The sequence below is a fragment of the Armigeres subalbatus genome, unplaced genomic scaffold (genome assembly GCF_024139115.2).
Source record: "Armigeres subalbatus isolate Guangzhou_Male unplaced genomic scaffold, GZ_Asu_2 Contig1685, whole genome shotgun sequence".
Classification (NCBI taxonomy): Eukaryota; Metazoa; Arthropoda; class Insecta; order Diptera; family Culicidae; genus Armigeres; species Armigeres subalbatus.
This window is the reverse complement of record NW_026942489.1, coordinates 1-124,904: the sequence shown is the minus strand read 5'-3', so window position 1 is coordinate 124,904 and position 124,904 is coordinate 1. Positions and strand designations below refer to the sequence as shown.

The 124,904-nt window shown below is 41.0% G+C and overlaps 4 protein-coding genes, 2 long non-coding RNA genes and 1 pseudogene across 7 annotated transcripts; 3 read left to right on the top strand and 4 right to left on the bottom strand.

The window, feature by feature from the left end:
- Window positions 1-10,530: 10,530 nt before the first annotated feature.
- On the bottom strand, window positions 10,531-60,315 carry LOC134203211 (dynein axonemal assembly factor 5-like). The gene is made up of 6 exons (XM_062678094.1): window positions 59,321-60,315; window positions 43,885-44,914; window positions 43,685-43,760; window positions 43,397-43,506; window positions 12,787-13,132; window positions 10,531-11,733 (listed from the first exon to the last, which is right to left on the bottom strand). The coding sequence occupies exons 1-6, from the start codon at window positions 60,133-60,135 to the stop codon at window positions 11,618-11,620; spliced, it is 2,493 nt and encodes an 830-aa protein (XP_062534078.1). The 5' UTR covers window positions 60,136-60,315; the 3' UTR covers window positions 10,531-11,617.
- Window positions 60,316-62,935: 2,620 nt separating this feature from the next.
- LOC134203210 (uncharacterized) lies at window positions 62,936-63,856 on the top strand. 2 transcript variants are annotated; one of them, XR_009977532.1, is made up of 3 exons: window positions 62,936-63,070; window positions 63,128-63,641; window positions 63,730-63,856. It is a non-coding gene; the product is annotated as an uncharacterized LOC134203210 (long non-coding RNA). The 2 variants fall into 2 exon arrangements; XR_009977533.1 differs by having other exon boundaries at window positions 63,128-63,656.
- Window positions 63,857-65,160: 1,304 nt separating this feature from the next.
- LOC134203213 (transmembrane protein 104 homolog) lies at window positions 65,161-68,166 on the top strand. Its single transcript, XM_062678097.1, has 4 exons — window positions 65,161-65,372; window positions 65,512-66,017; window positions 66,162-67,126; window positions 67,592-68,166. The coding sequence occupies exons 1-3, from the start codon at window positions 65,334-65,336 to the stop codon at window positions 67,117-67,119; spliced, it is 1,503 nt and encodes a 500-aa protein (XP_062534081.1). The 5' UTR covers window positions 65,161-65,333; the 3' UTR covers window positions 67,120-67,126; window positions 67,592-68,166.
- Window positions 67,583-71,180, bottom strand: LOC134203212 (general transcription and DNA repair factor IIH helicase subunit XPD-like). Its single transcript, XM_062678096.1, has 8 exons — window positions 70,971-71,180; window positions 70,302-70,890; window positions 70,117-70,240; window positions 69,959-70,055; window positions 69,229-69,892; window positions 68,647-69,173; window positions 68,380-68,518; window positions 67,583-68,315 (listed from the first exon to the last, which is right to left on the bottom strand). The coding sequence occupies exons 1-8, from the start codon at window positions 70,973-70,975 to the stop codon at window positions 68,178-68,180; spliced, it is 2,283 nt and encodes a 760-aa protein (XP_062534080.1). The 5' UTR covers window positions 70,976-71,180; the 3' UTR covers window positions 67,583-68,177.
- A 17,630-nt stretch (window positions 71,181-88,810) lies between these two features.
- LOC134203215 (uncharacterized) lies at window positions 88,811-89,510 on the top strand (annotated as a pseudogene).
- Window positions 89,511-90,458: 948 nt separating this feature from the next.
- LOC134203214 (beta-1,3-galactosyltransferase brn-like) lies at window positions 90,459-93,185 on the bottom strand. The gene is made up of 2 exons (XM_062678098.1): window positions 91,885-93,185; window positions 90,459-90,953 (listed from the first exon to the last, which is right to left on the bottom strand). Exons 1-2 carry the CDS (start codon window positions 92,883-92,885, stop codon window positions 90,758-90,760), a joined length of 1,197 nt encoding a protein of 398 aa, XP_062534082.1. The 5' UTR covers window positions 92,886-93,185; the 3' UTR covers window positions 90,459-90,757.
- An 893-nt stretch (window positions 93,186-94,078) lies between these two features.
- On the bottom strand, window positions 94,079-95,434 carry LOC134203209 (uncharacterized). Its single transcript, XR_009977531.1, has 3 exons — window positions 95,284-95,434; window positions 95,116-95,206; window positions 94,079-95,050 (listed from the first exon to the last, which is right to left on the bottom strand). It is a non-coding gene; the product is annotated as an uncharacterized LOC134203209 (long non-coding RNA).
- Window positions 95,435-124,904: the final 29,470 nt, after the last annotated feature.

Below are 124,904 nucleotides of genomic sequence, written 5' to 3'. Positions count from 1 at the left end.
TCGACGCTACACTAATGCTAATCCGCTGGATTATGTTTCAGGAACGAGAAGTTTATTGCGTTAACTTAAAAGGACATTACCTTATATAGGAGTACTGTAATTCGAAACAAGCTGGGAAGAATTTGGGGAACTAATTATGATGGAGCTTGTCAAATAAAATTCAACAACTTCTAATCTGGCTAGCTGACCAAAGCAAACGAATATATTTCACTGTTGAAAATACTCTTGAAATTATAACTACAGACTAATTTTATTTCGCATAAAATTCAGCAAAATATTGCTAGATTTTTCCTGTGCTGTAAAATCAACAAGTCTTCCAGCAAAATTATTCGCACTGATCATACAGCAATTCACCATTGGGATGAGACGTCATTAAAAATCAGCAAATATTCCCCGTATAGGCCCAAGTGAAGAAAATCAAATTAAAAATGTCACTGCTCATCGAATATTTGATGGATTTACTTAATTTTTTCAGCATTAGACTCGTACAGGTTTCTAGTTTCCGGGAACATGTTGTTAGAATCGAAATGTCTCTGTGGCCGGAGTTATCCCGGGGGGACACTGGGTCAAATGCGGTCAAATTGGCCATTTTTTGGGACCGCAATGAGATTTGTCGAATGAAACGAGATAATTTTCCTCAATTTCACACAAAATGATTGTCACTATCCAGGCATCATGTACTAGAGCATAAGAGTGCTTCGGAAGGTTGGATTGTGGCCAACCGATTGATTACGGATGAAGCCGCCGAGGGAAGTGGCCAAAAATAGAACCATTCTGATTCAGACAATATTGTTAGAGATTGTTTTTCTGGGGACTTTCGTCTGCCCTTATCGTGACCTAATTTAATTTCACTTTGAAATAATGGGCTTAATAATGATATGGTTTAGATTTACATTTTGTATTCAGGTCATGGATTCAATTATTTCATTCTCATAAAGAGGAAGGGTAAAGGAAGGATTACATCACATACCGTTACTGCATCGACGATGTGTATGGTGGCCAGGCTCCGGCAGGATGGAGAGTTGCCGATGATTGGTGATACGACCGTCCATCGCTTCGTCGATCCGGCGTTCCAGGAAATTGGTGCCTGCCTCGGTCCGGCAGCGTTGCACCCTGGTGGTTTCCTGTAGTGGAGTTCGGTAGGCCCAGACCTAATCTCCGAATTTCTCCTAGCGACGGTAACTGGGCCAGATGGTAGGGGTTACTGCGACGGTGGGCTATTCTTGCTCCGTTCACTCAACCCAATCACACGCTTGTTGGTACTCCGGCAAACAGGATTCACACACGGGGCGTTCTGGCGGCTTGCGATCGATAGCAAAGTATTCTACGGCTGTCAAAGTGGCTTTTTATCCGATGTTTCACGTGTTGCCAAGATGGCCTCATCCGAATCACTAACCGGGCCAAGCGAATAAAAGTGGCTCACAGGTTTTGTCTTCTTTCGATGCCCAGCTCACTTGCCCTAACCACAACTAGCACAATTTGTGCTTCGAGCACGGGAAAACTTTTTACAACGGTCCCTGTAGGGCCAAAAGAAAAAAAAACCTTTAAATTACGCGGACTACGAGGTGGTTTCTTCAGCGGTTCACCTGGAAGAGAACCTGTTCGTCCGATGACAAACAGTTTTACCTGTTTTTTCCTGTTCCTTCGTTTCGGCGCCTTCGGTGGCTGGGCCGATGTAGATGTGTGTGTGTGTGTGTGTGTGTGTGTGTGTGTGTGTGTGTGTGTGTATGTGTGTGTATGTGCGTATGTGTGTATGTATGTGGGCCGATGTAGATGTGTGTGTGTGTGTATGTGTGTGTATGTGCGCAAAAGTTTGCCCACTTTTCAGGCACTTACCCTTGACGTTGCTTGCAACAAGTTGCATTCGACGCAGAATCCTGTCCCATTGTTTCCTATTGAAAATTGGCTGGATCGGACTATGGACTCAGAAGTTATGGTCAAAACACTTTTTTTCATACCAAAAGTGCGTAGAAATTACTAACTCGAAATAAACGAGAAAGGCACCATCACCGCTAGGTGGATTAATCTGGGTTTTTTTTTAGTTTAATTCGATTCTAAATCCACCTACTTTCAAGTTCATTTCGTTTTCATAATTTAGAGCAATAGTAGGTAATAATTTATGTAAATAGTAAGTAGAATTTTATGAATAATTAATTATGTATAATTTATTTAGATAAATGTCTAATGCAAGCAATTAGGCAGGTTAAAATATGGTATCAAACTTCATGAATTTCAAATGGCATTGCGAATAAGATATTTTTGGTCTTCATTTCAACTCAATTGGCCACTTTGTAGCCGGTTCCGGAGAACCCTGGGTTACCAGGGATAGCGGCCATAAATGAGGTCAGTGCGGACCAGACAATATGGGTATCAAACTTCATTTTTGGTCTACCTTTCAAGACAACTGGCATTTTTGTAGCCGGATCTGGAAGACCCTGGGGGCCAAAAATCGAATCAGTCCGAACCAGGCAATATGGTTATCAAGCTTCATAACTTTCAAAGGACTGCGAATATGACATTTCTGTTGAGTCAACTGGCCACTTTGTAGCCGGTTATAGGAGTCCATGGAGATCCGAAATAGTGGCCAAAGAAGGAATGTATTGGGACAAGACAAAGTGAGTATCAAACTGCTTGAATTTCAAGGGACCCCACGAATTCTCATCCGGTTCTGGGGGTCCCTGAGGAACCCGGGATAGTGGCCAAAAAAAAGGAATTGATTCCGAACAGCCAACGTGGCTAACATATTTCATGAATTTCAAAGAACTTCGCGGATTTGAAATTTTTGTTTCTTGTTTCAACTCATCCGGTCACTTTGTAGCCGGTTTCAGAAGTTTCTGGAGGACGCGATATAGCGGCCAAAAATGGAATCAGTCCGGACCAGGCAATATGATTATCAAACTAATTAATTTCAAATGACATTGCGAATATGGCATTTTTGTTTTTGTTTTCAATTCAACTGCCGTTTTTGTAGCTGGTTCCAGAAGTCCCTGGGGATCTGGGATAGATGGGACAAATGAAATTAGTTTGGACCAGGTAATATTGTTATCCCCAGGGACTGAGGAAGTAATTTTGCTTGTTTCATAATGGACGCAGATCCGGATGTTTAGCCTTCTTTTGTGCATTCGGAAAATATAAATCAATTAGTTTTCGAATGAATGTGTTTCGTATCGGTCCGGATTGATTTCATCTTGGGTTACTATTCTGTGTCCCCCGCAGACTTCCGGAGCCACCAATAATAACACCAAAACGTTATATTCGCAATTGAAATTCATGAAGTTTGAAACCCACATTTGGTCCGGACTGATTCCATTATTCGTCGCTATCGTGGGTCTTCCAGGGAATCCTATAGAACAGGCTACAAAGTGGTCAGTTGACTTGAAAGGAAAAACAAAAATGTCATATTCCCCCCCAGGGACTTCCGGAACCGGCTAAAAAGTGGTCAGATGAGTAGAAATAAGAAACAAAATAGCATATTCGTAAAGTCTTTTGAAATTAATTGAAATTAAAGTTTGTTACCCACATTGCCTGGTCCGACCTGATTCCATTTTCGGCCGTTATCGCGGGTTACGAGGCTTGAAAGGATGAACATAAATGTCATTTCAAATGTCACGAAGTTTGATACGCATATTTCCTGGTCTTAAAAGATTCCCCCCTATGGCCCCTATTGCCGATCCCCCAGGGTCTTCTAGAACCGGCTACAAAATGGCCAGTTGACTTGAACTGCCGTGAATCGCATATCTGTCCCATCTTTGCCATTTAAAATTCATGAAGTTTGATACCCATATTGCCTGAATCAGAATGGCTCTATTTTTGGCCATTTCTCTCGGCGGCTTCATCCTTAATCAATCCCTTCATCAACCTTCCGAAGCACTCTTCTGCTCTAGTACATGATGCCTGGAAATAGTGTCAATCATTTATCTCGTTTCATCCGACAAATCTCATTGCGGTCCCAAAAAATGGCCAATTTGACCGCATTTTACCAAGAGGCCCCCCAGGATAACTCCGGCCACAGGGACATTTTTGATTTTAACAACATGTTCCCGGAAACTAGAAACCTGTACGAGTCTAATGCTGAAAATCCAAATATTTGATGAGCATTGGCATTTTTAATTTGATTCCCGCGTGTGCCATATATTATTTTTTGCATAATAAAGGAACCACCCCTACACTCTGTATAACCCATTAATTATTTCCAATGTGCCTATTATACTAAACAAACAAATTCTTTTATATATCCATTCAATATATCGATTCTTTTTATAGCGTTATTAATACGCTATGCCCAGAAAGTTTGTCCTGAAAACATCCTGGTCCAGGTAGAGAACCCGAATATTGATAATTCGCCAAATGTTGAACGACTAATTTCTTCGCTTATTGTTGAAAGCACGTGCATTTCTTATGAGAGTTCAACAATAGGTGACATTTGGTGGTTCCCCTACTTCCTTGAGCTTATTAACGATGAGCTCTGTGAATTTAAAACTCGAATGGTAGTTGACTACACTTTTGCCTGCTAGTAACGATTTTTGTTAAGCTGAATAGTCCATACCCCATGGCTATATTTCAATAAAAGAAAACAAACAGCTTATTTTTCTTATATTCATTTTCTTTTGATTATCATTCATTGTTTTATTTTATTATACATTTGATGCTTGTTATTATGTTTCAATAAATTGTGTTTTGACGGAAAAATAAAAAAAAAACGCTTCCAAGCACGGAAAATATGGAGATGTTGTAAGTAAAAATTTGGTATAATTTTATCGTATTGAGTTTTCGCTTTGTTTTCATCGCTTTTGGTCCTTTTTCTTTGTCTCGTTCCAGAGAGCGAGTAATGGCGCTTAAACCTAGGCCTATATGTACACTGATATACATAAGTATTCGTCATGCTTTCATAGTAATCAATCTGAATTTAGGCGAATACCTTTGCCCATCAGTGTATAAGCCAGGGCACTAGACTAAAAACTGTGTCCCATCCCAAGACGTCGAGGACCCATGGAGTGTACATTAATCTTCTTAGCAAAGTCACTCCCAACGATTCGTCAATCATCTTTCCCCCTGAATGTGAAACGGTTGGTACGGCTGTCCCCGTTTCTTCCTTTCGTAGATTCAAAACTCTTCGTTGATCATGTTATTTATTAGTAAATAATCTGCTTGCCGGGGAGTTCTGGATTTTCTCCCAAACTCAAGCCTGCACGGTGGGCCTGGCCGTTTTAATACTTGTGTTATATTTATGATATGCTGCAAATATTAATACAGACAAGAAAATGCTCGGAACACAACCGACATTTCCAGGATGCTTTTCAATACTGGCTGTGCATGTGCTAAGACAAGACAAGACAAGACAAGCATTGGCATTTTTAATTTGATTTTCTTCGCTTGGGCCTATATGGGTTAAGAACCTTCCCCGGCCCCAAAAACCTCTGCATACAAATTTACACACCGATCGGTTCAGTAGATTTCGAGTCCATAAGGGTCAAACATACAGAAATTCATTTTTATGTATATAGAAGAAGAAGATTTTCAGAAGACTATTCACTTTCGAAGCCGCTTCATCGGAATTTGATCTTCTTGGTGAGATTGTGTAATGTCAATCGACAGCAAAAACTGGGAATCGTTGTCATAGTGTTGGGCAAGATGCGCCAACGCATGATTGGGTGGCAGCCAATCAATGCAAGGATGTGCAAGCTGAGGATAAAAGTCCATCGAAGAGAACGAAGGGAAGGAGACCTGACGACGAGAAAAAAACGTTGCCTACACAGCTGGAACAGACATATGATGGGTGCCCGCACTGCGGGACGTCAAATTTGTCATCGGAGACATGAACGCGCAAGTAGGAAGGGAGGAAATTTATGGAGATTGGACCGGTTAGTCTGCATACCGTATCGAATGGCAATGGTCAGCAACGCATAAACTTTGCAGTCTCCCGCGGAATTGTAGTCCGAAGCACTTTCTTCCCCCGCAAGAATAACGACAAGGCCACATGTAAATCACCAAACCAAATAGGCAAGGTTCTTATCGACGGTAAATTCATCTCCGACATCACAAACATCCGCACTTACCGCAGTGCGAATATTGAATCCGATCACTACCCTTTTTGCAGTATGCCTGCGCTTTAAACTATGGACGGTGTACAACACGCGTCGAAGTCGAACGTCGTGATTAAATATTGGACGGCTACAAGACGGTAGACTATTACTACGCGAGCAGCTGGAAGCGGGATTCCCAACGGAAGAGCAGCTAGGCGGATCTACTCTTGAAGATGGCTGGAGAAATATATGATCAAAGGTTTGAGAGGTTGAGGTTCTGCCGCAGGAGTGGATGGAAGGTGTCGTGTTTCCCATCTACAAAAAGGGCGATAAGAGCTGGATTGTAGAAACTACCGCGCAATCACATTGCTGAGCGCCGCCTACAATGTACTCTCCCAAATTTTAGGCCGTCGACTAGCACCAATTGCAAGACAGTTCGTGGGGCAGTACCAAGCGGGTTTCATGGACGAACGCTCCACCACGGACCAGGAGTTCGCCATTCACCAAGTATTGCAGAAATGCCGAGAATTCAACGTGCCCATACATCATATATTCATCGACTTCAAAGCCGCATATGATACTATCTATGGATACCAGCTTTGGCAACTAATGCACGAACACGGATTTTCGGATAAACTGACACGGTTGATAAAGACGACGATGGATGATGTGCGTAGTTCGAGTTTCAGGGGCATTCTTGAATCCTTTCAAAACGCATAAAGCCGTACGGCAAGATGGTGGTCTTTGCTATTCAACATTGATTTAGAGTTACTCCCTCTAAACGAAGGACAGGGATTGACACCAATGGCACGCAATTTTCACGAAGTCTGTTCAGCTACTTGTGTGTGGTTGAATTATTGATATATGCGTCTGAAGAGTAGGTGTTCCAATCTGCCAAATTCACGATTCAGCCTTCTTGCATTTTAGTATGGGAGAGCCAGCCAGTATGTTTATGTTTTTCCAGAGGCGTCGCGTCCGCATGTGCGACGTGTCCACTGCACATGTGGCAATTTTACCCCCAATATTCAAACTCTCGATAGATTTCTTGTCTTTCTAATCAAAACATATATTTGAATTATGTGCATTTGATAGATGTTTCATGCAAATTTGAAGATACATAAACGGAAAATACGCATGATTTTTTTAGAGGCAGCATGCGATGTGAGGCAACCAAATGCTGCGATGGGGACGCGTTATATTTTTCTCTACGATACCGAACCGACCCACCGACACCACATGTTGTACCAACACGGAACTTTCAGCCGAGAACGCTTTGTCATGCATTATTTTGTATGTGTGGATCATCTGCTGAGGTGATCAATCGGCGATGTATAGGTAGTCAAAGCGTTCTACGCTGGCAGTGCACGGTTTGGTGCCTATCGAGAATCGCTTCAAACAGCGCATGCGCGATTCGATGAAGAGAGCGCGATCGGAACAAAATCGACAGAGAACAGTAAAGCGCGCCCATTTGTGCTCCCTCAAAGCGTTCCACGACGAAATATATTTAGATAGGGAGCTATCTTTATAGCATGTAGAGAACTTGGGTGGTACAGGGTACGTCAAATGGCAATGATCCAAACAAATTTATGAAAAATTTTATGAGCAAATGTCCATGCTGATGGACGGAAAACTGTTCGACATCTGTCCAGCTCAGAATATTGATCGAAGAAATAAATTGTAAATAGAATAATTATTAAGTGAGAAGAATTAAGAAGGCTATGAACTTCACTGCTCTCTTTATTGTACAGACTTTATTTTTCTGATATGACATGCTTACAAATTATTATTAGTAGCTTTGCATAATTATTATATTCCAATTTCCTTTTCTCTATTTAAAACTTCGTCTCATTTTACGAAATAACTCAAATTAGAATTGAAAGTGCCAGCTTAATAATTCCCGAATAGACATATGTTTTATTTGTCACATTGGAAACGATTCTTATTATAGTAATTTTTAATTTTACGAACTGTCACTTTCAAGCTTAAGGACTGTTCATTAAAGAAAGTGGACACCTGTTTTTTAAAGGAACATGTTTATTTTGAAACAAATTCATAAGGTTGCTTTATATAAATGACAATCAACATACATATGAACGAATTCACGTGATTTTGAATATTTACTTCTTTTTTCTGAAGAATGCTCGGACTTTTCTCTTGACAGTTCCCATTAGATTCTGCACAACTTCTTCCGTAACTTTTCATTGTGCCGCAGACCAAATTTTCTTAAAGCAGTCAACAGGGCTTGTTCCTCTCCCATCTACCTTATGATGCCGCTTAATTATTGCCCAGTATTTTTCGATAGGACGCAGTTCAGGGCAGTTTGGTGGATTTAGGCATTTTTCGACAAAATCGACCGGCCAAAACAATAGAGGATCCGCATGCTTTCGGTAGATGATTAGAAGTCGTTTTATGATACATTATTCTCTTCAATTTTTACCGTTGTTTGTGAAATACGGAGTCACAGGAGCAAATTGCTTGCCATACCAAAACATTTTCCCCATTTTTTTCGGTTCGGATATATCGCACGTCATCAGGTACATCTGTCCTCTGTTCAGCGTTGAAAAAAATGTGACCCTAGAAGTGTACTGGTGTCCAATTTGACGTATATCTCTTCGTCCATCAAAATGCACTATACCATTTGTGCAGAATTAATCTGCGAGTTGATAAACTGATCCGATCTATCATGCGGAATTTCTAGGGTTTTTCCAAATTTTTCAGGTGTGCTGCAAAAGTATGTATTTATCTTGGTCGAGACAATGTAGTAGTAATTCAACCCCATATTGAGTAACGGTGATTAAGCCAATAAAATAAATTTTCAGCTATTTGGTTTAGCCGACGACATCAATATTATGGCACGTAACTTTGAGAAGATGGAGGCCGCCTACATCAGACTGAAAAAAAAGAAGCTAAACGGATTGGACTACTCATTAACACGTCGAAGACGAAGTACATGATAGGTAGAAACACAAGAGAGGGCTATGCAAGCCAGCCACCACGCGATTGTATCGGTCTAGACAAAATCGAGGTGGTTGAAGAATTCTTGTACTTTGGCTCACTGGTAACCTCCAATAACGATACCAGCAAAGAAATTCGGAGCTACATCGTGACAGCAAATCGTACATACTTTGGACTCCCCAAGACGCGTGAAGTTTTCGAAAGGAAAGTGTTGATTACCATCTATGGTGGGGTACAGATGGCGGACAGTAGGAGGAGGAGGCAAATGAACCACGATTTGCATCAGCTGTTGGGAGAACCACCCTTCGTTCACTTACTAATTAATTGATAAAGATGCGGTTTTCGTTGAGTGGAAGCTCTTGAGTATTCCTTTTAGCTATGTAGGTTTTTTTTTAACTTGCGTGTAGATCCGGTCTATGAAATATCGAGAAAAAATGATTCACTTCACTCACTGCATTGTTAAATTAGCAATCAAATAATATTCAATCAGAATATACTCTTTTGTAGTGTATTTCTTTCAAACGTGTAGCAAGCTACCTTGGATTCAGGATGATCGTGTCAAAGCGCGAAACGAGAATCAGTTTGCTGAGTATTGTTGCGACGAACGGTCGAGACTAGAAAACTCGTCCGGGTCACGACACTGCGCTTAATGAGGAAACGCCATAACCAGTAAAATGAAAATACAAATTTCCCCATACTAATTTGCATGCAAACTTGAAACGGCTTGTGCTAAATGAGTTTTTGTCCAAATGATCAAGTGGTGGAATTAAATGAAATTGTACAAACTCGTCTTATGACAAGTAAGCTATAATTTACTAATCAGTTAATTTTGTTCGTTGTGAGCGAGAATAGGGGGTGCTGCCCATTAGCTACCCTACTTAGCGTATCTTGAATCAGAAGCATATATGTGGAAACTGGATAGACGAATCCAAGTAAAAATAAGAAGAAGACACACGACGGTGTTAACTTTGACAGATCCTACAGCACAGCATAGGAAGATCATTTTAAAATGCTTATAATAAATTCTAGAGAAATTGTAATTAAAATCTGATTAATGTAGGGTACGGAAAAAGTTCTGAATTACATATTCGGAAGCTTATCTCAATTTTTTGAATATTTCCCAAAAATGTATCTATCATACAGTTCGGAACTTTTTCCGTATCATACTTCAATCAGATTTTAATTACATTTTGTCTAGAATTTATTATAAGCATTTTAAAATGATCTTCCTATGCTGTGCTGTAGGATCTGTCAAAGTTAACACCGTCGTGTGTCTTCTTCTTATTTTTACTTGGATTCGTCTATAGGAGAATGTATCATCAATATAACTGCACGAAAACACTGATTCAACCATACTAGATTATATGGTGCCTTCATAAAACTGTAGGGAAACTTAAAATTGCCTTAATGAAACTTCGCGACATGCCGGTTTTTGGCCAGCTTGCCAACGCGCCTAGATATTGGTTCACTGACCAAAGGGCAGTAATATGTTGTTTATAGAAAGTAATTGATTAAAACATTGAAAATATGAACTATTTATTACTGATTTTTTCACTCATTACGGCAATGCACGAATTCTGCCATCCTTGATAACGGCAGAGCTTAAGATGACTTTTTCTTTCATTTCTAAGTGAGCGCATAGCCAACAACGCTTTTGAATCGTACAACGTTATGAAAATCCTATTGATTTCAACTCAAATTTGTCTTTAAATTTATCAGAATTTTTCTTCTAATTTTAGGAGAACACTAGGTTAAAAAGAAGGCTATTGCAGAAAAAGTTATGAGGTTGCTCGAATATTTTTAATCCAAATCTAAAAAGTTTATGTAACTGTCACACTATACGCAGAGAGGGAAAAAATGTAACGCATCACCTTTGTTGAGTAAAAGTTCTACCATTCATAACGTCAAGCGGTTAAACTGTTAAAATTACGTTTTCACCCAAATTAAAAGCCGTCACATCAAAATGGATAAATTTATAATGAATGATGAATCAATCTTTAATCAATAATTTGCTTTATCATTGCACTTGGAGAAAACATTTGCGAGATAAGTTAGAATATGACGCTGAATGAAATAAAATTTCATAATTGCAATTACGAGCGAACGGAACCAACCGGCGACAATAGCCTCACAGTAGAAACCGAACGGAACTATACAACTATAGATCTATGCTCGACTAGCTACCATTCACTGATGAGCCAGTGAATGAGCAAAAAAAAATGAATCGGAAATCTCAGAACAGAGCGGACCAATTTTCCATCTAGCAGTCGTTCAATTGATCTGCTATTTTTTTCGGTTGCTTCCAAACGATTGATGATTGTGAAGCATCTGCCTTTGGCTAGGAATATAGAAACACGATAGTTGAAAGCAGGCAAAAAGAGAAAGGCAGAACAAACCGAATGCCGTTACACAATTTCCCTCCACCGCCACCCCTCGTATGTACTTGTCGGTTGATGGTGATAGCGATGATAAAGGTTCATTCGGTGAAATACGATTTGAATCAATTATCCTGATGGTGCCGTCGCGGCCGTTGGATCTGTTAGGTTGGCGCTCTTTGTAGTTGATTTTTTCCTCGTTCAGTTCGTGGATAGTGATGGCTTGGTGGAAAGACCGATCCGAAGCGCCTGCACCAGAGGTATTTATTGATGAGAGAGGATATTATCCAGATCCTTCTTGTACGGACATCCCGCTTCAACTTCATTAGCGAGGCTTTTGATTAGCGTATTATGATGAACGACCAATCGGCCGAGCGATTCTGTTGGGAAATGAAAAAAAGTGTATTCACTTAGCAATTGTAGGATTTCTTCTACAGACATTCTGTTCATGTCATAAGACGAGTTTATACAATCCCATTGAATTCACTTAATTGATCTTGACAGATACGTATTTCGACCTCAAAAGTGTCTTCAGTGTCTCGTACTTGACTCGACTTACGAGTCGTTAAAGTCGAGTCAAGTACGAGACACTGAAGACGGCCTTACTTTTGAGGTCGAAATACGTATCTGTCAAGATACAATTAAGTGGTGGAATTCAAAGGATTATATAAACTCGTCTTATATGACAGGTGAAAACATTCCACTAAAAACCTAAAAATAATTTTCTTATCATTCTAAGTTGTTGAAAGAGTAACTCATTCTCATCCCCATTTGAGCTATTATTATCACCCTTGATGACGGTAGCAGTTCAAAGTTCAAACTAACGCATTCCATGTAAAACTTTAACGAAACCTAATAAACTTAAAAACCGTTTGCGATCTTTCGAAATGCTGTTTCTTATGATCTAGGTTGAATGATACAATATTTATTTTAGGGCTTCCAAGAACACTGGGGTTGCATTTTACGCGAGTCGTTTCTTACGTGCCTATTTTTACGCGATTTTTGAAATTTACGCGGATATCCCCCGAGAATTTTTCGCGATTATTCAAACACTTTGGAGGGTACGTAATGACCGTGAAGACGCAATTTTTGTTGAAGTGATTTTTTATGGGGTTTTATACGCTGATTTTGGGATTATCGTGGATTTCGAGGAATTTTTATTTACGCCGTATGTCTAGAACCTACTTCTGTTTATAAGTCCCAAAAAAGTTATGATGAACGAAAAAATAATAAAAAAGCTCAAAAACCAATTATTTGAGTATGGCTTTCTGGATACGCTACTGGATTTTCACATTTGTGATCAACCTGAGATAATTTCAATCCATGATTAATAACAAAACAAAGAACATTTCCCAAAAACTGAAGTATAAATGAATTTAGAAAATGTTTTTAATTCTCTCCCGATTCATAAGCTCAACCAATCAGAAACTTACCTAGAATCGCAACTCGTAGTTTTAACTCCGGATTTTCCAGATGTAGGAACATGGTGGAAATAATCGGTTTAAGTGTAGCTTCCCAGCGGGCTCGTGCTGATGAATCGTCATCATCCGCCGATACCAACAACTGCAACCGGCCCAAGCAGATGGCTGCCATTTCACGCACCTCACTGCTCGGATCATCCAGACGGGCGACGGTTGCAAATGCAATTAGCTTCAGATTTTCGAAATCTAGCGCACCCATGGCTAGGAGCGTTCGCAAAGCGTATGCACGTGTCGCAATGCTGTTATCCTCTATCAGTCCTGTAAGCGTTTTCAGTTCTTTCGGCAGCAGCGCTGTAAACTGGATAAACATGAAATAAAATGAACTTTTTTATGATGATTAGACCCATTTCTGGGACACATGGCACTGAATTGGTTTGAACTGTTGCACCGTAATACTAGCAAGTGGTAAAACTCCTACAGATACGATAGCGAAACTAAACAAATTCCCTCAGCGAAATTATATATTGGTACGAGGTAATAACATGTGAAACGCTTGCATACTGAAATGACTCCCTGTTGTCACAAACAGCTGATGTTTAGCAAGGAGTAAAATTGTTTCTGTATCCGTGGGAGCATACTTTGGTATATGAAAGGACTACACACGTCCTAAAATAAAAGGCACACACGGTACTAACGCAAAACCCCACCTTCGATTATTAGTCATCATTTAATTTTGATGCGGAACTAACTATTTTAGACCTTCAGGCACGAAACATTGTGAGGCAGCATAAAATATGTACAAGGCTATTATTTATGCTTAGATCTTGGTTCTTGGCTGTTGGATTGGTGATTCTTGATTCAAAATTAATTTTCTATTCTTTATCTTTTTCTCGTTTTAAATTTGTTTGTTTTTGATAAAAGATATTTTAGTTACTAGATAAAGATTGTCGCTGTCGTCGCTGTCCGGAACATCTTTTGCTGGCGAGGATAGGGGAGCTAAATGTCAAAGAAGGAAACTCCATACGATTTGACAGGTATGTACCACACATGTTTCGGACAGCAGAACAAAGGGAACCGAAGCGACAATCTTTATCTAGTATCTAAAATATCTTTTTTTTATATGTTTTCCACATTTTTTTCTTTATTCATTCTTTTTTTCTTCTTTGATATGCCATATTCTTTGTTTTGTTTTATTTCCGACGAAAGTGAAATCTGATTCATCTAAACTTACTGTTAAGAGGTTGAAAACAGAATGTCCATTGACCCTAGTAGAATTTGCAATTTCTGATTGTTCCAAAGTGTTTTACAAGTTCCTACTAGCTCCTCCGCTGTGAATGCTGACTGATTTTGGGCAGGCATTGACAGAACTGAAGGTTCGATGCTTGGTAGAAATAACTTTCACACCATTCCATCGTCTCATCCTTATCGTTTATGTAGTTCCAGTGGAAAATTCTTCTTCTTCTTTGTAAGTTTAAAGAGTTAAAGCCTCTTTAAACTAATAAAAAAGAAGAAGAAAAAGTTTCCCCTGGAGCTACAGAAACGATAAAGATGAGACTGACATGTGGATTGCACATGTCATAGCATAGTTATAAGTCTCAGGTTATAAGTTGGTTAGTTATAAAGTTATGTTATAATATAGCTTCGTGAGCGCGAGTTAAGTTCACTACGAGTTAAGTCATTCGAGACATTTGGATATTTTCGGTGAAAACTTTGGTGGATAAAAAATCGGTTAGTACGGTCAGGACCTGTTACGAATCGCGAACCGATCCGATCACGGGATCCGGAGATACGGCTTTTTCGGCCATTTAGGTCAGTTCTTCCCCTCGCAGAGAAGGGGAATTGAACCGTGGTCAGACCCTCTCCATGCAGTGGGGAGGTTCCAAGACACTCCAGTTGTGCGATAGGCATTCTGAAGAAAATCTTGACAGTGCGTTTCGTCCAGATAGTGACTTTCCCAGGTGGAGACGCTTGGTGGTTGTTTCGTGAGTGAAGACGAAGGGTAAAAAACACTCCTTCGGCGTGGTGGAGACGCATGGTCGCCAGTGCGACCAATCAGTGACTTGCGTGGAGGAAGTGAAACGAACCATTTCATAGGGGCGGTAAGGGTCGTCATTGTGAGCCGAACAGTGACTTGCGCGGTAGGAGTGACGAACTGTAAACGCACAATCGTCAATGAAATTGTTTTACCTTATCCTGAGAGTTTCGGGACCAAACCCGGAAGCATCGTTTCGCAAAGCAAACGTCAATTTCCACCCGTGCCGTTTGGTGGTGCGCGCGGGTAAACATGGAGGTGGCCTCGGGCAGTATAACAAGCAGAATCGATGGACAATTCACCGGATTCATACTCTGGCGTTTCATGGATCCAGACAATACGCTCGGAACTCTACAGGTCCTACTAATGCAGGGAATAAATGGACCTCTCCCAACCAATTCGTTTTTGTTGCGCCGTTGAAGCCTTTCTTGGGGGATCAATTGATAGCGCCAGCAACGGTAGACCCGTGTCCATCGTCGAGCATCCATTCCTCAACTCGGTTAAATGTGTGGTATCAAACGTCGACTCTGTCGCCCTTCCCAACGATTACCTCCTTAGCCTGTTACAGGACCAAGATTTTCGCGACATCTACCGGATTAAGAAAAGGCTTCCCGATGGCAACATGGTCAACACCCCGACCATTATATTGACGATTTCCGGCACTGTCATCCCGGAGTACGTTAATTTTGGATGGTCAAGATGTCCCACAAGGCACTATCATCCGAATCCGATGAGGTGTTACAAGTGCTGGAACTTCGGGCACACCAGTAAGTGATGCCCAAGCAACGAACAAATTTGCGGAAACTGCGCCAAGTGCCACTCCGTTGACGTCACCATGGCAACCCAAGCAACATTTTTAGTTTTATAACGCTCTTGAAGACCATTATTTACTCTACAAGAATGCCTTAGAACCACTTTAAAACGAAAATGTCACTGGGGAATGGACGAAGCCAGCAACACGCCGACCAACCACTCCGAGCCACATTTTTGCAACTTCTGCAAGACTTACGAGCAACCACAATCGAGCAGAAAATGTTCGGAATACCTCAAAGAGGTAGAAATCCAGAGGATCCATGTTGACCAGGGAATTCCCTACATGCAAGCACGCAAGGATTTTGAGGCCTGCTCCGGTCCAGGACAAGCGAGTACTTTCGCCAAGATCACCAGCGCTGGTAAAGATCAAGAAATCCACAAGCTGAAAAATCATCGCCAAACTGCATGAAGAAAAGCAATAAGCTAATCATTCACGACACTCCGGAGTAAGTAGCCGGCTCGACTCCACAAAAAACAATCGAAGATCTCGTCTACAAAGTCTTCGAGCTTACCGGGAAGGAAGAAAAGTGGTAACGTTCAGGAAGAAGCCCAGGAGACCGAGATTCATTCATTTATTTAGTCTACATCTATACAGATAACACTGAATCAACAATTTGACGCCACAATACACGGTTCGAGGCCGCATCTCTCCATCCTCGAATACGCCCCACGCTCGCCAAGTCGTTCTGCACCTGGTCTGCCCATCTCGCTCGCTGCGCTCCACGTCGTCTCGCACCTGCCGGATCGGAAGCGAACACCATCTTTGCAGGGTTGTTGTCTGGCATTCTTGCAACATGCCCTGCCCATCGTACCCTTCCGGCTTTAGCTACCTTCTGGATACTGGGTTCGCCGTAGAGGTGGGCGAGCTCATGGTTCATTCTTCGTCGCCACACACCGTCTTCTTGTACACCGCCAAAGATGGTCCTAAGCACCCGTCTCTCGAATACTCCGAGTGCCTGCAAGTCCTCCTCGAGCATTGTCCATGTTTCATGTCCGTAGAGGACTACCGGTCTTATTAACGTCTTGTACATGACACATTTGGTGCGGTGGCGAATCTTTTTCGACCGCAGTTTCTTCTGGAGCCCGTAGTAGGCCCGACTTCCACAGATGATGCGCCTTCGTATTTCACGACTAACGTTGTTGTCAGCCGTTAGCAAGGATCCGAGGTAGACGAATTCCTCGACCACCTCGAAGGTATCCCCGTCTATCGTAACACTGCTTCTCAGGCGGACCCTGTCGCGCTCGGTTCCACCCACAAGCATGTACTTTGTCTTTGACGCATTCACCACCAGTCCAACTTTTGTTGCTTCACGTTTCAGGCGGGTGTACAGTTCTGCCACCTTTGAAAATGTTCGGCCGACAATGTCCATGTCATCCGCGAAGCAAATAAATTGACTGGATCTGTTGAAAATCGTACCCCGGCTGTTACACCCGGCTCTCCGCATGACACCTTCTAGCGCAATGTTGAACAACAGGCACGAAAGTCCATCACCTTGTCTTAGTCCCCGGCGCGATTCGAACGAACTGGAGTGTTCGCCCGAGATCTTCACACAGTTTTGCACACCATCCACCGTTGCTCTGATCAGTCTGGTAAGCTTTCCAGGGAAGCTGTTCTCGTCCATAATTTTCCATAGCTCTACGCGGTCTATACTGTCGTATGCCGCCTTGAAATCAACGAACAGATGGTGCGTTGGGACCTGGTATTCACGGCATTTTTGAAGGATTTGCCGTACAGTAAAGATCTGGTCCGTTGTCGAGCGGCCGTCAACGAAGCCGGCTTGATAACTTCCCACGAACTCGTTCACTAATGGTGACAGACGACGGAAGATGATCTGGGATATCACTTTGTAGGCGGCATTAAGGATGGTGATCGCTCGAAAGTTCTCACACTCCAGTTTGTCGCCTTTCTTGTAGATGGGGCATATAACCCCTTTCTTCCACTCCTCCGGTAGCTGTTCGTTTTCCCAGATTCTGACTATCAGTTTGTACAGGCAAGTGGCCAGCTTTTCCGGGCCCATCTTGATGAGCTCAGCTCCGATACCATCCTTACCAGCTGCTTTATTGGTCTTTAGCTGTTGAATGGCATCCTTAACTTCCCTCAAGGTGGGGGCTGGTTGGCTTCCATCGTCCGCTGAACTGACGTAGTCATCTCCTCCGCTGCCTTGACTTTCATTGCCTGTACTCTCAGCGCCATTCAGATGTTCCTCGTAGTGCTGCTTCCACCTTTCGATCACCACACGTTCGTCCGTCAAGATGCTCCCATCCTTATCCCGGCACATTTCGGCTCGCGGCACGAAGCCTTTGCGGGATGCGTTGAGCTTCTGATAGAACTTGTGTGTATCTTGAGAACGGCACAGCTGTTCCATCTCCTCGCACTCCGCTTCTTCCAGGCGGCGTTTCTTCTCCTGAAAAAGCGGGTCTGTTGTCTCCGCTTCCGTCTATAACGTTCCACGTTCTGCCGGGTACCTTGCTGCAGCGCGACCGCCCGCGCTGCGTCCTTCTCCTCCAGAATCTGTCTGCACTCTTCGTCGAACCAATCGTTCCGTCGACTTCGACCCATATACCCGACGTTGTTCTCCGCTGCGTCGTTAATGGCTGCTTTGACTGTATTCCAGCAGTCCTCAAGAGGGGCCCCATCGAGCTCACCCTCTTCCGGCAACGCTGCCTCGAGATGCTGCGCGTATGCAGTGGCGACATCAGGTTGCTTCAGTCGCTCTAGGTCGTACCGCGGCGGTCGTCGGTACCGAACATTGTTGATGACGGATAGTTTTGGGCGCAGTTTAACCATCACCAGATAGTGGTCAGAGTCGATGTTAGCGCCACGATATGTCCTGACGTCGATAATGTCGGAGAAGTGCCGTCCATCAATCAGAACGTGGTCGATTTGTGATTCTGTCTGCAGTGGCGATCTCCAGGTGTACCGATACGGGAGGCTGTGTTGGAAATAGGTGCTGCGAATGGCCATATTCTTGGAGGCGGCGAAATCAATTAGTCGTAGGCCGTTTTCGTTCGTCAGCCGGTGAGCGCTGAACTTTCCAATAGTCGGTCTAAACTCCTCCTCTTGGCCAACCTGAGCGTTCAAATCTCCTATGATGATTTTGACGTCGTGGCTTGGGCAGCTGTCGTACTCACGTTCCAGCTGCGCGTAGAATGCGTCCTTATCATCATCAGTGCTTCCCGGAGTGTGGGCTATATGGACGTTGATTATGCTGAAGTTGAAGAACCGGCCTTTGATCCTCAACCTGCACATTCTCTCGTTGATCGGCCACCACCCGATCACGCGCCTGTGCATATCGCCCATCACTATGAAAGCTGTTCCCAGCTCGTGTGTGTTGCCGCAGCTCTGTTTATGGTTGGCCTTGCCAACGTGAGGGGATGTCTTCCGAAATATTGAACCACCACAGGGAGTTAGCGGATAGTTAAAATTTCCTTTAATATGAATCATGGTTAGTATAGCATAAAGAATTAAATCACACTCGCTTACGTTTAGTGCCTCCTATTTCTTCTACCACAACTCGGTTGTATCAAGCCTCCTGCTAACTTAGATTCAGCTGCATGTTTCAATTTAGGATAACAAATTTTAGGATAGGTTTTTAATCAATTCATTGCATAATGGTAAATTTTGGGGCTTACCCTTTTAAACATTAAGAATCACTTCGTAGGATAGAAAATTGTGGAACAATCAATTCATGCACCAGGTATTAGGTTGGAAACCAGCGGTCTAAATGGCAATAGAAAATAGTTAACAATTATCTGGGCAAATTCAATATTTATCAGCTCACTATTAACTTGTTCGGTGGCACAATTGATTAACGTATTATCTAAGAGTGGTAATAATATTCTAATATTAAGTTGATTTAGCGCAATTTCGCAGCTAACAGTTCACGTGTTGATGAATTTGCACTTTTTTCTGGCTTTCATCGCTGCTCTCTCTCCAGTAGATGCAAACATCATTCGTTAAAGCAATAGATCTGTACGTCAGTTGTATCGACGTTAGTCGCAGCAAGGTGTTGAGGTGGTAGGTGCGCACTGTCCGAGACGTCACACTCCTCCCGGTACGCGAACCGGGTTCTCCGGTTCCGCTTACTCTGCGTCGCGCCGTACGTCCAACACCGCCAGGTTAACGGTAGATCGCTCGTAGATTCCGCTCACTGTTTGAACGGTAGCCCTGCGAGTTTGCCCTCCTCTAGTTACCACTCCGATGACCCGTCCCTTGGGCCAACAGTTTCTGGGATGCTCATGATCCACGATGACTACAATGTCACCTTCCTCAAGAGGTTTTGCCTTCTCGTGCCACTTCGTACGTCGTGTTATGTCGGGAAGGTAGTCCCGAACCCAGCGTTTCCAGAAGAGATTCGCCAACCATTGGGAAGTCGGATGTCCTCGTCGCAATGCCGCAGTGTTCGCGTCTACGAATGTCAACGGCTTCGAACCATCCGAAGAGCCCAGAAGAAAATGGTTGGGCGTAAGGGCTGGTGCTGGTTCGTCATCGATTGGCACGTGAGTAAGAGGACGCGTGTTGAGCACACCCTCTACCTCTGTCAGTGCATTCCTCAGTTCCTCGTCATTTGGTCGCCGTGCGCGCAGGATTTCGGCCAGATTCCGTTTGACCGACTGTACGAGCCGCTCCCAACTTCCTCCCATGTGGGGCGACGCTGGTGGGTTGAACTGCCACGATGTAGACGAAGTGACGAACTCCCGCATCAGCTGATTCCGATCAACTGCCTGGTAGAGCTCCTGCAGCGTTCGGTTGGCACCTACAAAATTTGTGCCCCTATCGCTGTAGAAGCTAACTGGCGTACCTCTTCGTGCGATGAAGTTCCTCAACGCCATTATGCAGGAACTTGTCGTTAAGGAATGAGCTACCTCGATGTGGATGGCCCTTATCGTCAAACAAGTCAGTAGAACCCCCCACCTTTTTTCGACCCTTCGACCCACAATTACCTCTAGAGTAGAGTGGGGCAAGAGTACGCACTTAGTTTTCAATCGAGCATGTGGCCCTTATGAAGCAAGCTTCTGCTTATCAAATCAGTGTCGATGATTCATATACTCTTCCTTTATGTTACCCAGGGGAAAAATATTGAAATTATTGAGATTCGTTTTAGTAGAACCCTTATTGCAAGACAAGTGAAAAACGCACTCTTACCCCACCGGTGGGGTAAAAGTGCGCATCGGGTGGGGTAAGAGTACGCATTTATCCAATCATGTGCTTTAAGTATATATTATCACAAATAAGAGTTAATAACATTTAATTGATGTTTAATGAGAATATATTAAGGAATGTTTAAAGATTACGTAACTCTTAAAGGGGGAGGGGGTCCTAAAAATGTGTATTTTCGTACGAAAAACCATTGTTTTTTATGGGTTGATACAAAAAACTACAGAGGTAAAAATATATATCAGGTTTCGAGTGGCGTATACAAAGGCATTTTCCTTTAAGAAAGTCCACCAATCACGTAAAATTTGGCTATTTCATCACACCTCCCCCCCCCTATCTTACACTATTTGTATGAATCCTCTAAAAATTATATGGATCGTCACACATCTCGCAACCCCTCCCAGCTAAACGTTGTGTAATTTATGAATGTTTCTTTTGATTAAATTAAATTATCATTTAAATGAAATTGTGTTTTCGTACTATGTTTAGGTGTACAACAAGTCCTAAAACAATTTCATTATTTCGCTTCAGTGCTTTGTTCGCTAAGTCCTTTTTAACACCGAATTACTTCAACTTATCCTAAAAACTTGTGATAATTTCGAATTCTGTCCCTTTTTTCTTAGTTGTGGATCTTTACGCTTTGGAAGAAGTCTTTTTTCGGCCGGAGATACGGGTTTGACATCATAACTTAAAGATTCATATGCGTACTCTTGCCCCACCGGTTCCTGCGTACTTTTACCCCACAGTCCCAAAAATTATTCAAGTAATGGTTTTGACTTCTTGGAAAACCAACCGGATTGGTGTTCTGTACCATAAAGTACTCTATACAATAGGTTATCGAAATGGTATAATATTCACTTGATTGAACGTGTATATGGTAATGAAATACTAGTTGCGGAAATCCAATTATTTTTAGCAAAATGACCAAAAAGTTATCTAACTCCATATCTCCCTTGTTGTTTATTCAAATCGTTTACAATTACACATGATAATAGTTGGCCAGAATACCTGTCAAACTGATGCAGTGCTGCTAGTTTATCTTTTTTTATTACTTCAAAAAATCGAAAACGTACTCTTACCCCACGCGCACTCTTGCCCCACTCTACTCTATTGGACCAAAATAATCGACCCCCACATGCGCGAACGGTCTCGTGTGTGCGGATAGCCTAGCAACTGGAAGATCTGCCATTTCCGGCGGTTGAGGAACAGCGTCGCGATTTTTGCACCATTGGCAGTTTCTACGAATGGTGGCAAGTGTTTGTCTCAAGCGAAAAATGCTGTACTTTTGGCGAACTTCGTTGACTGCGATCTCGTAATTGCGGTGGAAGTACTTTTCGTGATAGTATGCTAAGAGTAGCGATGTAACTGGATGCTTGGGTGGTAGAATAACAGGATTCTTCGCGTCGCTGTGGAGATACGCACACACGCCAGTTCTACCTTTCATCCGCAATACGCCTGAGTCGTCCGCGAATGGGCTCAGCTTATAGAGAGGACTCGCCTTTGGAATATTTTTTTTCGTTGCTTCTTTAGCCACCAGCACTGCAACTTCATCCTGGTATATGTCACGTTGCGCTTGCCGATAATGGTGTGCTTCCGCATTGCGAAGCTCTTCCCGCGATAACGGTCCAAATATCAGAGGATCTTTCTTGCTGCTCCGTCGAATGTTCGAGCAGAAGCGATGAACGTATCCGGTCACTACCAACAGTCGTCGCCAACTCGAAAACCTGCTGACATCGATTACTGGTTCAGAAACACTGGTGTGGAACAATACACTGGGTCTCATCTCTTCCTCGGTGGAGATCTTTAATGGCTGCTTAGGCCACTGCTCCGCTGCTTGCATCAGGAACTCTGGACCCTTGAACCACCTGCTCTCCGAAGATAGGTCTGGTCGATCTCGCCATCTGGTCCCGTCATCAGCGACATTAGATCGAGTTGGAACCCATCTCCAATCGTGGATGTCCGTAGATTCCAACATTTCACTGATTCTTGATCCGACGAAAGCACTGTATCGCTTGTGGTCGGCACGAAGCCAACAAAGTACATTTCGGGAGTCTGTCCAATATGTACGCTTAGAGATATTCATACTCAGGTTTCGTGTTACGTTGGCAGCCAATCGACACCCCAGAACTGCGGCCTGCAGCTCTAACCGTGGGATTGAGGTGTATTTCATCGGTGCTACTCGAGTCTTGGCTGCAACCAAAGAACATTCCAGCTGGCCACCTTTCGAAAATCGCAGAAACACAACGGCCGACATAGCACTTTCGCTGGCATCAACGAACACGTGCATATCAATCACAGCCTCTTCCATCGCCAGTATAACTTGCCGGTAACACCTTGGTATCCGTAGTTTCTCCAATTCTGGGAGAAGACGAAGCCACGTACGCCACCTCTCGAACAGAATTTCAGGGATAGGCTCATCCCATTCAACCCCAGTACGCCACACCTCCTGAAGCAGGATTTTCAGTAGAACCAAATAGTGGTCTATCAGCCCTACAGGATCGTAGATGGTCATCAGTGTCCGAAGGATCTCTCGTTTGGTAGGACAACGACTTCCATCGAGAAGCGCTGAATCAAATCTCGCCCAGCTGATCTTGTACTTGAATACATCGTCCTGTGTATCCCACCACATGCCGAGGATTTTCTGACTCTGTAGCTCGGATGTTATACTCAAGTCCTTTTCCGTTGACTGCTCCGCATTCATTTTTGATAGCACCAGCGCTGAGTTGGAAACCCAGTTGCGGATTTCAAATCCACCCTGCATGTGGATATAGCGTACCGATTCAGACAACTCGACGACTTCTTCCTCCGTTTCGACGCTCAAAACCATGTCGTCCACATAGTGTCGTTTCTTGATCACCGCTACTGCTTCCGGATATTCGTCTACGTATCTGTCTGCGTTGCTGTTCTTCACAAACTGGGCTGTAGCAGGAGAACAGCTAGCCCCGAAGGTCATTACCTGCATGACATATGTTCTAGGCTCACCATGTTCTTCACTACTGCGCCAACTGATCGGGACCAGTAAGAAGTACCGAGTTCAGTGATGTTCCGTACGCTGTGGCGGCGGCATCCCACACGATGCGTACCTTTCCAGGTTTATTCGGATTGTATACCGGGAAAATCGGTAGATACCACACTCGTTCATGCTTTTCCGAAAGCTCCTCTGGTGTCAATTCGCGGATGTAGTTTTTAGAGATGTATTCCGCGATTTTGTCGTTCAAAACTTTCGATAACTCCGTATCCTTCGCCATGCGTTTCTCCAGGCATCTCCACCGACGTATTGCGACTGCCTTATTATCCGGTAGCCGGATTCTGTCAGAGCGCCATAACAGGCCTGTTTCGTACCGCTCTCCATTGAAATGCGTGCGAGATTCCAACAGAGACATTGTCTGCTCATCATCCTTAGAAAGTCGCTCGGGCTGGTTGGATTTGACTACTAGGTTATCGATCGAGAAGTAGTCTTTGACCATCTGGTTAAGGTGAATTATGTTTTCTTCGCTACAAGTACAAATGTGGTAGGTGTGACTAGTGCTCGACGAATTTTCCGTAGCCCAGCCACCGTATACCGACCAACCGAGATTGGTTTTGACGGCAATCGGATCACCCATCTTGCCTTCACGACTTTTCCGCACCAACATAACGTTAGCGTGTTTCAACCCAATCAGTATCCGTGGACGTACGTTTGTGTATGATTCCACAGGGAGTCCCTGCAGGTATCGATGCTTCTCAGTGAGTTGGGTCATATCCAAAGACTGGAAGGGTAATTGCAGCTCTTCGACAGTTCTCACATCCTGCAGCAACAACCGCTTCCCTTCTTTTCCGGCTATCTCAAGTTCGACACTCTGTGAATCGGATTCGTAACGATGAGTACCACCCGTCCATTTCAGGCAGAGCGGACGAATGGTTCCAGACAGTCTCAATTCTTCGGCCAGTTGCTGATCGATGAGAGTCAGCTCAGATCCGTCGTCCAGGAAGGCGTGACATTTCAGATTTACTCCGTTTCCAAACAGAGTCACTGGCAAGTAACGAAGCGAACCTGGACTTGTACCTGTTTGGTGCGTATTAACGTTGCGTTCCTCATTCTGCCTCGAAAAGCCACTCCTATTGATTGTTGCACCGTTCGGTGGTGTTGATGCTAATAAGTCCTTGTGGAGCAACACGTGGTGCTTGAAGGTGCAGCCGTTCTTCCCACACTCTCCGGAAATGCAGCCACCTTTATGCTGCCGAAGACACTTGCGACAATAGTTGAACCCACGTACTGTCGGCCACCTAGCTTCGTACGACAGCTCCAGAAATCGCTTGCACTTCCCAAGATATTTGCAATCTTCTTTGCACGCTGGACATGGTTTGCTTCCTCCGCTTCCTCCGGCTACTGTTGATCTTCCTTGAGCCGGGTATACAGGCTGAGTCCTATCCTTGGGAAGAGCTTCTGCGTGAGTGTTTACATACTTCTCCTTACGGGTTCCTCTAAACTCCTGGTTCTTGCTTCCGCGACACTGGGGCTCGAAAACGACGTTAACATCTTCCGCCAAACTGTATATCCACTGGCTGAACGTGGACAACTTTACCTTTGGCAAGTTCCTCTTGTACCGCGCCCAATCCAGCTTTATTTGTGGTGGCAGCTTCTGGACTAATTCCTTTAGGAGTGTCGTATCACACATATACTCCTTTTCACCGCAAGCTTTTACCGTTGCACAGAGATTCTGAACCTCCAGAGCATAGTCTACCAGCTTGTCCATCGCGTCTGGCTTGATAGTTGGCATCGAGATAATCTTCTCCTTTAGGTATTCAATTATCGAGAGCGGGCTTGGTAGTCATATGGCTACTGCTTCTGCCTCATACGCAGGAGGTCGTGGGTTAAATCCCAGGTCCGTTCCATTCTCCTACTTTGTATCTTTCTCTTTATTCCTCATGTTCTAGCAATCGCTAGAACTGGAAATGGACTTCCATACCGTTTCCATTACTATTCCTATACCTCCAACTTGAGTATTCTATCAGTAATCTGCTAGAATTGGAAATGAACTATAGAGCTCGTTTCCTACATCCAATTAGAAATTCCATCAGTTACATTCTCCTATCTATCACATTGGCAGCTCGTTAACCAAGACGAACCTCTGCCTCCAACCTAACCCAGAAATTCCAACAAATTCCGCATGAACTCGTGGCAAGTGCAGAGGTATATTCGGCTTGCAGTGGGCGAGTGATTGCATCATCATTTCCTCCCCTTCCCTACATTGACTTGCATTCTGACGTGGCAGGCGCCAGTATGACCTAACAAATGAGATCACCAGTACTTGTACATTGAAGATGTGTGCTAGTCCCAAGCAAATATCTGTTGGTTCCCTGTGCAAGAACAGCTGATCTGGTCATAATGGAGTAGCAACTACGAGCAGTCAATCAAGCTCAAGCTCAAGCTCCTTTAGGTATTCAATTATCGTCTCCGGTCTACCGAAGCGCAGTTTCAGTGCACTGATCGCTCTGCCTACCGTCTCAGGCCGCATTAAGAAACTTCGAACAGCGTTGAATGCATCTCCCTTCAGACAGCTTCTCAAACGAATCATGTTCTCCGCTTCGGTGTATCCGCACATAGCCGTTGTATCTTCATACGTGGATAAAAACATAGGCCATTCCTCCGGATTACCGCTGAACTTGGGCAGCTCACGAGGTACAACCTGACGTGCTGCGAGCTCGTGCTTCGATAGCCTTTTGCTGCTTATCAAAGATTGTTGCCGGTCTGCAACGGATCGTCTACTTCCACAAATTTCGACCCTTTTGGCTGTCTCACTCTTCGATCTGCGGTGTCTTCGCCCTGCGCGTTCATCATAGGATTTTGCTTCTTCTTCACTTCCGTCACAATTGGTTTCACCGATGGATGAGAGTTCTTCTTCACGTTTTGTCCCGGTACCAAATGTTCCTTCTTCGCTTGAATCTTCAGTTTCCACTTCACTTCCGGCATCTTCCACGCTGGTATCCTTGTATGACGAACGCTTTGGTTTCACTCTCGTCTCACCACGATGTTTCAACCACTGTTCCACCTTGTGATGATCATTCTGCTGATCAACGACTGATTCGCCACTGCCTTCCAAATCGGCCATCTCCTTCAGAACAGCAAACTTCTTTTCCGCTAGTTCCCGCTTACGCCGCATCTCTTCTTGCATCAGTGTCTCTTCAGCTTCGATCTGTTGCAGCTCCACATCCAAACGCGCCTTGAATGATTTACGCGATGCTGCTGATACCACTGAACCGGCCTTTCTCACGCTTGCTTTTGTCGGTGCCTGTGCATAATTTCCGCTCCGTCCAACAGCTGCAACTGGATCATCTTCGCAGTTCGCTGCCGCATCATAAACAGCATGTTTCCGCCCAGGAATAACTTTCTTCGTATCAATTACATCTGTTGCTCCAGTTGTCCTCTTCAGTAACGTCATCTCCAATGAAACTGGATCACCTTCACAATTCGCCGCCGCTTCACAAACAGCATGCTTCCGCCCCGTTGTAGGAATCACTTTTTTCGTACCCTTTGTAGCTGTTGCTCGAGTTGTCCTCTTCCGTAACGTCACCGCCAATTTCTGTGTGGATGTTTTCCTTCTGGATTTCGTTGCCTTGGTTGCTTTCGCGGTAGCGCATTCCAAGCAGATCCAACGCGAAATGGTGCCACACATCACATGTATCACACTGCACCATTTGGTCGTCGTCCAGTTTATCGCACAACTTACAATTACCTCGAGCCACCGGTGTGGAATTACAAGTCGCGTTGGGGATTTAACGAATTGGGGTCGAACTCGCGACAACAGCGTCTTTGGGCCATTATTTGGAGGTTGTCTAGACGGGTCTTTTGGGGTTCTTTATTGCCTGACTTTGAATTGGGAGATGTTTGCCGCTTACCTGAGGTACATTTAGCTCTGTTGTCAGCATCCATACCTGGTTCCGACATCGTCCGCCGTGGTAAACGAAATTTTAATATGGTTGGCCTTGCCAACGTGAGGGGATGTCTTCCGAAATATTGAACCACCACAGGGAGTTAGCGGATAGTTAAAATTTCCTTTAATATGAATCATGGTTAGTATAGCATAAAGAATTAAATCACACTCGCTTACGTTTAGTGCCTCCTATTTCTTCTACCACAACTCGGTTGTATCAAGCCTCCTGCTAACTTAGATTCAGCTGCATGTTTCAATTTAGGATAACAAATTTTAGGATAGGTTTCTAATCAATTCATTGCATAATGGTAAATTTTTGGGGCTTACCCTTTTAAACATTAAGAATCACTTCGTAGGATAGAAAATTGTGGAACAATCAATTCATGCACCAGGTATTAGGTTGGAAACCAGCGGTCTAAATGGCAATAGAAATAGTTAACAATTATCTGGGCAAATTCAATATTTATCAGCTCACTATTAACTTGTTCGGTGGCACAATTGATTAACGTATTATCTAAGAGTGGTAATAATATTCTAATATTAAGTTGATTTAGCGCAATTTCGCAGCTAACAGTTCACGTGTTGATGAATTTGCACTTTTTTCTGGCTTTCATCGCTGCTCTCTCTCCAGTAGATGCAAACATCATTCGTTAAAGCAATAGATCTGTACGTCAGTTGTATCGACGTTAGTCGCAGCAAGGTGTTGAGGTGGTAGGTGCGCACTGTCCGAGACGTCACACTGTTAGATGGTATGATTACCTCTAAACGTTCGCACCATTGATCCCTTCCAACAAACCTCCTGCAGCGCTACGATGCCGAATCCACGGTCCTTGAGCACATCGGCGAGTATGCGTGTGCTCCCGATGAAGTTGAGAGATTTGCAGTTCCACGAACCGAGTTTCCAATCGCTAGTCCCTTTTCGTCGCAGTGGTCTTCGCCGATGGTTCCGGTCCATACTCTCTTGTTGATTGTTCGTTGCTTATGATTTTTTAAAGGCTGGCTTGCAGGGCCTGACACCAAACCCCCTAAATTTCCGGAGGACCATTCCTCCTTATTTCCGGTGGACCATGGTGCACAGTTTCACTTAGAGTCCCTCGCTGGCACTCGGACGATGATCAGCCGCCCTAACATGGAGAACAGACGCTGTTGTGAGCCGATCCTGACATGGAGAACAGACGCTCAATAAGATTTGAACCTCCGGAGAGGAGCAAACCCCCCCTTCCCTGTCAGCATACGACCATAGTTCCCACCGGGGTTGGTTACCCGATCTTCCCTAAGGTTGCTCGTATCCCGGCCAGCACCGCGGGGAGGTAGGGATAGGAGTTGCTGGGAAAGAGGCTAAGGACCGCGAGATGGGGTCTATTTTATTTCTTCAGGTACGCGAAGTACCAATGGTACGCTTTACCCAGCATTTGCCGTGCCGGAGACCGAGATAGAAGTGAGAAATAGGTACGACATCTCTAGCGATACTTCTGACAGTTCGGACGTACAAATACAGGCACCCAAAGGAGGAGTGTCTCAAGGAACCAAGGAATCAAAGAAAATGGCGAATTCACATCCGGCGGTATTGCGATACCGAAAGGTGCCAAGTAAGGGATTTACAGGCTCAGTTTCTCCTTCTGATTTCTACAGTTAAGCTACAAGACCCTCCCTATAATTCCCTTCAATCACTACCCTACCAACAATCCCAACAGCAGAAATGTTCAAAATGAGTCTTACATAAGAGTACCAGCTACTCAGATCACAGATGCAAACCATCCACCCACACACCAATCCAACATTCTCCGGCCCCATGTACAAGACGGTGGACGTCAAGCCACAGATGGGTATTCGGTACATCCCAACTGGAACATAGCCCCCCGAATAAAAAATACAGTAGTATAACAATACAATTTATTGTAACACTACTATTAATAACATTAAATTAGCAATAGATTATATTGTAAATGAACCCATAGAAATACATTAGAATGCATTGTTATGAACCATTCACTCAAATGTAAATGAAGTTTTCGCAATAGAATGTACGGGTTGTTAAGTATCGTAACAATACAAAATCTGATATTTTTCTACACATTTTTTTCGTCACACAATAGAGTGTATGGTTAATATATTGTTGAAATATCCGATCAAAACTGTTCAAAATACATTGGATTGTATTGTATTTGTATAGTAAAACAATACGATTTTTGATTTCTCAGTTGTGACAGCTTTACTGTTCAACAATGCAATTTAAAGGGAAAACATATTGTCTATGCGAGTCATCGCTAGAACGTCGCTGGACCGTCGCGTCGCTCAACCAGCGAGCGCTTTTCAGTTTGGTGCTGCAGCGACGCATTGAATTTGCCTGCGTCGCTGGAGCACTTACTGGAAAGGGTCGCCAGCGACCAGCGACGTTTCAGTCGAGCGACGTAGTTGAGACAAGTTCATACATGTTCTTGATTTTATCTGCATCGACAATACCCAATACCCATGTGCGGTGAACAACATCGATCCGTATCCTGCCGTGTCGGTGCTCGCGACTGTCCGTCCGATGATTAGGCCCACTCAGGCGTTAGGAAAAGCCTTCCTATCTCCATCGGTAATGACCAAACGTTCAGAAAGTGTATGCCGTACAAGTTCCGGAGGTAGACTCGACCAATTCTGCAGTCTATCGCCATTTTTGGGCCAACAACAAACCATGTGGGATTGAACGACCATCGACAGCACACTACAGCGTGTGCTTCTCAGCAAGAAAGCCGCATAGAGTGCACTTAATACCATCATGGATAGGGCCAACTCAACAATTCACCAGTTTTCGTCCACCCCGTATTCTGAATAAAGGTACCTAAATAAAATTATGTATTCTCTCTCACTAAAAGAACCTCTTGCCGAAAACTTTCGGGACCCTGGAGCAAAAGAGGCCCTTGGTGTCCACCCCATGAGCTGTCGTTGACTCTAGACCAATAGTTCGGGGTCTAGGCTAGCCCCCTTCTGAAGCAGCAGTATCTCCCGGGGTCAAAAATTAGTTACAAGTGGAACGTCAACAACTATTACAACAACCTGTGCGACATGAAGCTGCTAGTTTCGACCTCGGAGCCAGTAGCCATTGCACTTTAGAAAATACACCAAGCATCGCCGGTAACTATGGATCGCATAGTTGCCGCGGTTGGAATACTAAGCGATGTCCCAGCAACCGTAATCACCGTCGAAGCCGAATTCCCGGTAGTAGCAATAAGACTGGAATGGCCGTTCCCGATAACCATCGTCTCGATTTACATACCCAGCCTAAAACATGAGGACCTAGAAAGTAAGCTGGTAAGTATTTTCGAGAAACAACCATCTCCAGTGAATGTACTCGGCGACACGACCACTCCTAGGGTAGCCGTTCTAACAACGTCCGCGGTAACATCGTCTTCAACGCGGCAACGAAAGCAGGCTTAATCGTACTTATAGGGTTGTTACGAAGATTCTGAAATATTTTCCGCGCCAAATCCGTGCCGTCTAAAATCAAATCCGCGCCATTTCCGCGCGACATGAAATCTATTCCACGCCACATCCGCGCGACTTTGAACTAAATTCTAAGCAAATACACGTGAAATATCTTTTTTTTATCGCAATTACTGAACGTCTTCTCATCAAGTTTGTTTTTAAAATATTCTTATTCTTCTTATTATTCCAACTGCTTTTCAACTTAGTATCCTATAAGCATTTTCTCTACATACTAAGTAACCCGCAGATAGTATTACAACCACTCTAGATAACCCTGTTCACCACTAGAAGTACCGAACCTGAACTGAAAGTGAACAAGAACTAAACAGCCAAAACTTTTTCAATAAGCACCGCTTTTTAAATGAGATGATGATTTTGTTACGTTATTGTCAGTTGACTTTTTGTTGATCGAATTTTATTAAGTTCGGTACAAGATACATTTAAATACAAAGAATGTTCAGGTCAGATTTAATCATAATTAATTATAGATAAACTTGGCAAATAATAAAAAATCTGCCAAAATCGTGATTTCTTCTGAAATAATCTATTATGCAACTTTGTTGTAATTATTGTTCACAAACCAAACTTGTGTAGAGATTAGGGATTAGACAATGCAGCTCCAGTTTTAAACAAAACTTCCATAAAGCACTTCTTTGAATTCGTTTCAAGAAACAAATAATATAAAATCTAATATGTTTGCTTAAGCTTCGTTGATTTGCCAGCCAGAATCCTGATTTTCAAGCCTAAATTCCTTTGGAAATTTCAGATGAATAATACCAGAAATTTAAGTAGTTTTTTTGGGAATTATACAAAATAACTCAAAATTTAGAAAAACCTTAAATTTAGCAAAAATCAGGTCGTTATTTGTGTGTTATTTCTCCTTCAATTCTTGTAACAAGTTTCTGTAAGAGTTCATGCACAAATTTCGAGAACATTTTTAGTGGAAATTAATTGTCAATTTTTTTACCTTTTTTTATTTTGACCGTATTTGAATTACAGCCAAAATCTCTGAGACTATGTCCCAAAACTTCTTCGAGAATTCCTGTAGAAATACATTATTATTGCGGGCAGATTCATCCTAGAAATTGCTGTGGTTAATCCTCCTGGAATTTTCCTTGAAATTTTCTTGGCAATGTTTACAGAAATCCAACTACTCTCGGATCGTGCTGTTGAAGTCGCTCTTTAATAATTGTACAAAAGCTCCGCTGGGAATGTATTCGGAAATTCGTTTGGGAATTTTGATGTAAATTCAAGAAAATTCTTCAAACACAACCTGTAGAAAATCTTCAGACCCTACTTGCGGAAATGTCTTCATGAGTTCCTGCGGAAATCGCTTTAAAAATTCTTGCAGAAATTGAATAAATTCCGCAAATATTACTCCAAAAATTTCTTTACAACTTTTCGGATTTTAAATGCTGCAAAAATCCTTTTTAGGGTGTGGAAATTTATTTACAAGGAATTTATACAAGGATTGTGAGAAATTTCTTTAGGAGGTTTCTTCGTTTTCTGATGATAATCCTGTAAAAATACCATCGGAGTTATTCAAAAATATCGCAAAAAACCTTAAAAAATAACTTTTGAGAATCATTTTCTTATTTTTCAACGACTTTCTGCGGAAGCACTTATCAAAATGAAGCATCTGCATAAAATCCAAATGAAAGAACATTTTTATGTTTTTAATTGTTGAATAAACCCATATTCGTTCTAGGTGAACGTTATGAAAGCAATACAAAATGTTTCAACACTAACACTACACTACGAAAAGACTTTTCGAAAAATGCTAAGTGCTTCATCGTAAAAGAAATAACAAATCAGAAACTGACAAATATCTCGGAATTACAAAGAAATTTACAAGGTGAAAATGGGTGTTCATGTCCTTCAATACACATGATTTGTGATGTTTTAGAATGGATTAAAAATGGCAACAACCCTCCCTCCCCCCATGTAAGATTTTTACCACACAAATATTTTTTATTTATATGGAGTGTATGAAAATGACAAACCCTCATCCCTCGATAAGTGCCTACGTTATTAGTGTACGACCCCTTAGGGTTTGGATATATCCAACAACATTTTCCAATGACAATAAAGCCCATCAAAAAAGACTAAAAACTAATTTTCAAATAAACGTCCTTAGATCTAGCATTTTATTTATTAAATTTTCACCTAAATCTAAATCCACGCCAAATCCGCAAATACCGCGAAATCCGCGAAAATCGCGAAATCCGCGTAGTCGTAACAACCCTGTACTTAACGACGGCACTCCCACTTTCCGCCTAGGGTCTGTGGAGTCTGCCATCGATATCTCGTTAGTCGGCTCCTCTGGACCACAGATGGTGATCCCAGGGTGAGCGACAATGCACCCATCCTCGTGGCGCTTGACAACTCACCCACTGAGATTTCCCGACGGCCTCGTTGGCTTCAGGAGATGAAACGAGAACTACAGAAACAAACACCCACAGCCCTCGAACTCTCTGAAGCCATTTTCCGAGCCGCCACAAAAAAATCAGAAGGTTTGTGTACAAGACACGACCGCTCGACGTAAACTACGTAAAACCTCTTAGTGCAATTCTTCTTCTTCTTATTGGCCTTACATCCCCACACTGGGACAGAGCCGCCTCGCAGCTTAGTGTTCATTAAGCACTTCCACAGTTATTAACTGCGAGGTTTCTAAGCCAAGTTACCATTTTTGCATTCGTATATCATGAGGCTAACACGATGATACTTTTATGCCCAGGGAAGTCGAGACAATTTCCAATCCGAAAATTGTCTAGACCGGCACCGGGAATCGAACCCAGCCACCCTCAGCATGGTCTTGCTTTGTAGCCGCGCGTCTTACCGCACGGCTAAGGAGGGCCCACAGTGCAATGAGAATCGTAATATCATATGAACATTAGGTTGAATACATGACACAATAGCGAATTTCAACCAAAAATTATTTTAAACTGTTTTCAGAACAAACATTTTTCTCAATCACCACCGACGACCATACAGATGTTAGTTGGACCGCTACCGGCGCAGCCATCGTCTCAAGTCAATTCAAAAAGCTGCTCCCACGCGCGCGTTTGCGGTTTTGCTTAAAATCATCGTGCGGTTGTCATCAGCATCGGCTGCGTTCAATAGAATTTGTTTAAATTTTTCTAGTAGAACAGGTTTGTCGACAGCGAGTTAAAATGAGGAGAAAATTGCATTTACACACTTCTGCTGTCACCGACGACAGCCACTTAATGATTTTCCGCTTATTTGCTACATACGTCATCTTTGTGAATAATTTTCTGCAACAACCACCCGTCGACGGGTAGACAAGACACGTCGACGACAAGACACGACTATGCACAAGAAAAATGAAGCGGTGGGCCAAAAGGTGCGTGCGTTACAGCAATCTGATGTCCGTGTTGGGGATGCATGAACGGAGTTGGTTAGTTCTGAATCTTTTACCAGACGTGAAAGAACTAAAATTTTCAATAGTTTTTCGTTGATAATCAATAGTTTTAAAACAATTAACGAATTGGTGGAAAGTTTCGAAACTATTGATAATAAACTCTCGAAAATTTATCGAAAGATATAGTCGCTATTAATTTTGAAATCTTACATGATTTCGTAACGGTCCCCAATTTGGAAATTTTCATTTGGCACCCTGTATCCGAGGCTTCCCCTTAGACGTAGTTTACGTCAAAATGCTGGCAAATTAATTATTTTGTGTAAAATGGTAATTCTGAAAATCATAATCTTGAGAGAAAATTTCACTTGGCAACAACTGACGCCATCCATACGAATACATATTTGCAGCACCTACGATGCGCGCCCGTAATTGTACTGCTGGAATAACAAAACCGAATAAGAATTTCACTGCCACTGAAGCCATCTCCCTCCTACGCGCGCTCGTGATTCTAGCACGGACGGCAGGCAACTTTATGGCGGTTAATTTTCACTTTGAATAAAATTCGCCTCGCCTCAATCTTCCTTTGTGTAGAATGGTGGCCCCGAGAAGAACCGATTAATTCCAAATATGTCGACGACGACCACATGATCCACGACACGAGCTGGAATTCGCTCGGCAACTCTGCCGATGGTGGAACCGCTCTCCACGACATTTCAAATGAAATGCCTCGCGCGCGGGAGAGCAGTTTTCTTATAATCAATAAAGATGGCTCATTAGTCCCGCCTCTTTGTTGTCCGGTATGAATGCAAATATTGTTTAACCGTCACACACCCCCCAAAGGGGCGTGGCTACAGGTTCAACTTTATTGATTACAAGAAAGCAGCTCTTCCGCGCGCGCGAACCATTTCGTTTGAGATGTCGCGAAGAGCAGACCGTGGTACCACCTTTGGCATCGGCGGAGCACCTACCGGAAATTTTATTCCCGGCGATGGTGTGGGTCGCGTGGTCGTCATTAACATTAGCAGCGCTCAGTTTAAATTTTCTTGTATGAAGTAGGGGGAATGACGGCTTTGGCAGGTTTTGTTCTATTGTCAGGGGGTTTTTGTTGGCCAAATTTTATGAAATTTGGCCACAATATTTTTTGATATGCAAAGAATGTTTGGCCAAATTTGAGCATAATTAATTACAGAAAACCCCCTGACAATAATAAAACAAAGCCTGCCAAAGCCGTAATTTCCCCTACTAACGATTGGCTACCATCAATGAAAGTAGCTCTTATGTCACAACTTGAGGCGAGATGAATTTTGATCAAAGTAAAACTTAATTGCTTGTGATGGCAGATTGTTTTCCGTCGGTAGTAGAATCACGAGAGCACGATTCAGAGAAAGACTTATAATTTTGGTAGATAGTCATCCATGCGAAAACATTTTTGCAGCTTCTCCGTTTGACGTGCGCTCGTGATTCTACATACATACAGAAAACATACGATGATTCAACTCATCCATGAGTTTTTGGTGCTGAAATGCCACGAGCGCGCGGTAGAGCAGTTTTCTTATAATCAATAAAGATGACTCATTAGTCCCGCCTCTTTGTTGCCGGTATGGCTGCAAATATTGTGTAACCGTCACACACCCCCGAAAGGGGCGTGGCTACAGGTTCAACTTTATTGATTACAAGAAAGCAGCTCTTCCGCGCGCGCGAGCCATTTCGTTCGAGATGTCGCGGAGAGCAGACCGTGGTAGTGATACCACTACCAGTGGTTCGGCATCGGCGGAGCTCCTACCGGAAATTTTATTCCCGGCGATGGTGTGGGTCGCGCGGTCGTCGTCATCAACATTAGCAGCGCTCAGATTAAATTTTCTTGTCTGAAATAGGGGAATGACGGCTCTGGCAGGTTTTGTTCCATTATTGTCAGGGGGGTTTTTGTTGACCAAATTTTATGAAATTTGGCCACAATATTCTTTGATATGCTATGATATGATATGATATTTGAAATGAAGTACTAACGATCGGCTACCATCAATGAAAGTGGCTCTTGGGAGCGTCCACAAATTACGTAGCGCTTAGAGGGAGGAGGGGGGGTTGAGCGAAGTGTGACGACCCATACATAATTTTTAGATGCTTCATACAAAAAGTGTGACATAGGGGGAGGGGGGTTGAAAATGCCCAATTGTTGCGTTACGTAATTAAAGGATCTTCCCTTAAGGTGACTCGGGGAGGCACTACACACCGTGTTAATTTTCCTATCTTTTGACTCTTTCTAACATTGTCACCTCGTAATTTTGGAGTGGCGTATTTCGGTTTTCAGTTGTTTGATGTAACTGTAAATGTATCAGCATGTAGATTGCGAGTAAGCACGCGCCGGTGATACTTTTTCAAAATCATATTTGTTGTAGAAAAAATTAAGCATTAATGATAATCAATAGTATCAATAGAATTGGCAAACTGCTGAAGGGTTTCCGAATCGATTGATAAGCAAATGTCGAAAATAAGATAAAGACGCTATTAGCGTTTGAAATCTATCCTAATTTTTGTGACAGTCTCGAATTTGGAAATTTTAGTTTTAAACCATGTATCTGAGTCTTCCCCATAGACGTAGTTTACGTAAAAAATCTGTAGCAAACATCAATACTGACGCCATACAATTTTCTTCAGTCATAATGCGAATCAATTGTTTGCATGGTCTCCTTCCGATACTTGCTTTGAATAAAGTTCATCTCGGAACCGATTTCTTTTTCAATCATCAACAGGAAAAATACAAAATTAGAGTCTCGCGGGAAAATTTCATGCTGTGCCGACAACATCCAAATCGTTGCAAACGCCACATTAGTGAATAAATTGCTGTAGCAATCTTCCGATGACAGTCTATGCTCGGACCGGCACTAATGCTATGATTCCGCTACCGATGCCAAACAATTATGCGTTGTTCTATGAAGTAAGTTCGTCTAATATCAACATTCTCAATCACTAAAATCATACAACTCCGAATTACGCTAGAAAATTTCACCGAAGAATTTTCCAGTTCCTAACGGTTGCACTTTAGGAAAATTATTTCAACTAAACCTTCCTCCCAAATATAATGATGGTCCTGAAAAGAACCGATTAATTGCCACTTATGTGCCTTATCAGCAGCCACTGGGCTGCGCGACCGCCATCCGATGATTCGGCTCAACGAACGCCGTCGATTGCCAGATCCGCCGAAGATGGGACACGGATGAAAATGATGTGCTGCTGCTTCCACGACCGCCACCACCACCGACCGAAAAAATTTCATCCGCACCACCACACCGCTGAGACAGCCGTTGTTACTGGGACCGCTTCTGGATGCCCTGGTCCGCTCGCCGTGACATCCAGAGTGAAAATGACGCGCGCACGCGAAACACGGGGCTTTTTATACACAGGGAAAACGAAGCAGTGGATCAAAAGGCCCGTACCTTACTGCAATCTGATGTCCGTGTTGGGGATTTATGAACGGAATTGAATTTTTCACCCGGTTTAGGAAGAAACAACATTTTCAATAGTTTAACGTTGATAATCAATAGTATCAATAGAATTGGCAAATTGCTGGAGAGTTTCTGAATCGATTGATAAGCAAATGTCGAAAATCCATCGAAAGATAAAGACGCTATTAGCATTTGAAATCTATCCTAATTTCGTGACGGTCTCGAATTTGAAAATTTCGGTTTTACACCCTGTATCTGAGTCTTCCCCTTAGACGTAGTTTACGTCAAAAACAAAAACTAGCCCGAACCCCTGCCGCAAATCAGTTCACTGGTGGAGCGAAGATGCCAAAAAGGCGGTTAAACGTAGAAGCAAATCGCTCCGCGCGTTCAAGAAGACCAGAAAGCGAATGCTCCAGGACGACCCCGCCCTAGCCCAAATTCGGATGACATACCAGACAGCAAGGAACGAGTGCCGACAAACCATCCGTGAGGCAAAGGAAAAGTCCTGGTATGAATTCCTCGATAGTATTTCCAGCCAACAGTCAACCACCAAGCTATGGCGACGCGTGATCAGCCTTTCACGTAAGCGACCCTATCGGTCGACGGCAACATGAAACGACCACTTCGGCCGATTATTTTCCTACCAAGAATACCCAGCAGACTGCCGAAGGAAAACACCAACCCTTCTCACTTTCCGAGTTCCTCCGGGTGACGTAGCAAGCCTCAACCAGCCTTTCTCGCTTGATATCTGGTGCTGAAGAACCTCTCCCTAGCGGAAAAGTTGCCCTACTTGAGTCGCTTAGCAAGAAGGCAAAGTGGCACGCTTCCAGCTGAGTGGAGGTTCAGCTTATTCGTGCCGACACCAAAGAATCAGGAACCATCAACAGACGCAAGTAATTACCGACCGATTGCACTGACGATTGATTGATGATTGCATCGCCAACATCCCTTCCGTCCCGGGAAAGACTCCAGTACCTACCTGGGTTCGCTTGATCAAATACTCCAAGAAGCAAAGAATGCTAGGCACCACGCTGATGTTGCGGCTTCTGGACAATCCAACCACACCTCCAACAAACGATAATGTGGAAGAATTCAAAGTTCGATTGTTGTTGCTGTTGCTGTTGTTGCAACAACAGAAGAAACGAAACTACCTACATTTCGCAAAACAAAATAAAATCTAAAATCCAAAATTTTGAACAACAACTTCAAACGTCAGCGTCTGTACGTTGAGCTCAGACAAGCGTACGATAACTACAATAACGATCCCACAGCACTCTCTTCTATAAACCGCATAAAGGGAAAAATGCCTTCCTCCGAAACGTACGTTGCTGGCAAAGTAGTTTCGCCCCAGTCAACAAAAAATCGTATATGATGCAACATAAAATGCTAAAGGACGTACACAGTGGCGTAGCCACGGGGGACATTACCCCACCCCCCCCCCCGAGAAAACATTTTTAGACATTTTTTTTCCCAAAAAAAAGGTTCAGAAATATCGTCCCCCCCCCCAGACTAATTTTCTGGCTACGACACTGTACGTACATTTTGTATGGGGAAGTACCTATTCGCCTCCACATTGACACCTTATACGGCATAATATACGACCTTGTGTTGACTGGGGCCTATCCAACTTGGAAAAAGAAGAAAAAGGAAAACTACCATCGCACTCATATGAGGAGAGTGAGACGAAACAATAGAGGTAATAAACTATAGAGGACGCTTGTCGCTGTCGTCACTGGCGAAACATCTTTTGCTGGCGAGGATAGGGCACTAAATGTCAACAAAGGAAAAATCAGAACGTTTTGACAGATAGGTACCCAACAAGTTTGGGGACGATAACAAAGGGAACCGCAGCGACAATCGACCTCTATAGTTTATTACCTCTATTGACGAAACCTATGGCACATCCGAAGCGATTGGCAATTAAAAGTGAGGTTAGCTTTCGAAAAAATTCAAAACATGAATCAAAATTTACGCTCTTTTATCACTTTAATTGTAAGAATCACAGCAGGGTTTTCATTATCAAACATTTTCTTCCATTTCAACTTTTATCTGCCATAACATCTCTACGAATAGTTTCAACAACTCTACACAGAAGAAGAGCAGCAGCCTCCGGAGGAAAACACCTTCGAGATGGATCGTGTAATTCCAGACGACGAAACTAACAACGTATGCCTGGAAGAAAAATCAACAAAAGAAATTTTCTCATCCCTCCGTAATGCAGCCAGCCGAAAATTTCCGAATTCTATAGTCGCACGTTTGATATCATCCACCGAGAACTCAACAAAGCGCTTTCTCAACACTTTCTAACAGAGCTCGCCGATGGCGTAATTGTCATTGTCAAGAAGAAGAACGGCAATGATACTGCCCACGCGTACAGATCGATTTCACTGTTGAACAGTGACTATAAAAATTGTAGTTGCTATTTGCTGGTACTTAAACTAAATGATTGGAATTTTGTTATCGTTTAGTCTAAATCACTGAAACTAGCGCTTCAACCACCGACGAACCGACGTGTCACCCCCAGCGCCGTAGCGTGTAGTTGGCCTGGTTGGCCCCCGCCAAGGGCGCCAGCTCTCAGGGGGGCGCTGAAATCAAGAATTGACCTTTGACGTTCTTGAAGAACCCATATTTTTGGCGCCTCTAAGTACTTTTAAAATTTAAAATAAAAATTCGAAGTGCTGTTTTCCAAGATTGGCCTATCATTTGCCCGACTTTAAAAGAATATCGGATGAGTTTTCAGACCGGATCACACGTGCAGGTTTTTGTTTTTGATTTTTAAAATAGTTAGAGGCTTTAAAAAATATGAGTTCTTCGGGAAAGTTGACATTAAAAGTCAAAGAATCAACTGAGACAAAAAAATCGCTCTCAAAACAAACATCAAGTGCTGCACGTGTGAACCAGTCTGATCACCCAGTGTTCGTTGAAAGTCAGGCAAATGTAAGGCCAAACTTGAAAAACAGTACCTTTCCGATTTTGTTTTAAATATCAAAAATACATGAAAGCGTAAAAAATATGGGTTCTTTGGGAAAATTCTCCTTAAATAAAATAAAGAATCAATTGAGCGAATATTTTTTTTGACCGGAAAGGTCAATTACGGCTTGTCATATTTTTTTTATCTATTGCGTTTATTTGACAGGCTAAGGCGTGTATAACACTTAACGGAGCCGAGACTTTATGATGTTTACAATCGATATCATCTTATTACAGTTACAACAGTTAGTAGGGGAAAAGTACAAAAAATAGTACAAACTCGTCTTATGACAAGTAATGACATTCCACTAGAAGCTCAAAGTATTTTTTTCGTCAAGAATTACGGCATGAAACAAAGAACGATTTCATTAGTTAGGCCAATTAATAACAAACTGGCTACAAAATCTAATGATTAATGATAAAAAGACTTCCAAAACCAGTAATAAGGGACCAAAAAAATTTAAAAATTTCATATTCAAAAAGTTATTTGAAAATTGTGGATTGGATTATTTCCATTTTTGAATACTTTTACTGTCACCAGTAATGGGAAAAAAGGCGAAACTGTTGAATAAGCGACAGGCAGTGATAATATACTTCGCCAAAATAACTTCTTCGGTTATTATTTCTCAAAGCTTTTATAGATTGTAGATTGGCAATACCTATAAGCAGCACGTGCTATCAAAGCATTCATCACCTCACTTTACCAAGTAGCTTTCCTTACTTCCTATGGTGAATCCGACAACTTCAAATTTGGATTTTATTTACCTAACGAAGTACAACAGTACCTCCAAGCTACTGACATACCCATTCTAAAGTTGGATTTTTCTTGATCCGAATAAATCCGATAGCGATTTGCACCTTCCGGACCAGAGTTCAGAGAGTGGGAGCTCAATCGATTATATAATTTATTTAAGCACAACTCCCTCAGAGAATTCATAAGAATAAATTATAACTATTTTAAAAATTTAGAATTTTTTTTTGAAGATCTGTTTTTCAAGTTTAGCTTAACATTCGTTCGATTTTGAACCAACATCAAGCCAATCCTTTAGGCCGATTCACACATGCAGCACTTTTTAAGATTTTGTTTTCAATTTTCTAAATAGTTAGAATCTTCAAAAATATGTCTTCTTTGGGAAAGTTGACCTTGAACGAATGAAAGAATTTACTGAGGCAATAAAATGAGATACAATTTTTGACGAGGAAGGTCAATTGAATACAAGAAATAGTCGTTGTGGATAGTATGAGCTGAAAGGAATAATAAGTAAAGAACTTTCAGCTATTTAAATGATCTTCCAGTCCGTTTTGGACATTTGTAAGATTCCGTACTTACATATTTTGCAAAAACTAAAAAAATGTCACAAAATTTCAAAACTTGTTTAGGGTAGGTACAGCCGAGCACTGCTTGCTATTGGAAGCACCTTCAATCCACCAATTTTTCAATCTCTCTTTTAATTCATTTCAAATGTTGATTGAATGTAAAACATTGCTTTTTTCCTTTGTAAGAGAGGGGCGCCCAAGAAATATTTCGCCAAGGGCGCCGGGCATCCACGCTACGGCTCTGGTCACCCCATAGAAAATAATTCAAATTTGCTGCCCACGACGCCATGATGAAAAATCATCGAACACTACCGCCACCCCCATAATGGCTCGCGAAGTTTTCATAGCTCAGCCACCAACCTACGTGTATTAACATTGCAGCGGAGTTGTGTCTTAGCTCATTTGACAGGAGCGATCGCCCGCAAAAGCGAATGACCGTTAAAAAGTGTGAGACAATCAGAGAGCGCCAGTGACACATCGGTTCGTCGGTGCTTCAACTCCGTTATTAGTTGAATTTTAACAACAAACCATTAGGCAGTTGTAGAAATACCTTCGCACTAGAAGTCCACCATACAACACATTTTGAAATTCAGCTTCTAGAATGAGTTATTGACAAGCTACTAAAATGATCAATAACATCCTTGCGACGTACCCTTACCAACGGTGGGCTAAAGTCTGGAGCAATATCAACGCATCACTTCTATCTCCGTCACACAAAGGCAGTCTGTACATGATAACAAATTTGAAGATCTAACACAGAAAGCTATACCACACCATTGGCCGTGCCGCTAGCGATACATGCTTATATTGCAATGGGCTAGTGGAGATAATTCGAAACAAATTCAACGATGTACATCTGACATGTGAAGTTTGAATAATTCATTGTAATTTTATATTAGTCATTGGTAATATTGGTCATTAATTATTATTTTATTTGTATTCTATTGTATGCCATCTCACCAGCCTTTCGATATCATTTTAGACATTTTATTAACACTTTTACATGACTTGTTATCCTTAATAATGCAACGTTACTAGAGAGCTGTTTTTTAGTATGGTGTTGTTACCTAGATGTTTTGATAAGAAATAGAAAGTAACATCAAATGTCTTAATGATACTTACAACTCCATTGTCCACTCCTTGCGACATGGAACACAGACAAGCTGTTGCCATTGAGCGTACCGATTCAGCACTACGGCCGGCGGTCCATAGCAGATAAGGGGATATGATAGCTGCGCAGTGAAAAAAGAGCAACATGGTAACATAAGAGCTTTATAGGAACTAAGGGCATTATGGATACCCTAAGGTAATGACACCTTTTATAGTAATTATTCGTGAATTTTTTAAACATTATGAAAACTACTGGTATGAGATCTACCGTAGATTAATTCACCCTTCATGATATCTTACCTTTAATAAAATCATCCAGTATTGTCGATTGGTCTTCCACCGAGATGGTCATTGTTTCAGTCCACCGCAACATCGCCTAAACGGAAAAGAAAAACAAAACCGAAAACGATTCAAGTGTTGGACAGCTTGATTTATACATAGTCGAAAAGATTGAAATACCAATCTGTGCAATCAATTTGCTCGCATGCAACGATACTCACGATAGATATCGAACTGAAAAGTTTGATTTTCCCTTGTGGTATCGCGTGCTTGAGGGCCGTTTCCAGTGCTGTACAGAGCGCATCATGGTACGGCCGTCGGAATCCACATACGAACACCGCCCCTGCCAGCAGTAGAATGCTTTCCGCTGCATCGGAGTTGGATGATTCAAGATTCTCTAGCGAATTGATGACGTCTGCCAGATGATGTTCGTGTAGCTGCCCAGTTTGCGGATTGAGCTTGGCCAGTACTTGCAATGCACGGTCGCGAACGATTTGGCTGTCTTCGTAAGAAAGTGCTGCCGTTTTCAGGATAACGGTATAGAGCATTTTTTCCGTGCTTCGGCGGTCGGTCTCGGTGGCGAGTCCTTCGATTTCATTAGCGGTGAACACGCGATGGAAGTCAATGATGAGAGATTCGCAAAAGCTCAGCAATTCATGCTGGTAGTTTTCATGCATTTGATGACACACTTCGGTATCCGTTAGAAGACAGGCAATTTTTGTTAGATCCTTTAATCTGTCAAGTCCGGCGGAGTGATACATTGCATGGAAGCACTTGAGGTGACCAATAGTGTGGAATTTGGAGAACTCTGTCTGTGCATGTCTGCTCCATGTATCGTATTCTAGCATCACTCCACAAAGTTGAGCTACTTTTAGCGCTTCGGCTGCTACATCTTTGTCGGAATCCATGCATGTTTTGCATAGCACGGGATTTACTTCTAGAAATAGAGTGGAAAACGTTTTCTCGGCATGCAAAATCACTATTTTCAGCAATTTTGTAGCATGCAGCCTTATATCGTCTTTCCATTCTTCCATTTCATGCAGTACAAGATTTATTATTCTTAGACTTCTTTGGACAATCGCTCGACATGGCAAAGTAGGACGTTCGTATTCTGATGGATAACTAGCAGAGGTGTTATCGACTAGTTTCAACTTAGATAATTCAGTTTCATTCTCTTTATAATATAATTCACCAGCCTCTTTCCAACGGACAAAAATATCATCGCGAACTTCGACTGTGTCATCGGTCAAACTGCAATGGAAGAAATCGTGATCGCTTGGATTAGATTACCACTAGAGTGAGGCGCAGTTGTATGGAAAACGTAAACTTCATCCAATCAGCTGAGATCAAAGTTTTTCTTAATCGTTTTGGGACCCCAATCAACTGTGCAAAATATGGGCTCGATTGGTTGCGTCGTCGCATTCCGCATCGTTTTATAGATTTGTATGGAAATTAGTATGGGAAAATGTACTTTTTTTGCATTTTTGCTCTTAGCGGCATATTCCATGAAAATTAGGATATTTGGGTTTTAGGACGCTGCAGGGACGATGTCCAACGGATTGACAACCCGTACCCTGGCCACTGCGTGTTGTGGGGATGCGCACCCGCCGCACCCGTCTGTGCGCACCCGCCCAAAAAAAAATGTCACTCATTTTTCAAGTACTTATTCTCAACCGATTTACTCGCAACAAGTTGCATTCGACGCAGAATACTCTCCCATTGTTTTCTATTGAAAACTGGCCAGATTGGACTATGGGCTCAAGAGAAATGGCCAAAATACTATTTTTATAATGCACGAGAAAGGCACCATCACCGCTAGGTGGATTAATCAGGTTTTTTTTTTATTATTTTCCAGCCTTCTGTGGAAGTCATTGGAGTAAATAAGGAGGGGCCGGAAGGGCCTGGCCCTCCCCAGACCCACCTGTGCCAACCACCAACCCCCCCCCCCCCCCATTCGAATCTACCATTGTTTCCTATTGAAAATTGGTCAGATCTGCCTATGGGCTTGGAAGTTATGGCCAAAATACCACTTTTTTAATAGAAAAATTGAGTAAAAAAAATGTCACTAATTTTTCAGGCACTTATCCTCAATCGATTTGCTCGCAACAAGTTGCATTCGACGCAGAATACTCTCCCATTGTTTTCTATTGAAAACTGGCCAGATCGGACTATGGGCTTAACAAAACACAGAATTTCGGCAAATCGCGCGATCGTTCTGCCGTCGGAAACAAGAGCCAACACGCACTGAACTCTTACAAAATAATAAACTTTCATATACCACAAAAATATTTCCTCGTTCCTCATTGCATCGCATGTCTTCTTTGATATTTTTTTTTCAGAAAAGTAGCGAACTTGTCCTTGCAAAATGTCAAGTCCATACATTTGTCAGATTTTAATTGCCAAGCACTTCCTTAGTTTATTAATTAAACTAAGTTGAAAAACAAGATTATTTGCAAAAATATACATTCCTGTTCTGACATCTAACTACGGTTAGATTGAAACGAATCTGGAACTTTTTCGACTACAATTTAAAGAATAATAGTCGTGACTGTTTACACATTATATTATTGGCCCCTATAATTGTATGCTCCTAAATCCAGCAAAAGATAGTTCAAACGATAATTCTTGTGTAAAACCTTTCCAAAATAGAAATAAGAGATTAGAATCAATTGGATATTATTCAAGTATGCCGCAAAATAGTTTAGCAAATTCTTATAAAGGTGTTAACACAGATAACAGATGTTGAGGCTGGCATCCCATACGTGTGTAAACATCCGCAACCGTTAATTCAAATGTATTTTAAATTGGAACCGCGTTTGGCAATCGATTGGAGATGGCGCAAAGATCATTGTTATTGAAAACGTTGAAAACGCAGCCCGATTGCGGCTGTCAAATGCATTGGCTGCGTTCGACGGTTGTAATTCAGCTGCATCCTTAGGTACTGCCGCAATCAGTTGAGTAGATGGCAGTAGTGGGCCAACGTATATCAATTCAAAAGTTTACACAGGATTTTCAATAAAATTTGTTCTAGCATCAATGTCTGTTATCTGTGGTGTTAAGTAGAATATCCTATACTTGCCAGATGTTTTGATTTCACTGCTCAACAAAACTCGGTCTCTTCTAACTTAACAGATATGCATTTTCCAGTCTTACTGTACACATATACAGAATGTATAGATATGAACAGATATGAAATTGTGGAATAAGGAAGAATAGTTGTTTTTATTAACTAGTGGAGTGAATGGTAACAAACTTATAAAATAATTTAAAAAAACTAAAATTTAAAAAAAAATGTTTTATTTCTAGTTTTGTTCATTTTAGGGTCCATTCGAATTCCCACTAACTATGCGTAATTACAGAAATTTAAAACTCTGACGAAAACTTACAAGAATTTCTCACAGAATATTGTAGTTCCTGTTGAAACCCGAAGTGAGCTCCTGCGTCGTTTATTCAATATTTCAATAATACCTTCTAAATCTCAATGAATTTTCCAAAAATCATTTAAATATTTCCAGAATTATAAAACAAATTGACAAAAAATTCACAAAATCTCAAAAATTAGTGCAGATATTAGGATTTTTAATTAGTTTTTTACTTGGTAGGTTCAATCATGTATGATGCTTTGCGGAGCGGCAATTCTTATTAAACTCTTACAATGATTGAGATTGCATTAAATTGTTTATGGACCCCACAATGTCAACAAATTATCTTTGTTTCTAGGTTTATTAAGTGAGGGATTTTCCTAGACTTTTCAGCTCACCGTCTCACCATGTTAAATTTTTTTCTTTCGAAATGTGTTTTTTGCAGGATGCAAAGTGCTTTAAAAAATCGGAATATCATACAATTATCATTAATTTAGGAAGAAAGTACTTTATAAAAACGTTTTCAAAGCTTTCCGCATATCATTGAAACGTAAATGAAGAGATCCAAAAACTGCAAAGCTGATTTAGAAAATAGAAAATTGGAAATGAAAAATTGACACGTATAGACTATATCACGCCATTAATAGAAATCAGTTTATTTATTCGCATATAGAGTGATGTTAACAACAAGACAAATGAGCAGAAATGGCATAAAAAATCCTTGGCATCTCATGCGTGAACTGCTCTATATCGCCTTAGAATATTATCCCTCACAAGCTAGGGCCATGCCCCCCCCTAGACTGGGACTCTAGTTACGCCTACAAATAATGTATGCTCTATTATGCTTTCGTAATAAATGAAAATTCAGTTAAGTGCAACCTTTGCACTGTACAGGTAGCATTTTTATCCCAATTTAAACTCTCGATAGATTTCTTGTCATTCTTATCCAAACATATATTTGAATTATGTGCTTCTATCATATGTTTTGTACAAATTTGACGAATAATTAATACATAATCGTAAAATATGCACAGATTTTTTTATAGCGCACTGCACGGACTGCTTTGTCTCTTTCTCGCTGCGAAGAAATTAGAAAGCAACAAGGCCAGTAAACGTCAAAATGTATGAAAGAAAGAGAAACAGATTTTTCCGTGCAGAGAATAGAGGTAATAAACTATAAGCCATTTTATAGAAAGCTCAAATGACAGGAGACCAAATACTAATATTTACATTTTACAAGGAACATTTGCGAAAATGAAATGAAATGATGATGATGATGACGAAATGATGATGATTTACATGCAAATTTACCAAAACAAAGACCGAGCCGTCCACTCAAAATTTCGATCAGCTGTTCGAATCTGTCTCATAAAATGGCTTATTGAGATTCTCACGTCCGAATGTGTGAGTGGCGATAAAAGGAAAACAAACACTCCTAGATGGCGCTACTCAGCAAAGTTTGGGTAAAAATGAGTATATTTCCATATATTTTTTGACTCCTTCGCAACCATCGTGATGACTCGATCAATTTTGAGGTTATGAGCAGAAGGAAAACAAACATGTATTTACACATGCCGAATTGCACATCAGTGTGCGAGCGTTAAACGTCACTCATCTCTATAGAGGAAGGTTGTCGCTGTCGTCACTGGCGAAACATCTTTTGCTGGCGAAGATAGGGCACTAAATGTCAACGAAGCAAAAATCAGTACGGTTTGACAGATAGGTACCCAACATTTTTGGGAACGATAACAAAGGGAACCGCAGCGACAATCGTCTTCTATAGTTTATAACCTCTATTGTGCAGAGCCCTATAGGCGGCATATGACACACTCTAACTTTCACCTACTCAGTGACTGAGTAAAATTGTATTGCCATCTCTTTTCTTCCCACGGAAATTTTACTCAATTTCCGTCAAAAGCAGGATTACTCATAGTTTTGGGTTGTGCTCCTTTTGACGGAAACAGTAGAATTTCCGTGTGATAGAAAGATAGAGCAATAAGCCATTTTACGAGACAGATCCGAACAGCTGATCGAAATTTTGAGTGAACGGCTCGGTCTTTGTTTTGGTAAATTTGCATGCAAACCATCATCAATTCGTCATCATCATCATCATTTCATTCCATTTTCGCAAATGTTCCTTGTAAAATGTAAATATTAGTGTTAGGTCTTCTGTCATTTCAGCTTTTTATAAAATGGATTATACTGCCGCTAACCGCAAGTCGAGCACATCTGTATATGGAGCCCCATATCCAGTTTTCCGCTAGCGGTAATGGCCGCCAGCTTGCCTGCGGGGTAGTCTCTGATTTGACGTTTCTGGAGGTCAACTGCACCCACCATTCGAGCATTTTGATCAATGTGGTATACGAAAAGGCTTGGATTCACTGAATCAGCACCTTCTGAAATGTAACATTGGTCAGAATGCTCGGAGCGGTGGGTGCAGTTGACCTCCAAAAACGTCAAATCAGAGACTGACCCGCAGGCAAGCTGGCGGCCATTACCGCTCGCGGAAAACTGGATACCATGGGCGTAGCCAAGGGGGGCAGGGGGTTTCCGTCGCCCCTAAATTGTGGAAAGATTGGCACTGAAATGAATTCCCTTAAACATGTGCACTTTACGATCCAATCATATACAGAAATAGGTGGTTGAAATTCAAAAGATTCCCAAAACTTATTAGGGCATCCAGGATCCATAATATATGAAAGTTCAAAACAACTCGAAACATTTCGGACTCAAAAATTCTCCTTGAAATCCTTCTAGAAGCTCCTCTGGGAACTTCTGAATTCCTCCGGAAAGTTATCTACAAATTCCTCTGAAAATCGTTCAAAAATCCTTCTCATGTAATTGTAATTCCACCTTATCTAGAAACCCCCCACTAATTTTTTTTAGGAAATTCACGAGGAAATTCCTTGAAGATTTCTTTTCTTCTCTCCAAGATTTACTTCTAGATATTTCTTCGGTTATTCGCTCTTCAGGAAAAATCCGGCATTTCCTTCAGGCATGCATTCGAGAGTTCCGTCAAGAATACATACGGAATTTCTTCCCAAAATTCTACCAGAAGTTTCTTCAAAAATTTATGATGGAAATCCTCCGATTTAGCTCCATAATTTCACTTGTAAATCTATAAGAAATTCCTTCGGAAATTCTTCTAGGAACTTCTCCGGGCATTCCTCTCGGAACTCTTCCTTTAATTCCTCCGGGATTACTTCCAGGAAATTTTCCGGGAATACCTCCAAACATTCAATAGCGAAATCATCTAGCATTCCAATCTGGAATTCTTTCCGCAATTACTTCAGAATATTCTCCAAGAAATCCTCTAGAAATATCTTCATGAATTTCTCCTGGAATTCGTCCAAGTATTTCCCCAGAAATTCTTACAGGTATTTTTTCGGGAGTTTCTTCAGGTACTTCTCCAGGAATTCCTTCAGGAATTTTCCCGGGAGATTTTCCGCGGAAGTGTACTAGAATTCCTTCCGGACTTCATTCGGAATTTACTCGGATATCTGCCAAGAGTTCTTCCAGAAATTTCTTCGGAACAATCCGCAGGGATTTTCTTCAGCAATTCATCTGGGAATACTTTCAGGATTTCATCTGGGAATTTCTGCATTAATTCCTCCTGGTATTTTTTTGGGAATTCCTTCAGATATTTTTTCGGAAATTCCTTTAGGAACTTCTCTAAGAATTATTTCAGGACTTCCATGTGGGAATTCCTCCGGAAGTGCTTGTGGGAGTTCCTCCGGGAGTTCTTCCTGGATTTATTCCAAGAAATTCTCCGGTAATACCTCCAGGAATTTTACAGGGAATTCCTGGACGATATTTGGCAGGAATTTCACGGGAAATGGGATTTCGGAAGTTCCTTCAGAAATATTTTTTCTCTTCCTCTAGGGTATTCCACCGGATATTCCTCTGAAGTTCCATCAGTAGTTCCTTCGGGAATTCAATCAGGCTTTCTTCCAGGAATTCATTAGGATTTCTTTATGCATTTATCTACAAATTCCTCCAGAAGTTCCTCGGAGAATTTCTCCGGGAGGTTCTTTTAAGAATTCTTCCAGGAGTTTCTCCTGGAATTCTTACGGAAGTTCCTTTGGGAATTCATCCTAGAATTCTTACGAGAGTTACTCCAGAATTTCCTCCGGAAATTTTTCCTGTAGTTCTTCAATAAATTCCTCCAGAAGTTCCACCGGCAGTTCCTCCGAGAATTCCTCTGATAATTTCTCCGGAAATTCCTATAGAAAATCCCCCGGGAGTTCCTCCGGAAATTACTCTTGGAGTTCCTCCGGGAGTTCCTTTTCAGAGAGAAACTGCCGGTGAAACTCCCGGAGGGATTCTCGTAGAAACTGCTGGTGGATCTCCCGGAGGAGTTGCCGAAGGAACTGCCGGAGGAGCTCCCGTAAGAACTCCCGGAGGAATTTCAGCAGGAACTCCTAGAAGAATTCCTAGAGGACCTCCCGGATGAGCTCCCAGAGAAACTATCGGAAGAACTTCTGGAGGAATTTCCAGCTTAATTTCGGAAGAAAACCTAAATGATTTCCTGAAAAAAAGCCTGAATAATTTCCTGGAATAGCTTCTGGTGGAACTTCCGGAGAAACTCCCGGATGAATTGCTGGTGGAATTCCCGGAGGAACTCTCGAAGGAATTTTCTGGAAGAATTTCTGAAGAAACTCCCGGGAGAATTTTCAAAGGAACCCCGGGGAAACTACCAGAAGAATTCTCGGAAAAAAAACTTAGATAATTCATCTTATAGACAAATCTCGTCTACCTGAAACCTTTCTAGGGGTATGTAGCTGGACCATCATCATCATTAGAGGACCTCCCGGAGAATTCCCTGAGGAGCTCGCAGAGAAATTCTCAGAGGAGCTTCTGGTGGAAAATCTATATAAATTCCTGAAGAAGCCTAAATAAATTCCAATTCTGCAGAAATTCCCGGAAGAATTTTCAGAGGAACTGCCGATAGAACTACCGGAATTATTTCTCGAAGGAAATCCTAGAGAAATTGGAAATGCCGGTGGAACTCCTGGAGGATCTCCCAATGGAAATCTTGAAGTTTCCACCGGAATTCTTTCAGGATTTCATTGCGAATTAATCTAGGAATTCCTCCGAGAATTCCATTGTTGATTTCGGTATAATTTCTGTATAAATTTCCGGTGGAATTCCTGGAGAAATTCTTTGAAATTTTCACAAGAAATTATTCGAAACAATTCACGGAAAATTTTAAGGAATTTACACAAGAAATTCGAAGATTTTTCGTGAAGTTCTCAGGAATGTTAACTGGCAATTCTGCGGAATTTCCACGGAATATTCTTATTAGAAAAATTATGGGAAACAGCACGAAATTATTTGAATTATTGCAGAGAATTCTGCAGAACTTGTAAAGAAGTTCGTGAAGATTTTCTTGGAGTAAATAATGGTGGAATTTTCGGATCAATTCCCGGCAAAATTCCTTGAAGACACTGCCGAATAAGTTGCTTGAGGCATTCCTGAAGAATCCCTGACAGAATTTCGGATAGAATGCCAGGAGCAATTGTCGAAGGAATTCCTGGAGAAAGCTTATTGATTTTTCTGCCTATTTTATAATAAATATTATTTCAGAGAGGATTTGTTTAGAAATTCAGATGTATGGTTCTAGTTTTCTTAAACTTATGGAAGAATGCATAAGACAAGACTTATGGAAGAATGCAGGATTTTTATAATAATTGTTATAGCCGATTTTATATTCTTTCTGAATACTAAGTTCGTTAATATTTTTCTCACTTTAATCAAAAATATCTGATGAGCAATAAATCACGCATTTTTAAATCCATTATTGTTTTAATCATTATTGTTTCGATTTGGTTTGGAGTTGGTTTCATGTGTTAATATTCATGTGTTTTTATAAAACTACTATAAAACTACGATTTAGAAAAAAGTTGCCCCCCCCCCTTCTCGAAATCCTGGCTACGCCCATGCCATATACAGATGTGCTCGACTGGAGCAGGAAGTAAGCCTTGCGCGCGTTCGGTTGTGTTTGATTTTCTGACAGCGAATTTTTGTCTTTGATATCGTAAAGGTTTTTTTTCGGCTGGTGCTACCGATAGGATTTTTCCGGTTTTAGGTTTCGTAAACTACCGGATAGGTGTATCGCAACTTGCGCGAGTGTTCTGTTAAGAAAGTGCGGTTTTATGATATATTCTAAGGGTCTGTCTCATTTGGAGAATTAAACTTAAAAGTGACAGTTCGAAAATTAAAAAATCACCCCGTTATAAGAATGACTGGTGCTACCCAGCAATTCCAATAGGACATCGATGGAAAATGATTCGATATCTGTCAAAAGTAATCTTGCTCTGCGTGCAGGGTTATTCGATAATTATAGAAATGTCACTTTTAAGTTTAATTTCAGTTTAATTATCCAATTGAGACAGACCCTAATAGCCTATTCAGATTGGGCTATAAGCCATTTTATGAGACAGATTCGAACAGCTGATCGAAATTTTGACTGGACGGCTCGGTCTTTGTTTTGGTAAATTTGTATGTAAACCATCATCATTTCGTCATCATCATCATCATTTCATTTCATTTTCGCAAATGTTCCTTGTAAAATGTAAATATTAGTGTTTGGTCTCCTGTCATTTGAGCTTTCATAAAATGGCTTATTTATGACTTTGTTAAGTGTGAGGGTATCCAATTATTACGAGGTGTTCAGACTGCAGCAAGATAATATATCTTGACGTTTCCATGTTTCCTCATTTGCACGCTAATACAGGGTTGAATTCAAGGAGAGTTTTAAAATTTAATTTGCGAAATCAAGCATTTGTGTGGCGACAATCGAACATTTTTTTCTAAACAAGTGTCTACGAAAAAAAAATATTAAAAAAAAAATGTGAAAAGGGATTTTCGAAGAATATTTGAAGCTCTCATTAAGGATAATGAGCGAAGCTACATTCATTAGTTGGGTGCGCCGTTCTTCGGGGAATCAGACTATTCCTCAATTTATTTTTAAGTTTAAAAAGTATTTTGATTCTGTACTATGATCGAACGGAGATTTGATAGACAAATTTAGATACTTTTGGGAATTCTCACAAATAAATAAAAAAGGACGATTGGACCAATTTTCAAGAAATATTATCGAACTAAAATGTATTTCCACCAGTATCTCCATGTATGAAGGGCAACTCAGCAATTTAATTTTTTTTCAAAATGGAAACGGAGCCATTGCGTTCTGCTCGACAATCAATGATACAGCTTCTAACAAAATCGAATCATGTGAATGTGATATAATTTAAACTGGATTTTGGATGAATTAATGTATTACCAATCCATGTTTTATTTAAGGTTTTTCTACTTTATATATACAGGGGTTAGACAAAAAGGTTGAGATAGGAAATTTTTTGTCGAAGTTCAAATCAGCATAACTTTGCGTAGAATGATCCGATTTTGATGAAACCGGGACCATCGGACGCATAAACTCTTCTAGTATACTGTCCTCATGCAAAACCTCAGATTGGACCTTGGCCACCGGAGATGTTCCGGGTTTTCCGAGGGTATGTTAAAAATGCATTTTTTCTTCTGCTTGTCATTTTATATGACGTTTACTGCCATCAGGTTTTATGCTTTCCCCAGAAACTAGCACTAATATGCTAGCGAATGCTGGCTGTAGATCCAAAATCCGTTAGGTATACGCAGAGATATGGCCATTTTCGTGAAAACGGTACGGGATTGGCCATACAGCCTGAACAAATGTCACTTTCGCAGAACACCCGGAACCTGTTACAAATTGGCCAGAGATTCAGTCCTCAAAATGTATCTTTAATAAAGATCGTATATTCATCGTCTTGGGAAAACATAAATTTTACCACCCATATATGCATGGTTCCAGATAGTGCCAAAACCTGGCCTCCTGGAAGGCCCTTGGAACCTGCTATAAGGGTGGCAGTGGACACTATCATTCTGGAAATGTTTCTGTAATCATCGTCTTGCAAAGCCATGAAGTTAGATACTCATATTTGAATTATCCCGATCTGTTATCATTTCATCATGTTCCCGGAACCGTTTTTACGGCAATGCTCATATCTCTGCATAGTTTTGATGGATTCTCGATCTACAGCCACCATTGGTCGGCATATTAGTTCTAGTTTTCGGATAAAGCATAAAACATGATGAAAGGAAACGTCATATAAAATGACAAGCAGTTGAAAAAAGGCATCTTGAACATACCCTCGGAAAACCCGGAACATCTCCGGTGGCCAAGGACCAATCTCAGGTTTTGCAGGAGGATAGTATACTAGAAGAGTGTCCGCTTCTGATGGTCCCAGTTTTATCAAAAACGGATTATGCTACGCAAAGTTATACTGATTTGAATTTCGACATAATTTTACCTATCTCAACCTTTTTGTCTAACCCCTGTACATCCCATTCAAATCGTACAGTTGTCCCACGTGAAAAATGTTGAAATCCAAAGTATATTAAGCCATTCAAGGAGCAGAATTGAAACAATTTATGAAATCATGTTTATTCATCAAATATATTCGTTTTACAACCATTCTTACGTTTTAAATTGTCTTCCGCATTGGCCCTTGAACTTTGAAAATTTATTCGATTTGTTCTATTAAATCTAGGTTTAAGTTAAATACTTCATGTTAATTCTAGAGAGCATCTGTTTTTTAAACAATTCATGTTGAATAAGTGGAGAATAAATAATTATCATCATTATTTTTCATCATATAAAATGCTTTCCACAAAACCATCACAATCCGAGTTATTCTTCAGCGCTCAGAAGATTTCCATCTAACATGCATTCGACCCTGCTGCGACAGAAAGAGCATGACTGTCAACTACGAAACAAAATGAAAACAGAGAGAATTTTCTCTCTTAAAATGTGAAAGAAAACACGAAATTCACTCACAATTCAAATGAAAATCAACACAATTGTTCTTAGATATCATACATCAAACAAGCGACTGTGACAAGTCGAGCAACCGAATTCGATTTGCTTTACACGTTAATGCCGTGTGGTTTGTTTATAAAAAGATGCTCAGTTTTGAATGAGCCATGTCATGTATTTTACACGTGATATTGATTTGTATTGACAACATGCGCAAATTCATGTGTAGAACACACGGTCCTCGCGTGTATTTTTTTTATAGTGAACAGTATAAATCATTAGTTTTCTGTGCAGTGAGCCGGAAACCGGGTCCATAGGCCCAAGTAGTGATTTACCCTATAGGTAGTCAAAGCGTTCACCGTTGGCAGTGCATTGTTTGGTGCTGGTGTAGAAAAGCACATCGGTTTGGTGCTTACCGAGTAGGTACATACCGCTTCAAACAGCGCATGCGCGATTGGGTGAAGAGCGCGCGATCAGAACAAAATAGAAAGAGAAAAGAGGCTCTCTCAAAGCGCCCCATGGCGAAAGTCCGGCTTTGAATAATAGGATCAAAAGCGCATTTCATATTGATTGGGAAATTGGCTTATGATGGATTTTTCGTGAAATTCAATATCCAAAATATTTAGGAGCTACTCGTATTCAATGTCGACAACTAGGCGGTAGAGGGGTATGAAGAATGTTCATCATTGTCGTGACCGGTCCTTGTCACTAACCGTTGCATCAACAACATAAATGTTGTTGATGTTCATCGCGCTCGATTAGCCGAGTAGGGCGCCACCCACTACTCGGCATCGGAGCGGATGCTCGCTGCTACCTCCGATGAGACATTCCGATATTGGCAGAGGGCGGTGCCACCCGCTTACTCACCATCGGAATGTCATCGGGAACTCCTTCGGATCCACTCCTGTGGATCCTGGGATGGGCCGCCTTGGCCCGTCGATGGTCCCGCTGCTGGATGTGCTTAGAGATGTCGCAAATTAATCGATTACTTCGATTAATCGATTCATCGTTGTGATAATCGATTAATTTTGAATCGATTATTACCAAACGATTAATCGATTCAATAATCGAGAGGAATCGAGAGTAATCGATTAGTTACTAATCGATTAATCAGGATTTTACGACATCATAAGGATGTCGCAATTGGATTGATTTCCTCGATTAATCGATTCATCGTTGTGATAATCGAATAATTTTGTATCGATTACTATCCAATGATTAATCGATTCAGTAATCGACGAGGATTGAGAGTAATCGATTAGTTACTAATCGATTAATCGGAATTTTACGACATCTCTAGATGTGCTTCAACACATCGGCCAAAAATTCGAATCATTTGAACCATTTTACTCATATCTATGGACATATGAGACATGGTTCGCTAGTGATGAGTTAACACTCCATTCGTGGCATTCATACCCTGTTGCCATATTTTACCACTAATGCCTTCAAGTTCATTAGGTGCAATATAATTGCCTACTTTATGGCGAATTATCAGTATTACGCATTGCAAGAAAAATTTGGATTAGTGGAAAATCCAAACCGCATTGAGCGGATATTTCCCTGGTAAATGATCATAGACAGCTTTGCCCAACGTAACAATGTTTACTTTCAATGTGTCATTCAGTGTTACAACTACACGAAGTTGATCCACTTTGGAAATGCGAATAATTTAGGAAATGCTAAGCATTAATTCAATTCCTTCTGCTTTTAAGGCTCTGTCTCAATTGGATAATTAAACTGAAATTAAACTTAAAAGTGACATCTCAATAATTACCAAATAACCCTGCTCGCAGAGCAAGATTACTTTTGACAGATATCGAATCATTTTCCATCGATGTCCTATTGGGATTGCTGGGTAGCACCAGCCATTCTTATAACGGGGTGATTTTTTAATTTTCGAACTGTCACTTTTAAGTTTAATTCTCCAAATGAGACAGACCCTAAATATAGTTTTCTCTCATATAATAGCTCAATATTCTACGTCAGTCCGGTAGGCATGTCCTATCGCCATGAGAATAAGAACTACGAGCTATGTGGATCGACAGGAGGGAAAGAAAGATGAACTAGTGACACTGTCGCTTAACTGTGTTTTTGGGGCTTTTTTTAATTTGAAGGTTATTTGGTAGAATAATGTTAGAATAATTATGTTGTAAAAATTGCATACGGATTAGACTTATTTCAATGCAGCCAGTTCCAACCCATGCCGTATTAGTTGGTCATTTTGATATTTGCTATACATCGGCAACCCTCATGCTGAATTACAAGCTCCAATTTTTCTATTGTTCGTTTAGTTAGATTGGGTAAACGCAAAGCTTTCCGAACTTCACGCCAAACCTCCTAGGAACAACAATATGCTCAAATGCAGAAAAATCAAACCAAACTTGTCAATCATGTATTTTTAAAACAAGAATTGAAATCAAGGCATTCTTTGTTACATTTCCTCCTTGCGGGGATTGCTCATTGCGCGTTATTTCCGCGGAGCTATCCAAATTTTTTTTCTCCGTAATAATACGCATTGAGCTTTCATAACTTGGTTACATCGCATGTTCAAGAATTTGTGATATGGGCAGATTTATAATAAGTGCCTTGTATGTACTTTTTTTTTTGTCAGTACATTTAAATAATAATATTTTTTTTGTTTAACTTAATTTTCTTAATTTTTTTAATAACCCTATTGCTATCACTACAATTATGTACGCTGATGGAAAGGTAGTACACATCTAAAACTATTTGACTTCTGTCCACGTGGTATGAGAACAGCCCTTCCGAAAGAAAATTATTCATCAAATGAATGAGCTAAAAATAGAATATTTAATAATTAAAGATTTTTTTTTAATTATCTTTATTAATGAGGTTTTCGGCCCTTGACCGGTTCACCTCATACAGGGGCATAATTAAAGAACGTTTAAATTATTAACTTCATTGTACAGACCCCATGTTTGTGATAAGTGCTAATTACAAATGTGTATTAACCATCTAATCATTCTTAATAAATTTCATTTTTCTGGATACCATATATTAATTAAGACTTGTCTCATTCTACGAAATACCTTTAAAATTCTTTTAAATTTAGTAGATACCGTTCCATTGAATAGATAGATAGGTTCCTTATATCTATCATATTGTAAAGCTTTTATTGTAAAGTTTTTTTTTTAATTTAACGAACTGTCACTTTAATTCTAGTTTAATTCGATTTGTTTTACTTCATTTTTGTGAATTTTGATACAGTGATCAGTTCTTCACTTAAATAAAAAAAATGGGTTGTAGCTTAGAAGCAGATAGACGAAACATATGGGAAACACGCTTGAAGATGAATCATTTATATTGGATATGTCATTTCAGGTCCCTTTTATACGCGTTTTTCTCGAAATATTTAACATCAATCAAACGGTGCACAGTTTGAAGAATTATTGATCACGCGACGCCCCTGCTACTTACCAATTTAATACCAGTGGCAAAATGCGATAGAAAAAAGAATATCGATCGCGCAGTTTCAGAAGCATCAAACATCCCACACGACCACAGGCTCGCCTAACGAAGGGAACACTATCCATCAACAACGGCGAAATATCCACAATAATTTGCACCACCTTTTCCGCGTTCGAGTGTATGTTCAGCGCCAATATACCCAACGCTTCGATGGCCGCAATCCTATTGGCCGAGTGACGATGCCTTAGCACCCCTGTGGCGGGCGTCACAAGCGCTTCCGCTCGGTAGTGCATACTGGGTGTTGATTCTGCCAGCAGTTTCACCAAGTCACAGCTCTGTTTCTGCGCAGCCGGATAGGGATCCTTCAAAGTTTTCACCAGTATGTCAATTATATTGTCATACGATTTCAACAACGGGTCGCCTGCGCTTCCATCCGGGTCAGCATACTTGCGAATGATTACTTCCAGTTGCTCCAAAAGATGTAGCCTGATTTCCTCACTCTCCTCTATGGTTTCCGCCTTGCCAATTCGACGCACTATCACGGGGATGATGTACTCAAGATAGAAATCATTCGTCGGCAATTTTTCCAGCAATTCTCCTATCAACGTTATTGCTAAGTTGCGGATAATCTCAAATCGATCGGAATAGCAGCGAAAAATATGCAGATAGCTTCCCGTAAAAACGGCAGGGGCGTCGTCCGGTTTCAGCTCGCGGTGAACAAACTCGAGAAAATCCTTCAGCGCTCGTTGTCGCACCATACGTTCTTCACTCTGAATGTTGGCGCAAAATACTTCCGTAAAAGTTTTCATGTCGGTTTGGATCATTTTCTCAAATTTGCACAAACGATACACTAATTATTTAACCACTGTTTAGATAGCCTTAAAAATCCTCTGAGAACGCAACTTATTATATTATTATCATATCACAAAATCAACTTCACTACCAGTAACCATAGCAACTGTTGCGTTCGATTGAAGTGATTTAAATGGAGTGGGCCGGCTTTTCACTTGGCTTTGTTTTTGTTTTGGTGGGAGGAAAGCTTTAAAAGTTTAGGAGTGATGTGAAAATCGATTTTTCTCATTTTTCTTCAACGTCTCATTAAGCTTTTGTCGGAGTTAATTTTTATGCACAGCTAGAAAAAAGTTTTTAAGTTTAGGTACTTTTCACTCAAATCGGTGATTTAGTGTATGGGAACTTCGATTATTTATGATTTTCTTAAAATAGAGTTCATATTGTCTAACCGGAATAAATCTAGAACGCTTTTTATACAGACCTTGGGGTTTTCTCCAGATACAGGCAAATAACCAAACTTCGGAAGTAGTGCGCTGGATTCGCCTAAAGATGCATGAAGATAAGTTGAATCACAGATAACAGACATTGATGCTAGAACAAATTTTATTGAAAATCCTGTGTAAACTTTTGAATTGATATACGTTGGCCCACTACTGCCATCTACTCAACTGATTGCGGCAGTACCTAAGGATGCAGCTGAATTACAACCGTCGAACGCAGCCAATGCATTTGACAGCCGCAATCGGGCTGCGTTTTCAACGTTTTCAATAACAATGATCTTTGCGCCATCTCCAATCGATTGCCAAACGCGGTTCCAATTTAAAATACATTTGAATTAACGGTTGCGGATGTTTACACACGTATGGGATGCCAGCCTCAACATCTGTTATCTGTGGTTGAATGAAGTGAGAATCAGTACCAGGAATAAGTTAAGCTGCGATCATTTATAAAAAAAGCATCGTTCAAATACTATTATAACTTCTCATGTGAGATATTCAAGTCTGGTCTACTTCTATGGCTCGAGAATTGTCGATTTCAACTCATCTCACGTGAGGCGACCGTGTAATTCAAATGGGAGGCAAAGATAATTTCCGCTTCATTCAAGACGCCTCACCTCACCTCGTGCGAGATTTAGAATAAGCACAAAAATGTAAAGCTTTTGAAATGGAAAAAATCTATTTCACTACTATTTGGGTTTCAGGCTTGTTTGTTGAAATCAATTCTTTATATTCATTATCCCATCTACGTGATAAAAAAGCAAAATAGACTTATTAAGCTTATTAAGTTTAAAATGAATAGCTCCATTGAAAACTTCTGTTCTATGTTTTGAAAACTTGTCACGAAACGTTTTCCATACACATTTCCTTATGGTATTAACAAATTTTGAAATATTGCACCTCGACGTACTTCGATTCAACTTTGTCAGATCATTAAATTTTATTAAAGTCTGTTGGTTAAGAGTCTAGGTATACCTACTTCGGAAACAGATTAGATGTTTGGAAATTCACTCTGAAGTATAGAATTAATTGTAGTATAAAAAAATAAGTTTTTTTTTCGTTTGATGTAATCACGACTGTGATAAAGCCACAACATAGGTACAAATTGGCCGCGATATTAAGCGACAGAGAACCATTGGTTTCTGGAGCAATCACCATCGGTTCAAAGACGTCACTTTTACCGACTGTTTGACCAGAGATGAACGCGAGAGCCAAGTGTCCATGTCCGATGAACATCAACGATAATAAAAATCACTAATTGGCCTAGTACCTATTATGGCGCAAACGTCCGTAATCCATGACCATTGGCCTGATAAGGATTCAATATTCATCGTTGATTTTGCTTTTTAAACATTAAAATGCCCTGAAAACGGAAAAAATGGTTATGCTTAAACTCTGGTGAACTTTTTCATAGATGTTTTTTCTGCTATATGCAAGTAAATAAACAACAAAATGGTTGCTAAGAAACTACTTCAGCGTCCATAAGGCGCCAATAACAGATCAGCGTCGGAAGCAGTTACTGTCAGAATTGTTTATAGCAGCCGCCATTATGGCTAGCGTGGAAAGCTGGATACAATGCATCATTTAGTTTGACAGATAAAACTTCGGAAACAAGTTCGGTTCGGAAGCCACCTCGCAGCTTAGTGTTCATTAAGCACTTCCACAGTTATTAACTGCGAGGTTTCTAAGCCAGGTTACCATTTTTGCATTCGTATATCATGAGGCTAGCACGATGATACTTTTATGCCCAGGGAAGTCGAGAAAATAAGCTATTTTATAGAAAGCTCAAATGACAGGAGACCTAACACTATAATATTTACTTTTTACAAGGAACATTTGCGAAAATGGAATGAATTAATGATGATGATGGTTTGCATGCAAATTTACCAAAACAAAGACCGAGCCGTTCACTCAAAATTTCGATCAGCTGATCGAATCTGTCTCATAAAATGACTTATTTCCAATCCGAAAATTGCCTAGACCGACACCGGGAATCGAACCCAGCCACCCTCAGCATGGTCTTGCTTTGTAGCCGCGCGTCTTACCTCACGGTTAAGGAGGGCAGGGCCCCATGATTTAATTTAATTATATGAAATCTAGATGAATATTTCATATGGTCCTATCTAACAAATGTAAACAAATCGAGTAATTAGTGTATTCACATTGATTACCTTTCAAACTTTACGTTCATTTCGAATTCAGGTAATTTTAATTTTTTTTGGCTAAAAAATGTTGATAGTGCAAAACGACCAATCTGCATTATCGACAATATCGCACAAATCTGCAGTCTGGCCATTTTGCAATGTGACAGTCCAATCTGATATTTTTGTAAACATTGCCAAAAATCAGATTGGACCTTCATTTATTTTCATTAATTTAAGTGATTTATGCATGCGAATCTAATAATTTGTATTCAAAATAGTTTATTTGATTTTGTGCAAGACATGATGTGGTAGAATAGAATTCTAAGGTGAGTATGGAATGTGAATACAATTTTACTTTTTCTCTAAGCTCTTGCATTTTCCAGGAGATGCACAATCAAATCCGGCTCAGAATCGTTCGCGATGTCCAGGCTCCCCAGCTTCTACGTGAAATGCTCAGGATATACGGAGGTTTGGTATATCCTGGTAAGGATAAGGATAAGAACGCCGACGACAAAGTAAATAGGTAACTAGTAAACGCAAAATGACGACAGGAACCTAACGCAAATTGACCATTGGATGGAAATCAACCCGGGCCTTTGTGGTGGAAGCCGAAACTAGACCGGAAAAGAGCGAGTAAAGAAATTACTAAATAAGCTAAGGGAAAAATGCCTGTACAGCACATAAAAATTGTCTCCATTCCGGTACTTGATCCATGCCTTCACGTCGCCAACCACACAATCTACGGAGGGGCATCTAATCATCTTCCACAAGATCAATCCACGTTGTTGCCGCTTACTTTCTTGAACCAGTAGGTTCACTATTGGGAACCATGTTAACCGGGTTCTGCCCGAGATTCTGGCTACCTGTACAGCCTACCGCAGTCGTTCAATTTGCACGGTATAAACAATATAGGTATGAAATCCTCAACATTTGGCGCAATAATTATTTGTTTTGCCTTCTGTACCCAAACACTATCACATACTAGGCAGGTCCATGATGTCCGAAGAACAACAGTCATCGGTCAAACTACACTACCATTCACTGGCGGCATAGCGGTCATGAGGAAGTGTGATATACAAACTTGAGAAGAAATAAAACGTATAACGTTGCAGTAGCTCATTCAGATTTTATTTCTTAAACCAATATTCGTTCCCTCATTCGTGAGGCATGGCTTCCAAAATATCACAAATTCAAGGATGAGAAAGAAATTGAAAGCGAATGTATAGCTATAGGTAACTACTAGCCAGTCTAAGCCTTGTGAGCAACGGAGTAAAATGTCTTGGGGCGTAAAATACATACCTCATGCAATGGCAGGCATGTAAAAACTTTTAAATCATACACTCCCCCACAGTTATGGAACGCTTAACGACTTTTGTCACATCCAATTACGCACTTCCCGCAATGCTATGTTTGTCCAAGGTACAATAAAGTGGTGGAATTAAATGGGATTGTACAAACTCGTCTTATGACAAGCTTTGATATTGTTGTGCTTTGCATATTAATAGTAATTTATTATTGTTATATTCATTTCTTTTCATTCCTACAGGTTTTACATAATATTATCTAATAACATCCGCAAATACTAAAGACACATTTGTGGTGCAAGAACTGTGGAATACCCTAATACATATTGTGCCATAGTACTCAACGTTGTACCAGTATGGTACAAGATGATGACACACATATTACCAATATATCATAAGTGTAATTGAAGTTTACGTATATTTTATAGTTAATAGCGGATGGTTTCTGCAATACCATCACTACTGGCTTTGTTCTAAAAATCGAATCAATTTCCCTAACGAACAAATGGTAGAAGAGATTTTATTAATACATTTTGGCTAAAACCCCCATGCGCCAACCTATGCAACAATCTATTGTGTCGAATTTTTTAATGAATAACGCTTAAAATACATTTATTACATGCAAAAACCATTAATATCATGATTTTAAACTATAGTCCAAAGTAACAGTCGTCTTGACACAATGTCCTATCTGACTAGTCCTAACTAAAAAAATCAAAAGCAATAGGTCCTATGTAACAAAACTGCATGTAAACCATGTGCAATTGACGAAAAATGCAGAACAAACATCTTTTTCGAATTGTAAGACTGTTTTTACGTTTAAAAACCATTTGATAACTGGTATATTGCATTTCTGTTGAAATAGGGATTTAATTTTTGAATTCGAATTTTCATCTCTAGATTACTCAGTTCAAGGTAAAATCAGATTGGCCCAAATGAAATGTTCGTCTAGAAATATTTTATTAATTAAATACCTAAGGAATATTTTTTTTTTACGTGTACGTCAGTACTTCTCCGCTGGTACGTAACTTTGGATTGACCCTCCCTTTCAGTCCGACAAATCTGACAGCTGCCTTTGTTTTTCGATTCATATCAATCATTAATCATCATCAGCATTCAGTGATGATCGCTTTCGTTTTTATTTGTAAGAAGCAATTGGAAAAAGAATAATAAATAATTTTGTTTTTAATTACTTTTTATCGAACAAAATAACAGCACAAAATTTTTACTAGTTGATTCATCAGAAGCACACTGTTTCCGGTGAGTGAAGCCATTATTCAATGATATGCCTATTCGCTTTGCACAAGAAGAATATCCGACTTGGGTAAGTGGACCATCATTTTACAAGTCTTTCTGCTGTCGTTGCGCATAAACAAGGCACAATCAGCAAATGAAGCATCTTGTGGTGTGATTCATCGTTATGCTTTGAGCGAGAATATAATAAAATTTATGTATGCCCGCAGATCGGTTTCATATTCATCTTCAACTTAATCGTCGGAACTGGAGCGCTGACCCTTCCGTCCGCCTTCGGACACGCAGGATGGCTGCTCGGATCGATCCTGATCGTTGTGTTGGCCTTCGCCAGCTACATGACGGTGACCTTCGTTATCGAAACGATGGCCTGCGCCAATGCCATCCAAAACTGGAGACATCTGCAGTTCATCAAGCGGGATCGCGTGGAGGAGCACAGGGGGGAGGACGTTAATGAAGTTGAACCGCTGGTGGCGGCATCCGGAGGAGATGATGGCGATATAACTGACGCCAGTATCGAGCAGACCCCGTTGAATATAATGTATTGCCGGAATCAGTACTATAGTCTGTCGAAAAAGATTGAGTTGGGCGAGATGGCCAACTTGTTCTTCGGGCGGGTAGGGCGGTTCTTGTTCTACTTTTGCTTGGCAGTTTACTTATACGGGGACTTAAGCATTTATTCTGCTGCGGTGGCAAAAAGCTTGAGAGATGTTTTGTGGTAAGTACCTACATAGCAAGTTCGCGATATTTTAATGTGAGTAGCGGTTTGCATCAGCAATGCTTCTCTGGTGTTCATGTTGACTACCAAAAAAATTTCTTGTTACAAAACCCTAAAATCTTTTTCTTAAAATTTGAATTCTAGTGCCTACAATCATTCATCCAATGCGACGGACAGCGACGACTTTAATCTGCCCTGCTGGGAAGACAGCCTTTTTTCCCGCTTTGATATCTACAGATTGTGCCTGATGGTGTTCATTGGCATCCTCGGGCCGTTTGTCTTCTTCAATGTCCAGAAAACCAAGTACTTGCAGCTAGTGACAGTCATGTTCCGTTGGTTGGCGTTCTCCGTTATGATCAGCATTGCCATCCATCGAATATTCGCACAACAAACCGATGAACCGATTGTCCCGAAACGAGTTGACGTAAACGGCATACCGTATCTCATTGGAACCTGTATTTATTCGTTTATGTGCCACCACTCACTGCCCAGTCTGCTGACTCCGATCTCGAACAAGCGTCGCATCAAGTCGCTCATATCAATGGATTACGTACTGATCTGTACATTCTATCTGTCGTTGGCACTGACGGGAATTTTCGCATTCAGCGACATCAAGGATCTGTACACGCTAAACTTTGTGCCCAACTCCGATCAGGATAGCATCTTCCTGAAGGGCATCGAGTACTTCCTAGCACTGTTCCCGGTGTTCACCCTGTCTACCAGCTTTCCCATCATTGCCATCACGCTACGGAGCAACCTGCAGACGCTCTTCCTCGATACGACCCAAGTCGAGTCGTATAACTTTTTCCTGCGGCAGGTGTTCTTCCCACTGTTGGCCATCGTGCCGCCGATCGTGGTGTGCTTCTTCACCGAGAGTGTTATCTCGTTGGTGGGCTTCACCGGGTGCTACGCCGGAACCGGCATACAGTATTTGATTCCGGTTTTTCTGGTGTTCTCGGCGCGACGTGCTTGCGAGAACATAATCGGGCGCGGAATTGCCAACGATTTCCGCAGTCCCTTCAAGGGCAACTTTTGGCTGTTGCTGATCCTCAGTTGGACGCTGGGCTGTCTGGTGCTGGTGACGATCGATCTCATGAAGTAGGACAAAGGTGGGTAATGCAATTTTCATATATGTTTATGAATTCCGCTTTCGCATCAGGCTTTATAGTTTCGACAAATTGATGATGGGAAGATTACTCGGATGAGGTGTTCTCATTCGAATGACATGCTCAACTCGCAAGAGGGAAGAGGATAATCAAAATTGACTCATCTCACGTCCCTCTACTCAAATAATTGTAAAGCAATCCACGCAACTTGAACCAACAACCTCTCATTTTAAAGCTCTCTACGGTAAATTGTATTTTTGTCAGTTGCATCCAAGTGCATCCAGCATCCACGATGCAAGTAAAAAATGATATTGCTGAGGTGAGAAAATGTCGGGTTCCAATAAAACTGAGAAACGTTGGTTCCTTTGACCATCTGGAAAAACAATTATGAAGATAATTGAAAGATAACTAATGTCAAACGTGGAAAACAGATTGGAACGACTTTTTACCTCTTCTTTATTTTTATAGGAACACGAAGATACGTCTTCCCGAATGGAGAAAACCAAACGGATGCTACAATTCTTAAACAAGTACGAGACTGAAAAACGCAAATGTTGGGCAAATATGGTGCCACTTATGTTTGTTAGGTTCGCCCTTACATGTGAATTTTTTTACATATATTAAATACTTAGCAAAACCTGAAATTTCTGTGTAGTAGCTTCATCTATAGATCACCATCACTCAGTTCAGTTTACAGTTGTTTGATTATCAGTTTTCCTTTATTGTATCAAAATCAATAGTATTACACATTTCTACCGTTCCGAATTGGCTTCGAGTGATGTGTGAATTAAATCCAATGTAGAAGCAGATACAGATTTGAACCCAGGCTTAAAGAAAGAATTTATTTTACTTGTATTCACCTAAGGAGTAAGGAAATCGATAGCCGAGACATCGAGCAAATGTAGCAACAAAACCATTTACAAATAATAGGCTGAACTAAAATTTATTTTGAAAGGAAACTTCAATCTCGGTGTTTAACTATCTGAGGCGAAAAAGATAATCAAAGATGTCGATGAAAAAAAATAAAAGATAGAAGAACAAAAGTAAGAGATGTTTATTTTTTGCCTTGGGCTTGCTTCTCCAACTTTTCCTTCTCTATACTTTGCAGCTGTTCAAGCGTTAGCAGCGAAACACCCAGTTGGTCCTCGCGAGTAAACGGCTGTGCCATCTGACGGAGCCATCGTTTGGCGAGCTGTGTGCGAGAAAATGTCAGAATTGTGAACAATGAAGAGTCTGTGACTCGAGTTTGGTAGTACCTGCATCGCCTCTTCTGTGCTAAGATTGGTCAGATTATCGGTTAGATGTTCCTGAATCCATTTGGGCAGTTTGCCTCGCTTATCCTGTCGACCGAAGCGCTTATCGGCAAAGATCATTATGCCGTAATCGGTTTTACCTCTGCAAGATAGAAATATAAATTATTCTTGTAGAGATTACTGATTTAAACATTTAAGATCACTGATAATAGACGCAAAATATTTGTTTTTTTAAAGGCGTGTCAACATTAACCATGAATCTCCAATTACCGAATTGCGCGACCCACGCACTGCGCTGCATGTCGCAAAGCATCAAACGTGAGAAAGTCGTTCTCCCGGATCTGGAACTGATCCCGCAGGTAGTCCAAGCGCGCCTTCAGGATCCTGGACTGCGTGTACACATAGGGAATGCCGAACATCAGCACCGCCCGTCCCAGGTGGTGATCGAAATCGACACCCTCCGAAACGCGCCCTCGGGCGACGGCCAGCAACACTGCACCCCGTCCGCACTCGCACGCCTTGACGTAATTCATCAATGCGTACGAAGTTTCGGCGTTGTCCTGAGTTTCAATGAACAGCAGCTTGTATCGGAGCAGCGTATCGATGATGCCCTGATCGTACCAGGAGGCCACCACCGATTCCAGATACAAGTAGGACGTGAAGAAGCACACGATTCCATCGGGGACAGTTTTGGCCGTTTCCACCAGCAACTGACCGTAATTCCGCGTTACGGCAGTATCTTCACGGGTCTCAAACTTGGAAGAGATGGCCACTTGATCGTTTCCTCTGGAGACAATCTGCAAAATGAATACAAATAAAACGAAACTGTTTTCCTCCTTCAATAAACCTCACCATTGGTAACAGACAAGGCCTGGCCAGGTTTATCGTAAGGGAACTCATCACCACTGGTTCGAAATCTAATATTTTCGGATACATATCCATTGGCGACAATGTTCCCGACGTAATCACCACACTTTGGAAGCGCTGGAAAATCGGCTTCATCGCTATCGAGGAATCCATACAGCTCAGGTGCATAATCGGATTGGAAACCGTTGGGGTTTTATCATCGAACGGTTCAATGATGATCGTGAAACCTTTCGTATAAGTTGAAACTAGCGTCGCAAACGAAGTGATCACCGTCAAGGGACCAAATTCGGTAAGATCTGTAATTTCCAGCGTCCGAAGCAGTGAGGATAGCCGTTCAGCACAGAAACGAAGTGGTTTGCGTTCGATACAGACTTTCTGCTGTACGTCTTTAAGAAATCCTGCCGGGCTTTCCTGTACCACATGCTGCACTCGCAGCCGAGATTTAATATATTCGATGAAACGCTTTAGAAAACTTAAAAAGTGATCCGCGTTACGTATATTACCGGGAACAACTTCCTTGAGAATCTCGGATGGGAGCACCGGATTAGCAAGAACCATATCCGTTTCCCGTGCAAATGATGCATCTTTCAATCCTTGTACCAGACGAAGGTACTCATCGTTCAATCGTCTACGATCATCTTCTTTCATTCTAAAATCGTAAGCAAAAGTTCAAATAGAGAATAATAATCTAATTATTAAAGTGGATAAATCTTACTCTGATACGTATTTCTCCAGCGTATGCACTCCGGTTGTGCTCTTTTCAATTAACCGACGATTTATTTTAACACTCATTGAATCTACACATACGTTGTCTAGAAAATAAAATTACAATAGTTTTAATATGATCCATTTAGGTTTTCTATCTAACGCTACCAATATTGTGAGCCTCGTCACAAACAACGACAGATTCCTTGGCCAGCTCCTTCGACACAACTTCGGCAATTTTTGGATCCAACAAATAATGATAACTGTATACGACCACGTGTGCTTGATTGATCTGAAACGGGGCACTTCCTCCCATCAAAACCTTCATTTTTTCCCAACATTTCGTCACTCACCGCAAATCTGGACAAAAAGTACGGACACCAATTGCGCTCGCGACCGAAGTCCTTCAGATCATCAATCGAATAAACCCCCGGCGGCAGTGCGCTCTCTTTGCCCTCCGCCTGAAATCCCTCGTAGTACTGACAAACCGCAACCGATTCATCAGCGGCCGCCCGCTCCCGCACGTAGCTTGCCGTCATTCCGTAGCACTTGGCATCGACAATTTTTCCGTCCCGTTCCTTGCTGACCTCCCCGTGGATGCACATATTCTTCCGCGAGCTCAACACCAGCCCGGTGATGTTCGGCATCACGCCGGTCTGCTTCTCGTAATAGTTCATCAGATGTTTCAACTCGGCAATGACCTTCTCGATCTCCGGCACCGTACGGGAACAGTAGATCAGCTTCCGGACGATATGTGGATTTTCCATGATGTACGCCACGATCAGGGATAGTAATGTGGTGGTTTTGCCCGTTCCCGAGGGCATCTCCAGCAGGCAGTGACCCTTCGCGTCGAAGGTTCGCTTTAGTTCCAACATGTAGGCGTACTGTTCCGGATAGATGTACTCGTACGGGAAGTACACTAGCAAACCGTCAACGCTTATCCTAAAAATGCGAGCAATATTAACGAAACGTATCTCAATTTAATAAAGTGATTCAATAGTGCTTGTGCAGGCGGCATGTACCTCATTTTGATAAATTCAAATCAATTCATAGGAAGAAAAAATAGATAATTTGATTTCGAACCAATAACTCGTCCAGGCGGCGTATGGAACCTGATGAAACCAATAGGCTCTCGTAAAATATGATTAAATAGCAAATAAATTTATTTTTTAATATAAAACGCGATTACTACCGGTGGAAAAATGTTTACAATCTTTTGAATTGCCAAACGGTTTGACATTTTGACCCTTGCATGCATATGTACTAAAATTTGGAGGGTTGTTTAAAAATTGCGCTCGCTTATATTGTCGGCGTACACTCAGAAATAGAACAAATCTGAAATAGATTTGAAATTGGGTCCTAAAATGAAGAATCGATATTCGATTTTCTTTCAGGGAACGATGAAGGTAATTATCCTGAACGTGTCAGTTTTTCTTTCGACCCAAAAATCGAAAAGAACATTGTTTAATTTGAAATTGAAAAATTGATGAAAAATGCTTCCTCGACATTTTCGGTCTTGTTTGACGTACGCATTCAAACGCACTAGCAAAACACCGCAGGGCACTTGACTCAACCTTTGACAGTTAATATATGGGACTGACGTTTTGGGCTGATGGTTCATTCGTTCTGAAATGTTGCACAGCCCAAAATTTGCCTTAAAATGTCTTAAACACAAAAGTATTATTTTTACTGATTTAGAATTTTACCAGAATTTTTATAACAACGGTTCAAGTATTCTTAATCGATGCACTATCGTTTGCAACCATAACCGAGGTAGGGCTTTAGGACCCAATTAAGCATTTTCGACATTCTTTAATGTTATACGAATCATAGATTAAAAAGTATACTATCAATGATACACTGATAAAAAAATACACGTTCGATTCATGTTTTTCGGAATATGGATATTTTCAATCAGCTTACACCATCAATTCTAGTGCAATCCACATCACTACGATGTTATTGACATCCTCAGTTCAAATGTCATTGTATACATCCAAATTCATTATTGATACACTACCATATGATATGCACATCCATGAATAACCATAACAAATACACGTTCGACTCGTGTGTTTCAGAATGTTGATATTTCATTCCAAATTACACCATCAAGTCTGATGTATTTCACATCACTGAGATGTTCTTCACAAACTCAGTTCAAATGACTATGTTTATAGCAAATTGTATAATTGATACACCACGATGTCATATGTTTATCTAAAACATGTTATGAATTACTTCAAACGAATTTGAGTATGCATTCAGACGATTCAGACGATCCTCCATATGTCATTATTTCAATAAAAACGGACATGTTCATGCATGTTTCGAAAGGCCGCAACATTTTTCAATTTCAATTATCGGTAAATAGTGAACTGATTTTATATTAATTTGCACTTATTAATTTATGAATAAAAAAGAAGGGATATTTTATTGTTGAGTGACCGGGAGGGCAGAAGATGTGTGGAACATGCAACCCTGCCAAATAAATGAAAAAAGTGAAGTTCACCTGCTATCTAAGGTAAAAACAAGTATAGTACAATGTTTGATTAATAAATCTACGAAGGAACTCTAAAAAAAAATTAATCCATATTTTTCGGAACTGTAATTAAACGACAGGAAATGTAGATTTTTTACTTCTTTTTAATAATTTGTTTTCGTTTAATTTAATCTATCCGGAGTACGACTTTCGTTATACGGTTGAATCCCATTAATTTAATACATATATATATATATATTAATATTTTAAAATAAATTTTCTTGCTCTGGAAAATCTGGCTAAAGGCCACCTTACACCTCGGGAATTTGGTCCGCGGATTTTTTCCCCATGTATTTTTGCATATGCGATGTTTTCGGGATTTGGACACGGAAAATCAAAATCCCGGCCCCCTCAAGGGGTAAACCACTCGGCACAATGTGCCGCCGGCACTTTTCGGCACACTTTCGGCACGTCTGGGCACCCTTCTTCACGATTTCCTATTTTGACAGCTGAGCCTTCATACATGAAATGTCAAGCGTGTAAAAGTAAAAACAATCGAAATCGACCATCATCAATGAAATTTCGGAACTGAAGCACACCCAGCTAGTGGTCGTTGGCCACATTTCCGGATGACGGTACGAGAACATTGAAAATCCTCCCAGTGAATACATTGCAGATGATGTAAGTATCATGAGTTAGGAAAACAGAGTAGATTCAGAACTTTGCAAATCTATATTGCAGAATCTCAAGCTCAATCTTGCGTTGATTGCAAGGAGTCGGACTGGGCTCTGTCACTTCCAGAAACTTCGTCAGTCTTGGATACCAGCGGATAGACGGAAAAGGAGTTGGTCATTGATGAGGATCAGTTACCGGATTCGAATTGCAGCACTGCTACTAAACAAATCTCCGACACCGCCTAGCCAGTGCTGAAAATCAAGGTTCTATTAGAAGCAAGATTGAAGACATTGAATGAACAATCACTATAGGAAGGCAGCTTCATATATTCGACCGCATGTCCTGAAAATATTAACGGTATAACGAAGAGTTTCAACAAGACAGACTGGAGGACAACTGTACCGGAGATCCCAAGCGTGCAACTGACTTCTGGGAGAACAACGTCTCGACGGAAGTAAGTCGTACGTGTCCAATCATGCCTGGAGAATTTCCAATCACAACCTTGTGCATTCTGTACGGGAGTTCAGGTTTGAACGAGATACTATTCTCCATTTGCTGCTGCAAACCATGCCGTCAGTATTGTGTGCGTACATACAGCATTTGGAGGATAAACCAACAGGACCAACTTGGGCCCAATGAAATTGACCTGCTTCGCGATGAACTACACCGCGTTCTCCTCAAACAAAGGCGTTCAATCGATTCAATTGAATGTGTTCGTGGTGAACCGTGTGCTAAATACGTGCAACATGGCTACAGGTAAAAAAGGAAAGTGGCCACAATTCTGCTGTATATATGCTGTGTAGTATGGAGTAAGCCGGAGGAAAACGCCAAATTAGGGAAGAAAACTACCGGATTCAGATGTACACGTAAGAAAAATTAATGTTATTTATTATTAATATTTCTAATACCTTTTTGCCAAAGTAGGCTCTTAATGATATGTATAAGAAAAAACTTATACATCGCATTAGTCACATACATTCCGAAACTTATACTTTTCATTAACTTATGAATGTTATTAGCTTTTTGGTATGGGATAATTTATTAGGTGGCATAATAAAGAGTATAAGTATTTTCGAATGGTTTTTTGCCAAAACATATAAGGTTATTTTTTTACGTGTAATTGTGGGCAATATTCAGTATACAATAATCCTTCCCCTCGGATATGTTACCTTGCCGCGGTGGGTCGGCTTACGCCATTAGCACTGAGATGGCAACCAAAGACATATCCTGTCGTGGTGGTATCACATGTTGACTCTTTTTGTTTGGTGCCGCGTTACATATCTGGCATTGACGCACTAATTTACTAAAAAAAATATAATGGAACAAACTAAGTTCTTTAGCAGTTTCCACTTTTACATGATACATCTTACATTGAGTTTGTAGTGTCGACACAGCTTAAAAACATTAACAAAACAATGACTTAGGTAAACAAAGTGATTTGACGAACGCATAATCTACACTCAGAGCAAACAAAGTCAATTAATTTTCATTCTGCATAAATAAAAGTTAAAAAATAGAATACTAATTCGCAATATTTTTTTTATATTTTCAATGTGGTCACAAAAAGCTAACACATTAAATAACTTATAATTGTACTATATGACTAAGTGGCCTTCAAACCACATCAGATGCTTCTAAGGCAAAAAAGAAGACATTGCATTTTAAACATAGCTTTTAATAACTAGAAAAACGTTGTACTAGAAATCTTGAAATTATCATTTTAGCCTTTGATCATTGACTAGTTTGCATTCAATTACATTTTGCATTAGTGTCGAGTCGATTCCAAATCCGAACCTCACTTCACCCCATCCTTATCCTACCCCATGGCGTTCAAGTGGTCTGCACGGACTCTTCTGCCATTACCCTCTCTATTATCGGCTTTGGATTGACTTGCGCTCTCATTGCCCCACCAAACGCTGCAAAATGCCATGGAACACAACTTTATGGGCACACCGCTATTATATTTTGAATAATTTCACAATCTGCACCACTCTCCTGGTTGTTGTTCACATGCTTGCTCTAAGGATAGAAAATTCCATTTCACTTGTGAGCAGCTTTACTGGTACATTGTGACGGCATGGGCCTTCTTGATTTCGTTAGGCTAAAACAGTGATGTAATACTTGGGCTACATCACTCTGTGCTGGTTCAAATTTGACGATCCCAATTCATGTAGGTATGCATAGTGCTCATCTCTTTGTTGGTCATGTTGGTGACGTTTGCCCTAAACTCGTTCGAAGTAACCGTTTCCAGCATTCAGGAATTATAGATTCAAAAAAAAAAAAAAACAAGTCAAATGCAATCCTACGTTCATGGCTTAACGAGACTCCGTATCAGTCAATGCAAATCGCTTGATCCGTATTTCTATCATCACCATCACGGGCCACCGTATCAGATCATCAAGGTCCTTAAGTCCATCATTTCAAATCGGAAGCAATGCACACGTGGACGTGTGATCATGATTTCTTTTCCATACCGAAAAATTATTAAGCTGATCTTTACACTTTTTTCAGAATATAACGAAAGTCTGTAATATTGATATTATGTTTACTCCAGACACGATGTTCTGTCATAAAAGGCCCGGGAGGCCGATATTTATATATTAATCAACTTAGCCCAACGAATTGAAGTGGTGTCCTATGTGCGCAATTATCAATGAATAATTGTTTTGGCACTCCAATGGGAATCCAGCCCCAATGTTTCCTATTAAAAATGGGACAGATCGAAATATAGGATTAAAAGTATTGCCAAAAAACTATGTTTTATAATACATCAGAAAGGCAGTATTACCGCTAGGTGGATTAATCATGAACTGAACCCTGCAGGGTTCTTATTTTATATTGAAGTAATCTCATTTATATCAATGAATCAATAAATGTGATAATGCTCATATTTGAAGTAGGTATATTATAAAAAGGCAACTCCTAATAAAATAACGCATTAGTCATTATCGTTTTTTTAAGCTAACATGCTATTATTTTATTTTCTTGTCATGATATTTATTTGTTTAAAAGATTTATTCTTGCTGTTGCTGTTGTGTTGAGCCATGCTTCTGCTTGGATCTTTGTCGGTATACTTAGAATGCTGCTTTTCTCTCTGAATCCTTTTGCTGCTAGTCAACTCAACGGCGCTTCTGATCGTTTCTTATGCTGTTCTGATTATCGATTTTTCGCTTTCATATCCGGTTCCTCCTTTAGCGATTATGGGATCCCATGTGTGTTGCTGCTGGTGATGCTTATCGGATCAAAACATCGAAAGCAATGAACATGGAATCAAAACATACGTTGATGAGCCGAGGGTAATAGGTATATGGTCACCACGCCAGTATAGAATTTCGCTTGTACAGGATGAACGTCGATGGTGAATAATCCGGAGACGTCTAATGCATATGAGGTGGCGCTTTGATATGCCGCCTGTCTGATGTCCCTTATTATTCAGACTCTAAAGCAGACGGTGTGAACCCTCCATCCATGAAACTTGCATTTGAATAAACATTATTTCGTTCCGATGGCCGTCCCATCAGCTGTTCTGGAGACAATAGTGGCGGTGGTAGGGATATCATAGGTGGCAAACCACTAAAAACATCTTATTCAATACATCTACTTTCTGCAGGCATCTGCGGAATTGGCACTAGCGGAAGTTTCCATTCGTAGGAATTTAAAAATTGCTATTTCGAACGAGTTTGTGTATACGCTACCCGGATGACTGAAAATTAAATTAGCTGCACAATTGTCATTTATGTATATAAAAAATACTTACTGAAGATAGTGGTTGCACTCTTGTTATTTCGATAACGATATAATTTGGAAAAATCCTACGTAAAAATTTTGGCGAAATCAATTTTACATTGATTTTGTGTTTTTAAATAAACATAAACAAAAACATTATTTTTCCGTGATGCCATCTATACATAATAGCCAGTGCTCCCAAAAATAATATTATTTTTGCTTCGGCACATTTCGGCACAATTTAGGCACAGTGGGGCACAATTAGTCATTCTGGAACTGTGCCGAGTGGCTTACCCCTTGGGCCCCCTTTAAAATACACGGGGACCAAATTCCGGCGGAAAATTTTCCCGAGGTGTAAGGCAGCCTTAACCTGCTGTGGCTCCTCGTTTATGTTGAATCGCATCAGAGCATACTAATTTGGTACTTTTTCTAATTGATTGCATGTTCCCTTCCTGCTTTAGCAGCAGCAGGATCAAATAAGATGGAATTATACTCAAAACGGCGAAGACGCATCGTCAATACTGGCCTCTTCCGACTATCCTTTGCGACGTATGTACTTCGTGGCGGCTTCTTGCTAGCAGGAATAAGCACCGAACCGATCATGTTCTCCGACAGCAGCTCTTTTAGATGTAGGTAACTTGAATTTTTTGTGATCTGTGTGGATAATAAAACCTTATTTACCGGTTGCAGATTTCGGAAAATAAAAGCACTTACCTGTTCGAAGACAAAATCGCCGGCCTCAGCTCATAAAATAGTATTAGTTGGTGTGGTTCAACTTCTTTTGAAATAATAAATGCAACCACCCACTATGTATATTACATTTTACCAACTTGATTTTTTCTATCTGTCCGGATATCAATTTCCGTCAGAGGTTCGAAAACCAACGAGACGTTTTCTATACTTCCAATGTTGATTCGTCGAAGTTATAGGAAAACTATGTTTCTTGAAATGGATTTCGATCCGATGACGGAAATCGGAATCCGGACGGATATCTAATCATTATCATTATTAAAATGTGAAAGAAAACACGAAATTCACTCACAATTCAAATGAAAATCAACACAATTATTCTTAGATATCATATATCAAACAAGCGACTATGACAAGTCGAGCAACCGAATTCGATTTGCTTTACACGTTAATACCGTGTGGTTTGTTTATAAAAAAATGCTCAGTTTTGAATGAGCCATGTCATCTGTTTTACACGTGATATTGATTTGTATTGACAACATGCGCAAATTCATGTGTAGAACACACGGTCCTCTCGTGTATTTTTTTATAGTGTAACAATGTATACTGTGATATGATAGCGTGAATTTATCATCTACTTGTATTCATTTTGGTGGCAAAGATGGCACCGATTTTCCGCATGATTATGGTGATCAAACAGATGTGAAAACTGAAAACCTTCAGGCTGCAGACAGATGTACACTCAGAAATATATTTATACTAAATAGTTTGAAAGTCATGCTAAATGACTATTCGCCTGGTTGACCCCAAACTCGTATTCGATCCAACAATACCGGGATAGTATAACTTTAAAAAAATCGTTCTATAGTATAAGTAAACAATATGATGGATTAGTTTATTTTGGATTTGGCTATGGTTTTAATGTTATGTTTGTTTGTTTTTATTTGTTTATTTTCATAATAATTAAAGTGGAAAGCAAAATAAAATAAAAATATGTTTTATTGATTTATTAAATAGTATTTAAATTTACACCAGCATGAGTCACAACGTAGGTGCTAAACTTGATCAGTTCATAATCCATGAGAATTTCTAGCCTCCTTGATTCTTCGTAGTGGTTACGATATTCCGCTGGCAATTATCCGATCTGGTAACCACCTGGTGGTAGGGAGCCGGCCCCTAGATGACTCGTTGAACTGTTAGTGGATGCGTGTTGTTGATCTTAATCCGGCGATTGGCTGTCCTTCACCGTTCCCCACGATTTTACTATGTCTATATGTATGTATGCTTTGAGTTCGACGACCTGAAAAAAAAATATGAATTTAATACAAACAACCTCCAAACATTGATGCTGTCTTACCGAAATAAGGGGCCTTTTTTTCGGTCGGATGATCAGCAGGGAATAAAAAGGGTAACGGTTCCCGCATCGTAACTGTCATGTTTTGAAGCTGCATTGTGCCCATGCGCGTGTCAACGGTGATGTGAATTTGTTCTGCACACGGATTGAAGACGAAAACAATCAGCATGGCCGGAATTGTTTAGATGTTGTGAGCCTCGTCCTTGAGAAATAGCTACAGTTGACCTGATCCAAATTAAGGGGCCAGCAAACGGATGTAAGTCGTGTGCACTACTCGCTTCACTTATAACAGTTTGCGTCGAAAGCGCGCCGCTCGTCGATATCCTTTTTCTTAGCGCCAAATCCAGATACAAGGCAAATTGACAATTGCTCAGTCGTATCCCTTCGATTTTTTTGAATCGTCACGGTACCGAATTCCAATTTTGTTCTTCGTTAGTTAGCTCGCGCCATCTTTGCTTTGATATTCGAGATGTACAACAGAACTTCGCGGAATACTCGCGATGGAACGGTCTCGTATTTCCGAATGGCAAACACATCTGAACTGGAACTTCCACCGGAAACCTTTCAAACGGAGATTGTTACATACTTTACGAACAGAATAATTTAGATTCATCCAGAATTTAAGACGAAAATCAATGAAAATGAGATGCACATTTTTTGCACAACGAGACTTGTTGAAATTTTACGAAAGACAGTATGCAAACAAAAATAAGTTTGCGTTATTCCAGAGCAGTATAAATCATAATGCTCGATAGTATATTTTTTATACTATGTAATGTATAAGAGTAAAAAATAAGTAAAAAGGTTAACTTCAAACCCTTTACAGATTTATTTGATTTCTGAGTGTAAGTGTATTTATATAAATATTTATATTGTTGAAATATCCGAACAAAACTGTTCAAAATACAATGGATTGTATTGTATTTGTATAGTAAAACAATACGATTTTAATTTCTCAGTTGTGACAGCTTTACTGTTCAACAATGCAATTTAAAGGGAAAAAATGCATATTTGGCGCTATGAGGCAAATATCATTGACGAATACATAGACCGAAATGTCCGGTACAAAGCCATCAGAAAATCGGGCACCATGTCTTCTTCTTCATTTTGAAGAAAATACCCCTCGTGGGTGACGAATTACATAAATATTTTACGAGCGCTGACTTACCCCTCTCGACGTTTTGACAGTTTGTCTGTTTGTTTTTCTCCCTCACCTTGCGTCGTCGTTTCGGTTTTGAATCGACGCATAAATAAATATTAATCCGTATCAAAACTAATATGTGCTAATATGTTTCTTTGTGCGGGGTGTAGTAAATGAGAGCCGCTTCCTTTAAAAATAAACCGGAGAGGATTTAGTTGACCGGAACCTGGTTCGCTGTTCGCTCTTGTCATCGTCAACGAAAAATTGGCAAAAAATGTGTGGTGCACGGCTGCGGAAGCCGAACCGGAGATACGGTTTCACTTTACGGATTTCCGAACGATCCTGGCACGTAAGTACTCTGTAATTGAATATGTATCTGAGAGCACCAAATATTAAGCAGTTAAGAAAATTTGAGGACAACGTCATGGAAAGATACGACATTGTTGTTTCATAAGGGTGAAAGTTTCAAACGTAAACATTGACTTTTTCCGCTGATTCCATTTTTCTCGTTATTTATACTGAGGACACCTGTGCTGCCCTTCTACGCATAGTTGTCCCATGTTAGTTTTTGTGGATTTTGACTTTTCACCACAGAGCAGTCTATTTTGATGTATACTTTTAGAAAACTCTAACAGATTTCGAACTTTGTTCGGAAAATCATTGAAAACAACATCAAGTCTATTTGTCCCATTGCTTAATTTCTACGCAAAATTGTCTCGCGGTGATTAAATTCATCGTTATGGCGGATTCTGTTATTTTATGAAGCAACACGCATTGAAATAGCATTTTCTGTTTAGATCTTGCAATCTTAGCCAGTTGCACTGGTTTAATGGGGGCAATTTGTACAATACTCATTCTAAGCGACATAATCATTTCAACCACGTGGCAGGTTCACTTTCATACATAAAGCATGTGGTCAATCGCAGTCAATCGCAGTAGTCATTCACGAAATCATGCATTGAACGGGGCTGATATGCGTAGAAACCATAAAACAAGTGCTCTATTTCTCGGCATAACTGTCCCGCCAAACTATTTTCATGATCGTTGTCGCAAATTCTATTTGTGAGTGAAAAATCAGAAGGGTTGTGTACAAGACACGACCGCTCGACGTAAACTACGTAAAACCTCTTAGTGCAATGAGAATTGTAATATCATATGAACATTAGGTTAAATACATGACACAATAGCGAATTTTGGCGAAATTTGGCACGGCAAATGCTGGGTAAAGCGTACCATTGGTACTTCGCGTACCTGAAGGAATAAAATAGACCCCATCTCGCGGTCCTTAGCCTCTTACCCAGCAACTCCTATCCCTACCTCCCCGCGGTGCTGGCCGGGATACGAGCAACCTTAGGGAAGATCGGGTAACCAACCCCGGTAGGAACTATGGTCGTATGCTGACAGGGAAGGGGGGGGTTTGCTCCTCTCCAGAGGTGCAAATCTTATTGAGCGTCTGTTCTCCATGTCAGGATCGGCTCACAACAGAGTCTGTTCTCCATGTTAGGTGCGGCTGATCATCGTCCGAGTGTCAGCGAGGGACTCTAAGTCAAACTGTGCACCATGGTCCACCAGGAATAAGGAGGAATGGTCCTCCGGAAATTTAGGGGGTGTCAGGCCCTGCAAGCCAGCCTTTAAAAAAACATAAGCAACGAACAATCAACAAGAGAGTACGGACCGGAACCATCGGCGAAGACCACTGCGACGAAAAGGGACTAACGATTGGAAACTCGGTTCGTGGAACTGCAAATCTCTCAACTTCATCGGGAGCACACGCATACTCGCCGATGTGCTCAAGGACCGTGGGTTCGGCATCGTAGCGCTGCAGGAGGTTTGTTGGAAGGGATCAATGGTGCGAACGTTTAGAGGTAATCATACCATCTACCAGAGCTGCGGCAGCACACACGAGCTGGGAACAGCTTTCATAGTGATGGGCGACATGCAAAGGCGCGTGATCGGGTGGTGGCCGATCAACGAGAGAATATGCAGGTTGAGGATCAAAGGCCGGTTCTTCAACTTCAGCATAATCAACGTCCATAGCCCACACTCCGGAAGCACTGATGATGATAAGGACGCATTCTACGCGCAGCTGGAACGTGAGTACGACAGCTGCCCAAGCCACGACGTCAAAATCATCATAGGAGATTTGAACGCTCAGGTTGGCCAAGAGGAGGAGTTTAGACCGACTATTGAAAAGCTCAGTGCTCACCGGCTGACGAACGAAGAAGACTTACAATTAATTGATTTCGCCGCCTCCAAGAGTATTGCCATTCACTCACAGCACCTACTTCCAACACAGCCTCCCGTATCGGTACACCTGGAGATCGCCACTGCAGACAGAATCACAAATCGACCACGTTCTGATTGATGGACGGCACTTCTCCGACATTATCGACGTCAGGACATATCGTGGCGCTAACATCGACTCTGACCACTATCTGGTGATGGTTAAACTGCGCCCAAAACTATCCGTCATCAACAATGTTCGGTACCGACGACCGCCGCGGTACGACCTAGAGCGACTGAAGCAACCTGATGTCGCCACTGCATACGCGCAGCATCTCGAGGCAGCGTTGCCGGAAGAGGGTGAGCTCGATGGGGCCCCTCTTGAGGACTGCTGGAATACAGTCAAAGCAGCCATTAACGACGCAGCGGAGAACAACGTCGGGTATATGGGTCGAAGTCGACGGAACGATTGGTTCGACGAAGAGTGCAGACAGATTCTGGAGGAGAAGGACGCAGCGCGGGCGGTCGCGCTGCAGCAAGGTACCCGGCAGAACGTGGAACGTTATAGACGGAAGCGGAGACAGCAGACCCGCCTTTTGCAGGAGAAGAAACGCCGCCTGGAAGAAGCGGAGTGCGAGGAGATGGAACAGCTGTGCCGTTCTCAAGATACACGCAAGTTCTATCAGAAGCTCAACGCATCCCGCAAAGGCTTCGTGCCGCGAGCCGAAATGTGCCGTGATAAGGATGGGAGCATCTTGACGGACGAACGTGTGGTGATCGAAAGGTGGAAGCAGCACTACGAGGAACATCTGAATGGCGCTGAGAGTACAGGCAATGAAAGTCAAGGCAGCGGAGGAGATGACTACGTCAGTTCAGCGGACGATGGAAGCCAACCAGCCCCCACCTTGAGGGAAGTTAAGGATGCCATTCAACAGCTAAAGACCAATAAAGCAGCTGGTAAGGATGGTATCGGAGCTGAGCTCATTAAGATGGGCCCGGAAAAGCTGGCCACTTGCCTGCACAAACTGATAGTCAGAATCTGGGAAAACGAACAGCTACCGGAGGAGTGGAAGGAAGGGGTTATATGCCCCATCTACAAGAAAGGCGACAAACTGGAGTGTGAGAACTTTCGAGCGATCACCATCCTTAATGCCGCCTACAAAGTGATATCCCAGATCATATTCCGTCGTCTGTCACCATTAGTGAACGAGTTCGTGGGAAGTTATCAAGCTGGCTTCGTTGACGGCCGCTCGACAACGGACCAGATCTTTACTGTACGGCAAATCCTTCAAAAATGCCGTGAATACCAGGTCCCAACGCACCATCTGTTCGTTGATTTCAAGGCGGCATACGACAGTATAGACCGCGTAGAGCTATGGAAAATTATGGACGAGAACAAGCTGACCAGACTGATCAAAGCAACGGTGGATGGTGTGCAAAACTGTGTGAAGATCTCGGGCGAACACTCCAGTTCGTTCGAATCGCGCCGGGGACTAAGACAAGGTGATGGACTTTCTTGCCTGTTGTTCAACATTGCGCTAGAAGGTGTCATGCGGAGAGCCGGGTGTAACAGCCGGGGTACGATTTTCAACAGATCCAGTCAATTTATTTGCTTCGCGGATGACATGGACATTGTCGGCCGAACATTTGCAAAGGTGGCAGAACTGTACACCCGCCTGAAACGTGAAGCAACAAAGTTGGACTGGTGGTGAATGCGTCAAAGACAAAGTACATGCTTGTGGGTGGAACCGAGCGCGACAGGGTCCGCCTGGGAAGCAGTGTTACGATAGACGGGGATACCTTCGAGGTGGTCGAGGAATTCGTCTACCTCGGATCCTTGCTAACGGCTGACAACAACGTTAGTCGTGAAATACGAAGGCGCATCATCTGTGGAAGTCGGGCCTACTACGGGCTCCAGAAGAAACTGCGGTCGAAAAAGATTCGCCACCGCACCAAATGTGTCATGTACAAGACGTTAATAAGACCGGTAGTCCTCTACGGACATGAAACATGGACAATGCTCGAGGAGGACTTGCAAGCACTCGGAGTATTCGAGAGACGGGTGCTTAGGACCATCTTTGGCGGTGTACAAGAAGACGGTGTGTGGCGGCGAAGAATGAACCATGAGCTCGCCCAGCTCTACGGCGAACCCAGTATCCAGAAGGTAGCTAAAGCCGGAAGGGTACGATGGGCAGGGCATGTTGCAAAAATGCCGTACAGCAACCCTGCAAAGATGGTGTTCGCTTCCGATCCGGCAGGTACGAGACGACGTGGAGCGCAGCGAGCGAGATGGGCAGACCAGGTGCAGAACGACTTGGCGAGCGTGGGGCGTATCCGAGGATGGAGAGATGCGGCCTCGAACCGTGTATTGTGGCGTCAAATTGTTGATTCAGTGTTATCTGTATAGATGTAGACTAAATAAATGAAATGAATAGCGAATTTCAACCAAAAATTATTTTAAACTGTTTTCAGAACAAACATTTTTCTCAATCACCACCGACGACCATACAGATGTTAGTGGGACCGCTACCGGCGCAGCCATCGTCTCAAGTCAATTCAAAAAGCTGCTCTCACGCGCGCGTTTGCGGTTTTGCTTAAAATCATCGTGCGGTTGTCATCAGCATCGGCAGCGTTCAATAGAATTTGTTTAAATTTTTTAGTAGAACAGGTTTGTCGACAGCGAGTTAAAATGAGGAGAAAATTGCATTTACACAATTCTGCTGTCACCGACGACAGCCACTTAATGATTTTCCGCTTATTTGCTACATACGTCATCTTTGTGAATAATTTTCTGCAACAACTACCCGTCGACGGGAGACGACGACGTCGACGACAGGACACGACTATGCACAGGAAAAATGAAGCGGTGAGCCAAAAGGTGCATGCGTTACAGCAATCTGATGTCCGTGTTGGGGATGCACGAACGGAGTTGATTAGTTCTGAATCTTTTACCAGACGAAAAGAACTAAAATTTTCAATAGTTTAACGTTGATAATCAATAGTTTTAAAACAATTAACGAATTGGTGGAGAGTTTCCGAAACTATTGATAATAAAATCTCGAAGATGTATCGAAAGATATAGTCGCTATTAACTTTTGAAATTTTACATGATTTCGTGACGGCTCCCAATTTGGAAATTTTCATTTGGCACCCTGTATCCGAGGCTTCCCCTTAGACGAAGTTTACGTCAAAATGCTGGCAAATTAATAATTTTGTGTAAAATGGTGATTCTGAAAAATCATAATCTTGAGAGAAAATTTCACTTGGCAACAACTGACGCCATCCATACGAATACATATTTGCAGCACCTACGATGCTGCTGAAATAACAAAACCGAATAAGAATCTTGAAAGAATTTCACTGCCACTGAAGCCATCTCCCTCCGATGTGCGCTCGTGATTATGCTACGGACGGCAGGCAACTTTATGGCGTCGCCAAGCGGTTAATTTTCACTTTGAATAAAATTCGCCTCGCCTCAATCTTCCTTTGTGTAGAATGGTGGCCCTGAGAAGAACCGATTAATTCCAAATATGTCGACGACAACCACATGATCCACGACACGAGCTGGAATTCGCTCGGCAACTCTGCCGATGATAGAAGCGCTCTCCACGACATTTCAAATGAAATGCCTCGCGCGCGCGGGAGAGCAGTTTTCTTATAATCAATAAAGATGGCTCATTAGTCCCGCCTCTTTGTTGTACGGTATGAATGAAAATATTGTGTAACCGTCACAAACTCCCCAAAGGGGCGTGGCTACAGGTTCAACTTTATTGATTACAAGAAAGCAGCTCTTTCGCGCGCGCGAGCCATTTCGTTTGAGATGTCGCGAAGAGCAGACCGTGGTACCACCTTTGGCATCGGCGGAGCACCTACCAGAAGTTTTATTCCCGGCGATGGTGTGGGTCGCGCGGTCGACGTCATTAACATTAGCAGCGCTCAGTTTAAATTTTCTTGTATGAAGTAGGGGGAATGACGGCTTTGGCAGGTTTTGTTCTATTGTCAGGGGGTTTTTGTTGGCCAAATTTTATGAAATTTGGCCACAATATTTTTTGATATGCAAAGAATGTTTTGGCCAAATTTGAGCATAATTAGTTACAGAAAACCCACTGACAATAATAGAACAAAACCTGCCAAAGCCGTAATTTCCCCTACTAACGATTGGCTACCATCAATGAAAGTAGCTTTTATGTCACAACTTGAGGCGAGATGAATTTTGATCAAAGTAAAACTTAATTGCTTGGTGATGGCAGATTGTTTTCCGTCGGTAGTAGAATCACGAGAGCACGATTCAGAGAAAGACTTATAATTTTGGTAGATAGTCATCCATGCGAAAACATTTTTGCAGCTTCTCCGTTTGACGCGCGCTTGTGATTCTACATACATACAGAAAACATACGATGATTCAACTCATCCATGAGCTTTTAGGTGCTGAAATGCCACGCGCGCGCGGGAGAGCAGTTTTCTTATAATCAATAAAGATGGCTCATTAGTCCCGCCTCTTTGTTGTCCGGAATGACTGCAAATATTGTGTAACCGTCATACACTCACCAAAGGGGCGTGGCTACAGATTCAACTTTATTGATTACAAGAAAGCAGCTCCTCCGCGCGCGCGAGGCATTTCGTTCGAGATATCGCGGAGAGCAGACCGCGTGATACCACCTTCGGCATCGGCGAAGCTCCTACCGGAAATTTTATTCCCGGCGATGGTGTGGGTCGCGCGGTCGTCGTCATCAACATTAGCAGCGCTCAGATTAAATTTTCTTGTCTGAAATAGGGGGAATGACGGCTTTGGCAGGTTTTGTTCTATTATTGTCAGGTGGGTTTTTGTTGACCAAATTTTATGAAATTTGGCCACAATATTCTTTGATATGCTATGATATGATATGATATTTGATATGAAGTACTAACGATCGGCTACCATCAATGAAAGTGGCTCAGGTGACTCGGGGAGGCACTACACACCGTGTTATTTTTCCTATCTTTTGTCTCTTTCTAACATTGTCACCTCGTAATTTTGGAGTGGCGTATTTCGGTTTTCAGTTGTTCGATGTAACTGTAAATGTATCAGCATGTAAATTGCGAGTTAGCACGCGCCAGTGATACTTTTCAAAATCATATTTGTTGTAGAAAAAAATTAAGCATTAATGATAATCAATAGTATCAATAGAATTGGCAAATTGCTGAAGGGTTTCGAATCGATTGATAAGCAAATGTCGAAAATAAAATAAAGACGCTATGGCGTTGGAAATCTATCCTAATTTTTGTGACAGTCTCGAATTTGGAAATTTCCGTTTTAAACCCTGTATCTGAGTCTTCCCCTTAGACGAAGTTTACGTCAAAAATCTGTAGCAAACATCAATACTGACGCCATACATTTTTTTCAGTCATAATGCGAATCAATTGTTTGCATGGTCTCCTTCCGATACTTGCTTGGGATTCAACTACCAACGTTAGCGTTGCGCTATTTTTTCAATCAACAGGAAAAATACAAAATTAGTCTCGCGGAAAAATTTCATGTTGTGCCGACAACATCCAAATCGTTGCAAACGCCACATTAGTGAATAAATTGCTGTAGCAATCTTCCGATGACAGCCTATGCTCGGACTATGCTTTGTTCTATGAAGAAAGTTCGTCTAATATCAACATTCTCAATCACTAAAATCATACAACTCCGAATTACGCTAGAAAATTTCACCGAAGAATTTTCCAGTTCTTAACGGTTGCACTTTAAGAAAATTATTTCGACTTAACCTTCCTCCCAAATATAATGATGGTCCTGAGAAGAACCGATTAATTGCCACTTATGTGCCTTATTAACAGCAGCCACTGGGCTGCGCGACCGCCATCCGATGATTCGGCTCAACGAACGCCGTCGATTGCCAGATCCGCCGAAGATGGGACACGGATGAAAATGATGTGCTGCTGCTTCCACGACCGCCACCACCACCGACCGAAAAAATTTCATCCGCTGAGACAGCCGTTGTCACTGGGACCGCTTCTGGACGCCCTGGTCCGCTCGCCGTGACATCCAGAATGAAAATGACGCGCGCACGCGAAACACGGGGCTTTTTATACACAGGGAAAACGAAGCAGTGGATCAAAAGGCCCGTACCTTACTGCAATCTGATGTCCGTGTTGGGGATTTATGAACGGAATTGAATTTTTCACCCGGTTTGGAAAGAAACAACATTTTCAATAGTTTAACGTTGATAATCAATAGTATCAATAGAATTGGCAAATTGCTGGAAAGTTTCTGAATCGATTGATAAGCAAATATCGAAAATCCATCGAAAGATAAAGACGCTATTAGCGTTTGAAATCTATCCTAATTTCGTGACGGTCTCGAATTTGGAAATTTCGGTTTTACACCCTGTATCTGAGTCTTCCCCTTAGACGTAGTTTACGTCAAAAATATGTATTTTTCAGGGTTGGCCAAAATAGGCACTAAGTTGGCCAAAACCGGTGCACTACCCCTATACGTTTATAAACGTGGCTAATTTATAAGCGTGTGGAGCTAGAAATAAACTCCGACACATTTTAGTACTTTGTGCTGTCGTATCCGAAACGTCACTTTTTGTTTGATGATCCCGCGATGATTCTTTTTTAAGTTTTTTTTAATCCGTTGCAGCCACTTCTATTTTGTTTTCCTTTGAGCTTTTAACAACTGATTTTCGGAAGACAAATTTTCGTTTGTTTCAAAACTTCTGATATAAGTTACAAGTTCTGATATTGCGTTGCGATGTTCGAGGCAGCAGCACGGCTACAGGCGCACAACCAGGAGATGGTGAAGTGTATCAGCCAGTTGCGAACGCAGCGCCAGAAACTGGCAGAGAAGGTCGCTGTCCAGGAGCATGAGAAAGCTGTGGTCGAGCAGGAAATCCGTAAACTCCGCCAGCAGTTGGCCACTCTGGAGGAATCTCTGGCACAGAATCGCCGAAAGCTTGAAGAGCAGGACACAAAACTAACGGAATCGGAAGCCGGCTATAATAAACTGGTCGATACGATGCATGTCCTGCTGATGTCGGTCAAAAAGAACGAAAAGGAATTCCGGATGCCCGGAGTGGACGGAGAAAAAGGAAACTAGCCGCTAGGTTTTAAATAGTAGGTATAATATTTGTATTTTGTAATTCCATTAGTATTTATCAAGAATCCCAGATGAATGAACTTAGCATCAGAATCTCTAGACAATAAACATAGGCACAAATAACTAATAAGACGATCATCTTGATTCAAATATAACTAGCATATATTTTTGGTACGAAATTACGAAATCGATGTCTGTATTATGTATGCTTTTTTACCAGATACAATCCTCCTATTTTATCACAATCAGTCTAAGGAGAGTCGGAGAACTGACTTTCGATCGAAGTATGAACTATGTTGAAATGCTTTTCTATAGAAAAACTTCAAAACTCTACCCTGTAATTCACTACTGAGATACTACTAATTTAGGGTTCAGGTAAAGCAAATCACTTGACTTGAATGCGGGTCGCTTGCGTGAACATCCTAATTTCATTTTGAAGATATTCCACTTTCGACCAAGGCCATTTAGTTCAAGTGAATGGATGAACTGACTTACCTATAAACATGGCAAAAAAGAAGACTCGTTGTCGAAAATTGTTTCTATGTCGCTAAATTTTAAGACACCGTCAAACTGGGTGTGACCCACGACACTTGGCACTTCTTGAACAATTTGTTCAAAAAAGCTTACTAAGTCCAAAAAAATCCAAACCGCGTAAAAAGCGACCTTTGTGTATAAATGGCTTTTTGTACTTTATTGAAAATTTCCCTATCTTAAATAAGGTACAAAAAATCGCATAAATAACATAAATCGCGTTATTAGGGAAGATCCATTAATTACGTAACGCAAAAATTGCCATTTTCAACAACCCCTCCCCCCTATGTCACACTTTTTGTAGAAGCATTTGAAAATTTGGTATGGGTTGTCACACTTCAAGCAACCACCCTCCCCCTCTAAGCGTTACGTAATTTATGGATATTCCCTTATAAGCAATATTCTAATCGATATACATACCGAGTATTCTATCGCATCTATTATGATTAACGACAAATGTAACTTTCGAACGAATTAGATTAAGTTAGGTAGGTATGTGTTGCTATGAAGTGCCCAGTGAATCGAATATAATGAATACGAAGAAGGTAAAACATCGCTTGGAGTGAAAGTATACTCTTTCCGTGAAATGTATGTTGAACGAAAATGGCTAAAACGATCATTTATCTACAATTTTCGAACGACTTAGCTTAAACGATGCGAGTCACTCAGTTTGACGGTTGTATCCTATGTCTAATACAACTGATCTTCAACTACATTCGTTGGCTGCTAATGAAATGCTTACTTTTACGTCAATAAATAATTGTGGGTTTGTCTTCATTGGACCTGTTCCATCATCAGTGGGTAACGGTTTCAGCCCTATTCTGAGGAAGAAAAGGTTTCAATTCTCGTTTGGCCTCGGGAAACTACCGCAGTATGTGGCGCATCTGAAGTCCGTGCCATTCTCTAGGCGTAGCCTGCCGCTCGCACTTCATTCCAGGTTTTGACTAGTTCTTCCGGATCATCGTAACCGTGAGTGGCCAGCACGTATTTATAGCTCTGCGGTCCTAGGAATGGTGCTTTATGGAAGTAGAACTCCTCCGAGTGTAGCGGTTCAATTCCGGCTTTGAGGGCAACGATGCCCAAGTAAATGTCGTCGAATCTGAAAATTGAACGGATAGAAACAATTTATTATATTAGGACTGTTCTAACTACTGCAGGTTGCAAAAAACTTTTCTTCTTAGACTATACGTTCCAACTGGAACCTCGTTTGCTTTTCAACTTAGTGTTCTTTTACCATTTCAACTGTTTTTAATTGAAAGCAATGCAGTACAGTGGATATACTATGCCCAAGCAGTCGAGAATGTTTTCCATCCGAAAGCATCCTTGACTGGAGCGAGAATCGAACTCGTCATCTCCGGATTACCAATCCTACGTCTTTGCTCGCAGGGCTAACTGGGGATGGCTATTCATCCGCATTAGTTTGGTTTACAAATACCTGCCAAAAGGGCCGTTATTCTACCAACTTGCTCTGTAGTATTTGGAAGAGTACTAAAAGAACTCTCACATTTACATTCTATCTTATCGAATATCAAGTACCGAACAATCGTTTGCGATATTTTTAGTCCATCTTCTTTCTAATCTTCAATTGGTTGATCGATCCACAAGTTGGTGTTTTCAGCAGTGAGCACGTATGATAGCAATAAAAACGACATAATTAAGCCAAAATTGTTCCTTTTGTGAATATAATTGATGTAGGAGCATGTTATCAGAAACAAATACCTACTATGTAAGAAAATGTTTCTTCTGGTATTGCGATTAGTTTGAAGAACTTGACTGCAAAACTACATACCCCAAACATATTGATTCTATTCATCCCAAAAAAAATCCGTTTTTATTAACTGCTCACTGCCTAAAGATGTCTGAACAATGCTAAACATCTTATCTGCTTCTCACTCATTGTCTTCATTAGGACACCTACACTACATGTGAGGCAGTAACAGTAGCCCTACGGACCGTTTCCGAGCCCAGCTAATACCAATTTCATATTGGGAATATATATTTTATCTAGGTACGAAAGATAATAAACTCACCTAAAATGTTTGGTGTACATGCTCACGTAGTACATCTCGAAAAGGGCTTCATGTGACAGCAGGAACGCTCCGGCGGTCACATAGGTAGGCCACATGTCCCACGGATATTCTTCTAGCGAAACATACCACTTGCTGCTACGATGCCGGTGCGGTGCGGATCGGAACACAAATCCAGAAAAGAGCTTTACATCCCTCGGGAGCTCCATGTCCATGTTTAATATTTGCCGCTTGTTTCGAACATTGGTGGCGTTTTTCTGAGTGTCCACCTCCTCCCCAACTGATGCGCTGTTGTTGCTGGTAGTTTGACTGAGTCTACGTGCCAACTTCCTCAAAGCCTCGTCCGTCTCTTCCAGATATTCCGGATAGTTCACCGGGTTTCGTACGTACTTGAGCAAATTTTTCGACGAAATGTAGAAGTCATCATCCGCGAACATATAAAACCTGGCCCGAGGACAGTGGCTAACGGCCCACCGAAAACCCATCATGGTCTTTATCGTATTGTTAAAATAAGCATCCACAAAATCACCCTGAACAATGTCCCTGTAGTTCGCGTACTCCAAATCAATCAAAGACTGCAACCGGCGATTAGCGGCCGCCGGCCGACCCAGCACAAACACCGTGCGAATTTTCACATCGGAAAATCGCTTCTCCCAGCCCCACGACTTTCGGATCGCAACCCTACGATCGAAATGCTCCATGGCGGATTTCACCACAAGCACCAGCCGGGGTGCAATCATTCGATCATCCTCCTTGCATTTGTGCTGGCAGTCCGTAATGAAGGAATAGTTGTACCCATTGATCGGTAACACGGCTGGCCGTTGTCCGTGCCGCAGCTGGTATACATTGGAGAGGATGTCCCCTTCCATCGGGTAGCTAAATGTACGCTCGAAGTCCGCCTCGAACATGTGCGTAAACGCGCCGAAATACTCCAACACCAGAAGCGTCAGCATTAACGAGATCACATATTTGATTCTAAATTTTATGCAAATACGGGGAAGCATTCTGCCCAATGTTTTATTCTCCGCTCAATCAAAATGTTCGTAACTTACATAATTAGATAATTTAATTAAACACTGTTTTTGTACCCCACCGGATATCTTATCACCGAAAAATTTAACACATCAGACGATAAATGACAATTTCATGTCTAATCAATATTCTCCGAGCACCCAGAGCACTTTATCCGATTTATTTTCAATTCTTAGTTGAAAAATTAATGAAGATTTTCATATTTTGAATCCCGGATCCGCGGGTTGGACAAATTCCGCAAGCTCACTTTGGCAGTTTTTGTTTATTTACATTTCGTCGTCTTCTTGACGGGTGTCAAAACGAGGGATACGCCGGTGAAGCTAAAAAATTTGACAGCTCCGAAATTTCACGTAGAGATGTCGCAAATTAATCGAATTAATCGGAGTAATTAATCGATTAATTTTGAATCGATTACTTCCCACCCGCATAACAAAAAACAGTGTTATTGCTTTTTGCATTGAAACTTTTCGTTTCGTCACCGAAAGCATTGACACTTGTCTTCAGCGACTGCTTCCGCGATAGAGCATTTGCACATTTCATTCACTCATACATCTATATTGCTGTCAAAATGTACATTTGACAATTAAATTTTCAGCTGAAAGCTCTATTTTTTGACACCGGTGCACTCACACAACCAATCGATATCAGTTGTCAGAAAATCAGGAGTACCAACTTGACCACCATCTCCTTGTCGCCGAGTCTGGCGCTGAGTGCTCGGCGCGGAAACCCAAAGGTGGGAATAAAATTTTGGGGCTTATGCGCAATATATTTATACAGTTTAAACTTTAAACGAGAAATAAGTCATATATTGACATTTATTGTTATTGTTATTACATAGTTTGACCTTAATCTCCGTCCAACTTTAAACTATACATAACGTCAAATCAACATTGACACACAGACAAACAGACGTAACACTAGAGAAATTTCCATCGACCATGACTTCAACGACCAATTTGAATTTGATCGATTGCGCGTTTCACAACTAGAGGCGCTAGCGTCGTAATCCTTCGAGTTTGACATTTCACTCCAGCGCCTTCTGGTGACAATGTCATACGAAACCTTGTTTCGTGCAACATGCTCGCAAGATGGTTGTAGAGGAGTTGGGCGATGGATTTTTCTGAAAAATGTTCAAACTGTTACGTCTGTTTGTCTGTGATTAATGTCGATGTACAGCAAAAGGTCCTTGAAATGTTTTACATTTCCTTTACTCTCAAAAGTCGCAGTAAGTCCGAACCCATGGCATATTTATTTAAACTTGGATTATGTAAAAGTTGCTCTCCATTTACAACTATTTATTCTTAACATAGAAAACGTAGTTTGCGGGCTATCGCTTGTTGCTGTGCCCTCTTCGACATATTGTATTGAAAAAAATAGTATTGTGCTACGGAAAATATAGTACTGTCTATATGAAAAGTGTTGAATTTTCTTTAAAATAAAAGTAAAATAATTTAAAATGATAGTTATAACTCCAATTTAAGAGTGTTTTCAAATATCTTTGGGTGTAGATTTAAAAGTGTGAGGTGCCTACTAGCCTTACGATTCATGAGAATCCTTTCCCTCATCTGACAATGGTATTGGTAGCACTGTCTTGCATTATTGGTACCACTGCGAGGAAATGTTGGTACCACTGGCTCGCACTGCAAAACAACGCTAAAGCGGATGTGGTTTTGAATCCTTATGATTCGTCGCCATTTTTCAGTACAGACTTCTGTGAGGTAAGTCGTGTTTCGTGTGTGATCGTTCTCTCTCATGTCGAGTGATTCTACAACAGTAGTTATTAGAAATTTACGACTTCTAAATCCGGATCCTACTGGTTATCCGGCGGAAAATTTTCCCGAGGTGTAAGGCAGCCTTAAGTCCGAACCCATGGCATATTTATTTAAACTTGGATTATGTAAAAGTTGCTCTCCATTTACAACTATTTATTCTTAACATAGAAAACGTAGTTTGCGGGCTATCGCTTGTTGCTGTGCCCTCTTCGACATATTGTGCCCTCTTCGAATGGCGTTGGCTTTGAACGGAAAACGGGCATTTTCAGACAGTTTTGTGAGACTGTAAGGACGTCTTCCATCATTGTCCATTTCCACCGACAATCAGCATAAAATCGCTCATGGTAGTTAGCATCCAAAGCAGTCTGAGAAATGAACATATTAACAAATCATTAATAATTATGAATGCTGGTTATTAATATTTACTCACTTGACTTTTCTCCAGTCAAAATAATCGCACAGCAAACGGCAGGCCTATCCAGTAGCGGTCAATGTTGAAGCAAACGGTTTACAACTTTTTCCTGAAAGTAAGCAAATCCAATTAGTCTATCAGCAGTCAGCACCCTCAGCACCTAGATATTCCGAATAATTTTCTTACCTTTATGACGAGCAGCCATGCCAAAAGGAATCAGACAAAACTTTCGGAAGATGTTTACCCGTGGCGGTCTGATTCTCGCGAATAAAAACAAACAAATTCTTGCGTGGGAAGGGGAAGAGTAAAAACAAAACTGATAACTGTCTGCTGTCAAAAGACCTCGAGAAGCTGGATGGTTTGACAGTTTAACAAGGAACTTTTAAATCTACACCCAAAGATATTTGAAAACACTCTTAAATTGGAGTTATAACTATCATTTTAAATTATTTTACTTTTATTTTAAAGAAAATTCAACACTTTTCATATAGACAGTACTATATTTTCCGTAGCACAATACTATTTTTTTCAATACAATATGTCGAAGAGGGCACAGCAACAAGCGATAGCCCGCAAACTACGTTTTCTATGTTAAGGGCATCTTTAGTAATGTTACAGTTATAGTTATATTTATTCCCCGAGTTTTACATTTTGTAACTGTCAAAGATATAAAACAAGAAATGCATCTTCAGTAGCAGTTATAAGCTGCACATGTTTTATACTGGAAAACGAAAAAATAATCTTCCGAGGCCAATTCAAATGTCAAAGTCTTATGATGTCGATGAAATAGTATTTTTTGTAGCTGATGACGTCATCTTCTATTGTTTTGAACGAAATAAACACACTTAAATTAAGAATTTCAGCTCGGTAATATTTTTTACTGATTTTGTACGGTAAAAGGAAATTTGAAACGAGAGCTCAGTTATTTCAAGTGAAATTACTGATTTCTGTAATGATTTTTACCGCTTTCTCAGTAGTTCAAAATAAAATACTGGTTTACGGTAGTATAAATTACCGAGCAACACTGTTCTGGAAAAAGCTCGCTGCACTTGTCAAAAATGTACCGATCATTCAGTAAAATTAATGCACTTTACTGAGCACCCGGTCAAATAACTACCGAGCTCTCAGTTTCGATCGATCAGTTGCCGCTTGATGTGGCGCCATATTAGTGAAAAGAAACTGATTTCTGATTTCTTTGAAGGAAACTGTTGCGTAAATTATGTGTTTTATTTGTAAATTAATTGAAGTGGCCGGTACAAGGCACATAATTTTTCTAATGTTCTAATTTGATCATAGTTCAGGTTAGTTCTTACATTTTGTTATATTACTGTTTTATACATAATATTTCTAAATTCCAGGCAAATTATTATTTCCCGCATTCTCAAGTTGCTGGATTACCCGTGCTACAAAAAACATCTTTTTCTCATGCTTTTTAAATATTTAAGGAATAAATATGGAAAATAAATAAACACAAATGTTCTTGCCATTTCTTTTCTTTTATCAAAGAAAATACAAAAATATGGATTACAATTTGTTCGGTATTCTTTATTACCGAGGTCCGCACTGGTTTTACAAATTCCTCGGTATTTTATTACCGAGTACTCAGTAATAATTGACATTTTGCCGCCGGGTACTCAGAACCGAGTCCTCGGTAATTAGTTGAACTATTTTACTGAGCTGGTACCGAGAGCTCAGCTGTTGAGAAATCGGTAATCTGATAACCGAGCCCGGTAATTTAAATTAAGTGTGAAACTCGAGTAAATTCTGTTGCAAATTCGTGCAAAAATATAACTGAGCAGTATTCCAGTTATAAATTTCCCGACGAAACTGTTTTTTTAAAACGAATTTTTAAAACTATAACGTCTGTTGAAGATGGCATTTTTACAGTTTCAATTTCATTTCCTAACTCCCATACGATTTATAACTCTACTAATACTGCCCATGATCACATAGTTGACGTATAAGCCAAAATGACCAAAACACACTTTTTTGCGGATATGGATTCTTCGTACGATTATACATATGCTCCATGAAAAAATATTCATGTTTTGTTCGGAAACATTCGAGTTATGGCGATAATTGTTTTTGGAAAAATGATCATTTGATCGCATAAGTTGACGTACCTCCATTACCTGCTGCAATACGGAGCAAAAACCTGTCTCACATTTTTTTCGACATTCACAAGCCACTAATTAAGCACAACAGAGGTTTTCGTTTTACTTTGTCATATTTCAGGACTACTTTATGATTTGGGCGTAACTGATTTTGTAACCAAAAAATTAATATACAAGTTCCTGCTAATGCAAGCATTTCTTGTGGAAAAAAGTTTTGATTTAAGACAATCGCGATCATTCAAAAGGAAGTTTAATATAAAAGAAGAATGAAAATCCATTAATTGTGTAACGCAATGATTATCCATTTGTGTCACACTTTTTTTAGAAGCATATCATAATTGTGTATGGGAAATCACACTTATCTAAATCCCCATTCCTCCTCTAAAATGTAGTAATTTAAGGATATTTTCTAAAAGTGCATATCAGAACCAAAATCTAGCTTCATTTTTTGCGTGGCAGGAGAGGTCTGCCATTGAGGACTTAATACATAAGAATTACTGCGTGTTAAATGGCTTTTTATTTGTACCTCAGCTTGATAATATTTGTATGTATATTTCAAGCACATTTACCGGGAAGGATCCTAATATATTCCACGGCTGTTATTTTAGTTTTACAATTGCAATGCAATTCTTATTCATGTTTTTCATTACCTTACGTGGACAGAACTGAATTATAAAACATGATATGGAGGACTTTGATGTAAGATTCGAAAGAGCAGGCAAGAATATCAACAAAAAAATGCACCGAAGTGTTATTTAAGTGTTATGGATAAAAACAAACTAATAGCTCGAGATATTAATTACTTCTTCCAAGTACCACTGATAGCCTCATGATATTTCAGAGCAAATTTGGATATTTTCGTCTGATATTTTGTGCTTTGATATCCTACGTATAAATCAGGCCCATATCTCATTTGGCAATCTAATCACGATTGATTTACTTCTAATCCTCGTCTACTCGAGTATTTTAAAATAGGGATTGGAACCATGTTTGCTTTAAATTTGGTAGGAAAGAGGGCTTTGACCAACGGTAACTGCTTGTACACTTGTTACAGAACCATTCTAATGCTGTAATAGTGCAAAAATCCCCGTACGGTACTGATTAAACTCTTTGCAACACGAACTCTTCCACACATAATTTTATCTTTACCACATAATTTTAATTTTCACGGAAAGAGCTATCCGAAAAACCTTTCACGGAAACTCGAACTTTTCAAAAGATTTCCCTTCTTCAATCAATAAATCGTTGGAACTAACTACAATTATTCTTTAGCGCTGTATAACCACACGTAGTAGCCTGGTTTTACGCCATGTTATGGGAACAAACATTTCACAAAACGTTTGTTTGATCGCATAAACTGTCGTATGCATATTTTGACCACTTCAATCAAAGGAATAATAATTAATTCCCCGCGGCCTTAAAATAACTACTAATATTGTCCATTTAGACAGATTAGTTCATGTATTTTGTTGATTGATATGATGATTCAGGTAAAATTAATAAAAATGCGTTTTCCCAACATCGATGGTGCTGGTTGTTACGTCAACTATGAAATCATGGGCAGTAAAGATGCCCTAAGAATAAATAGTTGTAAATGGAGAGCAACTTTTACATAATCCAAGTTTAAATAAATATGCCATGGGTTCGGACTTACTGCGACTTTTGAGAGTTTATACTTGGCTCACAGACAAACAGACATAACACATTGAACATTTACTTTTTAAATTCATCGTCGTTCAAACATTAACGACATCTGTTGATTTCAGTTAGTTGGGCAAATCACGAACCAGATGGCGGTAGTGAGCAAACGTCAATTTCGAGCAAAAACGATGCGCGCGCCACGAGTGATCGATTGGTCAACTAATGATTATTTGAATTGACCAGCAAATCAGTGAACGATGGAAATTTGACGAGTGTTATGTCTGTTTGTCTGTGCTTGGCTTAAACATTTATTTATACCGAAATAATCAACTTTTATTTTTATCTGTGCAACATTTTTTAATTTGACAGCCCTACAATTTTGTTTTGAACACAGAGAACAGACATACAACTCCGTTTTCAATCTTGTGTAAGAAATTTAACGGACGTATTGGAAAGAAACACAAGTGCAAGGGGTAAACCACTCGGCACAATGTGCCCGCGGCACAGTATGGCACACTTTCGGCACATTTGGGCACCCTTTCTAGTTTTGACAGTTAAGTTGTCAGTGTCAAGCAAGGATGTCATGCTTTTGAGATGAAACAAGAATGGCATAAATAAACAAACACAAAACCACTCTGCTGAGGGTGTCCATACGTGATTCCGTGAAGTTAACTAGTATCCACTTTAGTACCTATATAGTGTTGGTTGTTGTGCAGAGTTCTCACTTGGCACTAGTGGACACTCGCGTACCGACTTCGGAAGCTGAAAATTATCGCGGAACACAGCGGACATTCACGGACAGAATGGACGATTTATTGAACTAACATAGCTGAACGTATTTACACATAATGTTGATGGTCAAGTAAATAAAAACAAAGTACATGAAATAAACATAAACATCAACCGTGTTGCCAGAAGGGCCAAATTACATTTAGGGGTAGGAATCCATTATAAAACTAGCGGAACTTATAGTAAGGGTCAAACATTGTAATTTCCATCACTCCTTCTCAATGGTTAGTCACCTTGCTATGGTTGCTTACCGACCAACCCCAACTGTTAAGCAAATTTTTCAGGACATCAGCTGGCATCTGATCCGTAGGACAGTACATACTATAGCACCACCTCGCAAAAATCTCAAACAAAATGGTGCTTGGTTTCGATATGCTTTGAGCGCTTGCTGGACCTCTCGGAACGGGCGAAGCTCAGGCATCCCTGATTATCTTCGTTTACCACTGTTGCTTCCACTTGTTCTTCACCAAAGTCTTTTAAAAGTCGCCTAAGCCACACTACTTCCTGGCACGCTTCGGCCAGGGCGACGTACTCCGCTTCCATCGTCGAAGAGGGTCACACAACTTTGCCGACGACTGACCCAGCAAACTGCTCCTCCTGCGTAGAACACCACGTAACCGGTTGTCGACTTCCGTGTGCTCGCATCTCCTGCCCAATCAGAATCCGAAAATGCCACCAACTCTTCAGTTTTCTTGATTCCAAGCCTCAACTTCCATTCTTTGGTACCTTTAAGGTACCGTACCACACGCTTTGCAGCTGTCCAGTCCGCTTCCATGGGGGCACTAAACTTCCGGCCAAGGATTCCCACACTGGTAGCTATATCCGGCCGCGCACACACCGCTACATAGAAAAGAGCACCAACCACGCTTCGATACTTCGTACCATCTTCGAACGGTTTGCTCTGATCCATGGGCGTTTTTGCCTCCTTCGCTTCGCTTAGGCCTACTCGTGCAACCAGCTTATCGATGTAGTTGGCCAGACTGATACAGAACGTGTCATCCTCCTTCTGTACTTCCAGACCTAGGAAGTGCTTCACATCGCCAAGATCGACAATCTCGAAATGCCGACTCAGCTGCTTCTGAACGCGGATAATCTTCGCCTCGCTTCGAAAACCAACGACATAAACGATCAGGTAAACTCTGAGGCCATTTCTGGTTGCCACGAATAATCACGGATCCGCTGAACTTGCTTGGAATCCCATTTCCGTCAGAACACTGTTTAGCTTCCGGTTCCAACATCGAGCGGATTGTTTCAGTCCGTAAATACTTCTACGAAGCCGACAAACGATCTCCTCCTTGCCACCAACTTCGTAGCCGGGTGGTTGGCGCATATAGAGCTCTTCCTCTATGTCTCCTTAGAGATACGCGGTGCGCACATCTAAATGCTTCAGCACCATCTTCTTCTTCGCCGCCATAGACAGCAGTACCCGTAGTGTGGCATGCTTGGTCACAGGGGCAAACACTTCGTCGTAATCGACTCCGTAGCATTGCGTGAACCCCTGGGCAACGATCCGCGCCTTGTAACGGACCACTTCGTTGGATTCGTTCCTTTTGATTTTATACACCCAATGGCTGCCTACCACTTTCTTGCCCTTCAAAGCGGCACTAACTCCCACGTCCCGTTTTCTTGTGCGACTGAATTTCGCTGTCCATCGCCGCCTTCCACGAATCTCGCTCTTGACTGGATACTGCTTGATGAAATGTCGTTGGTTCCTCCTGCTGCTGCCTGACGACGCCTACCACATAATCCGACATTCGGCTGGGTAGCATTCCACGGGTGTGACGCCCTAATTTCCGTGCACTGTTCACAACTTCTTCGTCATCTCCCCCCTGCTTCACAGCGAGGCGATCTTCGTCCGACTCAGCATCTTCTACATAAAAATAGTCCTCTTTTTCACTTTCTTCACTCACTGTTTCTTCGCCGCAGGGGGCTGTTTCTTCTTCTCCTGTTTGCTGCTTCGTTTGCACTACCGGAAGAGACCACTCCTGTCACTAATCGACGAACTTCCGACGGCAGCTGGATTCAACTCCGCCCCGTGAGACGACCCGTTGTCCAGCTCCAAAAACCTTGCGTCGCGGCTGATCGTGACCTTGTCCGTAGACCTATCAACGAATCGGTACCATTTATGGGCGTCAGAGTACCCGATGAACCGCAGCTTCCTCGCCTTGCTCTCAAACTTCCCGCGATTAACGGCAGGAATATGTACAAAGGCCGGACAACCGTATACTTTTAAATGGCGAAGTACTGGTTGCCGCCCGTACCACTTTCCGTATGGAGTCTTGTCCACCGATCGCGACGGAAGACGGTTCTGCAAATAAGCGGCCGTTGACACGGCCTCGCCCCAGTACCGTTTGTGGAGACCGGCATCCAGGAGCATCGTCGTCGCCATTTCCTGTAGCGACCGATTCTTCCGCTCAGCTACACCGTTTTGCTGTGGTGTGTATGCTGTCGTATACTGCGCCTTGATTCCCTCCTTGACAAAGAAGTCGCCCAACTCCTCATTCACGTACTCGCCTCCGCCATCCGAGCGGATTATACGCGGCCTTCTGTTGAAAAGGTTCTCCACATACCGAACGTACTCCTTCACTTTCTCCGGCGCTTCCGACTTTTTCTCCAGAAGATAAACGACGGTGAAGCGGCTGTAGTCGTCGATCATCGTCATGAGGAACCGCTTACCACCGGGTGTCGTCGTCCGCATTGGCCCGCACAGATCCGTGTGGACCAGATCTAACACTTGCGTCGACTTCCTCTCGGCTGATTTGGGAATTGGACTCCTCGCCAACTTTCCCTCCAGGCACGGCTCGCAGCATTCACGGATGCCACAGTCGGTAACGATCATACCGGTGCCTAACTTCTCCTCGCGAATTCTTCTAATCACATCCGGATGCCTATGTCCTAAACGTCGGTGCCATTGATGCTGACAATTAGTAGTGTGTGTCTTACCTTGAGCTTTCTTTGATGATTCCGCTAGCTTCAGCCGGTACAGACAGCCAGAGCGCTCTCCTACTACCGTCAATGAGCCGGTAGCATCACGGATCTCACATCCGTTAGCACTAAAAACGGCCGTGAAACCTTTTTCGGTCAGCTTGTCCACCGAAATGAGCCCACTCGTCAACGAAGGAACATACAAAACGTCAACAAGCTTCACATCGACCGCATCACCGTTACCGTTAACACCGAGCACTGTCCCTTCACCATGGCCGGCTGTCTTCGCTATTTTCCCGTCAGCCAGGAAAACTTTCGGGCCGTTCTTCTTCTCCAGCGTCGAGAAAAAACTTTTATCACACGTCATGTGACAACTAGCCCCACTGTCTATGAACCACGACCCGCGTGGAGCACTTCCGGCCATAAAGCACACACCACTACTGTTTTTCTTCGCTTGCTTGGCACTTTGTTTTTCTTCGGACCTCTTCCGTTCTTCGTTACTTTTCTTCTGCCGCGCTAGCAAACGGCAATCTGGCTGCATGTGACCCGGCTTTCCACAATGGAAACACTTCCGCTCGTGTGCAACACCACTTTTCTTCCCCCGCATCGTCGAACTCTTCATCGCATTCACTGAACCGCCATTCTTCTCATGTCTTCGCTCATATTCGTCAAGCAGCTTCGACTTCACTAGCTGCATTGTTAGGTCCGTGTCCGGCCGACCCTCTAAGGCCGTCACTAACCCGCCATAAGAGTCCGGCAAACTCCGGAGAATCATGGCGATTCGCAGCGGCTCTTCCAAATTTTGTCCAGCTGCCGACAACCGGTCGTACAGCTCCTCAAGCTCTAGGAGGTTCTTCTCCACATCCCACCCTCACTCAAGTTGAACGAACACAATTTCTTCAGCAAAGAAACGCGGGAAGTCAGCGTTGACTTTTCGTGGTACGCACGCAACTGTTCCCAAAAATCTCTTGCGGTTTTAACACTTTTTACCAGGCTTAACTGGTTGTCTTCCACACACAAACCGATTGTAGCCCAGTTTCTGCTCATCTTTGTTCCACCGCGCAGTCACCGGCTCTAGTTGTGGGTCGGATATCACATACCAGATATCGCATGAGCAACACTTCCATGCGGAATTTCCAGCTCGCCCAATTATTGTTGTTGAGCTTTGCAAACGAATGTTTGCTCAAATCCACCATCTTCTCACAACACAAGATGCGCACTCGCTATGGAAAATCGAAGTTAACCGCGGGATCACTTTTTCTCGCAATTTTCACCTTCCAATTTTCGTTCTGGGCCAATAACCTGTTGGTTGTTGAGCAGAGTTCTCACTTGGCACTAGTGGACACTCGCGTACCGACTTCGGAAGCTGAAAATTATCGCGGAACACAGCGGACATTCACGGACAGAATGGACGATTTATTGAACTAACATAGCTGAACGTATTTACACATAATGTTGATGGTCAAGTAAATAAAAACAAAGTACATGAAATAAACATAAACATCAACCGTGTTGCCAGAAGGGCCAAAATACATTTAGGGGTAGGAATCCATATTGTAAAACTAGCGGAACTTATAGTGAGGGTCAAACATTGTAATTTCCATCATAGGTCATCCTGGACATTCTGGAATACGACATTTTACTGTCTTCCAAGTCGAAAGAACAAAGCAGAAAGACGGCCATGTCATACATGTGCTTGCGGAACCTGACAAACTTTTTGGAGCTGTTCCTTCTGCTGCCAGGCACCGATGTGAACAAACCAAACATCGAACACAACACACCGCTTCACAAGCTGGCTCGCAGACGTTGTGAATATGTTGACCATACAGTGACCCAAAGAGCAATCCAACAATTTTACCTTAGCATGAAGACTGTTCTCCAAGGAAGAACTCGATGGGCCAAACTGCTATTCTCTGGGGAATCTCCGGTGCCGGTCGAGAGGGATGTCGGCAGGAGCTTTTGGACTGAGCACTAGCAGTGGGCTCGTTCATGCGGAAAACACACGTGTGCCAAAACAATAGAATAGTGCGCTCGTACACGGCTGCTGGACAAGTAAACACCCTGTGGGTAAGTGGTCACCTGACATTGTACTTCCCGAAGAAAGCAACGCCCTGCGACCAGGAGCAGCAGCTTAAATGGGTGTTGATACTTTTTAATCCGGAAAATTCCGAATTAGTGAGATCCGAACTAACGAGTCGTCGGACTAGCGAGGTCCGGATAAGCGGGGGGATACTGTATAAATAAATGTTTAAGCCAAGTATAAACTCTCAAAAGTCGCTATAGTGCTTAAACCATGTTTAAACGTATAGGTAAGCACCGCTTAGAGCACCTTCACGGGAGTCCCCATCTGGGTCCCTATCGCTATTTCCGGGCCTTGCATAAGGACTCACTTTTACACCGGAGGTATCTAAACGGGAATGTAAAATAAGAACGCAGAATTAGCCGCGAGTTTCCAAATTTAGCGCCCCATACTGGGGTGCTAAATTTCCATACAGGGTTGTTATTTTGTGAAACGTCACTTTGGTATTGATAAAAAAATGTAGAAAATCTGTTTTTCTTTTTCAGAACAATTTCGACGTAATTTAAGTAGCAAGGGAATTATTCAATATTTTTGCTTGTGCCGAGTGCGCCAGTCCAACTCAGCGAAGAAGTAATTACAGTAAAAGATCAGCTATAATGAGGAGCAATGCGCACCGGCGGCCGCTAAAACCCGACATATTCATGGATTTTTCGTGAAAGAAAATTCTACTATTTTTATTATGAAAGTTATTCCAAGGAGGAGGTCTTCCAGGAATCCCTCATAAGGTTCCTTTAGTAACTGTTCAGTTTGATCTTAAAGTAGTTCCTCCAGAACATCTCTCGCAAGTTTGCCTTTTGTGTCGTTTATTTGGACATGATTTGTTTTGGAAATTCATCTAGGATACCTTGCAGGTTCTCCGGGAGTTTCCCAGCAGTTTCCCAGTTTCGGATCTTGTTTACAAGTTTTATCTTCGAGAAATCCTTCAGAGAAAACAACTGTGGAAGCATTCCTGCATGATTTTGTCTAGAGTTTCATGTAGGAAAACTGGTGGGTATTTCAGGAGGATTTTTTTCGACTGCAAGTATAAATCCTCGAAGAAAATTTATAGGAGGAAGAAAGTCCAGAAGGAATAAAGCCCCAAACGCAATACAACGGAACGGCGACGGAAACGGCAAAATTTTCCGTTTCCGTCGCCGTTCCGTTGTATTGCGTTTGGGGCTTAACGGTGAACAAATTGACTACGACGGGTGTTCAGCTAGCCTTGCGATCAAAAGCTTAGAATTCCTGTTCCCGATTCGGTCAAAGATGTTTTCGAGTGGGCTCCTTGGGCATAGTTGTCACACAAAATACATACTCATGCAATGGCGGGCAATCAATTAATAACTGAGGAAATGCGTATAGAATACAAAGTTGAGCAGCTAGCCATGTTCCAGTTGGAATGTAGAGAAATTGAAGAAGAAGGTGACTACTTTTACTTTTAGCAACGCCCGGTGAGAACTCAATATGTTTAAGAAGTCGCTATACCTAAAACAGAAACCACCGGTGGGAAGATGGGGTGCTATCCTAAAATAGCACTCGGGAGGGAGCGCTATAATTGTTGGGCAGAGGTGGACACAGCGCAACGGGTAAACACAAACGGAACCGGCCACGGGAGAAAGAAAAACACAACACGGGAACTTTCACGGGGACAACGAAATAAAAGTCGACTACACAGTACGAGTCATGGTGGCATAATAAAAATATATGTTTTATTTACATACTCTTGAGTTCATCTTGTCATCACAAACACACACACTCACACTTAGTACCCATGTGGTCAATTTGCGAACCGACAACTTTTGGGTACAATGTTGCCAGATCGCCAGTTTCTACGAGGAACAAACATTGTTTAATCCAACACTCCTTCTCAATGGTTGGCCTCGTATACACTCTTTCCACCAAAAAAATAGTGATTTCTCCTCATTGTCGTTATGCATCTATGTCGTCACTGCTCACCATTATTCGTCATTGCTGCAAGAGCGCTTTTTTGCTTCACCATCCTCTGCGACTTAGGCCAACTTCAGCTTGTAAAAACACTCGTGCTTCTCTCCTGCCACAACTCCTTTCCCGATCGCATCACGAATCATACAGCTTTCTTTTTCGAAATTCACTGTGAAGCCCTTGGACGTCAGTCTATCTACAGAAATCAGTCCACTTGTCAGCGTCGGGACGTATAGCGCATTACTAAGCTTCACTTGGATCGCATTGCCGTTTTCATCAAAACACTGAATAGAGCCTTCACCACATCCCGCAGTGGCAGCAATCTTCCCGTTGGCCAAAATCACATCGGGACCATCCACGCTCTTCAGCGACTTGAAAAAGTTTTTATCACTAGTCATGTGATAACTGGCACCACTGTCCACAAACCACGACTCTTGTTGTTGTTCACATCCAGCCATAAAACATACACCGGCACCATTGTTGTTGTTCACTTGCTTGGCATTTTGCTTCTCTCTCGATCTGTTTTCCGGCTTACTATCGTCTTCTTCTCCTTCTTTCTTCTTCGCCAAATACTGCCGGCAGTTTCGAATATAATGCCCCGGCTTTCCACAGAAAAAGCACACCCGCTCCGACGTTGCCGCACGTTGCACTGTTACACTTTTCATCGCTATCGTTTCACTATTGTCCACCGTCGATTCATTAGCTCGTTCTTTTCTCCTCTCGAATTCGTCGAGGAGCTTCGACTTCACCAGCTGCATGGTGATGTCGGCATCGGCACGACTTTCCAAAGCCGTCACTAGCCCACTGTAGGAATCCGGCAAGCTCCGGAGAATCATTGCGATTCGAAGGGATTCTTGCAGTTCCAATCCCGCGTTCAATAATCGATCGAACAGATCGTCCAACACCATGAGATGATTCTCGAGATCACTTCCTTCTTGCAGATTCAGTCCGCAAAGCTTCTTCAACAGAGACACTCGCGAGGTAACCGTGTTCTTCTCGTGGTATTCTCGCAAGTTGTCCCAGAACTTTTTCGCACTGTCCGCGTTTTTCACCAAACCGAACTGATTGTCATCAATAAACAATCCGATAGTGGCACGAGCTTTCTTGTCGTCTCGCGTCCACTGTTTCGACACCGTTTCTGGTTTTTCATCTTCGATGACGTACCATAATTCTTCTCGCGTTAACATCATTTCCATTCGAAACTTCCATATTTGCCAGTTTTGATTGTTCAATCTGGCAAACGAAATCTTGTTCACGTCCGCCATTTCGTTTCACGGCACGGAACACTAGTCTTTTACACTTGAACGAACACGCAATTTCTCAAAACTTTTTCTCCGCTATCCGGAACTTCCCTGGGCCCATAACCTGTTGGGCAGAGGTGGACACAGCGCAACGGGTAAACACAAACGGAACCGGCCACGGGAGAAAGAAAAACACAACACGGGAACTTTCACGGGGACAACGAAATAAAAGTCGACTACACAGTACGAGTCATGGTGGCATAATAAAAAAATATATGTTTTATTTACATACTCTTGAGTTCATCTTGTCATCACAAACACACACACTCACACTTAGTACCCATGTGGTCAATTTGCGAACCGACAGCTTTTGGGTACAATGTTGCCAGATCGCCAGTTTCTACGAGGAACAAACATTGTTTAATCCAACAATAATAAGAATAGCGATGAGGACTCCTGTGGAAGTGCTCTTAAGAGTTAAGAATCGGCCCTAACTAAAATATCTTTTGATACACCCAATAGACGAATCCAAGTAAAAATAAGAAGAAGACACACGACGGTGTTAACTTTGACAGATCCTACAGCTCAGCATAGGGAGATCATTTTAAAATGCTTATAATAAATTCTAGACAAAATGATACGGAAAAAGTTCCGAACTGTATGATAGATACGTTTTTGGAAAAAATTCAAAAAATTGAGATAAGCTTCCAGATATGTAATTCGGAACTTTTTCCGTACCGTACATCAATCAGATTTTAATTACAATTTGTCTAGAATTTATTATAAGCATTTTAAAATGATCTCCCTATGCTGAGCTGTAGGATCTGTCAAAGTTAACACCGTCGTGTGTCTTCTTCTTATTTTTACTTGGATTCGTCAAAAGATATTTTAGTTACTAGATAAAGATTGTCGCTACTGTTCCCTTTGTTCTGCTGTCCGAAACATGTGTGGTACATACCTGTCAAATCGTATGGATTTTCCTTCTTTGACATTTAGCTCCCCTATCCTCGCCAGCAAAAGATGTTTCGGACAGCGACGACAGCGACAATCTTTATCTAGTAACTAAAATATCTTTTGATTCGTCTATTCGCGAATCGGACCAACCTTGTCGTGTACACTTATCGATTTTGCGGATCGATCATCGAAATGAGCATCCCTTTTATTTGATGTTGACGTTGTTATTTTGCGTAGCGTGAGAAGTGAACTCGCCACTTGCGTCGCGGATTCCGCGGAGTTTCGTTTTGGTTCTCGTTGTTGAAGTTGCTCGATTTTATTGTTGTGTCGGTCGTTTTCTTCATGTTACAAGCGTCGCATTGAATGTAGCACTGGCTTTTCCGTATGAGAAATCCATTGAAGTTAGTGCAAAAGTGTAGTAATTTGGTGAAAGAGATTGTTCGTCATCTGGAAAAGTTCATCGAACCCTTTCTCCCATGCGATTCAGCCATCACACAAGGTAACAGCATTTCTGTGGGAACGTCAGACGACTGACAGCATAAATCCGCGGACGCCGCCATGTTCGAATGATTGTCGGCCAGGTCGCGGACGAAAGACGACGACGTTTGTTGATTTTTGTGTGCCCTCGCGAAAATATTTTGTGATCGAAAAATTTATCAGTGTTTCTTTTAAAATATATAATACCAGTGCGCTATGTTTACCCAATGACCGGTCGTGGTGGCTGCAGACCAAATTCTGAACCGGAGTGTTTGCCTTTTATGTTGTGATAAGCGTTTTGAGAGGTTGGCTGGCAGACTGGTGCCCTGATAAAGAAAAGTCCGGGGACCAATTCCCGTTAAGTCTGTGCACTGGTTTGGTGTTGAGGAGAAAATTTAATTCGCACTGTGTGTTCCAGTTGGATAGGAGCCAGTCGACGACGACGGTAGAGTTGTTTGCGTAACGACACCAAGGGAGCAACCAACAGCAGCAGGATGGATACCAGCGACCGAGGTAGGTGGCGAACCGTCCAGCATTAATGAACGGATGTCCCCGGAACCATGGGTTCTATTTTAAGGCACCCATGAACGATGGGGTGGTGATAGGTGACACACATTTTCTGGTGGACGCACGATGTTAGAGTTACGGCTCGTCTCGTGCTGTGAAGCAGAAGCAATCGAAAACAGTTCAGTAGGTGGGAAAAAGAGCAAAATGCCGCAAAGAAAACACGGGTTTGACCTCGTTTGTCTCTCGGAAGCAAAATTCGCTGGCTTTCTGTGGTACGGTGGTTTTTAGATTTGGTTTGGCTGTTTAGTAGATTTAAGAATACATAAATATGATCAATGATTCAATTTATTCCAGTTTTATCTACTAATGTACTTCCCGGGCCCTTATAATCATAGTCTAATACTATTGATTACACTAATTTACATATTCCAAGCCCCGATACATTTGAAGTTCATATTCATACAGTTTATAACGATATAAGAACGTCCTTTTATAATAGAAATTTGTATTAAATTCTGTTCTATGACGAATATTCGTTAAGTGTTAGAATAAAACACAAAAATTATTAATCAGTCCTAGGAGCCTGGTAGATAAACAAGAATTTCTTGATATCTATCAAGAAATCAAAAAAAAAATCCGTTAGCGTTTTCGAAAGTTTTATTAGAATTACTGAAAGAAAGCTCTCAATTTTATATATAGTGAACAATCAAGATTTTTTTGTAGTCTGTTCAAAAAAATAAAAATACTAATTAATACTCGCATTGCTTCAGAATTACTTTCAAAATTCTAAACATCCTTATCGATTTGCTTGTGGTTTTTATAAGGTTGCAGTAGTTTTGGATTTATGTTCCGATTATATCACCTGAACATAATCCATATTGGAGTGATCATTACTATATTTTATAAACACCCTCATTACCCTTCCTTAATTTCCCTCAGAGTTTGCACTCCATCATGGAGACTCCAACTGATTTCAAAAAAGAACATCCTCCATCAGACAAAGTTGAGGCTGCAACGGCGATAGCATATTAATATTATACGTTCATACAACGTTTGTCCCTCGAAGTGACACTACTTCATACTGTAAATTGGTCGATTGATGCATAAAACCTTCAACAGTTTCAACTTGATGAGCATTCAAGTGAAGTAGCACGTCATCGTTCAAGTTTGAAAGTCTTTTTCTTCTATTGCTCTGCTTTTCGTTTAAAGAGCCACATAGTATGGCAAATGTGGGTAGGCGATTGTATGACGTACATTTATCGCAACTGCGTTTGTGTACGCATGATCTGCATAACTTTACTCGGTTGTTAGAAGGATTTGAATGTATCGTGATCAGGGTTCGTACCTTTCGTTTCGTTGAGACGAAACTTGATTTTCGGGTCGGAGGAGAATCTTTTTTTGAAGTTTGTAGTTTGTTTGTTGTTGTTTATTTGTATGTTGTTTATTGTTGTTTATTAGAGACACTTCACACTGCCATGGATGCATTCGTGTCAGGGAGTATGCGTCTAAAATTTTGAATTTGATTTGAAACGTAATTCAGAAATTTTCGCCCTTTTCCTTCAAGAAAGAGAAAACCATCTCATAATCTTTGTTTGTAGTTTGTAGTAAAAACATTTCTCTCCTACCTACCACTCTTTTCTCTAGAGCAAACCTAGAAGATACACTCTAAATTTTGTTGCAGGCAGGCAAAATTTCGTTTCTGGAAATTTACCGATGATGAATGATTTTCATACCCATTCATCAACGGAAAATAACGGCCATGCTACTGATTCAGGTAGCATGTCTGCTTCCGACTTTGATTTTCTAAATGAACAATTGCATCACATGATTGATGCAATGTTCAAAGTAAAAACCAAAACTGAAGCTGGTCAGGTTGGCATCAAAACTACTCAAAGAATTGTTATTGGACTTCGTTTTAATGAATCCAAATAATTTTTTGAAAATTTTAAATTAGAATGTCCGCTCTTTAAGGTTACTCCTGACGGAATCCAAGTTTGAAAGTGCTCGCGTTTTCGGGGGCACACCAGTCGATACGGAGGCGGTGCACAACTGTCATTTTTGTTGATTTAGCTTTGTTGCGTCGCAGCATGCGTAAAAAAAATAAAAATGACAGTTGTACGTTGCTTCCGTATCGAGTGGTGTTCAGTTCATAATCAGTTCATAATGTGCACATTGCCATTATAACTGAAACATATTTAAAACCTGATCTTTTCATGAAAAGAGATCCAAAATTATTTTATTTACCGAAATGATCGTCTTGTCAGCGTCTGTCGTGGGGTCGCCATTGTCATTAATAGACGTATCAAACATAAATTATTTCATCGTTTGAAACCAAAGTTTTCGAAACCTTGGGAGTTTCTGTTGAAACAAATTTTGGACAATTCTCTTTTATTGCTGCCTACTTGCCTTTTCAATGCAATGGGCAGCAAAGGAATTTGTTGAGAGCTGATCTTCAAATTCTAACTCGCAAGAAATCCAAATTTTTCATAATTGGTGACTTCAATGCCAAACACCGTTCATGGAATAAAATGCTCAAAGCAATTCCAATGGTAAAATTTTATTTGAAGATTGTTATGCGGGACATTATACTATTCAACATCCCAATGGACCAACTTGGTTTTCTTCCAGTCGAAATCATTTGATAATTGATTTAGTTTTAACTGATTCAAGTCAGCTGTGTGCCCAATTGGTAACTCATGCTAACTTTGACTCTGATTATCTTCCTGTGACGTTTGAAATCTCACAAGAAGCCATTAACAATCCAATCAGCTCTACTTTTAATTATCATAGAGCTGATTGGGATTTATATAAAACGTATATCGATAAAATTCCTATGTTGATTATTCTCTCGATACCAAAAGTGATATTGATAATGCTCTCGTATATTTGACAAATTTAATTGTCGAAGCCAGAGGCATTCCAATTCCTAAATGTGAATTTAAATTCAACTCCTTATTATTGACGACGATCTTAAGCTACTGACCCGTCTTAAAAAATTGAGGCGAAGGCAATACTAAAGAACTCACCATCCCGCATTGAAAGTTACTTGGCGAGATTTCCAAAATGAAATTTAAAAACGTTTCGCTATTCTGAGAAATACCAATTTTGAGGATAATGTCTCGAAGTTGGATCCCAGTTCAAAACCCCCTGTCCATGGATAAGGGGCTTGACGTTGATATTTCAAGTGTCGTAGAAAGATTTTTATTTTATTTTTATTTTTGTTGTTTAATAGAGTGCTTTTTTCAAACAAAGGTTAAGTTCAACACTAAATTAAAAAATTAAGATATTTTTCCATTTTTTATATCTCCTTCACAAGAATATCGTTATTTTAATGGTAATGGTTTGAAAATAAGCTCCGTAGAGAAACTTTTATCACATCTTACTTAAATAAGGTCAACAGTTATACCAAACACTTGAGGTACCATGCCTCCAAGTTAACTAATGGTTATTGTCGCACGATCTAACAACAACTGCCTATTGGTAAATTTGGAGGTGCCGGCAGGGCTCAGTAGGGGTCTAACTAACATAACTCTAATACTAACAAGACCCTGAAACAAACGCTTATCCAAATAGCATACATCTATTTATACTTGTAGTATTAGCTAACAATAATTCATTTTGTACCCGTATAGCTGAAGTAGAATTTTAGTAGTGAAAAGTAGAATTTGAGCATGAGCATGAGCATGATGACCGTGCATTTCGTAGTTGCTACTCCGTGATCGACCAGAACAATCGCAATTGCACAGGGAACCAATGGATGGAAGCATGGGATTTTGCTCTCCAACCTCAATGTGCACAGTCCGAGAGCTCTAGTATTTTGGATAGTCTATAACGGCGCTGGCCACGTCCTCACGGTCATCGGGGAGGGGAAGGAATTGATGATGCAGTCACTCGCCCACTGCAAGCCGAGAACACCTCTGCACTCGCCACGAGCTCCTGCGGAATTTTATTGGAATCTTGGGGTTAAGGTTTTATGGCAGAGGTTCGTCTTGGTTAACGGGTTGCCAATGTGATAGTTATGAAAGGGTGGTGTAGTATTCTAATTGGATGTCGAAACGAACTTTTTCGCTCATTTTTCGAATTCTAACAGTAACCTGCTAGAACTAATCAAGTTGTAGGTATGTATAGAGAGATAGAAGATGGAAACGGTATGAAAGCCCATTTCCAGGTCTAGCGATTGCTAGAACATGAGAAATATATGAAAAGATACAAAGTAGGAGAAATGGAACGGACCTGGGATTGAACCCACGACCTCCTGCGTATGAGGCAGAAGCGGTAGCCATATGACCACCAAGACCACCAAGTGAAAAGTAGAATTTGTAGATTTACTAATTTGGCATTGGAAATAGTGAATGTATCTATTATATCTTCTCGATAATCTTTTTATTTTAGTCTCTCTAGCTGCATGGATCAACGCAAAAAAACTGTTTCTCTATTCCTTCTATTAGGTTAGTTAGAAAAATTAGCGGATATATAGGGGACATGACTTAGTGTTTCTCGTATTAAGACAAATTCGCTGACCTTTACCTTATAATAAAATAAATGACCGATAGTAAAATAAATGACTGAAATTTAAAGATATCAAATAAATAATAAAAAACGAAAATAAATACATGACCATCGGTGGACAGAAAGACAAGAGACAGAGTTCTGTTTAGAATAGTTAATTGAGACCATTGCACTCACAAGATAGAGAATAACTAGTACCACTATTATTGCTACAAGACTAATAACTTGACCACTTACGGAAATGAGGATAGACCTTGGGATAGACCATATGATGCGTTCATCCACTATTATATTGAATATTGTATACCCTGAATCTGAATAACTGAATTTTAGACCTCATTATTTTAATAAATAATAAAGGTTTGAATATTAGAAAAGGGAATAGAACTTACGGAACAACTGGACAGAAATTTTGTATAATGATCACTATTAGACTACTGAAACTTTAACATATGACATTACTGTGACTGATAGGATACAATTAACTCGACGACGTATTGACAAACATCCGATACTCAACCGTGTTAAAATAAGGGAAGCTCTTCAATGTGTCCATTTATTACAATAGTACTTAAATTAATCTATTTTGAAACTACCCTACCAGAATGATATCATTACATCTTTATTCGAAATTGTTACTTGGAAATGGCAACAGTACCACCCGTTGTTAACATAGACTACTATTAGGTATTGAATGTCGGCTCCAAGTAACTAATAATTAAATTTACATGTTAACTACTTATTCAGAAAACATCTATGTACATGTTGAGCTTCCATTATTTGTTCGGTTTATAATTGACAGACTGTAGATAGAAAGAATAATGTATCGGTATGATCACAATACAAACCCAGGCCGCAGTGACCTAGTGAGCAACATAGCTTGAGTCGTCTGCTAGTATTGTGTATCACATGGAGAGCCCAGCCGAGATACCAGTCTATTAAGACTACAACTGGTCAACTCTCGAAAAAAAAAAAAAAAGAAGTTGGATCCCAGTTCAAAACCCTTTTGGAAATTAACGAAAATTCTTTAAAAACCTTAAAGGCCAATTCCAGCGCTTAAAGAGGGAAATAAAATTTTATTAACAAATGGCGAAAAGGCTCAAAAACTTGCTCAGCAGTTCGAATTTTGGTCTGGGTTTCACTAGTCCAATTGAGGATCAGGTTATATTGAGCTTCGAAGACATTCTCAATCAAGAGAATGTTTTTGACTCTTCGTTGGGAACTAATTTGGATGAAGTATGATCTACAGTAATACCCCGATTTTATCACCCCCTGGTGAATTTTGGGGTGATAAAACAGGGTATGTGACAAAATTGAAAAAAAAAAAAAAAAAATTTCCAATTTTTTAATTTATTCCACAAATATGAATCATTTTATGCCTTGGAAAGGCCAAATGCGTGAACGGTACCCGTTAATTCTTGATGAAATTGTTTCCAGAATATTTCCCAGGTACTCAGAAGTCGTTTATAATAAACTACAGACGGTGAAAGTTATTTCATGAAAATCAATGTTGTTTGTGGTATTATTTAAGAAAATAAAAAGAATGACATTTTTTTTGGGGTGACAAAATCGGATCGAAAACGTGATAAACACGAGGTTAGACAAAACGGGGAGTGACAAAATCGGGTCAACACTGTACTACTAGAAAATTTAAAAATATGAAAGCCCCGGGTGATGATGGTATTTTCTACATACTTATTAATAAACTTCCTGAGAGCTCTTTATCCTTTTTGTTTAATTTATGTAACAAATGTTTTCTCCAAAAATCCAGCTGAGGCTTCTAGTTATCGCCCAATCAGTTTGCTTTCTTCAATAAGCAAACTGTTTGAAAGGATTATTTTAAAAAGAATGATGGTTCATATTAATGACAATTCTATTTTTGCTGATGAGCAATTGGGTTTTCGCCATGGGCATTCAACCACTCATCAGTTATTAAGAGTTACGAATTTAATTCGACTTAACAAATCTGAAGGGTATTCGACTGGAGTTGCTTTTCTTGATATCGAGAAAGCATTTGACAGTCTTTGGCATGAAGGTTTGATTGTAGAGTTGATAAATTTTAATTTTCCTCTGTACATTATTAAACTGATCCAAAATTGGTGGTGGCTGGCCCAATTATTACTTCCGGTCTTTTACTATACTTAGTATAATAATAGTCAAGCATTCGTTCTACATATTACTAATATGGGGGTAAGCGTGGTAAATTGTTATAGAATTTAAAAAGAAAACGAATGCTAAGACCAAGTGCCACTGGATGACTCCAAACGGGCCAGTATAATGTGGGGTAGTCAGGGTTTAGCTAAATTAGCTAATAGTATAACTTATTTTGCCACGCACCAATTTCAGTATAATTTGTTTCTACGAATCAAATTCCTAGAAGTTAGGTTTTCAGCATTACTTAGCGCAAGAGAGGGTTTAAACTCTGCGTTAAACTGAATTTTATTCGCCAATTCGGGGCGTTATCATGAGTGATCAGCACTCATGGAACACATTGTTTAACGCGAATGTCAGCCGGGTTCGATCAAAAGTGTAAGATTTAGTGTAATTAGTTTAATTATTTTTATTTTTAGGCATCAAACGTTAGGAGCATGTTTTCAGCGTCGCACAGCCCAGGAGAGGGTGTAAGCTCACAACGGTATAGTGTAGGCCGTCCTCGATTGGGGTCCTGTGGGTCGCATGTAGTGGCTGTGCTCGGGGCAGTTATGTGTTGAAAGCGGTTTCCGGGGCAATTAGGATTGAGTTTTAATATAAACAGATGTAGGATTGAACAAAGTTATAACCTTTAAGGTTCATATTGTGGAGACTATTGACAGCCAAAGCGTTGAGGATAAGCTTTTAGTTAGCAACTGAATTAATTTATCCGATTTGGAATCCTAGATTGAATAGTAGGTATGGACAATAATAGAAACTATATGCAGTTATCATTTTATTAAGTATTGAGGATATGTTTTTGGTTAAGTTGAGTATCAGATGGGCATGTGTGATATCCATTAATAAGACAGAATTATTAGAACTGTATTTTTGTCTTTGTAGTAAGATTAATTACTTACTAATGTTTTGCGGGCCGGCGAGTGAAAGCGGCCCAATTCTTTTATCTACCTCTTTCCAGACGACCAGTGATGAAGAAAATCTTATTGTTCCGGTATCAGCAGTGGTATTCATATTCATAACAACCACCGTCAATACAGGAAGTCTGTGTTCACAACGTGATTACTTCAAGGACAATCCCAACATCTTCTGTGAATTGCAGATAAGTATTGCGTTTATATTTTAATTGCACTGAGCTCGTTCTAATCTGATCGATGAATGAATTTACTTGTCACTAATCAATATCATTAGTAATTATCCCGTAGATTAGAAAAGCAAGTGCATATATTTCTATTTTATGGCAACATATCACAACGAAACGGACCCTTGGGAGCCTTAAGTAAGATCTCGGTCCGGTTGCATCTAAGGAGATCTTAGTGCAGTGCACACCGGACGTGTTGCCCAGTAGACGTATCGCTCAGTGGTATTTAAATACAACGCAGATAGGCTATGGTCAGAGGGTGCGTTGATATTACAAGATTACAAGATTACAAGATTATTGAACTGATCCAAAATTATTTATCAGATCGCTCACTGCAGGTTAACTACCAGAATTCCAAATCTGATAGATTACCACAGGGTGTCAAAAATATTTGTTTGCAGATGAAACGGGCCTCTCAGCCAAAGGGCGAAGCCTTCGTATCATTTGTAGTAGATTGCAAAAAAGTTTGGATGTTTTCTCCACTTACTTGCAAAAATGGAAAATTTCCCCGAATGCTTCCAAAACTCAGATTATAATTTTCCCACATAAACCGAGAGCTTCTTATTTGAAACCTTCTAGCAAACATATTGTCACTATGAATGGAATTCCAATTAATTGGTCTAGTAAAGCTAAATATTTAGAACTTCTGCTAGATCTTAAACTAACTTTTAAAAACCAAATAGAAGGCATTCAAGCCAAATGTAACAGTGGATATTCACTTATAAACAGTAAATCAAAACTTTGTCTTAACATTTACAAACAAATTTTTAGACCAGTAATGTTGTATGCTTTGCCAATCCAGGTTTTTACGCTATGTTGCCATAATGCTTTGAATAACCCCCTTTGACACATGACGTGTTCACTATAATGTTTTTATAGTTAAAACATAGCAATCATTGACTGGATAAAAATTTTTGTGTACATAAATATTGAATTGACGTGTTATTGTTCTATTTCTCAACATTAATTCAATTTTTTTCTTTTTTAGGTTTAAATGAAAAATATCAAAAATATCCATTCATCTTCGAGAGTTGGAACGAACTTCGTCACAAACTATACCTAAGCCGCACCATTTTACGAAGAAATATTTTTAGAAAGTTGAGACGACATTCAAAAAGCTGTTCCAGAGCATCGAAATTAATTTATGTGTAGCGGTGAAAACCATAACTTTTGATTCCTGCTGATCTTTGTAAGGTAGCTTACCTGCAGATTTCTTTTGTTTTATTTTGTGTATATATATATCGGGAACCAAATCTGAACTGAAGATGTTTTGCTGGCCTTCGCGCAATGTATTACGAATCATATAATTTAAGGTATTTGCATTATCAAGCATACTTCCCTATAGTTTTCGGGCAAATAAGTAACTCTATGAAAATATGTGTTTTTAAGGTCAATCAGCGCTGCTGGAAAATTCTTTAACCCTTAAAGGCGCAAGGCGATTTTTTTAGAAATCGTCGAAAGTATTTTTAGCGTAAACTACTATTAAAATTATTAACATTAAACGTATTTTCGGTTTGTTGTTTTAAAACAACATTGCGCATTTAAGGGTTAATATATCTTTCTAAAACAAAATGAATGAGTGTCACGCATTTGTGCGTGATACACGAATAAACACGCACAATATATTTTGTTTTATCTCAAATATATACCCCAAACATTGACTGATCGAAAATGGTTTTTAAATAGCCTGCAATATTCTTAAAAACAATCGAATTAATTCTTAGCAGGAGAAATAACCATATCTTGGAAATAATATGGCGTATCATAAACATTACTAATTCCTCGAGTTAAACTGAAAGTGGGAATGCGAAAATTATTCGGTCATTAGAACTGTTATGCTTTTCAGTAAGACAAAAGACATCTATCAAAAGTGATTCAATTTCTTTCAAAAGTAATCTTACGTAATAAAGTAATCTTCATACAGGGTTATTCGGTGATTATTGACCTATCATTTTATATTTTTAAATCTAGGTTGAATTTGGAAAACGCAGTCTATTAAACCACCCAACTTAGCATGTGCTCAACGTCGATGATACCATCTAGAATCTCGCGATTTTTCAATTTGCTTTTCTTAGTTTTGAAACAACATTTGATGAACACTGTCGTGTAGTGTATACATGGTGATCATTAGCCACGGAACACAAGATCTGGTTCTAATCTCATAGCTATAGATCAACCCAAGGATCAACGGTTTCGCACAATTATCCATAGAGCGTTTCAGTGAGTGCCTTCATAGAACCTAGAAAATACAACTTATTATTTTATTGGAATACGTGGAGTAATTTACCGCTGTCGAAAAAGTGAAATTTTTTGACACATAGAAAAACAAATTTAACTTCTAAGGCTACTTTGATGTTTATATAAAAAATCAGTTCACAGCACATGTCATTGTTGAATCATCCCTTGTCGTGTTTATGGCTAGCGTAAAAAGCTGGATATGGACTAGTTGCTGCAATACCAGAAATAAGACACTTCAGAGGATTCAAAATAAAATTTTGAAAATGATTCTGAAGTTGCCTCCGTAGTGTATAGTACAAATGAACTTCATAGTACTTCTAATATTGAGACATTGCAACAAATGTCCAATAAAATAAATTCCCATTTCAGACAAAAATCGTTGCAATCTTCTATTGTAACGATTAGCTATTTGTACCCTTAGTATAAATTAGGTTAAGTTTAGTTAAAGTTTAAAACATTGTAATTCCTTCAAGGTTTAATTCAACCAAAAACTAAAACTGTTTTATAACAAATAAGGATGATAGTTTTAAGAAAACACGGAACACCCAGTCTAAAAGATGAATGGATGTATTAGATAATTAGCAAATAAAATAACTACGTAGTGGAATTAAATGCAGAGTACTAAACTCGTCTTAGACGGTTGAATACATTCCAATAAAAAGAGCTTAAACTATTTTTTCCCAATAAAATTAGTTAAAAAAGGCATATGTAGAATTTTGATCTGCTGTCGGAAATTTCATTCTTCGATCTGTTATCTTTGATTACAAGGTTCGGGAAGTTCAAACATACAGTGCATGAACGGGAATCAAAAGAATATTAACATGATATTAAAAAATCGAGAGGAAAAAATTCGGAGGTTTCTCACTTCCGGAATTTTAAGGAAAGGGTTTTCCACGAGAGTCACATAACACATAAAGACACATAAAGATGTATATCTCGCCAGACCAACATGGATTCTTTCCTGGCAGATCAATAGCAACAAATCTAGTGCAGTTCACTTCACTGTGCTTGAAATCTATGGAGCTCGGAATTCAGGTAGATTCGGTCTACACGGATCTTAAATCAGCTTTCGATAGAGTAAATCATCGTATTCTTCTGGCTAAATTAGAACGCTTAGGAGTAGCGACAAACTTAGTAAGGTGGATGGAGTCATACCTTATCGGCCGACAGCTGAGCGTAAAACTGGGAACTACTGAGTCTGAACCTTTCAGCAACAACTCCGGCGTGCCACAAGGAAGCAATCTAGGGCCTCTGCTTTTCTCCTTGTTCTTCAACGACGTATGTTTTGTCATGCCCCAAAATTGTAAAATTGTGTATGCCGACGATTTCAAAATATATTGGCTCGTTAAGTCACCAGATGACTGCCAATTGCTGCAAATGTTCATCGACAAATTTGTGGACTGGCGTACTACAGGCATTGCAAAGGCTCAAGTATTCCATGTCGCCCGAACCGGACGGCATTCCATCGTCCCTGCTAAAAATGTTTTGGTGCTCTACTTATACCGTTGATGAAGTTATTAAACCATTCGATACAGAAGGCGACCTTTCCCAGAGCGTGAAAAACGTCATTCCTATCTCCGATCCATAAAAAGGGAAACAGATGCGACATCGCGAACTATAGAGGAATAACATCATTAAGCGCCTGCTCGAAAGTTTTCGAAATAATCGTAAACAAGACTGTTTTCGAAAAATGCAAAACAAATTGATTGTTCTAGGTTGTTATCATTATTGCATATCCGAGTTGCACCAAGAATGCTACGAAGTGGTTGTCAGCTGCATTCCTTCCTATTCCCGGTGGACCATGGTGCACAGTTTCACTTAGAGTTCCTCGATGGCATTCGGACGATTATCAGTTGCCCCTAACAGACGGTGTTGTGAGCCTATCCTGATATGGAGAACAGACGCTCAGTAAGATTTGCAGATAAGAGCAACCCCCCCTTCTCTGTCAGCATACGACCATAGTTCCCACCGGGGTTGGTTACCCGATCTTTCCTAGGGTTGCTCGTATCCCGGTCAGCACCACGGGGAAGTAGGACCAGCACCACGGTATGCGGAGGAGGCTTCAGGTACGCGACGTACCAATGGTACGCTTTACCCAGCATCGACTGTAAATATCCATGGACATTGTTCACGAAAACCGAATAGCAATTAGGGTCTGCGTCAATATGGTCTTGTTGTCTTAAAGTGCATGACCCAGGCAGTGGAACAGTCATTTTGAACGTTGAGCAACTATTATCGAGATCAGGGAGTATGTTCGTACCTGGTCACTCGTATGTACGCACCCTTTCAGTAAGTTCCGCCATGGTTTTCTGCAAGCTCTCGATCTTCTCCATAGCTTCGAACTTCGTCCGTCCCGGTTTCTCAAGGGATAAATCAGCAATAGCTTTCGGATCAGCGCGTAGATTCTTCTTAATTGGTTTGTCCGGATAATTAGAAAAGTCCGAATTGGATAAACCAGCGTTTTCTTCCTCGCTTCCATAGCTCTATCCAATTCCTTCCGTGTCCTGGTTTCGTTCATTTGACAGAGTTAGTGAGTATCTCAAATTCTTCATGTTCGCTATCTGAACTATCAACGTTTTTCACGTATTATCCTTCCACCGTCCCAACAACAATTTAGGCTGAATAAGCTAATTTTTAGCTGGAGAAGACTAAAAGTGTCAGCTGCTGACAAATGACGAATAAGTTATTTCGAATGCAGTAACGACCACTTTAGAGGTACTAATCAAAAAACTTTTTTGACAACCTCACTGACAAGAGTGAAAACAGACCATCTCTTGTTTGCAATCTCGTTTTATTAGCAATATCCGCAGATTGCCTTTTCTTGGTCCTTCCAACCAATCAAACAATTTAATGGCAGATCATCGACTCAAGAAAAAAAAAGGTCAACTTACTCATTCAACTGCTTTCGTCTGGAGTCATTCATAGTAATCCAGGAATATTATCAGCAATTTTTACAACCACAAAAAAAAAATACACCTTAACTTTTGACTTCCTAGAATTCTCCTTTTCTTTGTGCCGAGTGATTCTCTGTTATGGTCTATGATTTTACGGGAAGTTACTATAACACAGAAAATTAAAATTCTGGCGTGATCGCCAAAATGCGAGCACTAGACTGTAAGCAGGAATCACTCAGCACGTAGTATCTGGTCGTTGTGCACAAACATCTTACCTCACGAGGTTCATTTTCATTTATTTAGTTTACATCTAAACAGATAACACTGAATCAACAATTTGACGCCACAATACACGGTTCGAAGCCGCATCTCTCCATCCTCGGATACGCCCCACGCTCGCCAAGTCGTTTTGCACCTGGTCTGCCCATCTCGCTCGATGCGCTCCACGCCGTCTTGTACCTGCCGGATCGGAAGCGAACACCATCTTTGCAGGGTTGCTGTCCGGCATTCTTGCAACATGTCCTGCCCATCGTACCCTTCCGGCTTTAGCTACCTTCTGGATACTGGGTTCGCCGTAGAGTTGGGCGAGCTCATGGTTCATTCTTCGCCGCCACACACCGTCTTCTTACACACCGCCAAAGATGGTCCTAAGCACCCGTCTCTCGAATATTCCGAGTGCTTGCAAGTCCTCCTCGAGCATTGTCCATGTTTCATGTCCGTAGAGGACAACCGGTCTTATTAGCGTCTTGTACATGACACATTTGGTGCGGTGGCGAATCTTTTTCGACCGCAGTTTCTTCTGGAGCCCGTAGTAGGCCCGACTTCCACAGATGATGCGCCTTCGGTACCTCACGAGGTTAGCTAGCCGTTGAAAGAGGACGATCTGTCGAAGCTTGAGGACAGGTTGCTGCGATCTCGTGTTACCAGATGTACTTAGCTGAGGTACTTAGTAGCTCATTTCCAACAGTGACGGTTATCGTCTTACTGAGCTACTTCAAAAAAGTGGCGCATACTAACAAAGCTGATTACTAGCGTTTTGACATCTTTCTGTTGATTATCCGGCGTTCTGCATAGACTACTGTCGGATCTATTCAAAAAGTCTCGAATTTAATTTCCGTTTCCAAATCTCATAGTCATGACCAAAGGGAATATCAGAATAGTTTGCGACTTCTGGGGTAAAAATCACTTAAAAAAGTCGCAAATAAACGTTAAATAGCAGTGATACGGAGAGCTACCTTCAAGAAAGTGATGGAAAATGCCTTAAAAAGGTATCATTTTGTCATCACGGTAAAAAGAAAGTACTCGAGCAAGAAATATTTAAAAAGATGATTGATATTCTCTCTCAGGTGCTACGTCAGAGAGTAGATCGATACGGTCAAACAAAGTCGTCCTGAAAGGGTTAAATAAGACGATTTTGAACGGAAGAAATTTTGCTCGTGATAGTTAGATTAAATTTAACGCATACTTTAAAATATTGTGTGTTGAACCGTAATAATTTAACTCAGCTCTTGCTGAGAAGTTTGGCGTCCCAACCGAAAAATAGGCAAAATAATGACGAAGAAGAGAATACAAGCGCGAAATTAAGTCAAGATTATGTCGGTAGCGATTGATAGATATTTTTTACTAATCTAGAAAAAGTCACGCTTTCGTAAAACATGTTTTGATCTTGATTAATTTCTATGCTTTGTATTGAATTTTCGAATTCATTGACACTGATCGAAAAAAATAATAATACACAGGATTTTGTTTTTACACGATTTTTTTTCGCTCGTATTTTTGATCGTGTGACTTCAATTTGCCACCAAACTCTTCGCAACATGTTTCAAAAAATCCGGAATAAATCAAAGAAAAATGGTAATGGTAATTAATATACGTTAAACATTTAGGAAGAGTGGAAAATTGAGAAACATAAATCGCGTAAAAACAAAATCCAGTGTATGTATAACTCGAGCAAGGGATGATTTGAAACAGTTCCGTGAGAGAAAAATTCCGTAAAATACAGTTATAAAAAGGTCCTTATTGCTCGCATTGATAATACAAATTCAAGCTAAAAAATCTATACATGTTGTTAATCCAGGTGATGCACCGATACCATCTGCAATCCATCCATTATTCCATATGTGGAAACGTTCTTCTGTAGGCCATCCTAAACTAGCAAGAACATATTCTGTGATTTTCCACAACATGGCAACATCCATACCAACACAACTTCAACCCCGACCACGTTGC

Excerpts from the sequence above, each read along its gene's own strand:
- LOC134203211 (XM_062678094.1), bottom strand. The coding sequence starts at position 60,135 with ATGATCCAAACCGACATGAAAACTTTTACGGAAGTATTTTGCGCCAAC. Across the intron at positions 44,915-59,320 it reads TTGCCACTGGTATTAAATTG|TTTGACCGATGACACAGTCG; the intron begins GTAAGTAGCAGG and ends CTTCCATTGCAG. Across the intron at positions 13,133-43,396 it reads AAGGAGTGGACAATGGAGTT|TTTACAGCGCTGCTGCCGAA; the intron begins GTAAGTATCATT and ends ATGTTTATCCAG.
- LOC134203213 (XM_062678097.1), top strand. The coding sequence starts at position 65,334 with ATGCCTATTCGCTTTGCACAAGAAGAATATCCGACTTGG. Across the intron at positions 65,373-65,511 it reads AAGAAGAATATCCGACTTGG|ATCGGTTTCATATTCATCTT; the intron begins GTAAGTGGACCA and ends GTATGCCCGCAG. Across the intron at positions 66,018-66,161 it reads AGCTTGAGAGATGTTTTGTG|TGCCTACAATCATTCATCCA; the intron begins GTAAGTACCTAC and ends TTTGAATTCTAG.
- LOC134203212 (XM_062678096.1), bottom strand. Across the intron at positions 69,893-69,958 it reads CTGGAGAAATACGTATCAGA|AATGAAAGAAGATGATCGTA; the intron begins GTAAGATTTATC and ends TTACGATTTTAG. Across the intron at positions 68,519-68,646 it reads TGCGTGGGTCGCGCAATTCG|AGGTAAAACCGATTACGGCA; the intron begins GTAATTGGAGAT and ends TCTATCTTGCAG.
- LOC134203214 (XM_062678098.1), bottom strand. The coding sequence starts at position 92,885 with ATGCTTCCCCGTATTTGCATAAAATTTAGAATCAAATATGTGATCTCG. Across the intron at positions 90,954-91,884 it reads ATGTACACCAAACATTTTAG|ATTCGACGACATTTACTTGG; the intron begins GTGAGTTTATTA and ends TTCAATTTTCAG.